This window comes from Accipiter gentilis, chromosome 3 (genome assembly GCF_929443795.1).
Source record: "Accipiter gentilis chromosome 3, bAccGen1.1, whole genome shotgun sequence".
Lineage (NCBI taxonomy): Eukaryota > Metazoa > Chordata > Aves > Accipitriformes > Accipitridae > Astur > Astur gentilis.
Window position 1 is genome coordinate 36980248 of NC_064882.1, and position 144179 is coordinate 37124426.

General features: G+C 39.7%; 2 protein-coding genes across 3 annotated transcripts; one reads left to right on the forward strand and one right to left on the reverse strand.

Annotated features, from left to right (window-relative positions):
* Positions 1 to 18310: 18310 nt before the first annotated feature.
* ACOX3 (acyl-CoA oxidase 3, pristanoyl) lies at positions 18311 to 55981 on the reverse strand. Its single transcript, XM_049797922.1, has 18 exons — positions 55533 to 55981; positions 52325 to 52498; positions 49943 to 50176; positions 48823 to 48894; positions 47258 to 47347; positions 45089 to 45232; positions 43588 to 43676; positions 33971 to 34067; positions 33368 to 33550; positions 31822 to 31944; positions 29666 to 29786; positions 29054 to 29173; positions 28298 to 28411; positions 26577 to 26692; positions 23767 to 23941; positions 23223 to 23290; positions 22448 to 22534; positions 18311 to 18839 (listed from the first exon to the last, which is right to left on the reverse strand). The coding sequence occupies exons 2-18, from the start codon at positions 52490 to 52492 to the stop codon at positions 18720 to 18722; spliced, it is 2121 nt and encodes a 706-aa protein (XP_049653879.1). The 5' UTR covers positions 52493 to 52498; positions 55533 to 55981; the 3' UTR covers positions 18311 to 18719.
* A 61-nt stretch (positions 55982 to 56042) lies between these two features.
* TRMT44 (tRNA methyltransferase 44 homolog) lies at positions 56043 to 75466 on the forward strand. Of its 2 annotated transcripts, none has more exons than XM_049797923.1 (11): positions 56043 to 56430; positions 58766 to 58883; positions 59754 to 59973; positions 61227 to 61295; positions 63513 to 63620; positions 66069 to 66140; positions 68877 to 68983; positions 69629 to 69812; positions 70520 to 70910; positions 71824 to 71940; positions 75004 to 75466. In XM_049797923.1, the coding sequence occupies exons 1-11, from the start codon at positions 56046 to 56048 to the stop codon at positions 75234 to 75236; spliced, it is 2004 nt and encodes a 667-aa protein (XP_049653880.1). In that variant the 5' UTR covers positions 56043 to 56045; the 3' UTR covers positions 75237 to 75466. The 2 variants fall into 2 exon arrangements, with proteins under 2 accessions (XP_049653880.1, XP_049653881.1); XM_049797924.1 differs by having other exon boundaries at positions 71824 to 71930; positions 75004 to 75082.
* Positions 75467 to 144179: the final 68713 nt, after the last annotated feature.

Genomic DNA, 144179 nt, shown 5'->3' on the forward strand with positions numbered 1-144179 from the left:
AACCAGGGCTGGTGGTTTCTGGACAAAATCTTGAGCAGGAACACAATTTGCTTGGATTTTGTCACAGTCTCAGATGTTGATGTCTCCCATGCTAATGCAGGCAAATGCACCATGCAGCTTGGAGAGCCTTTCTGGCTGGGAAGATCTCTATCAAGGCTTTGCTTTCTACCAGGGGGACAGTGATACAATTTTCCAGCTAAGTCCGGAAAAAATAATTGAGTAACCCTGAACCAGAATTGTTTGGGGAGCTCTGACACAGCCTTCTTGCATGACCTGGGTGAAATGGCTGGTTTGTGCTTTCAGTTTTGACCTGTACTTTCTTTCTTATCTATTAGGGTACCAGTCATGAAGCCCTGGTAACTTCACTGCAACACAATATAGCTTTAAATAATTGATGGAACAGACTTTAAAAGCTTTTTGGGCAGGGAAAGCCTATTGCTTTGTTTTATACAGTGCCCTATTCAGGAGGGAAGTGAAGGCAAAACTCACCCTTCTTTTTGCCTGCCATGCTCTAGCTGTGGGCTTCTTTGAAGCAAGTCCATTCCTAAAACAGCCAGGGATAACAAAGACTTTCAGAATGTATATTTTTTACTTTTGTAAATTCAAAAAAGTAGCATGTAGTCAAGGAATGAAACAACTATTAATTTTATATGCTTGTGGGTAGAGTTGTAAAGGACACTGTTAAAAATATAAAATAATTACTAATGTGCTGAACCCGTGAGTCAGTTCACAGAAATGCACTTTTGCTGTCAATGCAAATGTTGCAGTTTTACATTTTATTCATTATAATGCAGGATTAGTATCAGAAAAGACAAATGAAATCCATGTGCGTCCTTTTGCAAGACTCTTCTTTCTACATATTGTCTCTACGCACACTGGAACAAGCACATCATCGAGAATAAAACCATTGACATCAGTAGAGTTTCACCTGGGATGGATTGCGTCATTACCCTCAAGCAACACTGAACAATTCATTAGTGGCAGACAGCTGAATTTCTAAAAGTGTGTGTAACCTAACTCCAACCACCAGCACAGTAGAAACTACTCTCAGTAGCTCCTCTGGGCAACCAAGGACACCGTGAGATTGAATAAATAAATATAAACAAAGAATGTTTTTCAATTTTCTCTCCATCTGGAGTACTGGATATTTTTCCAGCTCTGAAACCGAGGCACGTTTGCACACTATTAAAGACAGTCATCTTTACCTTCTGCCATCTCTGGTGATCCCAGTGAATTTAAGAGTGCTTCTATAGATTAGAGATTTTCCTTACTTCTCACCGCTTTCAAAGATTGAGCCAATATGCCATGCGTTGCTTCATTTTTGAAAATTCCTGCTTAAACCTTTTTTTTTGCAGTCTGAGGCAAAGGTGAAAGTATGATTTTTATTTTTATTTCTTTCTTCCTAAGTGCCTATTTTCACCTACCGGTTACATCCCTACAAAGAATCAGGCGATGCCAGGCACTGCTCCCGCCCGTTGGAGCTGAGGTGGCTGTTTGTGGCGTTGAGCTGCGGGAGCAGTGGCTGGCCTGGGGTGGCCGGGGACAACCAGCTCTCCCAGCAGTTCCCAGCGCCATTCCCCAAGGCTGGTGGCCTCATGCAGCTGCCCCTGTCTCGAAGGAGAGGCGAGCTCGCTAGCAAACAGGGCTTACTCTGTGGCAGCTGGCTTGAGCGCCTGGCAGCCTTTGTGAACTTGCTTAATTTACCAGCAGAGGCTTAATCGCGGAGTCTGCAGAGGTACATTTCACTGGCAGGTAGAGGCTGCGTTCCTTTTTCACTTTTGTCTATAACACCGCCTAAAGCAGAATGGTATTGATTCATCCCTCTTGTGTTAGACTCCAGATAAACAGGCTGTTTCCTACAGAACTTGCGGCTTAACCGATGTGTCCAATATCCAATATAGGACTTAAGTAAATAAATAGCGCCTCCGTCCAAACAATATTAGATGCTGACTAAAGTTTCATTTCTTGAGAGTAATCTGAAGTGTTGTTATTGCTCTCATCTTCTTTCTCTCTCTCTGGCTCACGGTCATATTTTTTCTCAGTAACAGTGCTTCAGGAGCGGAGGGACCAGCACTCCATCAGGGGGATACTATTCCTTCCCCCCATGACGGCTGAAAAGGACAGAGGCTGTAGGTGGATGCTCACAGGCTTGTTTCTGGATCTCACCAGAGCTGGTTGGGTGCAAGTACAGTAGATCTGGAGACATGTAAATGTAGACTTACCGGTATCTCCCCTAACAAATATTCCAGTCTGGAAATTAATACCTTTGTTACTGTCAACATAGAATGCTGCTCGTCTCATCCCGCTGTAGACCTCTGAAACAGCTGTTATGAACCGTACCCTGTAAATGCCTGTTTCTATTCAGTGATTATAACGGGATTCAAGATGATCACCTTAGCTGTGCCATCCAGCTGATATCTAAGTCCAGGAAAGGCTGGTTCAGACACCAACCCCCTGTGCTAAATGTAGACCTAGATGGAGGGTTGCTCAGCTTGTAGCTTGATGAAATATCACAGATCGTGATTTCCTCACTCGGGTACTATCCACAGAGTACAAATCTGAGATTAAATCTTCTGTTTCTCCTTCATGCTCCTCCACACCCCAATGTATTCAAGGCCCTTTGGCCAATGTCCAGTGTGCAGACCGAGCCCAAGTTTTCCTCCCACCCTGCCTGACTTGTACTTGAAGAAGACCTACTTGTTCATGTCACAGAATCGGCAGTCTTGGCAGTTTTTCGGGAGCTGGGGTTGTGCCCAGTGAAGCACACTGGGGATTGCATTTGTGAATGTTCCTGGTTGATGCTGACTAATGTGCACCTGCTGCTCAAACAGGTCCCAGTCAACATACTGGTTGTGGTCTGGGTCTGCTCTTGTCTCAGATGTGCTGATTCATCAGAGCCTCTCCCGTTGCGTGCTGGTGCCGTCTTCCCCTTTCTCCTGGAACTGAGTCCAGACCCTATCATCTCTAATAACACAGGGTTCCCAGGAAAACAAATCACCCTTCTTGAATCTCCTCATAAGGCAGGCATTTAAGAGTCCTCCACCTCTGGTGATCTACAGAGGTTCTGTGTAAATAAAGGAGCTGAATCATCATTTTCACAAATGTTTAACCCTACCTAGTCTGTAAAAAAGAATAAGAGTAGAAAAAGGTTTTTATAAATATACTGTACGTGGCCAGTTTGTCCTGCTTTAGCAAAGTGTAGCCAAAGACTAGAGAGGTACTGATCAGTAGGTGGAAGAAAATTTGTTCCTTTTATGTATCAGTGTGTTCATGCATTCTATGTATCTACATTGTTAGTCAAGCAGTTAAGTTTGGGGGCAAAGAAAAGTTCACTAAGGGCCACATTAAGGACACAGCAGTCTGAAATTTAGTTGAGGCCATAAGCAAGTAAGTATGAAGGCAGCTACTGCACAGGAGAGTGCTGTAAATCCTTAACAAATTCTCTGTGTGTAGCTTTTTCACCAGATGTTATCTCTTCATTTAATTAGTGGAATAAATTACAAGTAAAAGTTAATTCAACTCTTGTTTTTTCATCTTCTTAATCTCCATTTCCTTACTTTACTTCTCCAAAGAATAAAATCGCTGGTAGGAAAGAAGCAACTGCAATGGCAGCTTCTCGCTTGTTCTCTTTCTAGGCATAAAGACAAACTAATGCCTGATGCTGCCCTTCACCTCCTGCCTGTTGATTCAAACCAGCTGCTGTAAGTCCATCCATTTTAATGTTTCTCTGCATTTAATACTCCTTTGCTAATTTTTAAGCTCTCAAGCAACGGGTTACTTTACAGGTGATTAATGAAATGCACAAACCAGTATCAGACTGAGGCTACTCTAGCTTTTCTTTCAAACACAAAAAGAACCTACTCTGGTGAATATAAACCAATAGCACTTTGAACTGCAGTAACTGGTCAGCAGCGTAGCCTCACTGAAGATGTGATGCAATTATATAGCTGACCACTCTCCTCCTGCTCAGCTTCAGCCCAAGCAAATCAAGAAAGGTTATGTGCTGGGGGCTTTGCTGAGCACAGAAGGAGCTGGGAGCCACGGACCAAGTCTAAACTTCTACTGTCGAGCTGTAGCTCCGCTTCTGGCACCTTCTGGGATGCATGTAGGCCTAGTTTCAACAGGAGGGACTCCAAAGCCATTCAGAAGGAAGCAGTAAAGACACTTCCCTGGGAAAGTGCATTTCAGACATCTCAAGATGAGGAGGGAGCTGGATGTTGTCCTCCCCTTCCCTGAGGCAGTACTTCAAAGGGGAGTGCCATCTCCTCGCTGGCAGCATCATTTTAAAGATTCAGCTTTGCCCATAGAGAAGGGCCGTGGGCTCTGCAGTGTCCTGGGTGTCAATCACCATCCTGATTTAGGCTCTGTAGCTGCAGAGGAGCAGGGGTTTGGATGCATTTGTCTGCAGGGTGCCTCCTATTAGCAAGGCCTGCCCCTCTCCTGTTCATGATGCATACAACTTCTTATGTTTGTGTACTTGCATATGATACCCTTTTCATCCATAGCTGTGCCATGCAGTTTTGAGTAATGCGATTACAGTGAGTTAGTATAGCACTCTAAAAATAAAGCCAGAATGAATATTGGCATTTTTAAAAGGTATATTGGACAGTGTAGATTGGGACAGCAAATGGTTGTCACACTTAAAGCAGATTTCTTGCTGTAACTATTTCGAGGAAATACGTTTGTCTTGTGTGAAATGGCTAAAAGATTTTAGGGACCATTTAATAATTATGTACAGTCCAAGGAGATAAATAGGACAACAGAAAATGAAGCTTTTAAAAATTCAAGGAAATGTAGCATGTGGCAATGGTAATTTGGCACAGAGCTTACACAATAGATTTCATTTTTTCTTAACAGAACAATAATTGAAAACTGACTTAGCCCCTTAAATAAACCAGTGACAGCTGGGAAAATCAGCAGATTGGCCCTTTGTGCCTGTTCATAGTAGATTTTGGCAGCAAGATAGTTGATGTAGTCTCTATAGGACGCAGCTATTATGTCTTCCAGATGTGCTTGACCTTTATCTTGGACAAAAAAGCTTCTTGCCATAGAAACTATCAATTTATATACTCTTAGCCCAAGTCATCAGCTCCTTTAAGATGCTGAAAAACCCCTCTTGTGATGGTTATGCTTCTATTGCCATTCGGTACAGACGTCTGACTTGCAAGTGGTTAAATTTTTCAAACGTGAGTACATAATTTCAGCTCAATGTGCGTGTAGAGCTCCTAATATGAGGAAGATCTGTAATATGATAAGGGTTGCTCAGTACTCACAGAGGGACATTTAGAAGATCCTTCCTTGGTTAGCTACTTGCAGTGTGTGGAAGGAGAAAGAAAAATGGCAATAGCTTCTTCATGGATTGCCTTTTATTATTTACTTATGTGTACAGGATGATGCTACTGTTCTCTCTGGCTCTTTGGGGAAGCTATATCAAACAGAGTTCCCAGCAAGGAGTTAAGCTACAGACAGCTTAATGCTAACATGCTGAATAGTTGAGAAGATCATGGGCCGCTTCATACCTGCTGGCTTTAGGGGACCTGAGCAGAAGTCCTACCAATGCCACGCCTGCGTCAATGTATGTTGTTCCACTGGCAAAACCCCAGAGCCAGGAAAGAAAGAAAAGGAGCCTCTGGCTATAAATGCACTTGAGTCAAAGAAGGACTTCCAGTATGTTAATCTGACTGCCTGTGACCAGGCAGGCTCATGGATGTGTATCTGGCACCTGATCTGAGGCATAAGGTTCCCACGGGGCCACCTCGTTACATGACTTTGTATACAGATGCCTCGTGCTGGGAATTTAAAGGGTTGGAGGGGGGTGTGACAGGGTGGGCTAAGGTAACTGCAGAAGAAACCTGGCTGAAAGAAAGACTAGAGCCAAGCTGCATGAGCTGGTGGCCCACCAGTATGGTTCACTGACAGCAACGATGGTTGCGACGCTGTCCTCTGCTGTAGGACAGGAAGGTAAGCTTATAGAAAGGTGGGGGTATACAAATGGTGAAGGGAAGAGACAAGAGAAGGGCTGAACAAAGTTCTCTCATGTCCGCATTTTACCCAGAGGTAAAGCTTTTGAGATCTTGCGACACAACAGTAGGCCAGTTTCAAAGGAGTAGGAGGATTCTGGAATGTAGTTTCTGGAAGACCATGTAGCAGTGTTCCTGCCACTGATTTTTCTGAGGAGTTGTTTGTGGGAAATTAAAAAAGAAACAAACCCACAGTAACTGTTCAAATTAGACCAAAATTGCACACAAATAAGAAATCTTGCTTTTCAGCCTTCGTGGCTGTCTTCTGGCTCTTCTACTGAGACAAAGATGGCAACAGATGGATGGTGGTTTCCGAGATGTTGTTTTCTGGAGATAGAAATATTTTTAGGAGAGGTGATAGGCAAGGCAGAACTTTGCTTCATCGTAAAGAGCCGCTGGTGTAATATCCTTGGAGGGCATTACTTAGTTTTGCAAAGTGGCAGCTCTAAACAGAGCTTTCTTCCTGTGTTTAGCAGACCCCCCTGAAAGGGGTAAACTGTCTATAAATCCCTGTTTTTTTCACTGTTGAGGAAGGTGTAATGGTACCCATGCCAATTTATCCTTACTTCAGACTTCAATCTTTTCACAGTATCTTTAAATCATGAGGCAAATCAGGGAAGGCAGTAAAGCGATATGGTAAAATGTATTTTACCAAAATAACCAAAATGTTGAAACAGCCAAAAATAAAATGGAATTTGACAAGTGGGAGGAGAAGACTGCTGCGTCAGTTGTTACTTTGCTGTGTAAACAACTTAACGCAATTACAAATCTGCTTCTGATCACACTGTAGCACAGATACGAAGGTTTTTCGCATACACTCTGCTTCTGCTTTCGTCGGAAGTCCTCCTCTTGAATCACAGGCTGCTTTGGTAGTTTGGTAACATCTGGTAAGCTGTGTTTCTGGAGTGATGTGCAGCTGTTCCAGCCCGAGCATCCACAGATCCTCCTCCTGTCCGGACGGCTGGTGCTGGGCGGGTGCTGTCAAACCACATGGCCAGAGGCGCTGGGTTCAGGCCGTGCCTTACGCTTTACACTTGCTGCTAGGAGGAAAACCACAGCTTGTCTTCTTAGTGTTCCCCTTGTGACCCTTCCAAAACGCACACCGTTGCTGCTCAGCTTTAACCCCTACCTGTGATCTTTGCCAGATTTAACCAGTTTTACACCCCATCACTCACGTACTTCATGAAGTCTGAGGACAACGAAACACGACATTTCCCGGACTGTTAGACCAGCAGATGACGCGCGAATGTGGCCTGTCCGTACGCTACGGCTCAGCTAGAGGATAACAAAGTACTGCTTTTACGGAGCTGTTGTCCTGGGTCTTCTGGCCCTGGGTTCCCACGCGCACCCCTGCTGCTGGGCAGGCAGGTTCCTCCGCCCGGGGGGCTGCTCGCTTCTTCTTAAAGTCCTTGGACCCTCCGTAAACTAAAAACCTTTGGCTCAAGGGCCGCTGCTTACTACAGACTACTCGGCGGTGGGGTTTTTTGTGTGGTTTAAACGCTGACTGGCTTGCTTTGCCATACACATGCCCTGCAACCTGCATGAGACATGGCAGAGTTTGTATAGGTGCACTGCGTATGGAAATTCATAAGGAAGGGCTTTAGCCAGAGTTTGCTTTTGAAGTGTGGAAATTTAGAGAGGGTGTATGCATCGAAATGTAGTTTGCATTGAACCTTCAAGCTTTTCAAAGCATTTATAGTTTGCATAGCTGTATGTTAATCCACATACAATCTATAGTTCTGAATATTCTCATAGCAACCACAAATCAACAAATGATTTCCCTGGGCTATTTAGGCATACCACTGCTATTAGGTCCTCTGATTTTTAATTAAAAGGATATAGCTCTAAACATCTTGAGGTAATTAAAATGATAATATCTTCTGTAGGATGCATTTGGTAAAGTAATAGTAATCCTCCTACGTGACTTTATTACTCAAAAATATAACTGTAACTTCATTAGACAAATCAGATTATCCAATTTTTTTTTAATAGACTTAAAATGTAAAATATGCTCACAGTTCTGCTGCGGTTCTTGAATGTAATAAGAGAATTCCCTCTCGCACATTTTACGGTGTAACCCTTGAGATAATGATCCTATTAACCTTCATTATAATTCTAATTAATATGCCATATCACAAATAGTTCCTTGTTATCTCTTTGCCATTCATAATGCTTTCATAAGGAGTCGATTACTGTGGTAGTGTTAAGACTACAAGTTAAAAAAATATACATACATCCCTAGCTTTACACATTTATTTCTGGCTGAACTCTGACGAAAAGAAGTAACAACTAGAAGGAAAACTATTTGAATAAGCCTGCTTAAAAAAAATTTATTTTTGCACACATATTATTTTGTTTATTTGTACACACATGCATAGATTGAGTTTTGTAAATAAGTATGTGTCTGTGCCTCTGTGTGTGTATGAAATCTGTATCTTTAAAATGAAAATGTTGCAACATGTTGTAATGAACCACTGGATTTTAGAAGTTGTTAGAGAATAATATTATTCCAGGTGTTGCCTAGATACATATGGAAGCAAAAAATAACTGAACAAAAATTGCAACAGATGTACTTACTTAAAGTAGCGGTTTAAGGAGAGACTTCCACTGTGGATGAAAACTTACTGTCAGTCAGTCTGGTCCTTATGTCCAAGCTATCTCTAAATTTTAAAACTCTTTCGAGTTTTCTGCAAAAACTATTGACTTCCCTCTCTCTCATACAGTAAAACTTACTCATAAAAGTATGTACCCATTATTTCCTTTTCTCTGTCCTTGGCAAATGCACCTCTGTCCTTATCATTTCCATGCCAAATACAAGAGATTATTTGTACTTTCTCTTAGCACAGGACCTTGGCACTGTCCCTTGCTTTCTGTGTCTTTCCACTGTCTTCTATATTAGATTAAGTGTAAGTTCTTGGTCTTTACTCTCAAGACTCATCATAGACTAAACCTAATTTTGAAATCTTTCATTCACTGATAGGATATTTACTCTAGCCTCCATGATGCCATCCTTGATGCCAAGCGCTGGCTACCTATTTTCTCATAAGCTTCCTTTCCAAATTAAGAAGCTCTCAGAAGATTTCCAGGTAAGTTTTCCATTTGATTCTTTTACATCTCACCCTTAAGCTCTCCTGACACCATGTTTATTAAAAATTTGGCTAAAAATGGCAACTGGAACATTGAGATTGCTGCACATAGTGCTATCCAGTACTGACATATTAATTTGTTCATAGTACATTATTTCGTGTCTTCTATTTGAATTGCAAGGTTTTGGAGATATATTTGTGAGAGCTCTGTACAGCGCTTAGGGTGGTGGGATCCTGGTCTGTGATTTCACCTCTCATGCATTACAGTAAGCCCTCCTCCTCTCTCCACCAAGTATCTACAAAAACGTGATGAAAAAATACTAGATTTCTAGAATAACAGCCACGCCTGCCTCTTCCAGTAGGTTAATTACAATTTAACATTGAATCTATATTCAAGAAAATGTGAGATTTAAGGACTAATACAGATATAGCTAATAGTTTCTTGAAAAACAGCATTTGACCAGATGACATCTTGAGTCACCTCAACTCTTACGATGCAGGAACATCTATGAATGAGTCTGTATGGGACCTCTTAATTCTTTTTCTTGAAGTAGTGTTGCATCCCTGAATGGGAATTTTAATACATATGAGAGAATCATTCTGGTTATTCAGAGGTAACATGATGGTTCCGAGAAGTGGTAAGACACACCTCACTACTAATGATGATGCTACCATGTTCCTCCCAAATAAGACAAACCATAATCGATCATGTTGCAAATTGAACATCTAAGGAATGTATCTTTCTGTAGAAGTCTTTGCTCTCTAGCCTCAACTGAAGCAAAATACAGCATGACTCTTTCAACTCTGAGCTTTCTTAGGTCAAAATGAAAAAAACAAGAAAAGATTTTTTTTGTCTTTAAACATCTAAAATCCTGTTTTGTGAGATTAGCTGGTGAATCAAGTTTTGGATAAGATTATTATGGGAGAAGTCAAGCAAACAGAAAGATGACTCAAACAGTTTAGTGCCAGGACAATTTCTTAACACAGAGGAAAATCATCCTCTGGTTGCATATGGAATCCTCCCACAATGAAAAGGGAGCCTGGCAACAGAAATAAAACTGCAAATGCTCCAACTTTTGCTGTGGAACTGGCCTCACAGCTGAAGTATAATGAGGAGACACCAGAAAAACTGTCACTGAGGAGGAGAGACCGTAACATGGCTAAGGAATGCTGTGCCTATTTCCATGCTTGTCAAAACAGACAACCTGGTAGATAGAAAGGTAAAACTGTCTTTCATTCACCCTCCCCATCAAAAAAACCCAAATGAAACCCAAACCAAAAAGTGAGCCAAAAACATAGAGGGGAAATTCCCTGTACGCACGCTCTCACTATAACCACGATGGACTATGCAGGCTAAGAGTGGATGTCTCCCTCTCGAGTCGAGTCCAGCAGGGCAGCGCTGCACCACCTCCAAAATACCTGGTGACTGTGGTGGGGCCACCCTGGAACAGAGCCCACCAGTGAGACCAAAGAGTGGCTCTGGCTGGATCTGTGCCGCTGGGCTGTGCCTTGGATGAACAACACTCAGCGCAACTGACTGCTGTGAAAAAAAAAAAAAAAAAAAAAAAAAAAAAAAGTGGTTTTCATCTGCTGTAGAGCATAGCTCAGCCACACAAATATTTGTGTGTTGAGCGAAGAACGGGGCTGTCAGTTGCTCAGTGTCTTAGGCACTTGTGTGTTTCTTCCTTTTTATGATCTTGTCAAAGATCGGACGGTGGATGGTGGTACCCTCCCTCAGGCGAGAAAGGTAGTTTTTCTACAGAAAGAGTTTGTGAAAATTGTGCTCCCACTGCCCCGCGCTTCTAGCTGTGGGACTTACCCACAGCTTTAGGACTGGAACAGGGTATGCAGTTTCTGTGGAGCTGGAAGACATTCTTTTAATAAGAATTTGTAAAGAGATCAAAACAAGCACAGAAACCCAATTCCACCCTATATGTGTCAAAAATAAATTTACAACTGGGAATACTCCCCAGGAGATATGTTTTTCCTGGCTCCTCCATCACATCAGTGAAACACGGCCAGTGCTCTGTTCTGGACTTCGCAAACATTCATCATCGATAAACTAGATGGAAGAAGCCAAGTGTTTGTGTGGGCTTAAAAAAAAAAAATCATTATTTAATGACACTCAAAGAAGTACTTTTTCGGAGGGCAGTTCAAATGGCACCAGCTGTTCTGAAAAGGAGATTTAAAGGATCTTGGTACAGCATATAACAAAACCATAGACCATTGTTTGGTCATCCCAAATAATGTGTGTATATGCACACACTTTCCTTCAAAGTAAACCATTTCCTTAAATCTCTCCCTAGTGATTGGACACAAATTAGATTTGTTTTGACATTCGACTTTTTTCTTCTACCTTTGGACAGGCCGATAATACTGTAATCACATCGTATTTTAAGCTCCTCTTTGATATGCTAAACATTGAATTTGTCCAGTTTCCTGTTGTACCACACTTTTTTCCAGCTTTGAAGTCAATACTGTTGCTCTTTTTTGCATCCTTTGCTGGTTTGTGCCCTGAGGAAGCTGTAGTCTGGCACCCAGTTTCTGAGAGCACAGAGACAGAATTACTTGTAGAAATTTTTACCCTCCACAACACAGTTTCCATTTTCCAGGCAGGCCTGCCTTTTTATAGGTCTAACTTCGGATGTGGCTTTTTTACAACTAGGGCCAGAAAAGAAACCATTCTCTGATCATGTCAAGGTTGTAAGGATCACACGTTTTCTTACTCCTCCTGTGACACTCCTGTAACCTTTTAAAAAATTGTACACCACATCATTCTCTCCCAAATACATCAATGCAGGTCAGTTGTTGATAAGAGCCATCAGCCGGTCCAGAGAGGAAAGCATTCACCTTGTCTCAGCTCTGTCTGAGCTAGAATGACAAAATCTCTCTTTATCCCTGTATTTTTGAAGGAGCTGTTGCATACTTGGGTCAGCAAAACCAGGCTGGTTTAAACTTATTAAGCATTTCAGACTATGCTGTATGTCAAGTCTGTTTTCACCTTTATTTACCAGTCCACTGATTCTGCACATTTTAATATAACTTCAAGCTTGCCAAGGAAAATAATAAGCAGTGGCATTTCTAGGATTATCCTTAACAACATCCCTAAAGCACACACAATGATTTCTCCACTGACGGCTTGCTGAGATCTCGTCAGTCAGGAAGTTCCTAATCCCATTAAAGCATGTTTTACTGATAGATAGAATGCTTATTTTTTACTCACAGTGTCATGTAACACTCACTATGGTGTCTTAGAGATAAATGCGTACATTGCGTGTCACACAAATTTGTGACATATTTGAGTTTGAGAATACCTGGGAACTCCTCCAAGAATGAAATCAGGTTTGTCTGACAAAGTCTATTTTCTATAAAATTTCTGATTGCTATTTATTGTATTACTATATGCTAATTACTTTATTAGTTGAACCCTCCTTCAGATTTTCCATTATTTTGCTTGTGATAGAATCACGTTCACCACTTCTCCGTCCTTCTAAAATTTTGCTATAATATCCAGCAAACTCTATTCTGGTGGAATTTCTTTGATACTCTTACATATAACAGAAAAGAGTATGAATAGGCCAGTCAACTCTTCCTAGTCAAGCCCTCACAATCTTCTTGCCAGTTCTATGTGTCTGCTGATTTTAAAGTGTTCACCATAGCATGTGTTGCTTAACATCCTCCTGGGTTACTGAGGGACTGGAAAGTATTTTGTCACATCCTGGTGACAAAAGCACGTAAATAAAGGGCAGAACTACTTGTTGAGTATTTATTTTGCTGCATTATAAACAATTTTATCATCACAGCTCGTATTTTTGCTACAGGGAATGATGTCTGTCTATAGATTCTTGTTTTGATTCTCACGTTTTATAAAAATAATGTATTACACTGTTAAAAGAGGTTTCGTTCTCAGGCAATAGCTGTCCATTGCTTGTGTACTGGCTGCCCCAAAAGACTTCGTGGAGGTGGTAGGGCCATGTATAGTAGTATATGCTGTATGGCGTACTGGCAGGAGAGTTGCTTTTGTCTGGATGCTTTAGGAGGTGTCCTGGCCCACAGATCACCTGTTGAAAGCATAAGGCATGTCACTATCACAGTCCCAGGTCTGACCAATCTATGTTGGTCCTTCCATGGGCTGTTTTCCAACTCCATGTCATGTACACAGCAAGCAATTGCCCTTCTAAATGAAATTGTCATTATGAATTGAGGCATTTTCTCTATCAAAGAATTTAAAAATATTCTTTGTGTAAAAAGAGGAGTAACAATGGATATTTTATAATTTGGCAAAAGTGAGTTTTTGGCAAAGCTATGAGTACAGAGAAGATGACAAGCAGGTGAAATGAGTTGGGGAGGGCACTCTGCAGGAGGATGGAAGAGCACGGGCAGGTGAAGGGGGCTATTCACCCTGACACTGGGCCTTTGGAGTCTTCTGCAAATCTCAGTTGACCATAGTTCCAAATAAAAATGAAAAAAAGCGTGTAAATTTGCATCAGGAAATCCACTGGGAATTGTTCTAGCCACACACTTGTTGGTCTGTTCTTTGACAAACGCAGCGAAGAAAATCCTGACGGAAACTGCATTTATTCAAGAGAGAGTCATGCTGTGGGAATGCTGAACAAATGCAACCAGACTGCAAAAATCTGGGAAAGAAAAAGGCAAGGTAGTCAGCAGAACTGTTGCTCTCAGCAAAAGCTGCAGTCATCTCTCCTTCTGCCTCTGAAAGGAAAGGGTGTGAAATGTTCTGCTTGTATTTGATAAACCCGAGACTTGACTTGCTTGGAGAAGAGCGAAGCTTTACGCTTCTGTTCCCACTGACAGTGTTGTGGGCAGCCTGCTGTGATCACATCTGACCTTCCCTTGGCTGGATCTGTCTGTCTCAGATTATACTATCACATGGACGTCTCATGCAGCGAGCTCCCCTTTGCTTACGGTGCTCCTTAGGCCAGTGAACCGAGCTAAAACGACCTGGAACCTTACTCTGGTCTCAGGCTAATGAGAACTGGGAATAACAAAACATCGCCAAGGCCCGTGGAGGTACAGTGGTACAGGAGGAAACAGAGGCCTCCGTGATGTCCATACGGTTGTATCTGAGAGAGAGACCGGTCGTGCTGATAGCACGTGCTAGTATTAAATCACTACTCAGGTTTGAAAACACATTAAGTCAGTAAAGAAAATACATGAATAAAGGCAAACAGAGAAGAAACTTGCTACCCTGCAGGATGCATGATAAATCATTTATTACAGTGGGAAAGAGGCTTTCAGACAGAAATGGCAGCGTATGAGTCTACTTATCTCCGCAGAAAACAAGCACCGCTGGGAAACTTGTATCCACAGAACTGCAGCTGTAAAGATGGCAGGGCTTCCATCTGGCTCCCTAAGCCTTTCTCCTGACACCATCGTTCCTATAAAAGGTGATGTGAAATATTCATGCATTTATCTTGCCACATCAGCAAGGAAGGTGTGTGCATTCAGCGTCCTAATGCACAAGAACAATTTGGTTTTGTTCTGATAGAAAAGAGATTTTTTGCTTTAACTGAGTCACATCAGCAGAAATATCACATCACAGAGGAAATGAGTTTGAAATGCCCTTGACAGGTTGATGGTTTGACAAAGGCAGAAGGAAAGAAAATGCCACTATCCAGGGGACAAGCCATCATGGGCACAGGGGAAGCAGTAGGTTAGGGCTCTTTCAGGCCTACTTGGCTTCAACTTTCTGGCGACAGATTTAACTGCCTTCATGTACGACTTCAAAGGACAGATTCCCATGGCCAAATTGTTTTGGAATGAACCTATTTGACAGCCTTTGACCCAGCTCCCCAACCAAGTTAAAATGACACATCCAACTTTATTTGGCATCTGAACCAGGAGGGAAATGACTTTTCTGTTCTGCCAGAGGCCTCTCTTATTTAATGTCCTATAAGGAGGAACAAACTGCATATAATAATGACATCTTGTGGTAGTTGTTGAATTATTGCCCTATGATTTGGTAGATAATTGGATGCCAAATTTCATGACATCTTTCTCCCTCCATGCTGCAGCTCTGCAAGTTCACACAATTTCTGCTGCTCTGACAAGCTGGGTGTGGAAGACCTCTAGAACCTTTGTATTTTGGTCATTTGATTACACAGGTCTGGCTTAACGTACAGGCCAGAAATTCATGGTCATAGCTGATTAAAGAATGGTTATCCAGATATTCATACAGAAAATAGTAGAGTTTTGATAATATTGAGTGCAGAGAGGCTCTGCCCCGTAGAATGAGCCTGCCTTCGCTGAGCCGCGGCTTTGCACTGGGTGTGAGAGTCAACGGAGGGAGCCTTTGCCGGCAGCATATGAAGCCCAACAGCTGCTGAACACCTGCACTGAGCTTGCAAACGGTCTTGGTGAGCAGCCACCCCCCCCCCCCTCACTACACGGAGATGTGTAGTGTTAGAAAGAGTAAATCCCCGAGGCCTCATGGTATCCCTGCTCTGCTTTTACTTATTTCAGCTTTGGTGTGCAGGTCTCGTAAATCCTGTTGTTAACTGTGTGGGTATCCAAGGATCCCGTGAAGCTCTAACCTTAGCGCAAGCTGTGTGACAGTTCATATTAGTGTCCATAATCGTGACATTTCACAGAGTATCCCATTTTGCCTGCCCATAATCATGTTCTTGCTGATGCACTCTCCGCAGTGCTTGCTCTAGTCGAAGTTAGCAGCTTTTCAGAACAAACAGCACACTTTCCTGGCGGTTTGTACAGTCCTTATCAGCACCGAGGGGCTCAGCTTTTATCAGGGAGTTTGGATGTTGACTAAATAGTCATAATAAATAAGATTAGCAGGAACGCTTAGGGATATATTTCTACAGAGGTGTCTGTTTATCCTGTCATGTGTTCGGTGGGTATCTTTGGGGCTCACCGTGTCTTCAGTTCTGTTCTACTGCGACACAGCTGATTGCTCAGGGGTTTTTTTTGGATGAAAGTGGCTTCAGCTACATGCCAAACAAACACTTGTTTTTTTCTTCTGGGCTACAAAGGCCTCATAAATAGACTTATAGTTTATATGCAAGATTTATATACAGTTCTGTTTCCCAGCTGTGAGGAAGGAGGCAGGAACAGACCCTATCACTTACGAAGAGCTCAGAGGTGAGGGTGAAATCACACACGGGTTAAGACAGTGAAATAATGCTGCTGAGCAACTGATAGTACAGAATGTGGAGTGACAGATCAATGCTACTTGTCTGCATTTTATGTAGCAGGGCATCTCTTCCCCGCTGGCCTTTTTCAGTGTCAGAGATCCTGGTGTTCACACTGGGTATTGGGAATAATGTGCTCTGCCTACTTCTTCAGGTCTGCACAAATGCAAGCAGGAGGCACTTGCTGGATTGCTACAGAAAATAGATGAAGATAATCATGAGACCCCATGACTTCATAATATCTAATGATAGGTATTCAGCTGTATTGATCTATTCTTTTTCCATGGGATGATGGCACCTATTGGGCATTATTAAAGAGGCAAAACAGTTCAAAGAAAAGAAATAATTTATACTGGTTTTTTTTTCCCCCAATGGGACTATAAACAACAGTTTCAGCATTTGGGCGCTTTTCTTTGTTTTCTTGTTTTGGGTTTGTTGTTTTTTGTTTTTTTTTACTGAAGTGTGTTGAGGGTGATCATCTTTAATTGACCTTGAACTTGTGGTGGTAAAATTATTGACATTTAAGATCAAGAGGTCTGGCCAAGAAGTTATCTTTCCTAAAAGAACATTCCTTTTGACTAAAAACCAGTCTGTGATTGTTTCCAACTTCCCACTTCTGCGCTAAGATCACATGGGGTGTGCCACTAACACTGGCTCCACCAAGAGCCACCTCTTCATATTGTTATTTACTGTTTGATGCCTTAGAATTGTGGCAGTTAGCAAGCTACCCAAGAAGTCCATGCCTCCAGGGATGGACACCTGGCTTTGTCAACATTGAAATGATTGCTTTTCCTCACCTCTTTCCTCATTTTTTTTCTGAAATGGATATATGGTTGGGTCTCTGCAATCACTTGGCTGAGAACATGGAAGCAGAAGGGGAGATGCTCTCCAAATGTTCTTTCACTATAAGCATAGTTAATAAAGCTTCTTTCTGGCCTGTCCTAAATTGTACTTTCATTATGACGCACTTGGGAGTCCTCAGATTCTCTGATAAACTGCTCTTAAAAATACAAACAGAAACTTAAATAAAACATCTGTTTAGTAAATAAATGTACTTTGAGGTACTCTGAGAAATCTTTTTAACACTGGCCTTTCAATACATTCTCCAGCCATTAAATGTTTCCCGAGCTCTACCAGATTTAGATGGAATCAAAGAAGCCTCTACAGAACCACTTGGTAACATTGTGGCAGGCTGTAAAGACTTAAAAGCTTTCATATATTGACACTGCAACAACAGATGAAAATGTGAAACCCCACAAGGACAAGGATCTGATTCTGCTCAAGTAGAATTCAACACTCAAGTATTGAAATCGCATTTATTTAACAGCCCAAACCATGATCCTTCCCTGATTAGCCATAAATAATACTCGATTTTTTAACTTACAAAAATAATCTCTTTGGCTTGATACAATTGCTCACAACAGTAAGGGCAACAGGAATTAGGTTTTAATAGTACTTCAGTTCATAGATACAATAAAGGAAAAAATGAATTTGTTTTTCACAGCATATCTAAAACATAAAATATTCTGAATTTTCAAAGCTCTGTTGGTGTCTTTTCCATTTGTGAATAAAACTATTTGATAATTAATATAGCTGAAGGAGAAATATCCTAATATGTTCAATAATGCCTACCACTGTTGTATATTCTTGTAAGACCGTATTTATAATAATTTGAATATATTCTGACCTAAAACATAGATGTAGTTTCTATGCGTGTCAATGTATACTGGTTTTGCACAAATGAAAACCTTATAACCAAGAACGTATATAAGACTTACAAGTTTGCATTACCATACATTTATTTTAAAAAGATGTATAAACAAGTTGTTTTCAATTAATTTTGTCTACAGAGATATACACAATTTAAAGACAAATTATCCAAAATCCTAATCCTCTCCTGCACTGAAAGAGCCATCAAGTAGTTTAACACAGAGGCATATAAAGTAAATCAGAATAGCTTCACAGACTTCAAAGGGGCTGTCGGAAATGATTCCCATCCCTTAATACAGGTTTATCACTGTTGGTGTTCTTGATGTCCTTTTTCTTCAAATTCTCTTTTATTTCGCTTTTGTTCATCTTATTCATAATCCCTGGTGGGAAATGTTTTTTAATTATTTAACTTCTGTAATACGACAGTAAAGTCAAGAGACTGGAACATTTCTTTCATAGAAAATTTGCAAAGCTGTGATCATGATGAATCTTCATTTTTTTTTGTATTTAATTGAGTAAATATGAATAGTGTGCAGATGTGTTGCTCTTGCCCCTGTCATTATGTTAACAATCCCTGAGACCAAGTTGGACTTGATTTCAAAGTTATTTTAAAACTTGGAACTTCTCTATGAAAATCTCTTTCATTTTCAGTGTTTGACATATGGTCTCATTTCCTCCTGATGTTTGAAATACGGTATCCATCTCAGGCCCATCCAGCCTCTTACAATTTGTTTGGTTTACAATCTTGACCTCAGCCTGCCTATAACAGGTTTATTAATACAAAATTCTGCCCACCATGAAGGTCTGTTCAGAGCTTTGCTGCCTTGAAGGATTTCTGCCCACATATTTTTATATAACTGCGAAATAATAACAAAAAAGGATTAATTCATACAGAAAATAAAGAAAACTTCTGCAAGATAAATTATCTAACTTACTGGTTGAAATGAGATTGTGATTGAATTTCTAGATAACAAATGTGAATAATTATGTACAGGCAAGAATAAACACAAAGATAAAGCACAAAATTTCAAAGTACTGTAAACATCAGATATCTGTGTAAATCGTTTAGACCATCCTTGGCATAAGAGCAGGAAACCAGTAACCTTTATAATTTCTTGTTTTCAACTTAAAATGAGTTGTATTATTAAAGGTAGAAATTTGGACACACGGTTATATTAAGCTAATCTTTGTTATGTCCAAACCTGAAGACTGTCTGAAAGCACTCGTGCATGTCTGTTTTAACCTTTACTTCAACACATTTCCGGAAAGTAACATAACTTCTCTCCCAGATATGAACTCTTCAATCTGAGCATAAGAAATTCCTCTCTCATAAGCAGATTATTATTTCACCATCTTCATCAATTTGCAGTTTTATGTGGAACAGTTAAAAAAAGTACATGGGAAGTAAATTCCGTGAAAGTATAATTTTAGGAATATTTGGCAGTTCATAATTAACTGAAGCTTAAAAATTTAAATAACATTATAGAAAGATGAGGAAAGGAAGGCTGTATTTTCAGCAGTAAGTTGGAGTACAGTATAATACAATATGAATGGGGTATAAAAGCAGTCAGTGATGTAAAGTGAAAAGCCTTTCTTCTACATGAAAAGATGGCTTAGCCCTATGTATTTGTGATGATTTAAATAAATACTGAAATATATTTAATATTAAATATATTTTTCCCTTGACTATGTGGGCTGATGTTAAGTATTTATTCCATTACAAGTTTGATTTAATATTGTCTAACAATCTTTAATTAATCTTGGCGATATCTTCCATAATTAAGCTGACAGTGACGTTGTCAAAGCTTCTGTGGGGAAATGATGCCCACACCATCAAAGTTTCTTTTGAAGAGAGTCTGAATTCTTACTTAGTGCTTAAAGCTGCCCATAACAAATTTGGAAACTTTTCTTCTGCTCCAATTATGATCTGTGGCTCATGGCACAAAGAACTCCACTGCAGTACAACATAGGTTATCCTGAATTAAATTCATTTTCTTGTTATGTTTGGATAATCAATTCTTTACCATGCTGTAATTTTTACTAAAATGTTTGCATTGGTTTTCAGAAGTTGCAAAGATAGCAATGAATACAGAATTAAATATAGACAGCCAGGAGACAAGGAGCTTTTTAAAGTATTTTCTTTGAATGAGGGATTGGCAGCCTTTTTCAAATTTCAGTTGAAAATATTTACACAAGTTGAAAACCACAGACTTAGAGGCAGTTCAAAAAACCTTCCTGAATTCTGCAGAACGTGGGTTGGATATCACTGCTTGAAATTATTTTCTCAATATGAATCAATGAATTTAAAAAAGCCTTACCAAATATTTAGTACACGAGGAAGCCAAGCCAGTAGTGTTTAGAGTCCTATCTGCACGTCTCACATATTATATTCCTAATATTAATCTCTAATATTAATAAGCCTCTGTGGATTCTGTATTTGTGTGAGCTAAGAGCTAGCCAAAGAGGATCTAGCCAAATCCATTACATGATAGTTTTAACAGCTGCTGATAAGAAATCTCCAGCTGACTGCTAGAAAGAGGGTAGTATTCTAGGAACATATCACTGTGTACTTGCACCGTATTTTATATTCCTGCCTATAGCATCTGCTCATAGCTTCTCTTAGAGACAGAATAATGGGTGAAAATGGGCTTTTGGCCAATACAGATAGTCTTAACATTCTTACAGGTGATGTTCCTTGTCTTAGAGTTACCTTTGGAGCTTCCTGCCCATGACCTCTTTCATTAATTTAATCCTCAAAAATCTACAGACATGGAAACAAAGTTTCCAGTGATGATTATAGTCCTCTTGTTGAAATGGCTAGATATGTAGAACTAGCCCTTCCTCCTTTATTTGTAGAGACTGTGTTACCAAAGTAATCATTCTGTTAGGTCAGCGTCTGGTTAGAAACATCTGGGCTGCCTTCTGTATTGCTTGATCACCATGGGAACGATGGACAACTTTAGACATGAAGACACAGACAGAGAATATTGAAAAGCATTGAGTACACTTGACTCAGCAATCCTGTCAAACTTCCTGGCAGTTTCCCCAGGCTGTAGTGATTCTCTACAGGGTCTATCCACACCAAACCAAACTACCGTACTGTGACACTAGTCTCTACATAATAGTTATCCCACAGCTTGGCCCTGCTGAGTAGGGTTGGCCAGTAAGCAAGAATTTTAGTTTGCTGAGACTTTGGAATGACATACAGCTCTTTAAATATGTCAAAGAAAAAAAAAAGCAAAGAGGGACCATGACCTAGTATAGCCCAATCCATGGTGCACCTACATCCTGAATCCTGCCTGAGGTCTGGTTATAGCACCTCAGAAAGGATATGGCAGAATCAGAAAAGATACAGAGAAGGAAAACAAGGCCTGTCAGAGAAAAGCAAAGGCACCCAAAGATAGTAAATGTATAGGAACTGGGATTGAGAAGTATTTTTTCACAATACTCATAATTAAATTACGGAAATTACAGTGTCATGGAAGCCAAAATACAGCCGAATTTGAAAGTGGATAGGAAAAATGAATGGAGGATAGATACATGTGTGGCTATTAAACCAAATGATACAAATACAAGTTACGGTATGAGGTATCTCTTAAACCAGCAAGTACCAACAGTTGAGACACTAGGGAAAGAACACTTGGATATTTCATGTGTTTCGTACAGTGTTCTCCTTGCCACTGTCAGTTACAGAGTATTCTGTGAACTGGATCCGGTATGGCCAATCTTACGCTCTTGATTCAAGGCTTGCTTTGTGTAATTTAAACTATACAAAAAAATGTCTCTCAGCCTTAACAAGGATGGTGCTAACAAAACAGCATCCTTCAAGACTGTATTATTACTGAGATCCCTTGGGTAATGCTGTACCTCGCACTGGTTAATACAAGATACTCTGTCATATCCTAGAATTCCCACTAGATAAACAGAATTCTTAAAGAATTGTCCAATTTCTGATATAATTTTCAACTGGAACAAGTTTGAAATTTTCATTTCTCTTAGTAAAATAATAATTTTATGAAGAATTAAAAGAAATAATTTCTACACCATTTATATGCACATCACACAAACTGAGTGTAATATGAATACCAATAAAGGCAGCAAAAGTCCTAGCCAGAGAAGAAATAGACCTTACTACCTCTCCAAGGTATTAACTGATATACTAAAGACATATTACTCCTTAAGGAATCTTAGGAGATGGTATAATTTTGTTTTGTTTTGTTCAGCAGCACAGATGCCCACAAGAGCAAATGAAAGCAATACTGTACGAGTTTCCCATTGAAGCCTATCTCCCATAAATGCAAAACGTCGTTTTCTACTGGCATCAGTTTAACTCTGGTACTCTCCACTGAAAAAGGATCTTCCTTTTCTCTTGTAGCTGTGAAGTGTCTTGAATATGTTGTGGCTATTTACAGGCAATACGCTTCTTAATGATTAAACTTACAAATTTTAAAATGGGCTTTCTTACCTCTCCACTAGCTTTACCAATGGGAGAGTTGAGAATGAAGTCAGGAGGAGCAAAGACATCAACCAGGGCAACTGCATCATCTTTCAACTGTGTAAAAACAAGACACATATTTGGCAACTTCTGTAGTTGTCTATGGCTACCTGTGAACTACAGAGCAGCACGAAGATTATTCTCATAAAGTACCAGCTATTGGTTACTTAAGAGAAATCCACAATAAGGAGTCTCAATTTATTTTGCTTTTTTTTCCTCCCACGGTAATTGTCTAAAGAGACTGTATTTTAAATGTTTTCTTCCTTTGCTTATGGGTTTTAAAACACATTTTAATGAAGATGGTGCTGTTCACACATGTAAAACCACGTATTTTTGAACTTTAAAAACATAACATCCAGATTCTTCTTTGAAATTTTGCTTACATGCTTAGAATATAATCCAGTTCGAAAAGCTTTTGTGTTGAGAAAAAAAATTCATGAGCTAACACAGTAATGAAATAAATAGAACTGGACTGTGGTATTTCGCTGGCTTTCCAATGAAGACTGCAAGGCCACAAATGATAGAGTGTTATTTGCAAGATTGATTGTTTTTCATTTTTTTGTAAATAAATTAGGACTAGATGCAAGGTCAATGAGTTGCCAAACTTTACAGAAAGTTATTCAGAAACTATTCATGTCATATTTTGCTAATTTACTCCTTGATGTACAGAATAACTGATATATCTCTTTTTTAGTGTTTGTATACTATATTTATTTAATCACAACAAACAATATTGAAGGCTTACCCTGTAGCAGAGCTCCAGAATAGCATCCTGAATAAATCTACCAGCTTGTTCACCCGAAGCATAGCCACCTGCAAATACATTCACAAAGAAGCCTATACCAGTTAAGATTGTATTGATACAATCCTTTTACAAAGGAGTTTATCAGCTCAGTATTCAAGAGACTAAATAGATGCCCCTGTGTAATTGGACTGACTGTCTTTCATTAATGATTTGAATGCAAAATCATTAATCTAAGACATTTGGAACCTTTCGCGTTAACAAGCTACGCTACACATCTTGCTGCCTATCCCCTATCCTCTCCCCCAAGCACTGGACCTCAGCAAAACTTGTGAGCCCTCCATTATTTCTGAGCTAAGAGTCTTTTGGGTTCATTTGTCGCTCCAGATTCCTGCTCAGGAAAATTTTGTCCAGAATGATTGTTTTATATTACACAGGCAATAAGAAAATGCTCTAATCTAAATTCTAATTGGGATTCCCTCCCACTAACAAGTTAGGACTTTACAAAAAAGTGACATGCACAGTATATTCAGGGAGCTGATCTCACCTTGGTAGAGCACAGCTAGATGTTTACTTAAAGACCAGAGTCCATACAGCGCACTGAGATTCTTAAGCACTGGCTGCAGAGTAGATGGTATGTTGGGATCATGAGTGTAGGCATGATATCTTTGTAAGACTGTTTGTTCAATAAAAGCAATGGCTAATGATCGACAGTAGTACACCTTAGGAAACAGAAAAGAAGGACACTGAGTAACAAAATACAAGGAACCAATGCTTAGCTGGTGCAAGAGGGCATTGGCCTGGTGAAGTTAGTGGAGATTTGTTGATTTAGATCTGCTGATCTAGTTTGAGATTAAAGAAATCTAAGAAGAAACTCTAGGAAAAAACTCTTTCTTCAATGTCTTTGCAAAGGTTAGTCATGAAATGCCTCATGAAATGCCTTTTAGAAATAAGATCCTAGTTTTCCACTGTGTTCCAGTTTGCGTACTTTCTTATACGAATCCAAAGGGAGCAGAGATCAGATGCCTACCAGTGTAATTAGGCAGTTGCACTCAGACTTTATGGGATCAAGTAGCTACATCAGAGAGAAGACCATACAAAATCAGGTTTGCTGACTTTAGGATCATTAATAAACCCATATAACTCTAAGAAGAGAAAGGTAGGTTTACATTTATTTAATATTATACAGAGTTTTATAAAAAGGATAAGATCTTCAAAGTGGTTCAGTAACCCATTGAAAACTTATTACAGTCCCTTCAAATAAAAATATTAAAAATCTGATCATGTTAGCATGAGTGGATTCTGTTTATGGATTGCAATAGATTGCAATACGTTTTGAAAGAACTATCCAACTAATCCTTGCCAACTATCCAATCAGAAAGGCAAGTAACCAGTTACTGTTAATATGGAGTATAAAACCCTAAGGGATTGTATTTACATAGGAACACTTGTCTACTTTTACATACTTCGCCTTTGCTGTATCATGGCATATGTCATACCATGAAATAGACTACTGAATGAGAACATTCTAATTGGTGAACAGAAGAGTAATATGAAACCATTGCTGTCGTGGCTGATTTGTTGCAATGCTGTAAACTGGTGTTTGTTTTTAGCCCATTTGTTCAGGTTGTTGGTTTTTTTTCATTTAGAATTAGTTGATCAGTTTTTCTTTTTTTCCTTTTAATATTTGCTTCATCCTTGCATTTAAATCCACTGTGGCATTTACAAAATGCATATTCCAAAGATTACTGTTTCTCTCTTGATAGCTGTTCAGTGGTATATTTATGTCCAAGCTCAGACATAAGTAAGAAGTGCAAAATACACATCTATTCTCTGCAGGTTTAGGGAGGACTTCCCCCTTACTAGATGGACTTTTTTTAGATACGAATGTCAATTCCCTAGTCAGAATGAAATAAGTCTTAACATCGCAAATGAAGCATTAAGAATTACTTCCCTATTCTTCTCTCCTATAATTCTATTTCCTTCTTTGCACTTCTGTGTTACTTCTGTCAAGCTATCCCCAAACCAAAATAACCTAGGGATGAGTTAGGAATCTCTTCCAGATCTGCCATAGCAAGAACAAGTATTATATATTGGTCAGCCACTGGGCTAACAGAAAAGCACTTCTTCATGCCCAGACTTTTAAATCAAATATGTACACATCTTTAAAGCACAGCTTGTAAATAATTTTCAGATGTTTTTGAGGCATGCCATTTAAAATAAAAAATCCTACTGTCCTGAAGATGCATTGTAGGGAGAAAGGAAGACCTAATGACTTAAGGTACATCAGTGCCTATCTCAAAAGCAGTTGTGTGCTAAAGTATCTTTAAATTTTAGCACATTTGAACATAAAAGAGAAGAGAACCTTCACATTTCTGAGCAAACCATTCTAACACACTGACCACAGCACCAGCCTCCCAAGAGCTGGGCAGCTGATAGGCAATCAGACTTTAATTTCTGTCAATTTCCATTCTGAATTTGCTTCTGAAGAACTTCTCTAATAAGCTGCTTCTAGGGTAAAACCAGGAAAGATTTCCTCCACTCTACCAGTGATTTCACACAGACCATCCCCTGGTGAAGCTATGTTGGCTCTTTCTAGGTGCAGAGTTGTATATTCCTTCCGCATGCTTTTAATGAGCTTTGCAGATAAAATGAATGACACTGGTCATCTTCAGGGAACAGATCTCTCTCCTCGGTGACAAATGACAAGTGTTCTTTCCCTGGATGCAAGCCAGTTTTCCTCATGGAGGTAACAGAAGAATTTGGGGAGCTTGGGGATATATACTGAAATTTGGAGTTAAGCCATCCCTAGCTGTTAAAGCTCTCTGGTGAGAGAGTGGCTCTGCTATATGTAGATTGTCAATGTTTCCTTTTCAGGTTCCAATGCTGTCAGTCTGGTATCTTTCATGAGTACTTTGCACTATAGAAATCAGAGATGGAAAAGACCTATTAGGTCATCTAGTTTACCTACCTGCCAGAGCAAGATTCTTTCCTACAGTATGTATTTGGCCACATGCGCAGATGGAGATGTAATAATCAGATGCTGCAGTAGATTTAATAGTAGTAGATTTAGTCTTCAGAAGTTGTGCTATCAAAATTACAGACATCACCCAGCACGTGCCTGCAACTTTTCTGAAGGGAAATATATCCTGGAAAACTTCTGCTGATGGTAACTGACCTCCTGCTACCATGTTCAACACAAGCACATGGACAGGTATTACATTGTATTACTCATTTGACTTGCTGCTTTATGCTTGAGGAAATTGTACTTCATGACACAAGAAGATAAAACTAACAGGATCTGACAAATTTGGATGAAAATAAGTAAATAAAAGAAGTGAGCTGAATAAGTATTACCTGACAGTTGTTTTTTGCCTCAAAATCACTTCGCCCAGACTGCTTCTCCTTGCTCAGCTTTAGGTCACTTTCTCGGAGCAGGTAGCAAACCAGCCATTTATATGCTGCTAAAGGAACTGTGAAAAAGAGAAAATCAAAATTCTTAACATTCACATTTATGATGCAAGAAGTCACATGCAGATTCTACTGCAATCACAGTTTTTGTGACCTGAGATGAAAAGTGAAAGTGTTAATTAATCAATCCATTAACATGACACTTTGCCCATTACTGTAGATGCAATAAATAACATCTGAGTAATAAGATAGTAGGATTATTGTAGCTATACAGCGAAGATGTACCATGCCTGACCGTTTGAACTGACCCCAAGCTAAAAGACAAGGTATATCTGCAGCTCAATTTAGACTTCTGACTTGGATCAATTTTTTTTAGCTTATTGTCTTCCCATATTAAGACTTAGGTCTGCAAGATACTCAGTCTCTTCTCAGAATACAAGAACAGAAGACAGTCCACATTCCATGGAAGCACATGACTTCTAACATTGCAAAGGTGGCTGAATGTGAATGCATTTGAATGACCTGCTTTGTAGATCAGTGCATTATGTTTTTAGAGCAGCCTGGAACTATTAAGGAAAAAAATTGTGAGTGTTCACATGCTGCCTAAATTTAGACACCTAAATTAACAGTCCAGTTTCTAACAGAATGGAACAATAAACAGATTCAGATATTTTTAAAACTGTAGTCTGCTTCAGTAGGTATTACAAGAGAGGAGAGAACATGCGCTTAGGTATCAGTTTGTGCTCGGCTGGATTTCACAAGTTGGAGACATAGAACAAAGAAAGCAAGCAGTTGTTTTGAACTAGTCTTTTTCTTATAAGCCTTTGTGTTTTGAAGTTATTCAGATTTTACCCCATAGCTATTATGATACTATCTCATTTGTTACTATGCATCACTACCTGAAGTTCAGCTTTTTTGCAATTATTTGAGCACCAAAGTGGTTACTGAATTCTAGGAACTAAGTCGACTCCCCCTTACATATTAAGACTGGAGTTTCTTCCCCCAGCATGTTCTCAGTTTCACAGATTCACTTTTGCTCAACGCCCTGTCACTATCTCATTATCTGCTCATTTCTTTGTTAATTCTTGCCTCCGAGGGCCAATTTGGGCTCACAGTGATAGAAAAGTGGGAATGGCATCTAATGTCATACTTGATTTGATTATAGCAGAGCAAGCCAGGAAAACTGCAGGGAATTTTCTTTCACAATTACTCATTTCTCTCTATGCAACCAAAAGCAACTGTCAAAAGCAGACACACTTAAAGCCTTTTCAACATATTTCTAAATCACTTGTACGGTTTTCTAAAATAAGATATTTTAGTGATAAGGTAGTGGCAATCAATGCCCCTTACAACAGTTTCACTTGAAAACAACAATACAGTGGCAAAATAACTAGATTACAAATGCTATTTTAGAGGAACAAAAATGGAAGAAAAATATCTGGTGCTACCCTCCATTCCAGAATTGAGGCTAGAGACAATACGATATATTTTGAAATGCAAACTATGTTCTTAGTAAATTGAAATGCATATAATATAAAGAAAATCAGCAAATAGTAATATGACAAATATCTAGTAAGTAGCCGAGGTTGAATCTCAAATCTCTGGATCCTTTCCTCTGGAAAGGGATTTAAAATTCTAGAATCACTTTAACAACAGCAGAAGGCTACCTGAGGAGTCCATGCAATCTTCAACACTAATGGCTGTGAATTTCCAGCCAAGGATATGATGGTAGTCTTGCAAAACGTTTATTGTTCCAAAAGGGGATTCAAAAGGAGCTTTATCTGAAATACCAAAGAAAATAAAAATTATATCTAAGGAAAGAAATCAGACTCTTTGGAACTAAAAGCCTATTACAAAGCCATGCATACATGTGATAGGCCAGATGCAATTAGGCCAAAATACTTATTTTATTATGGCCTAGTCCAGCTGAATGACTGGTGAATAAATGCTGAAAAACCTGACATCACTGCCTATAAGCCCCATAAGATTCAACTTCTATTGCTGAGTTTTCCAGATCTGTAAGATGCTGGTGAAACTCACTGCTAGAAAACTGAAACAAAATCTAGAGAACTGCAAAATGTACTGATGGATATTGCTACTAAATTAGGCAATATGAACTGTTTTAAGTACAATGAGCAGAGGGTACCCAGACTTACAATAACTTTAGGAATAGTTCCACTGAACTAAACTGCACTTCTCAGGAAGAAGGTACTTCTCAGGGAGCAAGACTTAAGGGGAAGAATATTTCTTCCAGCAAATATCTGTGTATTGTGAATGTATCATGTGATGGAGTCTGTAGCACATTATTTATGCTCTACAAAATGATTAGATGACTGTCAATTGCTTTCCGTATGAAATTACCCCCTAATTCCATTAGCTACACACTGTTGGGTCTAGCATAGGATTCCACAATGAAACCTTACCTCTTATGCAATTCATCCAGCTCATTAGGTAGCTGCTGGTTTGCTGAAGCAGGACATTGTTATCTCCCTCATATGTGCAGTTTGGATCATTGTCATTTCGGATTTCACCCAGACGATTCACTTAATAAGAACAAGTGCACAATTTAATATATTGCAATGTATTAATGGAAGCTAAGAGAGATTAAATAATTATTTTGTGACAAAATGCACGAGAATTGTCTGTTCCCATATGTATAGCTATTGTCACCAGCAGACGAACTTGAAAGTTCACTGTTTAGCTTGTGAAAATGAATATACTGGAAAGACTTTAGAAAAGTGTAGCATTCATCTTACAAGGGCAATTTTAATCTATAAAGTCTGAATCTTTATTTTTGGAACTGAGACTGAATCACATGTACAGTCTGTCCAAATGCTGGTGCAGATGCCGCATGGGTTTAAGGTTGTTTTTTTTTGTACCAGGTATGAAATGAACCTTAAAAATACGGATATGAAGAAAAAACCCTTTCTAAATACATTGCTAAAATTCAGACACTATGACACAACAACAGTCAAAGAATACACCAACATAACTGTTGTCTTTCTGATCAGTGTATGTAGCAGTCTGTAACTTACTGGCAAGGTAACCATGTCCTCCACAAGCTTCTCGGCACTCCTGGGCTGCCTGCTGAGCAGTCCAAGAAGACAGTGGTTTGCTGGCAGCAGATAAGGCATGAATCTCACGTCCCATATCAGCCTTTGTAAGAAACAAGTTACAAGTGAGTAATAACTTTTACACAAAGTAAGTTTGTGACCAGTTAAAGCCATAGCTATGTGTACTGCTTTATAATGAAGAATAACTAGCAATACACACATAAAATTTTCTGAGATCTGTGTAAGGGCAGAGCATATTTTTTGCAACTACAAAAAGCCCTGCCACAACTGAAAAACCTTCAGCACTAAATTTCTTATATGGGTGTCCTGGGTTCAGCTGGGATAGAGTTAATTTTTACAGGAACCTGGGAGGTGGGGGCATAGCTGGGGCAGCTGACCTGAACTAGCCAAGGAGCTATTCCATACCATGTGCCATCATGCTCAGTATATAAATGGGGAGCGGGTCGGGGATGGTCTCTGTTTTCGGTGGGGAAGTGGCGGAGCGTCGGGTCCTGGGTGGTGAGCAGTTGCACTGTGCATCACTCTTTTTGTATACTTTTTCATTAGTGCTGTTGTTGTTGTTGTAATCTCTTTGTGTTTGTCCCAGTAAACTGCCTTTACCTCAACCCTCGAGGTTCCAGTTTCTTCTTCTTTTCTCTCCTCCGTCTCCTCCCCATCCCACCGGAGGGGGGCGGAGGAGTGATCGAGTGGCTGCGTGGTCCTTTGTTACCGGCCAGGCTGAAACCACGACAATGGGACAGCAATAATTTTTGCCAGGTAATGGACACATGGGTACACCTTAACTCAGATGTGCCAGCTGAGATTACATTGCATGGGATAGTCCACTGCTTGCCAACCTTTTCCTCCCAAAGATGGAGACACAGGTGGTTGAAGGTGGCATGCCCAGAGAAAGCTTCTATCCCCTCTGTGAAATAAGCAATCCCTATCTCCCCAGTCAGCAGGGGGATATTTATAACATTTACTTCTTTACATGGCTTTCACTGATCTTTCAATCATCAACTTTGCAAAGAGTAGGAAAACTCAAATATAGCCCCTCAATTTCCACAGAACCACAGTAGCCTGCATTTACACTAACTCTGTTGGCTCTCCTTTGAAAATGTGTTTGGAATTCCAGTGTCTGGAGATAGTACATTGATACTACCAAAGCTTGTTTAAGAGTAACTCCCTGGTTGTTTTTTTTTTTGTTTGTTTTTTTTCTTTAGAACTCCTGTAGAACAAAAGGAATTCATAAGGATTACATTCTTAACACTGTCAACTACCAGATTTTTTTCTATCACAATTTTTTTTTTCTGATAGCCACCATTTTGCCTAAGATTAGCAACTGCACTGGAGACCTCCAGAGACAAAATATCAGATAAAAAAAATCAAACAGATTCTTCTGTCGTTTCTGCAAAGAGGAGAAATTAGACTACCCAGACATTAGTAGACAAATCTTTTATAAGCTTTATTTTAGCTGAAAAAAGCCTGAGTGTTTAAGTGAGATCTGAGCAATACACAGCCAGTGTGTAGGCCCTAACAATTAATATTGTAAAAATTTTATAAATAAATAAAATTCATATGCTATAGAAAAATCATACTGCAGTTATTTTGGTTGAGAATCAGTCCTTGCACACAAACTGACAGATCAGACTATTTCCTCTGTAAAGGGGTGACTTCCAATGGTCTGACTATGGATGACTTAACTTTTTCTCCAAAAATATTTATCCTAATGCATGAATATGAATTGCAAACTCAAGCCAGACTCACAGAGTCTGAGCAGGAATTAAGAATAGTATCATTTCAGAAAGTCTTTGATATGTGCCCCCTGCAGTATCATTTACAACAGTTATAAGCTGAATTTGCATTATCATCATATATTTATGATAAACAATTCTGCAAGGGAATGTAACCTTAAATCCCACAGAAATCAATAAAACATTAACCAATCCATCAAAACAAATTTAGATGCTTTTCTGAATGCTACTTTAATCATTACTTTCTATGTCCCATATTTCTGAGACATTGCCCTAGCATTCTTGATTGTAAGATACTAAGACTTCTAAGTAGGTCCTTCATTTAACAATTTCTAGTTTATTATATTAAGAACTCAGTGAAGAAGTAATGTGTAAATACCTCACCTGTCTCTGGCTCCTTTGCTTTGTCAATAAGCCTGCATAAAATTCAACAAAGTTCTCAAACAGGGATTTGGAGAAATAATCTAAGGCATATGCGGCAGCCAGATAAGGAAGAAGACGCCATTGCTAGAATACAAATTAAATAGATTTGATTGCAAATTTTTACATACTTTTTCTAGCTATATCTATGCAACTATCTTATAATTCTGAACCAACCCATATTTTTTACTTTGTTCAAATTGGAAAACTGTTTTATGGAGACGAGAACTTAACAATAACCATCTATAAACATAATTAAGTGCAACTACACACAAGTTACAGTTATGTTATTCTAGTTCATGCATTTTATGAATTTGTATTAAACATTCTGTTAAACCAGTGCAAAAGTTCACTGAAGCTTTGGGGACTAACGACCTATTTTTGCCCTGTGCTTACACACAATGTCTGCCATGCTGGGGCCAGTCATGATTCATGTGTTTCTTCAGTACCAACATGACAGAGGCTGTAACTATTTCACTTGCTCGTTCATTGCTGAATGTACCTTAGTACTGGTTGTATCCTGTGGAAAAAAAACAGGGCTAGGAAGTAGAGAAAAAAGCATCTTTCCTGCTCCATGCAACTTGGAGCCCATGAAGGAAAAGAGAAAGTGCTTGAGGAAGCTTTTGTGGTACAGCAAGAAGGGAATGAGAGGTTCAGCAAGCAGAGCCCACAGAACAAGTCAAAACTGAGAAAAAATTGAGAGACTTGAATAGTGGGAAGCAAACCCTGGCTCATTCAGAAGAGGTGGAACGAAGGCAGCATTTGCCAGTTTGTAGAAACCCAGGAAATATTCCAAAGTTGCAAGACTAAGTGCAAACCTGGAAAAAACTAGCCACTTTGCAAGGACAAACTGGGCAGGTTTGTTTTCAGCACTTCTTATACACTAACATTTCTCATTCAGCACTTCTTATACACTAACCTTTCTCATTCAGCAGATCTGAGTTTTCTCTATTTCCCAGCTACCCTACATACTTTTGTTCTATTTTGTCAGAGAAAAAGGTGTTTTTCACCTGCATAATCTGCAGAAAATCATTGGTTATATTCCTCTTGAAAATAGTGCTAGCTTGAGACTTCATCACAATGAATGTCATTGATTTCTATCTTTTAAAGGATAAAGGCTAAAAAAAGGAAAATTAACACAGCAGCAAAAGAGGTACCGACATTTTTAAACAAATGCTAGTTGCTACATCTGCAGTAGCTTCACATGTGTACAGAAGACAGTCTTTCTCTGAAAAGGTTACCATTTTAGAAGACAAATGTTTCTAAGTACTTCAGAGAAACAGGAGTATTTTGGGTTTTGCTATTCCAAGAAATTATGTCAAAAGCCTGATCATGCCAGGAGAAGATCTTGAGTTGGAATGAACCCCCCCACCTGCACTAGAATGACACTTCAGATGACATAGACAACTTTAATTTCCCTAACTTCAGTGTTGCTATTTTGATCTGTGGTAGCTCTGAATCTGCGTTTCATTACACAAAAGTCTGTAGATGTGAATTCCAAAGTATTTACCTGTGTTTGGTACTCAAGAACAGGTATTTCTTCATCATCAGTTGGTCCAAACTGGCAGCGAGCTGCTGAGAAGCGAATGGCTATTGATAAGGCAAGCTTTAAATTGGTCGTGGAAAGTGCCGTGATCAGAATTCTACCAGTGGACAAGGATCCCAGGGCTGCACTAAAACGCTCTTTAACATCCTGAATGAATAAAAGGCACAGACTGAATTGTGAGGCTAACATTTCCTTTACATCCCCTGTAAAGATACCACCCTGATAGGATGATCAGAAGCCCAGAGGATTGGCCAATTTTGTTTCTCCACACATTCAGATAAGGAGGTCAGGCAAGACTTAAAGTAGTTTCTGTAAACTACTTTGGGATCAGTGGAGTAGCACAAAGAGCAGGAAGTCAGTAAAATCAGTAAGGTGAGCTGAGACATCTCTGAAAGGCAATTAAAAAAACAGCATTCTGACTATCTCACGTGAAATCGTCAATAGCCTTATTTAAGTCGAGGTATCTAGTACTTCCCAACATGAGAGGCACATGCTCTATCTCTTAACCTGCTTATACCTTTGTATATTTAATGAACTGTATTAATGAAACAAAACCTTGATTCATACCTTGATTGAACTTGAGTACTTCCCCTCAGCTGTGACATCTCCAGCTATATTCAGTATGTTTTCTTTAGGTATCCTGACATTGTGGAATGTGGCAAATCTGTTTAAACAAACACAAAGGCAATGTAAAATCTACCCTGACACAGTCTGATGTGTCTACGTTACAGAAGAAAGATCACAACAAAGACACAATTACACAATGATCTCAGGCGTACCAGTGAACTGAAAACAGTGCCCATCAAGCCAGGTAGGTAATTTTAGGAGAGTATGCCTGGGAGAACAGAGGCTTTCAGATTCAGAGCAGCAGAGGAAATTCAAGATGGGAAATTATTTGTTATAACTCTTGAGTTTGTTTTTTTTAAAAAAACCCCATGATGCTTACAAAACCAAAACAAACACCTCATTGGCGCTAAGAGATCGTTTCAGCAGCTTCATAAGTAGAGAGGTAAACAACTAATAGAAGGATTAGCAATGTATTCTGTTTGAGAGGAGGGACAGGTAAACTTACTTGTTAGAGACCTTATACAGAGGCAGTTTGTCAGACACTTTCACCAACAACCCAGAAACCTGAACTGAATTCTCAGTCTGCAGGAGTTTAGTTAAGTTACTTAGCTTGCTATCTCAGCTATTGAAAAGCTTGGGAAGAGGAACAACTTCCATCTCCCGCTTAGAAGCTGACTGGACCATTCTGACTCCTAGTAATTCCCTGCCACAAACAATTCTGCTGAACCATGTGCTTTACTGAGTGTTGTTCAGTCCAGACTGGAGACTGCTTTGGAATAGAGACACCGTATATTTTTATGAGTCGAAAATATAGATCTGTGAGGATTATTCATGTTATTGCAATACAAATGAGGACATAGCTGAAATAGTGCCCTGAGAAGGAACTGACTGGAGAAATTTTCTTTGTTTAAACTCAGACTAGGATTTCTGTTCCCTGGAATGTGGCATCTTGAAAAGGAAGAGCAAGATAACCACAATCTGAATTGTGGTGCCCTAGCAGCAATAAAGAAGGAAGTTGTTAGAATAGGCAGAATATCCTGAGTATTCATATTCGTCAGGAAGAAAGTGTATGAACTGCTTCACCCAAATGGGCAATACAACTTGGCAAAATAGCAGTAATATCAGCTCCACTCACGAATATCTCAGTATCTAATAGCACTTGAAAAGCTGTATTTGTAATCAAAGCAAATTCCTTTTTCCTGCCAATACTGGCTGATCTATTTAATAAGGCTCATGAGAGCCAGGTCTTTCACATTAATAAATTACATAAGGGCTGCATTGCTGCATGTGCTTTAAAATTACGAGTTGTTTCCAGGGAAACATATCTGCATACTGAATTTATTCAGCCTTAGAGATACACGGTATTTTCGGACATAGCCACAGAGAACAGCATGCTATCCTGACCAAGAACCAGCTGCTTACTGGCTTGAACGATGCTAAAAAGTGCTTTATTAAGTGCCAGCTTCAGTGAGACAATGCTACTTTGCAAGAGAAGCAAATTCAGAATTTCCAAAAATCTGATTTCCATCTTTGTTAGTATTTTTTTCGCATCACTGAAAATAAAAAATTTCATTTGAAAAAGATCTTTTTGGTTAAATTCACATTCTCTGCTCCCTATATCCCAAATAAAATCCATCACAAATAAAACTGTATAGAAACTCCAATATTTTTAAGCAATAGCATGCATGTTAGACAGAACTTGAGCTGTTTAATTATTATTGCTCATTACTTTAATTACAGGGGAGTGTGTGGCAAGGTTTAGGTCCCTGGTTCAGCACTCTCTTTTCTTAGTTATGGTACATCCGTAGAACTACAAGTTGCTTCCTCCTAGGAGCTTACAATCCAAGCATAAGGCAAGAAGCTACAAACGTGTTCAAACAAATGGTGAGGCAGACACTAACTACTGAAGAATACTTTATTGATATGATACCTGCCAGTCACAGCACACTGGCAGCTAAGCATTGGCATTTTTTAGAAGCTGTTAGAGCAAATGAGAATTTTGAGGAATCTAGGTGATGAAGGTAAAGGAAGCTTCATGGGTATTTATAAAGGATCCCTCCCAAGTAGTAAAAGATGCATGGAAGAAAGCAATGAAATATTATTTTAAAAAGCTATTGCATGGGTGATAAAAACTGGAATCATAAACCAGACTAAAGGAAGAGCTGATGTAACAGAGAGATGACACAATCTTTGGGGCACAAATTCGGAAGAAATTTCAAAGCGCTCCAGCTCTTGGGTCTTCTCTTTGCAAATACATATTTGAGGCACGTTTAGTCTTGTGTGTAATGAACAGCAAGATTCGTGGTAGTAATGACAACGAACAAGATGGCAAATTGTCCTTTTGTGTTTTACACTGTAGTGATTAGTTCAATTCATTTGCAAAGCTGTGCAGTTGTAGAAAATTATTTATATTGATAGATTCTTGAAAATCTAGAGTTCATAAAAAGCTAATTCAAATCTACTAATATATAAATCTATTTACTAATAACCTACTTTTAGGAAATTCAAGTCTACTAATATTGAACATGAGACAGATGTGTGCCAAGCTAAACAGCTCCCAGAATGATCTAAACAGTTTTACCCACTTTCACCTATTGTGATACAATCCCAAATAGTTAAATCTAGAGGAATTCTTTTGTTGGAAAGAGCAAAAACTCATATAGAAAGTTTTATTATATCTGTCCGACATAAATATAATCTAGCTAATTCTGTACCACATAAGAGATTACTTACAATTATTTTGATTAAAACCCACTTATATACCCTTCTTATAACTTTTTTCACAGCTAGTGAACCAAAATGCTATATTTCCAATCATTATATAACAACCTATTTTCTTAAGATGAAAAAGTTCAAATAACAGTTTTTGAAAGTTTAGATTTTTTCCTTGATATTGTCCATTACAGTACATGATTTCCTTTTTCTGTAAGCTGCTATCAAAATAGACACGTGTAAGATGGCAAAAACTTTAAGAAGTAAAACAGAGAGACAGAACTAGCAATTAAAAAAATCACACAGAAAATTCCCATGTGTAAAGAAATAAGATATATTGCCTAGAAGCACCAGTGTTGAAAGTAAAAGCAGAACCTTACAGGACCTGGGAGTTAGGCGACCTTGTAAGATCATTGCCAACTGCTGTTACGCTCCTTCTCCAAGAACGTTGCTATTTGAAAATGTTAGACTGGCCAATTTGAACTTGAGATTGGAACATATTAAAAATAAATAGTAAGATTTAATGAAGTCAATGATCGCCTTTCTAATGGTTACTAGCCTAGAAAGCACAGTGAATAGACATGGACCACATCTGTCAACGCACTTAGGGAAAAAATCTTAAAGAATTGAAAAAATATCTTAGAATAATGGAACTGTATACAGAGTCATGGGGATATCATGTACCAGCAAGTTTGGAAAATGGCTAAATTTCACACGGTGATGACAAGACCATAGGTTTGAAAGCCACCCTACTAGGGCCTCTTCTGCATAGCAAATACTGTGACTGAGATTAAGACCTCTGAGCAAGACAGACAGATAGCTGTCACTTTAAATTTTTATCTATAGCAATGTGCAATTCTTCATTATTTAGCTCACAGGTAAAAAAAAAAAGTATCAAATAGATTTCTACCTAGATTAGCTGAGCAGAGTGAAGCTTTATTCCAATAGTAGCATTCTTGTTTAGGTTCTTTGGCCAGTAGTTTAGGGAACAATTCAAGCAAAGTTAATCGTACTGACTTTAAATCATGCAATAGTAATTCATCTGGTGTGCAGTAATGCTGATAAAAAAGGAGCAGCTGGAAAAGCTATGAGCTCCTTTTGCCAGTACTAAATTAATAAGCTGTTACCTATAGTACAAATAGCTCAAACATGCTTTGGTGAATTTCAGACTCACTAAAATGCCTTTCCTGCCAGCTTTTGTTATTGACTATGTTAGAGATGGTGCAGTGACATTTCCTTCAATTCTTTCAGCCAGAAACAGAAAGCAGGTGAATGGTATTGGAAGGCTGTAAGTCAAGTGATCTCACGGTTGTTTATGGGATACAGTAAACCTTGGGAAGAATAACACTTCAGAGGTTTTGTGAAAAACTTGCAGAAGGAAAGAAAACAGCCACATATTCCAGACTGAAACTCACAGAAAGGTTAGAGTTGAGGATAGAGTTGAGTTACAGAGAAGCTGGGGAAAACTGCAAGGCAATATTTTAGCTCTAGTTTCTACAATCAAGGCTCTAATCTAAGAATGCAGCTCTATAACAGTAATGCTCAATAGCAATGATAAAATAACATAGCATTTTATAGGCCTCCTAACCCTATCTTAATGGACTTCATTGACACACAAAGACCCACTCACCCTAAAGTTCTCATAGTCTAAGTGCCAGTCTTGCAAGGAGTTCTGGATGTGCAGACTCCTGCAACTCTTGAGAGCTGACAGAACTCTGCTAAGGAAGAATAAAGGTTGTTTGAAGTTCACTGCAGATGCGTGCGAGGCTATATTTCTGTGGGTGATAAAACAAATGCGTGACCAGATCCGAATCTGCCTTTCCCTGTTACCACCATCAAGTCCCTGTCAGTGTGAACTGGCTGTGGCTACAGTTTTGACATATATGAGTGACAAAAATGAGGGGATAAGACAGCACTCTTCAGCAATATGACTACATCTTAGCAAGGTGCACAGCACTGTACATACCCATGTAGTGTCTAACCTTGATTGTAGAAACTAAGTGGACAGGGCAAAACAGGGAAATACCAATGATTCCACTGCAAAAATCACTGTTTTGACTTAAATTGCAAATATGCAAGATGTGTCTTGCAAAATATTTGGTTTAACTGTAAAAGTGGCACTGTTCACAACACTTGAAGTATTGATGGTACTGTATTCAGATAATCTAAGTACAGGTACAGGCATTTTTAACATTTATTTTTATTTTACAGCTGATTCATTACTATTGCAATTGTTTGTGACTTTGGTCAGAGGCTGCAAGACAATAAAAACATTAAACAAGCATAAGCTTGTTTAGTTGAGAAGCAGGACTGATTTCTACACTCGGCTTTCTTATTCACATCCGTGTACTGCCCCTTTCCCTGTACCGGAACAGTCTCTTCTGTGGCCTTGCAATGAACCAGACCTGACAAATGATCTGGTTGAAGACAGCCAAATTTTTTTGTTGGATTAGTTTTCAGGCAGTTCCAGTTCCCTAGCTGAGTTCCCTACACATCTCCATAAACATTTGTCCCAGTACAAAGAAAAAGACAGTGTGGGAGTAGAAGCAAACAATGAAAGAAGCCGAGTATGGAAATTATCTTCACCAAACTACTGCTTCAGATTGTAAGATGAAGCTCCAAAGACTATTTAGGTTTCAACCATGTATTACAGCTCCTATCTTCCTACTGAAATAACTGCAACCATCGCAAAATCTAAGTAAGAGTTAAGAGGATAAACTAGGAGACAAAAACACTTTGAAGGACTAGACTTTCATTTGTCTGCTCTTAAACTAGCAGTAGCAGAATCTTAATGTATTATTGGCACTGATACTCAAATAGTAACAAAGAAAAAGCATATGAATTAATCATTTAAAAGTAATCTGTAAAGGCTTGCATGTTGTGTGATGGATGCCATCTTCACCAATACACAAGGAATTGTACTGAGGGCTTTCAGAACCTGCAATCTCTTTCCAGGAGGGATTCTTTTATACCATTTATCGCTTTTCTGTCCAATAAATCCCCTTTACCCATTTCCCCTTGGGTGTTTTGTTTCGTCTTCAGTATCCAGAAAACTGACTCTGGCCTCAGTTATTGCTGAATGTCTTAGCATGTTGTATGTGTGGAGAGATTGATCACATTTTAATTGTACATGAAAGGTTGTTAAACAGCTAATAAAAACCTCCAGTTTTCCAAAGTCCATCATTATAATTAGATACATTTAACAATTCTTCTTCCCCCAGAAAGACCCTTTTCCCCCCTCCAAAGAATTCAGTTAAAATAAATAGCTTTCTGTCTGGCAGTGGTTTGCTGTGTCTTTGATAGCTTCATCTCACTAGTTCTTTCCTTATCATAGGTTTTGTCTGCTCAACAAACTGTATACACGTTATCAGTGGATACAGCTGAATGAGCTCAGAATATGTTTACAAAGACAGGCGTGTTAAGCACCACTTCAGAAACACAATTATAACTGATTTTCAAACTCTTCCCCATGCAGATTCATTTGGGCATCATTTCTATTTCTGAGTGGGGAAAGCAGCAATTTGCTGCTAGTTACAACTTGACATGAAATTGGTTCATCACTGATTCAGCGGCAATCATTTACTGACGTGCACTGCAGTAATGGGTAATTTTGGTAATGTTACATTGGCCAGGGTAGGAAAAAAAACCAACCAACAAAGGGAAGAAACTGAAATGCACATCAGCACTTACCCAAGCTCTCGCTTTATGTCCCTCCTTTTATGCCTGCCATGAATCTTATTGAAAAGCCCCTGGATCCCAAATACCCAGAGTTTTTTCAGTCATCCTTTTTTTCCTCAGCTACTTCCATTTTGGGACCTCAGTGAACAGCATATTTCAAAGACTGCCAGAGCACTAGCAACAGGTGGACAGTTTTATATTATAAAAATAAGGACTGAAGCACTTGCATCCCCTGGTGGCAGTCTGATTTATTGCTTGGTAACAAAACGCAAAACCAGTCTAAACTCTCCATAAGAAAAACTGGAGTTCTATTTTTAACCATTTATCTATTGATTAGACAAACTGTTGTAAATGGCAGAGAAAGAAAAATATTTGAAAATATTTTAAAGTGATTTTGTCTCTTTTTGTCAGGGTAGGTGAAGTTACAAAGACTTGCAAAACCCATGTGATTTTTGGACATTCCAATTACAAAGCTATGAGAATTATTTGGAAAGACAGAAGGAGCAGGCTAGTCAATTGGATTTACACTGCAAAAATTCCCACATTACTTCTAAAATTCTTTCTGTTACTGAAAACATTACACTCTGTATTAGCAGGAAACCAGCCTTCAGCCAAACGACCCAAGAGATTTATTGTTTTCCAAAGCCAGATGGGACAACTACAATCACCTACTCTGTTCTCTTACATAGCATAAATCAATGGCATTTTCCAATGAAGGTCTGGAATTTCTTTCCCATGTCCCTCAAAAGTGTTCAGGAGCTTAACTCTCTGTACCCATATTGCAAGTTAGTAACATAAACTTCTTGAAGTACAGGAACAAAATCTGGTATCTCTGCCAGAGATGTCACACTCTGATCTTCACTCTATTTACCCTGAGTGTAACTACATGGAAATATACCTGATATACTAAATGTGTATGGTAGCTGAACCAGACTTCACACATACATTCAAAAAACTGGCAAAGCATGCAGCAGAGACTAACACTTGTAGTGACAGCACAATGGAATATTTTCTCATCACTACATACAACAGGCTTCTATACGGCAGGCTGTGCTTTCTCTGGGATAAACTAGGATATAAGATTACTAAACCACTTAGGAGAACACCTTGACAAGGCAGTCCAGTGAAATGTCTCCCTATTAATCTTGGCATTTTGCAGATCATGCAACCAGCAGTGCATTTTCTAGAGTGGCACAGCTTTTCATCTCTGCAAGCAAATGCAGAGCTATGAAGCTACTACCTCTCCAGTCCCCATTCAGGCCTTTGTGCACCTCTGAGAGGCAACGTGTACAAATCCTGACATTTTTGACAGCTCAGTGTGAGCAGGAAGGTTGCAAAATAAAAACTAGTTCTTTTGAACCATGTTGGCATCTAGCATCAGACCTCTCCAAAGAAAATAGCTGAGGTAGATCATGAACACAGGCTCCTAAAGTTTTCAGCTGAATGAAGGGTATCTATTGGTAACCTTGGGCTCCCTCATCCCTCTATCTTAATCTGCGGTTGCTGTCTTAAATGGACTGTCTTAATCGATACTTAAGAGATCTAGATACTTGACTGGGACTCCTCAGGCACCGCTGTTAGCAGAAAATAATAATATTTTTTTAAAGCAGCATATACAAAATAAAGAGAAACATTAGAATGCCCTACGATTGCTTTAAATGACATATGATGTAACTAAGATAAGGGACTCCATCTGGCATTAAGATAGGAAGTCATCGGTATCTCTTATTTACAGGGTATTACCTGAATTATCATTTCAGATTATTCAGTTATTATTGATATTTTAAGAAATGCTCTATTTTTTCCCCACAGATCAACGGTTAAATAGATTTTAAAGTTACATGCATTTTTATGTTATGTGACAAGCACACTCTTCTCCTTCCTTGCGTTGCACATGAAACTGTGCTGCAAATTAAGAATGAACAGCAGAATTTGAACATTTCTACAGGAATATGAAGCTGAATTACATTTAGATTACTCAGGCCCATGTTGCTGTGCCATCTGGTGGCTATTAGTCCATAATGCAGATGCAGGCAAAAATACCAATACCCCAACCTCCTTCTTTTCCATGCCTTTTCTAACATTTTTTCCTCTGTAAAACTTAATTTTCTATATGTTTTTTTTTCTTTATTTCATCTGTGTCTTCAGGCAACAGAGATTCAATAAGAATGAGCTACATAAACACCAGTGCTGTTTTTGCCACTACAGATTATTTGGGATATCAGGAGAAGACTGGTACAGAAAACAAACTACAGAAGACCTATGACCTTCTGGAAAGCCAGTCAAAGCGACTACATTTCAAAGCAGGATACCTTAGGATGCTACTTTGTTTACTGCAATGGCATGTTACGAATGACAACACATACGTCTGTAATGAACTGAATCAACAGAAAGAGGTAAATTTGAGGCATAAAGAAGTGACCTCACCACACTCCCCCTTTACTGTTTTAGATCTCTTTCTTTACACAGATATAATAATGTAACTAATGTAACTAACACAGAGGTTTAAATAATTATTTTTACATAATGGCTGTTTTAATGCAGAAATCTACTTCAATTTCCTCACTGTCTCTCCTTGACATCAGATACCTTTGGTTAGTAAAGTGGAGACACAGTAAGGCCACTGAAGTCCGTAACTCCGCAATCGAGCTCAGGTACTTTTTTATTTCAACTGTACACAGAGAATACAGAAAAAATAACTAATCGTCTCCTTTTCTCCTGCAGTGAACAGAATTAGTCCAGAAATCCCATGGTTTAAATAAGATAGATACCTAGTTTCTCTGCTGGGTCTCATTAATCTTACATCTTTACTAACAATAAACCTTGTGGGCTGGAAATTGACAGACAACATAATTAAGGGCTTACACCCAGATGGGTGGAGAGGCTGATTAAGTTCTTTACTCAGAACTTAATGGATGTTGGTGGTTTTTTTCATTATTATTGTTGCAGAGCTTATGACTGCAGGAAAGCTTGAGGATAGTCACAGAGTATTAGTGGCACTTCATATTCTAAAAAGTGAGAGAAGCAGAAAGACTACAGTTGTTCAGATAGAAAATACTGAAATTCAAGATTTTTCAATCTGTGGTTTTTTTTTTTAGAAATACCAACAACTTAAAACTACTAGCGAATACCTCAGAAGTAAAGACAGAACTAACACAGAAAGATATTTGCACCACTACAGTGTGATATAATCTAGAATGTTTCCTCCTTTAAATGGATTGACTTACCCATTATCTAACCCATTCTGCCCAAGTTTCTTTCCTATGTCACCTACCATCACACCTGGCACTGGCAGGAGAGTTTTTGTATCTCGAATCTGCACAGAAGTGGAATGAAACATTATTTCAGTTGTGGAACAATGAAAGTTATTGATTTAACTTTTCAAACAGTGAAAACATTCCCAAAATATTCTGTATTCTGTTATTAATGCTTGTCGTGGTTTAAGCCCAGACAGCAACTAAGCCCCATGCAGCTGCTCACTCACTCCCCGCCCCCAGTTGGATGGGGGAAGAGAATCTAAAGGAAAAAGGTAAAACTCAGGGGCTGAGATAAGAACAGTTTAATAGAACAGAAAGGAAGAAACAAATAATGACAATAACAATAATGAAATGATTGGAATATACAAAACAAGTGATGCACAATGCAATTGCTCACCACTTGCTGACCGATGCCTGGCTAGTGATCCCCCCCAGGCCAACTCCCCCCAGATTATATACTGGGCATGACATCACATGTTATGGAATACCCCTTTGGCCAGGTTGGGTCAGCTGTCCTGGTTGTGTCCCCTCCCAACCTCTTGTGCCCTTCCAGCCTTCTTGTTGCCTGGGCATGAGAAGCTGAAAAATCCTTGGCTTAGTCTAAACACTACTTAGTAACCACTGAAAACATCAGTGTGTTATCAACATTCTTGTCATACTGAATCCAAACCATAACACTGTACCAGCTACTAGAAAGAAAATTAACCCTATCCCAGCTGAAACCAGGACAATGCTAAAGAAAGCACTTTGTTTTTTTCAACAACATAATCCCGGATCTAACTTGTACCTTCGTATCCTCTCATTCAGGACATAGATCCCTTAATGAAAATTACTTTGGCAATATGACGCTAATTACATCACTGTGTTAAATATGCATTAACAATGATGACTAGCATTGAAACATTCTTCAGGTGTACACAGACATAGTAAGAATCAATGGAATTTTTATGTAACAATTGGCTTTGAGATATTCCCCAATTTTGTAATAAATTCTGTTCAGTCTGCAACTAGTTCATTTTACTATATATAACTTCTCTACTGCATTGCCATATTTTCTGATGCCTTTAATCTTAAACTGATCTCTGTGGTAGAAGCTTGAAGATTTCATGCAGATCGGCCTGCAGCACTGGCAGACATAAATCATCTTAAACCTCAACCAAAACTTTCAGGACTTCATATAGCATAGGTTAGTTCTAACTATATAGGTAGCATGATAATCTGAAGGCTTTTCAGCTCTTTGGTATTTTTCAGAAATTTTTGCAGAAAACTGACAGTATAAAACTGGCTGTACAACCATCACAAAATCTGTGAACATTTAAAAACAGTACACTTGTTACAGTTGCAATAAATGTGGAAAGCGTTAATTAAAGAATCTGCTGGTCAGATATACTCAACAGCATAACATTAAGTCTTTAATTTGAACCCACTCTCCCCAAAAGGAAAAAAAAGATAAGCGGTATTTCCACTCTACCTGTACAATAAAGGAATGTAATCCTTGGCACTGTCCGTCAGGAGTATAGAGCTGGGCGTACACAACTGCATGAGTGGCATGTTTCCCCATATTACCAACCCAGAACTTTGCGGCTTCAAAGTCAGGAGTATTGATGATAAATTCCTGTATTCAGCAAAAGAAAGGAGCAAATTATATAAATCATAAAAATGAACACATGGCTTTTTTTTTTTTTTTCATGACCATGGTAATGTTCTGAAAACATTAACTGCCAGGGTTTCATTCTATACTCCACTCCAACAGCTGAGATCTCTCTTATTGTGTTCAACTTTGGAGAGAATACACGTAGCTAGGAAAAATTTAGAGCTGAAAAAGTTCATTACTTCACTGTAAAGCCTGAAATTCAGCCTTTTAATTGCTCATATAAGCAGTTAAAAAAAGTAAAGCAAAGTGATGGACTCAGAAGCATTTCCTAGATCTTAGGTTAAGCTGAGCTGTGAGTCCACATGACAGACTGCAAGGGCTGTTTCAGCTGTGAGGGCTGAATTCTATGCAGCAACCACCTCCTTCTTACATGGTTTTGTATGGAAAGGAAGCCTGGCTGACAGTGTGAAAGGCAGTGCACTTCCGAGTTTGGACAACTGGGGGACCATGAGTAGTGGGAATTCTGAAGAATACATGTATCCTGAAATTTAGACATAGCTTCAGCATTCAGATTTTTAGATTCCAAATGGTGTGCTTTCGGGGTGTAAAGAAATCTGAACTCAGAGCTCCATGATGTTAACAAAGATTTTGTCATTTCAGTCACTTTCACTGCAGTGCACTCATCACCAGCATAAAACTCAATTTATTTAAATGGAACTTTTCATGCTGCCGAACTCACAAAGTTGTGGGTTGGTTTTTTGTCTGGAAAGATATCCGATTGTCCATATTGCATAAATGATCACTATATTGCTTGCATATGAAAAAATGCAGACTGGGATGTCGTCCTACTAAAGAATATAAAATCTTATGTTTCAAATCTAATATTCTCATTTCTCATTCTTTTGAAGCCACTTCATGATGTACAGATATGAGTGACATTGTTGACAGTATTAGCACCCAGTTCTGTACATTACAGTGCAATAAAATGCCACATTCTTTGGGGGAGATGATGAGCATACCTTCTTGGGACATTAAATAACACATTTTAAATTCAACTTGGCATAAACCAAGGATGTACATGACAAAGAGAGAAAGTTCTATCAGCGTCCTCTCTTAACTTCTATTTTCTTCTCCCTTAATGTAAAACTACAATGAGTTTTATTCATTTACTGAAAAAAATGTTAGTACAATGAATTTATTTCTGCAGCAGTGTTGATTTTAGAAAAAAAAATTATGAATAGTAAGCAGTATCCTAATGGAAACAGCAGCTTATTGCTTTGTTCTTTCGGTCTCTTCAATAGTCTTGTTATCTCTTTTTCATCTTTCTTTTTCTGATCCTCAGGAAATAATCCTAATTGTCGTATATAAAGCCTTCATATTTAAAAACAAAGACAATTTAATCTGCGCGTGCAACTATTCCTTAAGAGACACAACAAAGGTGAAGGCTATCCTTATTTTATACCACAATCAGAAGTTAAATTAACTATTTGTTCAAGAAAACAGAAATTTCTGGATTTATTGTAAATATTGATATATGATAAGACAACCACTTCACTTTCTTGTATTTTGTTCTGCTGGAATGGAATCACTTTCCTCTTTTTTTCAAGTATTCCAGGTATTAAATGCACTGCTTTACAGTAGTCAAAAATATTAATGTAGAAGACTTTTGTTTTGAAAACACTGAAAAGTTGTGTGGGAACATGCTTATCTGTTGAAATCCCCACATCCACCCTTAACTGTATTCTTTGCAGGAATCCATTTTTTTCTCTTAGAAATGAATGAAGGGGAGAGAAAGCTGTCTCTGAACTGAGGCACCCACAGCACCTGAAGTATGATATGCTTTTCTCTTTTGGTTTTCTTGAACAAGGGCTCCCCCAAAACACTATTCCCTCCAATGTATTTGACTTTTTTTTTTTTTTTTTTTACATTTGGAGTTGAACTTGATTCTTTCTTGTTAATCAAAGAAATCCTTGAATCATTCTGTCCTGTTAGCAAATAACAGCATCTAACAATGTCAAACATCATTCCTGTGCATTAAGGACTAACCTGAGTGTTACGATCAAATGTGGCAGTAGTCCGTATGCCTTTGGTATTAGTTCCATGGCTGAGTTCTGTCAGAGCAAAACATCCAAAAATCTAAATAAGGAGATACAAGGCACAGTTCAAGACTACTTTATTACAGCAGTTAAAATGGTAAGATTTTCAAATGACTGCAAATACAGCTATTGGAAAGTAACTTGCAATTGCAAGAAACCAATCAAATGTAACCTTAAGGCTAGGACATCATGCCTGCAGTAGGGTAACAGGTACTTTTTTCCTTTGCTGATGGCTGACTCACTCAGGCAGGTACAGACTATTACATCCACTGACAAAGTTTTCAGCTGTCTACGTTGAAAGAACTGTTGCGTGGTGAAAATTGTCTACTCACTCTGCTTGCATTACAAGCAGTTCTGGGAACTCCCAAAGCTGGGAGAAAAACAGAATAAGGTTGTTTATTTTCAAAATTGCAAATAGCCTACATTATTGAAGGGGATGAATTTATATCTGATCAATGTATGCATACTCTTGGTTCTCAGCAGCATTTGGGAACACTGCCTAGTTGAAGCCACACTGAAATGTGCATACTGGAATCCTTTACCCTAGACAGGTTTGGCCTGTAGTACATACTCTTCAGTAGCAAACCTTTGAAAAGCAAGTGAGAATAAAAAAATAATAATAAATAAACCTGAAGCCTCAGTCAAAATATTCTGACAAATATGTATCCTCAGACTTTTGTGTAGACTGAAAGTCTCTGAAAGAATTCATCCTGATCTTTAACATGGGGTATCAAATCAGAACTATGTAGCAGTATATTGCTGTCTATGAGCATACAGAATTTCAGAAAATTAATAAGCAAGGAAGGTGAATGATTGGCAAAAAAAAAAAAAAAGACAAGAAGTGATAAAGAATCACAAAAGAAGCATGAAGCTCAGTTTGGGTGCGGTCAGCACGTATATCTTGCAAAATCAGAAGGTCAGGCCAGACAGTGAGTGTTGCCCACATGACCAAATGGCATAGACAGGAGAAACTGTTTAGGATTGGCTCTTTCTCTATCAGATAGGCTACACTTATTCTGCAGGGCACTTGGTCCTGGAGTTCACTGGGCTCCCTGTGATGTTTCTGTGGCATTATGACATTATTATTTTCCATTTTATAGCATCAGAAATGGAATATTTATACCATCATGGCAAGGATATGTGTTACACAGTATATGATGTAGGTGTAGGAAGTGGGAGTGTCTTGAGCATGCAAAACTTGCTAGAATATACTCTCAAAAAACTGTGGACAGAGACAAAACTGGTGTAGTGTCATCTAAATTGCCTTTTGGGAGAAGTCCACTAACTTTGTCTGCATGTTAACTTGGACAGTGTAAAACAGATCCAGACAGTGGCATAATAGCTAGCAGTGAGGATAGTCAGGGCTCAGTGCTTGCACCTGCTCTTTGGTCTTTTCTTTCACTATTTAGAAGTACCTAGGTATGTAAAGAGATCAGAAATTACACTAGCATGCAGGTAGTGCCACGGTTCTGACAGTGCCCCATTCTCACAAGTTATAAGAAAAAAAAAAATTACCTCCATGCTATAAGCCTGTTTCACAAAGTCTGCAAACCTCTCAGAAGCAGTCAAAATTGTACCTGCAAATACCTGTAAAAACAGAGAATTATGAATGAAATCAGTGACCCCATGATGGGAATTGCATGTACATAATAATTTGTAATAGTGATTTCCATTAAAGAGACCAGGGAAAGTAGGCTGCACAGTAAAGAACTACTTAAGACTATAGCTGGAGGAGGTAAGTCAGGATTTAGTCTTGTCAAGGCCTCTTTATAGAGGACTGAAATTTTCACAGCTCTAACCTATTCAAGCCTTCATTGCAAACTCTTAAAAATGCTTAATAAGCTCACTTTCCACTTGTCCTCACTGATATCCCCTTGAGTAAAGTAAAACTTTAAGATGATTCTAGTTTGGTTTATTGCAAAGGGATTAGGAACTGAAAATAGCTGCTTCAAGATCAGACAAAACCACTGTTTTTAAAGCTATCTTCAGTTTTTCTAGATGGATATTCACATAACAAAATTAGAACTCCCAGACCCTCCCCTGCCACGTGAATAGTAGTAAAGAATTAATTCAAGCAATATTATTTGCCCAGCTATGTCAAGCCTTCTTTCTGAGAGACTCATCTAGAAAGCAACTGACGAACAGAATCCCAGCCACTGATGGCAGTGAGAAACTTTACACTGGTTTCTGCTCCTTCTGGATTCTGCCCTGAATCAACACACTGAGGGTGAGGCAAGGGAGTTTCTGATAACTGTATGTACAGCAAAGACATAGCCACCAAATAGGACCCAACAACCAAGTTCTTTGGCTGTTAGTGCCCTAGAGAGAAAGCAGAGGAGGCGACAAAAGAAGGTAGAACTACAGGCATCAAAATACCTTTCTGTAGCTCTGTCTATACTGCTCCACCTTTACTTCCCAGGTGGGATTCCAGGGGAGACAGGTCTTAATGACAAAGATCTAGTAACTTCATCCCACAGCAATCTGATTCTTCTAAATAGTTAAAATTAACTTCATTTTTGAAAACAAAGGACTGGGAAAAGATATAGCTTTAATAAAACAGGCAGAAAGCAATGAAATTATGCTATGATGAGACATATTCAAATATACACCACTATACCTTTCAAACTGTACTTACACCGCAATGTAAGAAATACTGGAGACATGGAGACCAATCGTACATTCCTACACAGATGACCATATTTAATATCTTTAATGGGTTCTCTATGATCTCTTGCTGAGTAAGAAAATCATACTCAAAGAGCCTTTTGCAGCGCAGGAATGTCAGCTCCTGATATTTCTCACGGCACAAATCTTCTCCAGGACGATGTGCAAAGAGAGGATCACTTTCCAGAGCAGAGAAGATTCTGTTCTTTAGGGTGAAAAAACTGACATGAGAATGTTGATCTAAGAGCATTAATGAAAAAAGTTATAGTTCTTCTAGGATAATACTAGGCCTCAAATTACATCATTTGATAGGAAGATGTAAATTCATAAAGCCAAAACTCCAGAGAATTAAAAATATATATTTAAATGGTCTGTCATTATATATACAGTTCATGCAGCTAAATTTTATGAAAGCTCCTTTGACATGAAGCAATAAGTGTGCGACTGATTCACTCTGAATGTAAGAGAACAGTATGGTAAAATTTACTTGCTTTTTACAAGCAGCTTCATAATTTCACTATATGAAGCTGCCGTCAGGATCTAAAGGGCAATGGCCCTCAATCTGAGAATAAAGGTGAAACTCCAGGGGTTACATTCAGTTAGAAATATGCCATAATGGTAAAGCCATTAAGCTACCACAACTGCTCTGTTCCCAGATGAAAGCAAAAACGTACTCCATTTAACGGAACCATCATATGCAGCCATTCAATATGAGGATGTGCATCTTTTAATGTTTTAATTTGGATCTTTTTATTTAATTCATTAGATGATATACTATGGCATTTTTTTACTTCAGATCTCTGTGTCTTCAAGATATCCACATCTTCTTAATAGTTTTTCATGTAATTTAGAAACAAAAGTGCAGTGCCTTAGGCAAAATCTTTATAAAAGGTTTTTAAAGTCCTTTCCTCCTCTCTGAAGAGAATGACACAATAAGTAGGAAGAAAACCAGCATTCCTGTGCTTTTTGTTGAAAGGTAGGGTAATTCCCTCTTACGGTGGTTGACCCTGGCTGAATGCCAGGTGCCCACCAAAGCTGCTCTATCACTCCCCTCCTCAGCTGGACAGGGGAGAGAAAATGTAATGAAAAGCTCATGGGTCGAGATAAGGACAGTTTAATAAAGCAAAAGCAAAAGTCTCGTGCAAAACCAAAGGAAACCAAAAGATTTTATTCTCTACTTCCCATCAGCAGGCGATGTCCGGCCACTTCCCAGGAAGCAGAGCTTCTGTACAGGTATCAGTTGCTCCAGAAGGCAAACATAAATAACAAATGCCCCCCCTTCCTCCACTTTTTACTTAGCCTTTACTGCTGAGCAGATGTCATATGGTATGGAATATCTCTTTGGTCAGTTTGGGTTAGCTGTCCTGACTATGTCCCCTCCCAAGATCTTGCCCACCTCCAGCCTACTGGTAACACAGGGGGTATGTTGCTGTGCAAGCACTGCTCAGCAGTAGCCAAAACACTGGTGTGTTACCAACATCTTTCTAGCTACCAATACAGACCACAACACTATGAGGGCTGCTATGGGGAAAATTAACTCCGTCTCAGACAGACCCAATACACCTTTCTCAGTATGAACAATACTACTTGCTCACACAGCTTTGAAACTCCCTCAGATGCAGGGCACTTGTGGTTTTTCTATGCTCTTAAGCATATCAGTCAGAGGCAGAACAAGGCATTTTTGATTTCTCTGATCCACCTTCTAAGATTTTAATAATTGTGGTGAATGTTCAAGATTAGCTTAAATCCATGTAAATCTACATCACCTTCAAAAAAGTCAGTTCTGTCTCCTCCTACATCTCCAAGTCATGCACACCCACACCATCTCTTGTGCTGCAATTAACCTCTTTTTTTTTGGTAGGGTTAGCTTTCAGCAACGTAGGCATGCTAATCTGTCCAACTGCAATGCCACAGAAGCATTAATGCAAGCACAGAAGATTGCAGGAAATTATGTCAGTGAAAGGAAGACAGATATACTATGTTTGACAGTGGCATGAACTTAGCTCAGCTTAAGTGCACTGTAAAACCATGGGATATATGAATTAATGCAAACAGTACAGTAAAGAAATACAGTAGAATATAATTCTTTCTGTTTGAAATGAATGCTGTAACATAGCACCTGCTGGTCTCCTCTGTACTGATTTTCAGTAATAACATGAGCCTTATAAGACAGCAAAGTAGATTGCTTAAAAGTTCAGTTCTGCTCTGAAAATTGGATGTGCAAAACCAATTTCATCACGCTGCATATCTACAGAGTATTATTAAAGTAAATACCCTCCCTTTGAAAATCACATAGTTGCTTCTACTAATATCTCCAAAATTCACACATGCTTACAATTCTTGCAAAGATTACCTTAAGCTGGATGATATCTTCACCATCTAGTAACACTGCCATCTCCTTCCAGTTAAAGGAAGCTTTTTTACGATATTTGCAAAGCGGTCCTTTAGGGAAATCTGGTAGCAAAGTTTCCCATGAACTTTGGTTGCCAGTGGGTTCTTTCAGATTCAGTGTAGGTGCCATTGTTAGCTAAATTGCATCAAACAAGGAAAGATATATCACAAACTGAAGCACCACAGATGTCTATTTTTTAATAATAAAAAGAAATCAAAAGGGTTGTTAATTAAATCCATAGACTTGTTCAAATGTATGAGTACAGCAGCACAGAGCCAATTAAAACCTTGCCCTTCCATTTTTCTAATTCAATTGGCTTGGTACAGGATAAGACAAAAATTGCCTCTAATCAAATGTAAATGAATAACATGGTCTTTGTTATTAAAATATGAGCTAAATCTTTTGAAATAAGCAAAATATGGAAGAGGGACACCATTGGTTAATATTCCATAATAAGAAAAGGGCATCGATGAGATAAAAGATCCAGGCAAAAAAATAACATGTCTTAAATAACACATTGTGAATGATTGTTAACTCGCTTCTAACTTAAATGCAAAACAGTAAAATATGAAAGCACCCAAACATGCATACAAAGCCTTGTCCAAATGCAGGAGATGCCTATTTTATCTCCACATTACTAGTTAACATTCAAACAACTTTTAACAAATGACATGTCAGTTATATGTTAAGGTCTGTTTTTATATAATTGAAGTGATGAGCCACTGTTCATGCGTAAACACAAGGCAGAAGACATCAGGGAAACAACAGGAACTCTGCTCTTATCTTCCACTGGTTGAATATATGAAAGAGTAAGCAGGTAATAAAACCTTCATTTCATGTACTGCAATTGCAAGAAACAAACTTCTGTAAAAGTCTGCATATTTGCATCTCCTTTGCCTGATTTAATCTTGTCCAGAACTGGGCTAGTTCCCACAGATCTACTTGGCTATGTGAGCACTATGCTACCAGGGTGTATCTGCCCAGGCCTTTAGGAGTGTGGCTCAGAAACAAATAGGCTTTACAGGGGGGAAACAAACACCTCCAGCCCTGTATACTATTCTATTGCTTTGATAATGGTGAACATTTAGAATTGTTAAACCAGAGCAATATCAACATGCTGTCCGTCACTAACATTGACTTGAATAGAACAGGCAAATGGGACAAGCAGGAGGCCCTGTCTGCAATGGGTCTGTAAAAGGTACAGATTAAACCTGCATAAATGAAGTAAAATAGAACTATCACAACAGTGACTTCTACAAAACACATAAAAATACAGGGCATTTCTTCTACATGGAAGATGCAGTTTTGGAAAACTGTAAGTGCACAGGTATGCACTTAAGTGTCATATTGCCATACTCCAGAATACATTTTAAATAATACAAAGTATGAACTTTGCAACCATACTTCATTCTTCCCTCTTTCTTCCCTAAGTTTAAATTTGCATTTCTGTTATTTGGTGGCTTATAACATTCTTAGTCTGTCTTGCCACTAAACATATTTTTCTGAATACAATTATTTTTTCTGTGTTGAGTTGGCCTCAGACTCTTGCGTATGTGATCAAAAGCAGTAAGGCCCCATGTAGTCTGCTGGCATTTTGTGGTGTATATACATGGGTCATACAAGCGCACTGCAAAGCAGGATTTCATTATCTGTAGGTGCAACCACACTGATTTTGGAGGGAAGGGGAATGTCGCTTTGTGTTATGACCTGGCCCAAAGAGTGAAGGCTTATACCTCTGCTGCTTCCAGAAGCAGATGTCGGAGTCCCCTCTGCTGCTACCTGCTTGTATCACACCCAGCAATTTCTGTCACTTCATGCAGATGGCAGAGATCTGTGTTATGTTTGCAACATGCAAAAATGATCAGGCAGCGGAACAGAAGCTGGCCACATTAACAAGGGGACTGGCTGGAAGAAGCAATTCTCAAAGGTAGTGGGAGAACATCCAGGTCCGGGGTTGGCCAAGGGCTCAGTATGGACTATGAACATGATAAAAGTACAGAAACTACTAGTTTGGTATTATACTCTTTCCATCACATTTTCTTCCTCATCATCTTGATATATGTCCTTGCTACATTTCTTTTCTTTCAAACTAATCCTCTTATGGAGGTCATTTTCTAGTTCTGGACAGTACAGACATAGTAGAAGAGGACTGCAGGATAGTATTTCTGCATGTGACTTCCAAACTGGTTCCAGGAAGGTGCAGTTCCAGTATTGAGCAACAGGTTTGGAAAGAAAAGGGGGGGGGGGGGGGGGGAAGGCATCAAGAAAGAGCATTTCAACCTGAAGCCAAATAAACAGACATTACTCTTCTAACTGTAAAACAAGTGAATCAGGCAGAAGTTCAAGGCTTCTGGCTCAGAACAGAGAAAAATTTACATCAAAATACTGCAGTTGTTGCATCTATTTACATTGCAAATCAATGAGATTGCTCAAATGAGAAAACTTAAGCGTTCATAAAAAAGGATCCTGTAGTTCAAAAAAATTTCCATTTCTCTCTTGGTCTTCGCACAATGTTTTAATATAGTTTGGTTCCAAGCAAACAGTTTCAAAACTAATTAGGAAAGCAAAACAGACAGTAACAATCGGGAAGTAGTAAAGGACTGCCCTAAAGAATAACCTCCGTGTTAATTTCAGCCTTGCGCTGACATTTTGAAATCAGTGTGTGGATGTGGCAATAAAAAATAACGCATGTTAACTTTCAACTTGCTGAGAACTGCTGCAATTTCACTGAGAAATGCCGAGTTGAAAATCTTTTTACGTGGAAGGTGCTCCTGCTAGCAATTCAAATTCATGACTGGACAACAACGGTACGCAAATCACAGGGGAATATTTCAGTTTGCAGTGTATTATCATCAACTGTCTTGCGTAACAATAACACAGCTCAGACACTTGGTAACCATCAATAATAACGAAATTGTACCCTTATTCTGTCAGAAATACCATTACACGCAAATCCAGAGCCGCTAGAAAATAAAATAAAATAAAAAACTGGTGATGGCAGTTGCCCAGAGAAGGACAACACTGGGGAGCTTAACGGCAGGGAAGTGAACCGCTTCTTTAAGAGTCCTTCAAGGTTTCATTGCACAACCTCTGTTTGAACTGTCTCAACTCAGGGCGGGGCCTGGTTTCTACTCGGCGAGGGAAAAACAATAAAGACTGCGTAACGTACTGGTTTTTACTGCGAAAAATGCACCGAGATTAGTTTCCTTGACGAGTCGGGCCGCCGGGTGCCTGTCAGGTCAGTCAGCGTTCCCAGCTCCGAGTCCGCTTTCAGGAAGGCGCTTCCCCGCCGAGGTAGCGTAGCCGCTGTCACAACGATACAGACCTTCCTCAAACAGAAGCTACAAATTCGGTAAAAATCCTCCCGCCTACGTTTGCTTCCGGGAGCGGTCGGTACCCCGTATTTTTCAGCGGCGGGACCCACACGGCGGCAGGGGCAGCTCCCCGGGGAGCGCTGACAGGAGCCGCTTCCCGCCCGCCCCTGGCCGCGGCCGTTGCGCCGTGAGGCGGCAGCCCGCGGCCGCCTCGCTGGGGGCTTCCGAGCCCCGGCCCGGGCCCGAAGGGACGCGGTACCTACCTGCGGCCGCCGCCGTCCCCGCCTCGGGAACTGACGGGAGCAGCCTGCGACGCGCTCCGCCTCTTCCCCCTGCGCGGCGGCGGCGGCAGGACCGGCGGGGCGGCCATGGGGCTGCTGGGGGCGGCGGCTGTGCGGGATGGCGGCGCCGCGCTGCCTCACGGCTTCTGGGCGGCGGTGCGCGTCTGGCTGGAGAAGCCGCAGGTGGCCAACAGGCGGCTGTGCGGCGCCGCCATCGAGGCGGAGGGGACGGTGCCGCTCGGGGAGGGCGGGGAAGCGGCGTCTGCCGGGGCCGCGGAGCTGGGCCGGCTGTGGCGGGAGGTGCGCGGCCAGCTGCCGGCGGGGCACGGCCACGGCCACTTGCCGCCGCCCCTGACGGCCTGGGGCGGGCCGGGCCGCCGCTCCGAGCTCCGCGCCGTGCTGAGGACGCTGCTGCCCCGGGGGCGGCCCGGCGGCCCGCCCGCCCCGCCGACGAAGGAGCTGGCGGTCCAAGGTGAGCGGGAGGCCCGGCTCCGAGGCGCTGAGAGCGGGCGGGACGGGGAGCGCCCGCCGGCGCCGGAGCGCGGCGTTTGCGGGCCGCTGTCTCTGTCGCAGGCCTGTCCCCTCCGAGGCTGCCTCGCAAGTGAGATAAACAGCCCTTTTTCCTTACTTGTGGGAGTGCAGATGGATTTTTGTCCTTTTTCGCGTGATTGGACTTTATCAGTTTTGTTGTTCTTGTGCTAGGAAGTGTCAGCAGTTGAAATACAAGTTACTGAGATCAAACACCTGTAGGACTCTGGTTTAAACAACTCCCGCTTCAATCTTGGGGAATCGCGGTAGGGGAAGAGCTAATGTGCTAGGTAGGTGTAAGGTACTGCTGAGACAGGAAAAGCACTTAGGGAAGCCAGGCACCCCGCTCCCGAAGAAGAGGTATTGGAAGCGGCTCATCTTTTTGTCTTAAAAAGAAGAGGCAAGAAGGACTGTCACCGTGCCAGCTCCTGTCGTGAGTAAGCTGCCCGCACAAAACTGCCGCTTGTAGTGCAAATCTAATTACGGGCTTGTGATGGTAGCCTCTGAAAATGCAGAGTTAATGAAAAAAAAGTAGGCAGCTGTGGCACCTGCCTGGCCAAGTTGAACTGTTTATGTCGGCTTTCTTATTGTTTAGTACTGCTTAAAAATGAAGCTTGACTTCATGCTTTGTTTTTTACATTGTGTGATGGTAATATGCTGCAGTAAATCCTACTAAGATAAAGAAACATACAGGGTACAGGTTGACACCTTTTAAGAAATTTTGGGAAAAGTGTTGATGTGGAGTAAATTCTAATAGTAATGCTTTGAAAAGAATCAGAATTCTGGAAAAAAATTTACAATTCAGAAAGAACTATTGTCATTTATGGGGTCCAGCTGACTTTGGATGCTCTTGTGGCCTATGATTCTTATCCTGATGCCTTCAAAAACAAAAGCATATGTTGCAGTTTTGATTTATTTTTTCTTTTGATGTTTAGAGGAGGTGTTCCTGAGCTACATCTAGAGAGCCTATCTGTAAGAAACAGCCTAGTAAAATAATTTTTTTTAATTAATATGTCTAAATAAATGTTAGGGGATTGGCTAAGGATGGGATGAGATAGCAAGACTTGATGTTTGCTCTATTGCTAATTATTCTTTCCTGTCTCTTAGAAAATTTTGGAATCCATTGAAATTTGATTACTTAGCCAATATAGCATTCTTAGTTTGAAGATTTGTAGTTGTTGGAACATCTGGTTTGATGGTAATTGAAAAAGCATTTTAAAAAATGAGAACTTGGTAAGCTATTCTGAAGAAATCGCCTTGGATAAACAATAGCTAAAAAGATTTTTGTAACTGGTTTATAAAGTAATGATGTATATCATAGGCCATAAGGAATACAGTAAATGCTTTTAGAGTCACTTTATAGGAAGGTCTGTAGGGAATAAATTAAGATATTAAGATTTTAAAAAAATCAGTAGCATGTGAATACTAGGCTTTATCGTCCCATTCATATTTTGCTGCAGTCAGCTTTCTTTTTATTTGTAAGTTACTTCAAAAGGACACACTCTCCCTTGCTGTTTTTACTTGTGTAGGAGTTAATTATCCTACATGCATGATTGATGTTAGAGAATGAAATATGACAAAAGTTGCAGAGTATCTTCTTGAAATACAAAGAGGCACTCAAGTGCATTGCCAGCTGTTTGTCAGCCCAGCTCAACTCTTCAAAATCTCTAGTGTTTGGAATCTGTTACTGGATATAAATATTTATTCCACAGGTGATAGAACCATTAAGATCAGTAGTGTAGTTGCTGAACATAACTTAATATATTAACATAGTACATGCTTCTTCACCTAAAAACAGGTCTTCTCTGGTAGTCTCCCTTCAGAGTTATGAGATACTAATTTAGGAATAGATAATGTGTTTTTTCACAGTGTTTAGCCCAGGAATTGGGGAAGCTGCATGATGCTAGAAGGGAAGCCTAGCTATAATTAATTTTAATCACACAGTAGATCCTGTGTCTGAACATGGCAAAACTGATAGATACTAATAATATTATTGTTTTTTAATATTGCACTGATTGTTAATACTGGGGTGACATGTAAGTCTGTTTATTTGGAATGTGCTTCCAGGACTCTGGATTTACTATGGGGTAGGGGAAAGAAGCAGTTTTGTGCTAGAAAAATCTCATTGTCTAGCTTTTACCTTATTAAAATAGTTAGGTTTAAAGAAAATGAATGGTCTTACTGGTCAGCCTTAGATATTTTGGAAACCTCATGCAGCAGTATTAACCAGAATGGTTTGCACCATAGATTAATATATCACTGTTTACATATCTTTTCAGATGTTTACAATGGAACTGTGACTTTTCTGCCTTTGGAGGAAAACAGTGAAGGAAAATACCAGATTAAAAAGTGCAATATTTATCAAATTCAACTTACACACGTAAAAGATGAGGAATGGTAAGTGCTGGGAGTGAGGGAGGAAGCAAACCATGAGATACTGCAAGGATCACATCATGTTTTAGTATTAGTATCTAGGCAATTTGTTTTTTTATTTTCCTGTTTGATTAATAAATGACAATAGTGGTGTGATCTTTGTGCATAGTGTTCAGTTAAAAGGAACATCTACAATACCCAAACCAGCACAAACCAAATCTGTTTCAACTTTGAATGTATACATTGACTGTACATGTGTGTGGTCTAGAAAAAGTATGCATATTCTGACCACGAGGGGCTAGCTATGCCCGTGAGAGAGGTCAGGTTCTGTGGGTGTTAGTAAGGTTGAGGGTCAAACTGCAATTGCTGTGAACCTACTGAGCTTCAGTCATTGAAATGTAGACCTTTGCAGCTTGGTCCTGAGCATCTGAGGGCATAGCTGTAATGAAATCTGAATAAAATTCGAGATGATGAAATATTGAAATGTGGTGGCTGGTATATTTTTCCTCCTAAATTTTCCTGTTTTTTTATGAATTTCATGAATTCACTTTTACTAGGTAGTGTTTGGATCTCTTGCTAAGTCAGGTTGCTCATCATATGTGAGTCCTCAGTCACTGTGTTAAATGCAGCATGGACTCTCATCTTCAGTGTTTGAATTGGCAGATAATGAGCTGTCTAACAAAATTCAGGGGAGACTGTTCCATTATTCAGTAACTTTACTGTTTTTATTTTTCCTTTTGGTTTTGTGTATTACATATTCCCTTATTCTCCAGTCTACTTTTATACCTCTGTTTGATCTGCTGATTTTCTCTACTTAGTCATTGTTTTCTCTCTATTTGAGGTGGCTGAAATAATGAAATACACTGTATTTATATAAAATTTTTATTTTTAAAGGTCTCTGTCTATTGTAGCTCCATTTCCAGAAGATTGGTTTTCAGATGGAATTGCATACCCCAAACTAGCATGGCTTGGAAATGAACTTTTGTCCAAACTGGCTAAATGGTCTGTAGAGCAAAAGCCTAGTGAGTTTAAAAGTACACTCTCGCTCATTTCTGTAGCAAAATACAGCAAGGTTTATCAAAATCTTAAAGAAAAATACAAAGACATGGTAAAGGTAAGTTTAGCAATAAATGCAGTAATAATATGCTTTCCTATATTTTTTTGTTGTTTGTTTAGTGAAACTGTTTGTTTTGCTAAATTCTTTTTTTTAATAAAAGAAGCAAATTAATTAAAATGTATGTTTTAATGTTTTTGTGTTTTGGGGTTTTGTTCTGTGTCTGTGTACTAACAATTTCCTATTTGGAAGAACTGAACTGGAAAAGCAAGATTTGGAGCCAAATTCACACTAAATATCTGGAGGAGTTAGGTATTTTCCAAAATGTATCCGTTCTGGTAAGACGTAAGCGATAGGTCAGTGGATGTAAATATTAAATCATCCACAGTAGAAGGCATAAATAAAGCACCTTCTTCTCCGAAACCTGAAAGAGTCTGGAAACAGCACTGGTTAGCAAGTAGGTTAAATTTCTTATTATTCTTTTAAAATTTGGATGCTATATTAATATGTGTTTGAGTTAGAGGAGCAATTTTGTATTATTGTTTTATCCTGGGGATCCCAATAAACAACAGTGATCATCTTAAGTGCTGTGTGAAGTAATGCCTATATCCTTATACACCAGACTCTAGCTACAAGCAAAAAATTTGTGAAAATGTTGAAAGGTTCTATGGTTGATATTTCTGTACTACTAGAAAGATATAGATGAGAGGAAAATTGGGCTTGTGGGTAAGGTAATTGTTGAGTCATTAGCTCTGCAGTAGACAGTGTAGTGTTGAGCATTTTAATCTTTGTTTCAATTCCTCATTTACACAATATGGGTAATACTTCCACTTTCTGTCTTCCTACTTCAGATTTTGACTCTTCGTGTTCTGTTGTGTCAGGATAATTCTATGCCTGTTATGTTGTGAAAATAAATTTACAAATATTCATGTTATCAGTGTTGCACATAACAGGCATGATATAAGCATTTGTCTTCTGAGAGAGTTAAGCAAAAGGATGCATGCTCTACTACAGAACAGATGCAGCAGTTTCCTTGTTGTGACCTTCACATATGGAGCCATAATGTTCTTGGAAACTTTGTTGGTTGGATGACAGCAGACATCCTTTATGATATGATTCTCTTTTGTGACTCACAAAATCAAACAGTCTTTATTTATATTCTTTGTGTGTATTTTTAATGAGGTTAAAATGCAAAATTCATGAAGTGCAGAAACCTATTGAAGTGGATGAGTATCCAGATTGCTTTAACTGAGCACTTCCTGAAGTAATTTCAGATGGTGCAGAAAATAATTTTTCTCTATTTTTTTCTGAAGGTGTGGCCTGAAGTGACAGACCCTGAGAAATTTGTTTATGAAGATGTTGCCATTGCCACTTACTTGCTGGTAGGGAACTGCTTTCCCTAATAATATTCTATAAGGTTCTATTTCCTAATAATAGAACCTGTCTAAAGAAAATCAGTATTTTCATTTTATAGTTGTTGCATTTTTAAAAATAGAATGACCTGAAGTTATTACAGGTATACAATGCAAAAGGAAAGGGGTAGGAGAAAGGATGTAGGTTTTCTGGGTGTTGGTTTTGTGGGTTTTTTTTTTTCGCTTGTTTTTGTTGGGTTTTGTTTGTTTTTTTTTCTTTTACTCTCATTTAAGAGAGACAAAGTTCTTATCACAATGTTTTCAAGCATAACTTAAAACTGAAAGTGGAATTCATGTCTATAACTTCAAGTTGTGTTTGTATTCTGATCTTCTTTAGTAGTACTCTCAACAGCATTTCAAGGAATTATGTATAATAAGTCATAATGTAGATACCTCTTGCATCTTGTCTAAATCAGTATTTATAAGTAAGTTAGTCCATTTACAGAAGTCATTGAGGACTAATTTATTTTGATAATTGACTGTTTAAACGTAGAAACCAAGTTTCCTTTCCCATGAAGATTTTTAAAATTGTCTGAGGAAACATGACTGACCTATGCTCTCAAAACCTTGATTGTTACGTTGGTGTGACAACTTCTTACATCAGAGAAATGATCATGATGAAGTGGTCAGACAGTTCGACTAGATGAGCGTTTTAGGTCCCTTCCAACTGAACTATTTTAATCTATTATACTGGCTTGTGGAAAGAGCTAAATAGTAGATTTATCTTTTACCATTTTTACCACCATGATCATATTAGGTGTTGAAAATCGGTTGTAGCCACAAGAAGATTCTGTAATGACAGAATTTTTATGCACAAGTGCTAGTTTACAGTGATAATGTGTTTTAGCTGATGTAGCAGTAGTTTTCAAAAAGTTATTAAAGTCATCCAATAACTGGTTTATATAAATGAAAGCTTAAAGTATGGTTTTAATAACGTAGCCTCCTTGCAAAAATTTCAGGTATCTATGTAATGGTATATAGTAACTCATTATTTAGAAGTACATTAAACAGGTAGTTAAGAGAAGGTAGGTCCAGTGTTAAATTTTTGTGTATTTATGGTGTCTACATCTGACCTCATTTTACTCTGTAGTCATATTAAGGTCACTACTGTCTAGGCACATGCCCAAAGAAGTAGCTATTCAGTTTGCATCGTGAGAAGCTCAGCAGGGGATGGAGAGTAGGTGTGATCTGTGTAGGAAGTGATTAGGGCTTTCTGGGTTACAGCCTAGAGTGCAAAAAGTGCAATGATTGGTACATCTAAAAATGTAAACGTAGCCTGATAATCTCAGTTTCCTTCCCTCTAGCAAAACTGACAAATTAACAGGTAGCAACATTACAAATATTCATTTTTGTGGTTAAATACTCTTGAGGATTTTTGTTAGTCATAGTAAAAAATGTGTGCAGGGTTGATGAATGGGTGCTCTGTAGCTTCTCGTTGAAGGAAAAAGGGTTTGACAGTGATAGAGACTAATCCATGCCCTGCAGACAAACATCCGATTATTATCTAATTATGAATTACATAACTACGTAAAAGTAACTACTTATGTACAGGGCACAGACTAGAATTGGGCTGAAAGCTTTGGGTTCCCTTTAGCTGATGTGGAATTTGGGGTAGCTGACTGTTGCTAGGTAAGTTACACTTTGTTCAGTAGAAATGCTACATGTACCAATATATAGCCAACTGATTACAAAGAACATTTTGGTTTTTATTCTCAGCTCTGCCACCAATTCTTTCTTTAATGCAGTGGATATGAATGCTTCTGTGGTGTTAATTGCAGAGACACTGTTGAAGTTTACTTGCTACTTCCCTTGCATCCTCTGTTCATCTCTTGCACCCTTTGTTTTAGCAGCTTATTTTACATTTGTGCTCAGTCTAGCCCAGGGTTGTATAGCCTTGATTAATTTCAACTTCCAGTGACTCAGAAGGGAGCAGAGGATGTGCTTAGCACTTAGCAAAATGATTGATATTTTGCAACATAATTCCTGCCCCTCTCCATAAACAGTTTTAGTGGATCTTGAGTTTGTTTTTTTTTCTCTCAAGTTATTTTCTCTGTGAGAACATTGAATGTCTTCTGTCACATCTGCATTCTCTCCCAGCTTTCTCCTTTAATTTCCAATAATCTTTTCTGCTTTTTTACAGGGAAACTTGAGAGCAGAAGTCTAAAATATTTTCTTTTCTTGTCTTAGATTCTTTGGGAAGAAGAGAGAAAGGAAAAAGCGTTGACCAAGAAACAGTCATTTGTAGATCTTGGATGTGGAAATGGTCTGCTAGTTCATATTCTAAACAATGAAGGGGTAAATAGAGTGCTTTTTTAAAGTAATAATTAAAACCCAGAAAGTCTTGTTCTGCTTTTCTTTTATCTGGCATGCAGATAGCCAAAATTCAGTTAATTCATGTAGCTAAAATAGGATTTGTTCACTCTTGTTACCAGGAGAAAATCTTAGCAGAGCTTTAGAATCATAGAATCATTTAGGCTGGAAAAGACCTTCAAGATCATAGAGTCCAGCCATCAACCATGCCCACTAAACCATGTCCTGAAGTACCCCATCCACTTGCTTTTTTAATACCTCCAGCGATGATGACTCAACCACTTCCCTGGGCAGCCTATTCCAATGTTTGACAACCCTCTCAGTAAAAATTTTTTTCCTAATATCTAATCTAAATCTCCCTTGCCTCAACTTGAGACCATTTCCTCTCGTCCTATCTCCAGCCACCTGACAGAAGAGACCAGCACCCACCTCACTACCACCCCCCTTCAGGTAGTTGTAGAGAGCGATAAGGTCTCCCCTCAGCCTCCTCTTTTCTAGACTAAACAGCCCCAGCTCCCTCAGCCGCTCCTCACAAGACTTGTGCTCCAGGCCCCTCACCAACTTGGTTGCCCTTCTCTGGACACACTCCAGCACCTCCATGTCTTTCCTGTAGTGAGGGCCCCAGAACTGAACACAGTACTTGAGGTGTGGCCTCACCAGTGCCGAGTACAGGGGGACAACCACCTCCCTGCTCCTGCTGGCCACACTATTTCTGATACAGGCCAGGATGCCGTTGGCCTTCTTGGCCACCTGGGCACACTGCCGGCTCATGTTCAGCCGGCTGTCGACCAGCACCTCCAGGTCTTTCTCTGCCGGGCAGCTTTCCGGCCCCTCTTCCCCAAGCCTGTAGCGCTGCATGGGGTTGCTGTGGCCCAAGTGCAGGACCCGGCACTTGGCCTTGTTGAACTTCATACAACTGGCCTTGGCCCATTGAGCCAGCCTGTCCAGATCCCTCAAGCAGATCGACCCTGCCTCCCAACTTGGTGTCATCTGCAAACTTGCTGAGGGTGCACTCAATCCCCTCATCCAAATCATTGTTAAAGATATTAAACAGAACAGGGCCCAACACGAGCCCTGAGGAACACCACTTGTGACCTGCCACCAACTGGATTTCACCCCATTCACCACAAGAAATCTTTCACTTATTTATCTATTTTTATTAGCGCAATTCATTTCAATTCAAGGCTATTTTTCTGAGGTAAGAAACTCAGATGGAAAAGAAAAAGTAATGATGTAATTTAGTTATGCTATAGATGAACCAAAAAGGAATGGAGAATCAGAGATTCTCTTTTACAAGATGTTTTTCATGAGCTTAATTTTATAGAAATTGAGTTCTGCTTGTCATGTCCTGAAAATGTTTTTCAATATCTTTAAAAACAATCCTGGGATTTGTTAATTGTGAAAATGCCTAACAACATACTGTGCTTTCGGGAGTGAAAATGTGGCAACAGCAAAATTCAGTTTCTTAAGGCATAGTTTCTGAAACAACAACAAAAAAAGGTCAGTGAGATTGAACAAAACGCAGTGAACTTGGGTCTGTCTGTTTTAGAAAATTGTATTTTCCACTTTTGGAACAACATGGTAAAATCTGTAGAGGAAATTAGTATCTCCTGTTAGATCAGTGGATGTCACTAGTGGGGGGAAGTCCTAAGTTCTCATAACACAAGCTCTCTATCCTTCTGTGGCCAGAAAGATTGATCTAATACAAGATGTGTAACAAAACCCGAATGTTTTCCCTGTAAACACTTATTTTTTTGTACATCATTAGGTCATCACTGCTGTAGCACTGACAAACATTGTTGACTGTCAAAAAATGACGTTTGTGAGAGTTTCATGAGACTTTTTTAGTAATTGATTTTGTCTAGTTCTGCACAGGTTTCTTTAAGTTCAAATACTGTTACTTATGAATTCTTTGTTTCTTGCTTTAGTTTCCAGTCTTATTTCCTCTTCCCATCAGTTCACACAGGGAAAAGCGTGCTTGGACTCCAGCAGCCTAACTGACTTAGTTGAAAGGTGGTTCTCCAGCAAGAACTGCTTAGAATAGCACTTTTCTCTGAGTGCTGTGGGTGCTACAGTATTACTTGCCTTATGAAAGGTTTTGATAATTCAAAAACAAACAAAAAACAATACCTCTGCTTTTACTTTTGTAGAGATCCAGATTTTCAAGAGCAGTCTCAATAGGTGTGCCCAGGTAATATTTCAAACCAGGTATATTCTTAAGGTTTCCTAGTCTTTCCATTCATGTTTAGAAGGGCAAGAAGGAATTAAAAGTATTCAGCTTCTGCCTGAAATGATGAAGCTATGTTTCATTATGTGTCTAAATTTTACTATGAATGAAATAATCAGTGTTAATACATACATTTAGTGAGCCTGTTTGACAGTTTCTGCTGAAAGTAGTACTTAAAAATGATACTTTTTGTTCCAATATTTCAGCATTCAGGTAGAGGAATTGATGTGAGGAGAAGAAAAATATGGGACATGTATGGACCAGGAACTCATTTAGAGGTATTATGCAAATGTATGTCAATCTTATTGATGTTTAACTTTATTAATTTGTTCGTTGCTTCAGGTTGTGTTGATGCAGATATAATCAAACGTATTGGGTTACAGACAAGTTGTCTAAAGTGATCTATTGGTTTGGTATGATGCCACCCATAGGTCTTGTGGGACTGTAAAGTAAGTTGTAATGGGAATTACGAGAGCAGTGCTGTATCATGCCCTTGCATATTTGCAACTTACTGATTTTTTAGCTGAGAAGACTAGCGTGACTTCCTACTGCATGTACAGACATGCACACCATGAAACAATCTTTGATTTTACTGCAAGATCAATATAAGCAGCTTTGTTTGCACCACTGTACCTCATAAAAGATATTAGTATCCAAAGTTGTGAGTAGTTTATTCTTGAAAGTGATTCTGACCTTCTAGTGCTGTGTGCTGGTTTGGGGCCAAAATTGTTGAACCTCAAAGGAGCCAGTCCTCTGCTGTACTGACTTTGTGGTAAATAATTGCAATAATAGCCTTCAAAAAAAATGAACAGGAAAATGAGTCTGAAAGAAGGATCATATTTCAAGTTCCAGATTAGCATTTTTATGAGAAAAGGAACAATTCAAGCACAGGAACATTCACTTTAACTCCAGCTGTTCTTGGTCTGATACTCGTTAAAGTGTGGTACTAATGAACAGTTGCCCTTTGGAGGTGGGGTGTTTCTGGTTTCTTGTTCTCCAGTCTCCTAAAATTTCTCACTCTTTTCTCTCAAAAATTGTCAGCTTCTAACATATTAAAATAATTTTCCACCTATATAGTTACTATCTAGTAGTTTCGTTTAAAAGTTAATTCAACATATCGTTGAAGGCTAACAACTCACATTAAATCAAAAAAAGAGCAGCAGTTTTCACAGATGGGATGTGGGGCTTTCACAGTCTTGTGCAGCCTTCTCTTTGCCACCCTGCCATTTTGTGTGCAGATTGCCAAAACTGCCAGATTCCTTTGCTGCAGTCTGTAACGAGATCTTACTGAAAGGCTTCAAGAAACAATCCAAAACATCAAGCTGTGGTGCTCTTTTGTTCCTGTTGTACTATATTAAATCACTTCTGATCATACCAAACAGCATCTTCTCTTTTCCTTCATGTTATAAATTCCTTTTTCTGCCCATGTTTCTGTATTGTGGAAATCTTTGAATATGCATTTGTTTATATTAAGGTCTGGCTGTTTACAGTTTCTCAGATTTCTTGACTTTAGGGAAACTTCTGAGCATCAGTGGTCCCTCTCTGCGTCATGAGGGAACAAAATGGAAAAGGATGGTTTTTGTCTTTTAGAAAACGAGAGGGGAAAAAAACCCACAGAGAACACTTGAAAAATTCAGACAGAAACAATAAAAATGTCTAAAATCTGTATGTAAGGAAAGCACTAATTTATGTGGGAAGGAGTTATATAATGAATAGGAAGGGTGAAATGATTTTACAATGCTGCTGTAGCCACAGGAGCCATAGAAGGAGAAAGCACCTGCTCACAGCCTTTTGTTACCCTTCAAGCTAATTTTGTTTTGATCTTTACTTAAAGCATGAGTTGCAGGATGAATATTGCCATCTGTGACATTCAATGCCAATATTAACAATAAAAATGAATGTAACAGGTGGCACCCTGCATTGCCAAACTGCTGTCAGACATGGCGAATATAAATTTGATTATGGATGACTGTCAAAAAGTGGAGTGTGGCACTGGTAATTCATGCTATGGCTAAATTGAATGATCAAAACTGAAAGATAACATAGGATTAACTTATTTAATCAACCATAAGAAAACACTTACCAAACACTTGGTCTAACATCTACTATCCTGCCAAAAATAAATTTGTTCCGTATATTATCTAGAAAATACCTGTTTGGTGGTTGGTTTTGGTTTTTTTGTGGGGTTTTGTTTGTTTGTTTATTTGGGGGTTTTGTTTGTTGGTTTTTAAAGAATATCAGGATAGGGTATTCTTGAGACTAATCACTGTTCTGTGAGTCAGTATTGTGGTGGGAAGACTTCTGTGCTGATGTCTCCTCAATCCATATATATTGAATTTCCATGAGGCAAAATACTATTCTAAAGCCACCAAAGAAGCCTTCTTTCTCTAACCTATTGTTATTTTTGCTCCTGATTTTGCATATGTTATAAGGTAGTCTTTGACGCAGCTTGGAAGGGGATGGAATGGCAACATAGAGGGTAAGTGTTAGGTTTATTATAGGTGAATGATAGGGTGTGAAGAGTGGCGTTCTGTATATTAGGATTTGATTTGGGAAGAGTCTGTGAAAGAAGAGAAGATGGTAGTGAAGCTGTGTTCTGATTAATTGCTGTGTGAGTCCTAGGAGTGTAAGACACAGCAAATTAAGTGGCTTTCTGAAAAATTGAGTCCAGACATACAGGTGATGGAAGAAGAATGGCAAGAAATCATAATCTGATGTATGATATTTGTTTACAAATACTTAGGGTGCCAGATATCTTAATCAGAATTGTTATTCCCCTTTTTGAGCAATATTTTTGTGGGTAGCTGTTGCTAAAATATATCTTTGTAGCTATAAAAAATTGCTACCTGGTAAAAGTGCAGACTGAGGAAAACTTTTTTGGTGTCTGTGGTTCTTACCTTGTATTTGTCAGCTTGTATAATTTTATACTGCTGCTTAGTGCTTTATTAACAAATAAAGTGCCTTTAAAGAAACCTGTAATAAAATTCAGTTAATGTATTTTTTGGTTTTTTTAGGAGTCTACAATCATGCCAGGTGACAGTCATCTCTTTCCAGATACTGACTGGCTCATAGGAAACCATTCAGATGAATTAACACCATGGATACCTGTAATTGCAGCTAGGTATTTGTGAAGGGACGGGAGTGGGAGGAAAGGAATTAAAAAAACTAAAACCAAAATCAAACAAACAAACCACCTCAAAACATAATTACCTATGTGGGCTTGGTGAAAACTTGTCACTCTTGCAAGCCACACCTGCTGTCCTTGCAGGACTTGCTGCTTTTGATGCCAATTGATTATTGTTACAAAATGTTTCTGTTCCTGCAGAAAAGCACAGATGCAGTATTTACTTTCTCATAGAAGTCAGTCCAGGATTTTGCTTTTGAAGTTCAAAAACCAGAACTGATTTCTATTCTTCAGATATGAATCTGTTGAGTTTTTGTTGTGTTTTTTTTTAAATAAAATTGCTGTTGGTTCTGCTTTTCCTTAAACCATTGTGCTCTTCACAACCAGCTGCAATAGTTTTAATATCTAGAGATTTAGTCCAGCAAACCAAGTTGACACAGTAATTTGCTATAGCAAATACTTTTTGAAACAGTATTTTTGATTATGCTAATCTACTGAAAGAGGAACATATAAATATTACTTCATGAAGCTCTGTCACTTAATGAAAACTTCCATTGTTGCTTGTATCTGATGGGTTATTTGTTAATTTTGTGTGTTCTCTGAAATAACTTTCCACTCAGCAGTTTGTTATCCTTCTTGTAGGTCTTCCTATTCATGCTGCTACTTTGTGCTGCCATGTTGCTTCTTTGATTTCCATGGAAAATACAGCCGAAGGCAAAGCAAGAAAACTCAGTACAGAGAGTATCTTGATTTTGTTGCCGAAGTGGGATCTGTATGCGGCTTTCACGTGGAAGAAGATTGCCTTAGAATTCCATCAACAAAAAGGGTAATTTTGTATAGGGCTTCTGTCTTTCTTTTTTTAAAGCTGCTAGCTGTCTGAAGCATATGGGTGTTTTGTTCATTATTATTGTTTGTTCGTTATTATTGTTGTAAGATCAGGCTACAGTCAGCTGCATTACTTGAGACAATATGCTCTGAAGAGAGACTAAAAATACTTATTGTTTTCTTGGGTATTCTGCTCTTAACGTCATAGGTACAATCCTAAAGACAAGAAAGATGGAAGATTTTATGGTTATTTCTTATGCCACCCTATAGGATGGAAAACTTACAAAACTCATTTTTTCTTTAATTTTTCTAGCTGCCTTATATTGCTTATTTGTACTTAATTTTTCTTTTGTACTTTCTTTTTGTATTTAATTTTTCATGTCCCGTGAAATTCAAAGTGAAGTGTTCTCAGAGTAGGAAGAGTTGTCCAGGTTTAATTTTGTAAATAATCTGAGGGTCAGGAACAGTCTTTTTGCTGTGTGCTTGTATGGCATGATGGATTATGGTTTGATTACTTGATTTCTTCTGTGGCACCAATATTTGAAAACTGAAATTAAAAACCCCTCAGATGTTAACGAGCATTGAGTTTGAATGGATATCACCTGTAGGTAGATTTAGAAGCCTGCATAAGACATGTGTGGGTTGGGGGGCTGTGTGTAAGTATGGGACTGTGTGGAAATAGTGGTTTATCTATTTCTATTACAATAGGTAAGCTTTATTGGAAAAAACAGGATCTATCCACCTGCAGAATGTGCTCTGATTGACAAGCAGATAACACAGTATATTAATAATCGTCAGACCTGTGCTGTGGTCATGTGTGACAGAAGAGTTGGATTTAATCATAAGGATCGCTCTGATGATTCATGCAAAGAAGAAGGCTCAGAACTTCCCAAAAATGAGACTGAGACTGCTGGTACAACTTGGATGCCTGGATTTCAGCCCAGAGAAAAAGTAGTACAAATCAGAAATTGTGCTTCCCTCCCTCGAGATTTTGTAGATGATGTGGTTCTCAATGTGGCAAAAATGCTGTTAAATGCAACCCCCCCAAAATCATGTTCTCATATGCATGGTGGAAATACAAATATCTGGAATCAAGGAGGTGAGATTGTCTTTCCTTTACATTATCTTTTGCTTTTGCTGGTAGAGGATGCTTTTTCCAATGAACTTATGTGTTTGTGAATTTAGTAAGTGAAATAGATTTTAGGAAATACCAAGAACAGCACAGTAGCAATCAAAGGCTTTTTTTCCCCCCACTATGTTTTATTGCACATGAGGATGCAGATAAGGCATATAAGAATATTTTGAATTTGGTGTGGGTCGTTTTCCCCTCTACACTTAAATAATAGGACAGAATTGATTTTTATTAAAAAACCCAAACCGAACCCAGAACTCCTCCCCATTTACCAAAACAGAACACTCTACATCTATTTGGGGAGAAGATTAAGTTTCTTTTTGGATAGTTGCATAATAATTAGCTGTAATTCTGTAAGAATTGTGTAAGAAGTGCTTTAAAGTGGCATTTGGTTATGGCATGGTTAGGAATTTTTAATTTCGGAAGAAAGCATAGAAGTTGATGTTAAATTTATAAGCATTCAGTTCTCACTACTACAATCTTTCAATTTTCCTTCATCCATTTTTATTACTTACTGTAGTTTGTCATATGTTACTGTTACAGGAGATCCTTTGAGTCATTCTCTCATCTCTCTAATTAGATGCATGTAAACAGTGCTTATTGCAATGAGGGTTATATGCTACTGTAAAAAAAGCAGGGGGAAAAAAATGCATCTTACTGTGGAAATTCTGACTTTAGTCCTGTAGAATGAAAACTGCTATTTTACAGACAGTATACGTATAAAATATATATCGTGCACGATATTGGGAGTACAAAGTTGCTGCAGTACTGGTAAATAATTCATAGATTCTGCTCATAATCATTAACTTCTATAGAAGTTATATATAAAATCTTAAGAAAATTTATACATTTTTAATAGCTACACTATTATTTATTGCAGAAAGCCTTTCTTTGAAAGAAGTAGCAGAACATTTAAATAAAGAGACTTTAAAAAGGCTAAAGAGTGAATATGGAGGCCTGCAGACACTACTCAAGAACAATCATCAGGTATTTGAAGGTAAAGTAAGGGTTCGGGGTTTTGTTTTGTTTTTCTCTATTCCTCTGTTTTATCTCCTCTATATACAGTTAAACTCAACTGAAAAATTACTATAGTGGTGGTTTTTAACCACTTTCTATACCTGTCATGGTTTAACCACAGCTGGGAGCCAAGCACCACTTAGCCGCTCACTCACCTCCCTCACAGTGGGATGGGGGAGAGAATCAGAAGGGCAAAACTGAGAAAACTCTCGTGGGCTGAGACAAAGACAGTTCAATAGGCAAAGCAAAAGCTGTGCATCAGGCAAAGCAAACCAAGGAATTCATTCCCCACTTCTCATGGGCAGGCAGTTGTTCAGCCATCTCCAGGAAAGCAGGCCTCCATCACATGCAATGGCCACCTGGGAAGACAAATGCCATAACTCCGAATGTCCCCCATTCCTCCTTCTTCCCACAGCTTTACATGCCGAGTGTGATGTCATATGGTATGGAATAGCCCTCTGGTCAGTTTGGGTCAGCTGTCCCAGCCGTGTCTCCTCCCACCTTCTTGCACACCCCCAGGCTACTTGCTGGTGGGGAGGTGTGAGGAGCAGAAAAGGCCTTGACTTGGTAAGGACTGCTCAGCAATAATGAAAACATCGCTATATTATGAACACCGTTTTCAGCACAAATCCAAAACATAGCCCCATACTAGCTACTATGAAGAAAATTAACTCCATCCCAGCCAAAACCAGCACAATACCTTTGTGGAAAACTGAATATGTGCCCATTGCTCCAAGATAATGTTAGTAAAATTCTTTTTGAATGAGATTGGTAAGGCATCCATCAGCAAAGTGTTGTTCTAGACTGACTGTATCTGAAAAGACAACCCTTTCGTTGAAGTGGCTAATATGATGCTGTTGTTTGACTTAGAGAATTTTTATTTTTCCTATAAAGTATTGATGATTTTGGGGCCATGAAATGTAGAGCAAGTTTACTAAAGCGTTTAACTGAGACTTAGTCTGGCCTTACCAAGCCCCATAGTGTAAATGCCGACACAGAACAAAACTAAATCTCCATAAGAACCTGTAACTGTTGAGGCTTGCTGTATTTATATGGCCTGTAGTAGCATGGCAGAAAGAACTCAGTAGCAAGTTTCTGTGGTTGGCTGGGTTTGTTGACAGCTTTTTTTTGTTTTGGTTTGGTTTGTTTTTTTCCTGTTGTAATGTGGTGTTGGTGTGTTTTGTGTCGTTTTTGGGTTGGGCTTTTTGTCAGTGTGGAGTTTTGCAAAATTAAGGTCTAGCTTTGCAGAAATACAAGATCTTCAAGGTTTTATCAGTATTAAGGCTGCTTCAGGTTTGCAAGTGTGATAACTTCCTGTGTCCCAACATCAGCTGTAAAATGTTGATCAACTAATCCATGGCAAATAATCCTAAGTATGCAACCTAATTGCTGCCAGTGGTTAATTTAGCCAAGTTTAGCATCCACTAAGGATTTCTGTGCACTTGGCCATTATAAAATGTGAAGCTGTACTGAAATCCTTTTGAATTACCATCCATTGAAAAGAGTTGGTCACACTGCATTCATTATGTGTCTGAATTTGATTCCCTGTCATTAGGGATAGGTGGAATAGGGTTACAACCTGTTACATGGAATGAGCATTTTAATTTGGCATGGATGCTGTCTGCACATTACCTCTGAAGAAAGACTAGGGTTAAGGGCAGGTCTTTCTCAGTAATTTATGTCACATGGAAACTGTGTGGGGCTTCAGTAAAGACCATTTGATTTGTTCCTTCAGTAGCATGTCACCATAACAAGGGGCTTTTATCAGCAGGTGGTCTGGAAGGACATTGCTTATGCCAAAGAGGACAGAGAAGAACATGGCTACAGCTATTGTCATCTTTACTGAAGTGTTGCTCTTTTAAAGACATGGAAAACAGATGCACACACATGAAAAAGAAAGGACTTAGTGTAACTGATCTGTGGCAGATTCTTTTGATCAGACATCTTGTCCAACACAGGACTGATTTTCTAGAAAAAAATATGTTTGATCATAAATAGCACTGCATCTGCTCTATTTTCTTCATCTTTTGAGTGAGATTTTAAAGCTCTGCTGAACCTGCTTCTGGATTGGCTTTGTATGAGTTCAGATCTATTTGTGTATCACGACGAAACTGGGAGGGATTAATTCATCCAGGCCTGAATGTGTGATGTTAAGCTTTCACTGGACTCGTTACCTTTTGAGTAGCGATTATCAGAATGCAGAATTGTATCGTTAACTATTCCAAGCTACAAGTTTGTGATACAGAAGGTATGATTGAAGCAGAATATGAAAATAGAGCATGGCAACTTAGAAGTGGCAAATTTTTCCCTCCTCATTTTCACTGTTGTTTTTCAGTATGTTTTTTCTTTATTAACTTCCTTTTATTCTGTTTTGTTTACACGTTTAAGGAGTTGACAGAAGTTCACAAATGTGTGTGTGCAGTTTATGGTCCTAACACAGCAAATTAATTTAAAAAAAGCCAAATCTTTATTAAGGAATGATAATTCATATGAAGGATTAGACTTGTCATCTCTTCAGTGCAGTGTATTTTTGGGTCAGTGAACCATTGTCTTTGCAAGAGCATTTCTGCATAGTAACAGTAGTAGAAGAGTCTTACTAGATTTTTTGCTGGTAATCACATTTAAAATGTGGAGTAATGAGGTTTTGAACATGGGAAAGACTACAGTTCTTGAAGTTGAAACTTCTTTGTCTGCAATTGCAATCTAAATTCAGAGGATTTCAGTCTAAATGATCCTAACTGCTGTATTTAAAACAAACAAACCAGCCTCTACAAAGATGATACAAAGGTGCCTGAAACTATTCAGCATCACAATAAAACATCTCACAGGGAAATCAATCAATTCTTCTTTAGACCGTGTGTATATTATCTTGGTTTGTTGTACACTTCTTTCTATTTCTGTACAAATGGTACATTTGGTTTTGCCTGAGTGATCAATTTGTAGAATATATATTTTATTCATAGAATGCCCTATGCATTTTTTCCAGTATAATTCCCATGGCTGTCTATTAACAGCGGCATTTTTGTTTGTTTTTACATCTTAGTTCTAAATGGGCGAGTTCATATTCGTGACTGGAGAAAAGAGAAACCATCAAGGAAAACTAAGCCTGAAGTGAAACGACACCTTTCAGCTGAAGCATTTAAAACACGGCTCTGTTGGTTTTTCATTCATCATCCTGATGGTTGTTCTTTGCCTTCTGAATCTTGCCCATATGCTCATGGGACTGAGGACCTAAGGCAGTCTCAGGTTATTAAAAAGAAAAAACATCTACAGTAATAAAAGCCTGCCACTTATGTTTAAGCTTGTGTACATAACTAAATCTGTGATTGACTTCGGGACTGCCTGGTGCATGAAGATCTGTACAATAATATGGAGGGGGTTCCCCTGTTCCTATGCATCATATTTTCCAGTTGGTTTACAAGTTCTTCTGTATTTTTAATTCTTTGATTTTGTTATTAACATGCAAAAGGTATAGTAAAGTATGTATATACTTCTGGGTTTTTTCATGGCTTGTCTAACATGCATTTGTATAAGTAGAAAAGTCTAAAAACTTAATTTTCTAAGACAGTCTTTATGATGTACATGATGCAGCATTTTCAAACCCTGAAAATTAGCTGGTTTGTTCCAAACTTTTCAGGAGGATATATAGTTTCTTATGACTCACAGTGGCTTTTGGGAGTCAAAAATTCAAGACATTTTGCTCTTTCCTGACCTGACAGCTTCCTCTCCATTACTATGGAGTAATAATATATATTACCCTTCTTTTCTTGGTCAGACCCTAGTTGTCCTGTCCTTCCTTTTCATACTGATTCAAAATGAGTTTTGGTTTGAAGAATAACTTTCTGGGAAATTACTGTGGAAGTCTTCACATGTGTGTGTAGGTTTGTAGGGCTCTGTAGACCATGCTGTCCTTTCCCTCTTTTTTTTTTTTTTTAAAGTAAGGAGTAACAGTAGAAAATGCATTTAATAATATTGGAATGGTAGGGTTTCTGCTTATCAGATAACAAAGGAATGTCTTAGCACCTTGAGCAGGTTATGACTTTCTTTGGTAGACTCTTATTTTCTTTAAAAGTTTTAACTTTTAAATGTGCATCCAAAGAAGGACAATGAAGCTGGTGAAGGGTCTAGAGCACAAGACTTATAAGGAGCCGCTGAGGTAACGGGGGTTGTTTAGTCTGGAGAAAAGAAGGCTGAGGGGAGACCCTGTCACTCTCTGTAGCTACCCAAAAGGAGGTTGTAGCGAGGTGGGTACTGGTCTCTTCTATCAAGTAACTAATGATAGGATGAGAGGAAATGGCCTCAAGTTGCACCAGGGGAGGTTTAGATTGGATATTAGAAAAAAAAAATTATTTACTGAAAGGGTTGCCAGGCATCGGAACAGGCTGCCCAGGGAAGTGGTTGAGTCACCATCCCTGGAGGTATTTAAAAGACGTTTAGAGGTGGCACTTAAGGACATGGTTTAGTGGTGGACTTGGCAGTGTTAGGTTAATGGTTAGACTCAATGATCTTAACGGTCTTTTCCAACCTAAACGATTCTGTGAACTTAGCAGAAATCCTTATTATTACTCAGTGACAGTCATTGAACTAGTGTCATCATTCATATCTGTCAACTGCTAAGTGCTTGTAAAGTTCAATATCTGCTGTACAAGCTCTGAGACAAGGGATCGTGTTGCTTCTGGCCTAGCTTGTATACTGATACTGTGGAAATCCTGCTCTGATCTACTAAGACAAGACATTTATTCCAAATCCTGCTGAAGAAAGGGCAAGATTTTAAAAAAAAGTTACTAAAGAAGAAATGTGGTGGTGAGAGCAATGACATAGAAACTGATTGCAGAACAAAGAGGTCTAGGGGTGAGAGTGAATAACCACGTGAGAACTCTGTTAAGAGCTCAGGGAACCTGAAGTACAAAGGAAGGAAATGATTGAAGACAAAGCAGAGGTAAAATGAAGGATGATACTGGAAACACTTTTCAAAACAGTTCCAAAGCCCCTTTTCTCACACCCTGACTTTAAGCCAACAGGTTGCAGTCCATTGCATGCAGAAGAAACAGGGTCTAAATCTACTGACAGGGCAGGAGCAAAGTACTGACTGAAGTGTTTTATGTTCCCCCTTCTCCTTCTACATTTCTCTTCTGATCCTGGAAAAAGCAGCTGTTGCTAGATAACAACAACCCTGATAATTGCAGCAAGGCCTTAACTTATGGATCACGTACCACATTATCATAGAATCGTTTAGGTTGGAAAAGACCTTCAAGATCATCGAGTCCAACCATCATCCAGGCCCACTAAACCATGTTCTGCTTATCCAATATGCTGTGTGGTACAGCTACCTGGCCTACCTCTAACAGGACCTGTGGTGGGCTCTGAGCCTTCCCCCATGGCTCTGGTCTGCAGTGTTGTATTCTGTGTCCTGAATTTAGCACTAATCAGTGGTGTGTTACAGTCATTACAGAGCCTGCACATTCTAAAAAGAAATTATCTTCAGGTGAATCACATTCTAAGGGGCAACTTGGATGTAGTTCAGTTAAGGGTATTAGACTAAGGGAAGAATAGTATAAGCCAGGTAAACTGCAACTCCTTATGAAGCAGGGCAGCACAGTAAGGGAACACAGCTGATAAGTGTAGTTATTGTTGTAAGAATATCAGAACTTAGCTTATTGAGGGGGCAAGAGTTGAGAAAAGCCATGAAATTTTATAAACTTGCATGTAATCAAGTGATGATGTTGCCTTAGCCTTTGTTTGGCTATATGCAGAGTAGGAGGAGTTCCCCAAGATGCTTATTTACTATGGTAAACTTACTGATACATTTGATGATGACTTAAAATCAAGTTCATGATATCTCCAGATGGAGATTGCTTCCAGTGGTGCAAAGAGCAAAAATGGACTCAATTCTTCTCCAGTCACTGGTGTCTTCCCTAATGATTCACCTTGGGGTAGGATGGGTTTGACTTGAAACAGGTGATTTCCTGAGTTAGAGTTCACCTGTGGAGCCCCTCAGACAGACTTGCAGGAAGTCAAGGTTAAGAAGCTGGAAGAAAGTTGGTTGTATTTTGGTTTGATTCTTTTTTTTTCCCTTCTTTCTAATAAATGTGGAATGAAATGCCTGCTTGACTCACTGAAGTCACAAATATACACGTGATAAGACTAGTGAATTAGTTTTAAAACTACCTTTTTTATTGTTTGTGCAATGCTATGATAATGAGCATAGCATACTATATTACTGTAGTATGCTGCCTCCTTTGTATAGACTTTGTTTCTGAACTCACCAGCATGCAGATCTGTCACAGGTGCATGATGGCTGTTCTGCTCCCTGTTTGGCATCACTGCAGGTGGCAAGCCAGCCAGTAAATCTCCTGTAATTACAGAAACTTCCCTGTTGTTTGGAGAAGTGGTAAGAGAACACTTTTGCATCCAAATGCCAGCCTTATATAATTCTGCATTTAAATGTAAAGGTAACTGCTGAAGGTGTAAAATAGCTCTACTTTATCTAAATTCTGTATCTTGTTGCTTTCTCTGTGATCCACACTCTTAAAATGGCATTAATACAATATTCAGCTTTGGCAGTGGATGAAGTACTATGCAGAGTAAGAACCAGTTTCACTATAGATAAAAAAGCTTTTGTTCCACAAGGGATTCAAGCATAAAGTCTTAATTGTTCAGGTAACACTGTCATTTTACTCCTTAGTTTATTAGCATCACTACCCATTAGTTAATTTGGCTTTATTTGAAGCCTATTTTATAGCGGAAAAATATTTGCTGTTGTAGATACCTCACAAGAGTGAGACTATGAAGAGAAGATAGATATCAGACTGCAGTCAGAAATGCTGGGATCTAGAGATTTTATATTTTCATCTGTAAATGAGCTACAGTTTTATTAAATCTATAGAAATACTCTAAAATAAAAACAAAAGGTCTATGTTTACATTCTCCTTTTAACATCAGTCCAGGACTGAATTTTAGCTTTTCATCAGATCCCTAAAACTGGGAAAAAAAATGACAATAGACTATTTTTACTTGCAGAATATCTCTGTATAGCTTCAGAACAGTCTATTTTCTGGCACGTTTCAAACCAGGAGAATTTTCGTGTATGTATCATTTGGATTGTCTGTTTACAGTATTACTGCTACTACTTCATGTTATAAAGCATTAGCCTAGATTTACAGCAGTTCCTAGAGGAAGTCTTAACAGCTTGTCTTGACAACAATATAGGTCTCTAGGTATGCTTTCTAATACAATTAGGCTGGGTTCTGGGGCTTGTTTGTTTAGATTCGAAGTTTTAAACGATAATTATCTTTGGTGATCTTAGCATGTTTTTATGAGCTAGAATCTAGCTTTAGCTATATAAAGTAGGCAAGAGTGAGCAATCAACAGTTTGCTTAGGGCATCGTAATGGCGAATATTGCAGAATCAACAGACATGAAATATAAAATCTGGAACAGTCCTACCAAGTGACAGCTAAAACAAATATTAAGACAGGTGTCCACTAAAGTGTCTAAACGTTTGGCATCAACTGAAGTCAGATGTTATGTTTTGTTATGGCTGGTAACTTCTGTTTATATAACTGAAAGAGTATTTTCATAGAGAAATTGCAATTAATTGGGAATTCACCCAGAGCGTAATGCCAACATGTTACTGCAAGGAAAACTTTTCACAGTCACCTTTTCTGCTATTGTATTGTGCTGGACCTGTGAGTAGAATCTTAAGATTTTCCTCCAGGGTGTTGGCGCATTTCCTCTTGCAGAAGCCTGCTGCAGCAGCACTGCATTTATGTGGCAATGGTTTCATGACTGGGCTTTGCGTGTTGTGAGTAGTTTTTAGTGAACACCTTTATTTGGGCCTGCTGAGTTTATGCATTTTGTTTGTATTATAACTTAATGTTCATATTTATCAGGTAGAAAAACGTAACGGTTTTGGTGCTCGTTTACCATCTTCTTACAAGCACTGCTTTAAGCCACATCTAACCGGGGGCTACAATGCTGCCAGATGAAATCTGCTTAGTGATTGCAACCCAGCTCCTCTCTTCCCTCTACAATTTTATTATAACAGGTTCCAACAGCTCTAGATGGGCGAGTGTAGCTTTGGATTCCTTTGTGGCAGGAGCATCACGGCAAATTTTTGTTTAGAGATCAGTGGATCCATCTGCATTAGTTTCTTGGTGAGCCACCCTGTGGCTTCGTGCAAAGCTGTGTATCCAACCCTTCCCAGGTTTGTATGTGGTGCTGTGCATGCTCCATGGGCAGGCACTGGCTGCTGAAGCTGAGCGCACCTGCTGCGCTGTGAAAACACCCTCGTTCCAGCTGCCAGTCAGTCTTGCTTGACAGCTAGCCAGACACTGTGTACCAAATCAAACCAATCTTCTCCTGGAAAGCCTGCCTTGAATTTTGAATACTTTGGTAATTGATCTGCTGTAGTAGCAATAAGGAAATTGTCCTCATTGCTAATTGATATTATGAGTAGGGTGTACGTAGAGATAACAGCTGTGAAATGAGTCTTTTTGCTTTGGATTGTAGGCTTCGTGTTAGGAGTTTTTAATCCAGCGAATAAACATGGAACAGAGAGGAAGGGAAAATTGTTTGCCCTTTTCTCAGGTACAAAATATTGAGAGAACAGAGAGTTTTCAAGTTGCCTGTCTTTTGCGAGTACATCATGCTTTTTTTTGTTCTCTTTGAATGTGCAGCCTTCCCAGGGGAATGCTTTTACTCTGCAGCACTGTGGTATCTTCACTAGCCTTTGGTGCATTGTGAGGAAATCCATCCAGTACAGGCATTGCTATCCTTATCTCTGTATATTTTGGAACAGTATAGCCATGATACTTTTGGTCTTTTTTTTTTTTTTTTTTCTTCTTGTCTTCTGTTTTATTTAATGTTCGTTTTGTCAGATTGTTTCGGAAACTAAATCCTATAGTGAACACATCAGCTGTTGACAATGATCTGATAGTGCTGTGAATATAAATACTGAGTTTAGCCCAGCAGTCATATTCTTTCTAGTGTTTGGAATCTAAACAGGTAGGGAATGCTTTCAAGTGAGACACGTCTTCTGTTTTTTGAAAAGCTGTAATGATAGGTATTTTTGCCCTTTCTTTCATTGTGTTTTACTGGGATGTCTCATCAGAGATGCTGATCTCACTTTTAACAGTAAAAAAAATGCGGAGAAACCTCATTAATGGCCTGTGGAAATACCTCCGTGTGAGGGCAGAATCACTTTAGTAGGATGTTTTCATACTACAGGATATATTGGTTCTGTGCTGCTTTCCAGCATGGCCAGCAGGTGGGGAAAGTGAAAAAGCTGCAGAGAGGCAACTCCAGCAGCAGCTGTGTATCCCTGAGTTCAGCGAGTCCTGGGGCTGCTTCTCCATGTGCCTTGCATTTCATTAGACATTGTAGGCAATTGGTTCTTGCATCCTTCTTCCAGGGTATTTCTGTATTTTTCCCTTGAAAAGATAACCTGCATTTGCGTCTCTCTAGGATCTTCCTTCTGTATAAATCTAACTGCCTAAGTGAAGTAACTGAAGTATATTACAAGTAAGTGGTGTTATTTTGGTAATTGCCCTGATTAGATGAATGAGACTAGATTATTTCAAGTAATTTCTTGGCAAGCTGGAATGCAAATTATTATTAAGAAGCTGGTTATTTAAGTAATGTTGCACCTTTTGGTTTTTTTCCTCTGAAATGTTGCTTTCTTTTCTAAAAATGCCTGTGGTGGTCTAGGTCTTGTAGTGGATGGGAAAAGAAGGGCAGTTTTTGACCAACTCTCCTCTTCTGATAGATTATAAGGTCTTGAATTGTCCTGATACTTCCTGGTAAATAGAGATGTCACAGTCTTTCCTTCTCAAAGGCTTCTTGGAATCTCTGTACCTGTAGTGGCCAAAACAACAAACCAGGAAAATGCTCCACAGTGGTACAAATTAGTGTCTCCTAGGAGTCCTTATGTGAAGAAGTGTCTTTATTGTACAGTTAAATGCCTTTGTGAACTCTTTCTTTTTTTTTTTTTCTCATTCAGTCAGCTTTTGGACATAAGATGACCGTTGCAATAGGAAAAGGTGTTTAAATATATTTTATGCCCTCAAAAGAGTAGTATAAAACTAAATGAGCAGCTAACTACTAAACCCAAGTGTCTCAGTAAAAATAATGGACATGCCAGTTTGCTTACAGATGTTCAGCAAGAAAGGCTGATGAGCAAGATGCTGGCTGAGCACAGCCAAAGTTACCTTGTTAAAGCGTGTCTCAGGCAGTAATTACTGGTAGCTCAACTTACTGCGTAAGAGAGCTTGTCATCTTTCTTGCTCTTTGCCACCAGATATTTAACATCAATTTGCATCTGACACAGAGCTTGCAGAGCTGATTTGTGTGGTGTCTCTCCTCAGAATGCTCTCCTCAGAAAATAGTTATTCTTTGGATTTATATAGGGAGTTCCTTCAGTTTGTACTACCATGGTTTGTTTCTTTCTTTGATGATAGTGTGTCATATTGTATTGCTGCTAAGGCTTTGGAAAGGGTCATAAAGAGATTAGGAAGCATTAATGTAATGATGAGAGTGAAAGAAAATGTGTGATGTTGATGTTGGCTACCATAACAACAGCCAACCAAGCAGTAGCAGTCACTCTCCTGGGCAACTGGAGAAGGATCTTCCGTGAACAGCAATTCAGCAAAAGAGTGACTTCTGGGTAGAGAGATTCTAACTTTAATAATAATCATAGAATGGTTAGGGTTGGAAGGGACCTTAAAGATCATCTAGTTCCAGCCCCACTGCCATGGGCAGGGACACCTTCCACTACACCAGGTTGCTCAAAGCCCCATCCAACCTGGCCTTGAACACTGCCAGGGATGGGGCATCCACAACTTCTCTGGGCAACCAGTTCTAGTGCCTCACCACCCTCAGAGTAAAGAACTTCTTCCTTATATTTAAATTTACCCTCTTTCAGTTTAAAGCCATTACCCCTTGTCCTATGCCCTTGAAAAAAGTTCCTCTCTGGCTTTCTTGTAGGCCCCCTTTAGGTACTGGAAGGCTGCTACAAGGTCTCCCTGGAGCCTTTTCTCCAGGCTGAAAAATCCCAACTCTCTCAGCCTGTCTTCATAGGAGAGGTGCTCCAGCCCTCTGATCATCGTTGTGGCCCTCCTCTGGACTTGCTCCAACAGGTCCATGTCCTTCTTCTGCTGGGGGCCCCAGATGTGAATGCGGTACTCCAGGTGGGGTCTCATGAGAGCACAGTAGAGGGGGAGAATCACATCCCTTGACCTGCTGGTAACATTTTTGATGCAGCCCGGGAGACGGTTGGCTTTCTGGGCTGCAAGTGTACATTGCTGGGTCATGTTGAGCTTCTCATCAACTAACATCCCCGAGTCCTCTGCAGGGCTGCTCTCAATCTGCTCATCACCCAGCCTGTATTTGTGCTTGGGATTGCCCTGACCCACATTTAAGACCTTGCACTTGGCCTCGGTGAACTTCATGAGGTTTGTGTGGGCCCACCTCTCAAGCATGTCAAGGCTTGAGAGACATAAGAAGAAATGTACTAAGCCAGTATAAATGGCACTTGATGGTCATGAAAAAAAGTTCTAGTGCTGATCTATCACATCACTGTCAACCTGGAGACAGGTTCATGCAGCCATACTTCAGTGCATCATGGTTGGAATCTGCCCCTTGGTCATCACTTTCACCACAGGACAGAGGTACCTCTGCAGCTGGACGGGAAGCCCCACTGCTCCCATGCCTCATTTGTTTACAGACAGATTCTAGTGTTATGGAAAAAGGGAAAATCAACTCTTTTCTCCTCTGGATCCAGAAGAGGACCCTTTATTAAGGCCCTACAAAGGCAATGAGCTATTTTAACTTCTTTGAAATACAGGATCAAACCTTGATGTAGGTTCGGATTCCTTTGAACACCTTTGCTGCCATTACTTACCTATCACAGCACTCCACCCCTGCACTTCAGTAGAATATGGGCTTAATTTTGTAAAATCCAGAGATATTTTGTAATTTTGTCAACAGGCAATCAGCTTTGGCTGGAAATACTATTCTTAAATGTGTGCACTTAATGGTAAATGGCTTTTTATGTGTGTTCCCTCCAAAAATGATGATTGTAAATGTTTAATCAGCGATGGCAGCTTCACACCATTTTGATGAATAGGAGATGTGTTTCTGATGAACAGGTTATGCCTCAGCTACTTCTCTGAAGTACTTTCCTCTGTGGATCATTGTTAAACCTTCAGGTAGGGTCAGGGAAGTTTGGGGCTCTTTGCACAGGAACTAATTTCTGCCAAACTTTGTGACGTTTTACAGATAGCAATGTCTACATCTGTGAGCAGTAAAATGGGGAATCAGCTGTACGTTCTTGGCAGAGAAACCTATAGGTTGTGTTTCTTCCTCCAAGTGGATGTTGAAGAGAAAGGGAGATAAAATAGATCTCTTGTGTGTAGGTGAGCACAACCAAAGGCTTTTAAAGAGGATGAAAAGCAGAATTGCACTTGTATTCCTTGGATCTTCCTGAAAGAAATAATTACTGCCTGAATTGCACAGTGTATGTCCGCAGGAGTAGTTCTGGTTGCTGGCTGGCTGACACTGAAAATAGGCTGCACTTTTTGTTACTGAATATGTCAACCATTTCAGCATTTTCCCCTAACAAGTGGAAGGTTTGCAGGCAGAGATGAGATCTGTGTGTGCTCAGTTCTTTTTAAGACTTTTTTTAGCATAAGTCAAGCAGCTTTGAAAAATTCTCCTTTGACTCATTAACTGTCAAAAGCAAATGTAGATGGGAGGCATAAAACTGTTTCTTTCAGAAAAGAAGAGTATAGCTGCAATATAGTCTTCCTCCATATGGAAGCATCCTTCACGTGAATCCAGGCTTATATATAAGCAAGCACTGACACATTACATGTTTATAATAAGACAGGGAAATATATACAGAACAATTGGTTGCCTAAACTTGAAGTTCCACTTGGGATACTGTGGTTTCATCTCACCTCCTGGTATCTCACCAGGTCTCCAGCTTCTGGCTCAGGGGAATATAGGGCCTCCATTAGGTCCTTTATCATATCTTGTGTGAATGTATCACCTGTCCTAGGATGTCTCAAATGGCAGACGATACTTATGCTTTGACTAATGAATTAAGACCATGTAGATGAAATTAGCATGAAGTTTGTTCCTAGCTGGTTGAAATACAACCTCTAGAGACACATTAAGCCTGAAGGATGCACTGAAAGTCCTTATGCTCAAGGTGCTAGTTGTAGAATCCTTATCCGTAATTTTTTATAGGATAAAGGTTATGCTTATCACACTTTCAGACTATGCTAAGGTAGGGATGAGCAAAAATGGGTGAATGATCAGTTAAATGTGCACTTTTTCATGAGATGGTTAGAATTACTGTGTGTGTGAATTCTTCAGGTCAGAAGCAGAATTAATACATTTTTAGTACTAAAATGTATTATGTAGGTAGGTTTATAATACACAATGCAGTGGTATGTATATTATGAAAGAGAAAACTAAGTCTTAAAATCTTTGATTGTGAGCTTTGGTATAGTGAGTCCCAAGGTGGCTGTATAGCCAGCAATATGCCAGTGTTGTGCTACTTGTTACATTCCTTGAATGAAATTATTCTGATGCGGAACTGAGTTTGTAGCTAGAAAGGACAGTCCCTGGCTGGCAGGAGGCAGTTCCTGGAGGAAGAATGAGAGACACAATTATAATTCAAAATTATCTTGATTAATTGCATAAGTGATTTGAAATCAGTGAGATGAAATCCAGTAAGTTCAAGTGCTAAATACATGGGGAGAGATGTGTGTTTGTAGGCAGGGAGGGGGCATTATTAATACAACATGGGGAGTTACTGACTGGGTGATGATATTATAATGGATCACAAACTGAATAGGGATCAATGGTATTTTCTGCAAAAGAGGGATAAATCTAATTCTGGGATTTATGAATGGGAAGATGATGCATAGGAATCAGGAGGTGAGACCACAAGTGAAGTAGGTCTGGTTCTGTACACCATGACTTAAGAAAGATGTGCATACATTAAAAGAAGGCTGCAGGAGATCCATAAAAATTATTAGATATTTAAAGATCAAAGGGCATGATCTTCAGGTGATACAAATCAGTTCAGGCTCAATAACTCCCAGAGAGCGAAGCTGATTCACACCAGCTGAGGAGCTGATTAAAAGAGTTATTTTTTAAATTTTCTTTCTAATCTAACCTTAACAGTGGCAATTTACATTAACTTCTCAGTGCCATCAAGTTTTCCCCAAGGCTTACAGGAAAGAATTATTTGAGTGTCATAATTTAACTCTGTCTCTCTTTTCTTTCATTTTTATTTTAAACTGAGCTATAGATTTTTTTCAGTTTCTATTTTAGCATTATTTAAAAATGAATGCAGTTAAAATGGAAAAAAAGGAAGTACCTTTTAAATAGAAGGCACAATTAACCTCTGAACCCTACTGCCTCTTGATACCATTGCTGCCAGAAGCTTAACAGGATCAAAAAAGGGTAATAGATAATGAGAAAATCTTCTGACATATTAGAGGAGATTAAAATAAAAAAGTCTTTAGTAAAAAAAAAAAGGACAAAAAGCTACATGCTTCAGGACATAAGACAGCCTTTATATATCTGAAGCGAGGAAGCTGGTTTCTCAAAGAGCGTGTTGTCCTATAGTTGCCCTTAATGCGCTTGTCTTTGAAACATCTCGTTACCCCTTGTCAGATGGAGGATACTGAAGCAGATGGACACAGCTTCTCAATGAGCCTGGCAATCATACTTTTTCCCAATTTGAATTCTGTGCAAAATCTGTGCTCCTGCAGCTAACCTCTTAGTGATGTGTAAAGGTGACTTGAAAGGGCTATTTAGAAAAACAGCAAAGGCAAGATTCTTTTTTTGTCTGTGTATTCATGTCTGTCTGCATATTTCTATCATATTCATCCTCACCGCCATGTTGTTTCAACATCCCTTATGTACCTATGTTTTTAATTTTTATTGGAGGCTGGATCAGTGGGATGAAGAAGGGTTTCTCCAAGGGTTGATCTCGGAAAAGGTGACAGCAATAAAGAAAAGCCATGAAGGAAGAATGTAAAAGCATTGCTTGGGTACTTAGGGACAAAATTATAAATGACAAAGCCCAGCTGCAGCTAAAATTAGCAGGGAACATTGAAGATGATAAGAATGGATTCCAAAAATGTGCTAGCTACCGAAGGAAGTTTAGGAAAAAATGTGTCGGTGAACGAGACCCTAGTGATAGACAATGGGGAGAAAACTGAAATTCTCAAGACCTTTTTTTCCTCACTGTTCATAGGCAAGCTTGCGCCCAGACTTCTGCATGTACTGCTGCAGTTTGGGAAGGAGATGGCAACCAACAGGGGGGAGCAACAGGTTAGAGACTACTCAGAAAGGCTGCTTTTCTTAAAATCTGTGGGGGTGGTTGGGGTTCACCTGAGGGTGCTGGTGCAGTGACTATGAGGCTGCTGTCTGTCATTTATCAAAACTCATGGCAGTCAGGGAAGCAAGACTGGGTACCGCCACCCTGCATTCATGATGGATGGCTTTCTTAGCAAGGTTTTGCACTAGTCTGCTTGTGTGGTTCCTCAGCTGAGCTGATTTAATACCATGATTAATTTTTTGTGGCTCTTTTCTTCCCCCAAGCCTACGTATTGCTCTTTGGATTTGTCAGTGACTCATTTCTAATAGCCTAACGCTGTTGGAGCTATATTCTAGTGACAAGATATGTGAGCTTTGGTTGATTTCTCCTGACGCTGGGTACGTCTAGGAAATGTTATCTTTTGAAGGGAGAGACTGGACTTTCACCCTTACGGTGGTCCTCCTTAAATCCTTCCATGGAATTAACAGATTACTGTAGCAATTGATAGCCCAAAATGGGATGCTGAGAAGAGATTTTACTCCTGCACTTTTTAACATGCAAGTTAAACATCAGATGTGGGGTGTTTCTGATGTAATCTGGGCCTCATGGAAGCAAGAAGCAGTTAACTGAGTTGGATTAATTGGTTGAATTAATAGACCCTATGCACATTTAAAAACTTCTTAACAGCTTCTATCACTCTTACTTACCTGGAAAGCCTTTTCCAAGCCACTTGAACAACATCACAAAACCTTTTTGCAAATTCATGCAACAATTTGAGGAATATGTTCATGCTTCTAGGTTGTGTGAAAATCGTGTCTGACAAAACCCTGATTTTGGGAATTGCATCTTTTCCTGTGAGACTTAGCCAAAAGGACCTGGCCTGATACGTCTATTTCTGGCGTACACAGAGGCTGTACGTCACTTATGCTGTGGTCTGACTGTTGTCTTTGCTTAATGCTCTTTGCAAATAAATGCCCCAAATCAGACAAAAGAATGGGCTGAGCTGAAGAAAGTGAACCTTCTGTTTCAATTTCAAGTGTTACTTTAAAGGTTTAAAAATTTTGTAAATGTCACAGTTTTTCTTTTCGTCATCCTTAGCTCAATGGGAAAAGTCTTCAGATGGCAATGAGCTTCAAGCTGGATCCCTATTACTTTTGCTTGCTTGCTCATTAAGCTGTAACAGATTGATAGAACTAAGGGCTGTAAAAGGTCTGTGACTTTCTTCCAAAGGTGTATTCTGTCTTGATTTGAAGGTCTCGGTGCTTAATCACTCTTGCAGTTGAAACTTAGTCTTGTTACCAGTTTGAATTTGTTCAACTTGACCTGTCTACCACTGCTTCTTGGTTTGCCTCTGCTTGATTACAAATCCTGCTCTGACTCGGCTTCCTTGTAGGTCTCTGCTTGAGAAGGTAGGCAATACAAGCTTTTAATTCTTCATGTTTGTGTCTCTTCAGTTTTGTGCCGTTGTTTGCCGAATGCAGACGCCAGAACTGGAAGCAGCATTTCCATTTCAGTGCTATCCATAAATGCACTGAAGTCAAATCTTGCTTTTCCACGTTCATATACTGAAGGAAAATACTAGCATTTCTTGTGTCTTCATAGCACTGAGACACTAATGATGAAATAATTCCGTTTATCATGTTTGTCCATTTTAACTCTAGATTAATTTTAAGTTACTGCTTTGCCAATACACCCTCCATTCTGTAGGTATGATTTGCACATTTCTGTCTAGATTTTACGGAAGTGATTGTGATTTTATGGAAGAATGTGATTTTATGGAAGTATTTTGTGGGCTTAATTGATTCAGATGCTGAATTACTTCAGAACATTCTATAAAACTGTTCATCTTTTCTCTTTATCATTCCTCCTGTTTTTGTCAGCTGTTATTCTTTTTAAGATTGCATTAGCCTTATTTCAAAATTATTTATGAAAATGTTATATATTCTGAAGTCCAGTGCCAACCCTGAGGAATCGTATTGAAATTACTTGGGTTCCATGGTATTTTCCCTTTCGTGACTATTTCTAGAGATTCGTGGGCCATTTTTTATTTCACTTAATGTGTGCTTTATTAATAATGTGTAGTGTTAATTTTTAGATCAGATTTTCACATGCTTATGCATAAGTCAAATGCCTTATAAAAGTCTAAATATATCCTCACAGTTACCTTTTTTTACAGAAAATTGTGACCTCATGAAATAATTAAATAAGATTTGGTCAGTAACATCTGCTTTCTGTTAAATCATCATCACTGGCTGTAATTATATTCCAGCACTTATTTTTTAATTGATAAACTGATGCAGGATTTAATTGAGAATTTGCGCATGTTAGAGTAATTGGGTTGTAGTCATGCTGACTGTCCTACTTGCCTTTCTTGAAGGTATGTGCACCAATTAGTGATCTTCTGAATTTGTTAAAAATATACAGCAGAGGCAGATATCTTCTCAGGTAGGTGTAGCATGTCATTGATGTGTAAGAAAAATTTTGAACATGTGATCAAAATATTTTATCATTGAAAAAGGCTAATCTGGAGAAATTCTTGTCATATGAGACCTTTTTTTATTTGAATACTGTTTTCAATGTAAGAAAAAAAAAATGAACCGAACAACTATTAGTTAATAGTTAACATGTTGCTTAATACCAGCTTAACCAAAGCATGTCCTCCTCTAAATGAAATCCTTTGTCTTGTGTAAATAAACAACATTACATATAGTTTACAGCAAATGACTGGTAAAAGCAAGATGATAAAACATGGAGCAAGAGGATGATATAATTATTGGGTTTGTCCATATTTTCGTGCCCCTTCAAAGTCAAATCAACCTGCATATAATTGAAATTTAGAGCATTTGTCCTTGATTCAAGGATAGACTGAGCATCTTACTCTCTGGTAAGAGTGGCAACCTCAGTCTTTGTATTGGCAGAAAATAAAACTGTATCTACTTTAACCAGAAAAGGACAGTGAAAATCAACAGCTTACAACTCAAAACTAAACAGACAGCAGGGAGAAATTCAAATCAGAGCCCTTCTGAGGCATCGTCAGAGGCAGGTGAGAGGCAGCCTGGAACTGCAGGGGAATGGACAGTCCCCAGAGACGACCAGATTTGAGCTGCAGCTGTCACTCAGGTGGAGAAGGAGTTATCCAAGCCAAGAGATTTGGTGCCTTATCAAGGAAAAAAGAGGACCAAAGGAAAACCCTTAAAAACCCCTAAATGCTAGAAAAGGCAAAGGAACAGCATGGCAGAAGCATGCATTGGCAAGATGAACCCAGAGCTCTTGCAAATCTGGGAAGGGAAAATGAAACAATGGGTAGAATATGAAGCCACAGGCTTCATTTGATGTTAACAAAATTAAACTGGCTAAAACTCTTGGTGGAGGCTTCCCAGCAGGAAGAGGACCAACTGTGAGCAGGTCACCTGTGTCCACCAGAACAAGAAGAAAGCTCTGATGGTGGCAGGCTGTGTACTTTGAATGCCAGGGTATGGGCACGTGTATGAAGCTGTCATGCTTGCATCAAGAAATGGTGTTGTCCAAGACAGACAACTCTTAACAGCCTCACCCTAAGAAAAACCCATGGTAGAGAAAGAGGAATGGTCAAAGTCAGTGCTATGCAATACCACTGTACGTTTTACTTCATCTTCTGTGTTGCTATATGATCTCCAGAAACAGGCAGACATATTTCTGTATGCCAATAATTATGTTTGTTTTCTCATTAGCGATGCAGGACGAAAGTTTTTTAAGTATGTTGATAATTATCTTGTAAACTGAGGGGCTTATGAAGGGATTTCGCTGTCTAGATATCTTTAAAAATCTGTTCTTTCAGCTAAAATTTGTTGACATGGATAAGCCTGTTTCTGTTTATTTCAGCAAACTTTGAATTGGGCCCAAGTTCATCTGCTTGATTATCTATCTTAGCGTGAAGGACTTTTTTTTTTTTTTTTTTTTTAAGTCAAATTGCAAAAACAGTATTTTCTTCTATTCAGTGCTCAAGGTAATTTGATGACAGATAGCACCACTGTTTCAGAACTGACATGTACCTACTCCACCTTCAAAGAGAAGAATCTATGTCAACTCTGCAAAGTTGCTAGGACAACACAAGGGAACTTACCAATTTTTCTCCTGGAGGAGAAGCACTTTTCTTGCTGCTGCATTAATTACATTATTTTATATTTATCACAGTTCAGGAGAAAAGTGACAATTAAGCTATGACACTTCTCTGGAGAATTGCCATTTTATTTAGAAACAGCGTGAAGCTGGGGGCACATAATCAGAATGAAATGGAGACCCTTGCCACACTGTGCTACCAGTTACACTTTAGATAAAGAGATTTTTCCATCAGTGCTGAATTTAAGAATTAATGTAACTTTTGCTTTAGAAGTGATAGAAGTTTTGGCAACCAAAGTTTGGTTTTAAATAGAGCACAGGAATCAAAAGTAAAGAATTACCTAAATTGTATGCTTGTGCAGGGAAATATAGGATAAGATCCTACTACTGGGGATACCAGAAAATGTTGTTTGAACTTCTTACTCCCCCATTGTAAAGTCTCGGTTCATCAAAACTGTGGGAAGTTCTTCAAGAACAACCTTTTCCCACTTGAAAAAAATATACACCTTTTCATGATTTATCAAAATATCCTGTTTCACTTACTTGATTTCCAAAATCAGCTCCTTGATTTATTTTACTTTTTTTCAAAAGCATGATTCATTTCACCCTGGACATATTAATGATAATGTTTTGGATAGACCAAATATGAAATATTCTGAATGTCTCAAAAGAGGTGTCAGGTGATTAATTGGAGAAAATGTCTAAATTCTGAACTTTCTGCCCAATGCAGAAAAGAAGAAAAAATTCTAAGGGTGGGTAAACTCACTTCTCGAACAACCTTGCCCCTCTAAGACTATAGGCAGTCCTGTCTGAGCTGAGGAATCATGCTATCTGATTGCTGAACATCATCCCTAAGGTACACACAGGTGGTGCTCTGTAATCCACTTAATGGAAGGTTATATAGGCACCTGCTTACTCTCTTTCTGGAGCAGCGTGGCAGGGAAGCAATCTTCAGAACTGTTGTGACAGTAGGGGGGTACCTTAATTTATTGCTGGGCTAGGCTGGCAGATAACTCCCTCTTCACAGGGAACAAGGAGAAAGAGGGAAGGATGTGCATTTAGATGCTTCCAGAGCTAATCTTCTGAAACTTGAAGCCTTAAAGCAATTAAACTCAGTTCTATCCTGTTTGATCATAATTGAAATAGCTGTGAAAATAATTAAAAGTAACATTTTTTTTTAACCTGAAGCATTGATAATCCAGTACTTAAAAAAAGAAAAGACATCAAGCAGAGGACATGAGCAGCAGTATCAGAGTCAGAACAAGCTATTTTTTCTCAGAATCTTGCTCTGTAGCACTGAATATGTTGTAAGGGCTATCATGGTATCCATGTGCACTATTACTTTTTGAATGTTTGATCTCATTTAGTTGCCGTCCTATGATACTGCATCTAGAATTGCTTCAGTGCCAATTGTGTAGAGGGAGATGATAGGATGTCACAAATACCTAAAAAGGTCAAATACATGCACGATCCAGGAAGATCAGTACAGCTTTGTGAACAGATTCTAGTTTACATTTTTTGGACTATTTCATCACAAAATGAGCCCAGTTACTATATTATGTTTACCCAGTTAACAACAGGAGAGAAAATTCAGCACTATGCAAATATACTTCTGCAACTAGAGTAGGCCTATGGAAAAGAAGTAAAATAATCTTTGTCTCTAATTTACTTTGAAACAAAATTGATTTTGTTTCCTTATGTCTTCAACTTGCATTATGAAGTCAGATGACAACACAAATTATACATGAATAATAAACTTCATGAATCAGAAATCTAAAATAATATTTTGGGGTCACATGTAAAGTTTCATACAGACTTTTGAAACTAGTTTTGTTTTGTGCTCTTAGTTTTGCCATACCATTTTATGATACAAGACAGAGGCCCTTCAAAGTCCACTTCAAAATAAAGATTTGCACTGCTTAGTTTGGCATCTGAGATTCATATGTGCTTTCAATATTTACAAAGTTTCTGGCCTTAAATTCTTTGACCATATGTGCTGATAAAATTAATGTTTTACTTGTTAGAAGCTTTAGATATTCTTATGTCATGAAATCGTTTCAACAGATGGTTAATGTATGACCCCAGAATTTCAGTGTACGTCAGCAAAGATGTGCTAGATAAGGTTTACCCTTGGCTTAAACCCACTGAATCAGATCTTGCCAGGTAAGAAATGGGCCTGTGTAATCTACCTGATTGTGGTGTTCTTATCAACAATTTATGTCCAGTATTCCTATGCAATGCCACAAATAATTTTGGTCAGTGATATACTGCACATAGATTCATTGTTTTCACTGAAAGGTATTACTTGGTGTTCCTCTTCAAAGACATGTTCTTCTTCATTTTTTACAAATAAAAAGGAAACCTGCCACATTAATGATATTTGAAGATATCATGAAATTTGAAAGAGTTTTGCAAGAGATGGAGAAATAAGTCAAACAGGAAAATGAGAGCAATTCAGAATACCTGCAGAAGATAGGCAAGAGTTGATTCCATATGGTTGAATGCAAGAGGAAAAATAAATAGTCCAAACAACGCAAAACTCAGTGGTAGGGAGAAATTTTACACTAAACACTGATTGGCAAAGTAACAAGTTTAGTTATTTTGTGATTAGATTTCTATAATGATTTTCATATTAGCACTCATGCAGCTCCAAAACAGTAGAGAACTTATCCTCATAATACATTGTGTTATAACACCATTGCATTATTTTACTGATTTTATAGCTGAGAAGCTGGCATACATGTAGATGTATTCTTCAGAGAGCAGAGCATTCTCAAGAGAAGCAATTTTCTGGCTTGAACCAGACAAGCTGTTCCAAGAGGCATTCATCAAGCGAAGCCATGGTACTTCTTCCAGGCTGAAGCACATAAAGGTCCTCCGCAGCACATCAGGAGAAGAATTCATGTTACTTTAGTCCTGATATGAATTTTAACCATAAAACTGTTCAGCCTCTCTAAAAAAATGGAGTGGACAGTGAATTATAGGAAGAAAGATCTTTTTATATGTGTCCAGTAGTAAGACATGAGGATATTTAACCTTGGAGTAAGAAGACATTTGGGGACCAGAAAAATTCTCTTTTCAATTCTGGACATCACAATACCAAAAATAGGCAGACTGTTTTTCAGTAACTGAAGGAAAACGTCAGGAACTAGCAGAAGAGATGAAAAATAATTGTGCTAAGAAGATTTTGTGATACTTCGCACCTAAAATAAAGGTACGGTTTTCAAAATTGCTAAACAGCCAACATCTGTTCATAAGCCTAATGTAATGGTAGTTTATATGTGTCTAATAACACTGCATCACTATCGTTATTCAGTTTCAGTAAAAGGATTGCCATGGACTTCGAGGTAGCCAAGATTTCACTGCATAGTTAGCAGGAAAAGGCATTTACCCAAGGGGGAGGCACGGGCCTTCTGGCTAGAGCACTTTCTGGATACATGGCTGACTGGACCCGGTATGCCCAGTTTGGAGCAGAAACTTGAACTGAAATCTGCTTTGTTCAGGAAGTGGGGTGACTGAGTCATCGCTCTACAGGTATTCTTCCTCTCAGTCTTTCTTCTTGGAGTTTTTCTACTTCGTATTAAAAATGTACAGTTACTTTTCATTGTGTTTTACCTCTGAGGAGTTAGAAAGGAAATCATCTGCAGTTCTTTTTTCCCCCACAAAAACTAAATTTGATTTGCTCTATTTTAGATCTACTTGTAAGAAGGCTCATAAAAGAGTGTTTAAAACTTAATAAAAAAAAAAAAGCCTCACTGCTCATTAATTTTCATTCCAACTTTCATCTTCTTGCTGGGACCATTTTGTCACTGCAGAGGACAGGAACTACTACTACACCTGACCTGCCGTGCCCTCCCTTCCTCCCTCCCCTTTCCCTGCAGTGTTTACATTAGATGAGATGAACAAGGGCATTGAGCTGAACTTCAGCTGGTGGTTTAGGACTAGACTATCAGAAGGAATGCCTCACAGTGATATGCAGAACAACTTGTGAAACAAGAGCAGCTTGGTGCCCTCAAGCGCTGCTCAGGAGCACAAATTGCATTATCCTAGAAATAGCCCAGAGCTGCCCTGTAGCATATCTCCCTTCCTCAGAGACTGGTCCCTCACCTTTGGAAACCTCCCTCAGGAGGGAGAGTCCTGGGCAATGCTTCTGCAAGCACTGCTTGTATTTTGCAAGGAGGGTGATTATTGTCTGTTTACTTTTTCAGTTAGTATTTCAAAATCTTTTGTTGCTTTAAAAAAAGGCAAAGGAACAGAATAAAAAATTTCCCCAGATGGCAACCTCACAGATGAGGAGGTGCTGCCTTTTCTCACTTTGCGATTTGTTGAAAGGTTCCTACTCTTTTGCTGCTTTAATTTCATCTTGTTGGCATGTTCTCAGTGAACCTGTCTTCCCCATATGTGTATATATTCTTTTTTCTAAACCAAGGTAACACCACTAGCAAATGTCCCTGGATGCAAAGGGCTCATTTCTTTTTCTGTCATGATCAATAGTACTTGTTTTATCTATCAAAAGTATTTTTATGTGCAGTCCTTCAAAAGGCCACCATAAAAGCATCATGTTATTAGACCACTTTGTTCTTGTGCATAGTCACTCATCAAGGACTTTTCCTTGCGTCTAGGGCAAATGGTAAGTGTAGTTCACATCTCTTGTCTTTTTAAGGCTTCAAGATAACATGTGTTCCAAGATTCCTGAGATGAATTTTTCACCTGTTTTTGTGCATAACCAGGCTATTGCCGGATGATGGGTATGCGTCACAGTGTACGGTCTGCTTGTTTATATGAATAAAGGGAAAAAGAATTGAAGTTTATCCCATTGTACATAGAGTGAAGGAAGATACAGAGAAAGTAAAGACTGTTGTGCCACAGATACTTATCTTTTGCAGCGCTGAACTTCTGGATCGCCTGTTGCCTAGTAAAGAGGGTGTGGCACAGTGTAAAATTCCCAAAGAAAGACAGGCTGGCTATGCCTATTCTGGTGACCAAGTGTGCCAGGGCCTGGGCTGTGGCTTTGATGGCAAATGACATGGCAGTTTTCATCTGGCTTTTTCCCCTCCCCACAGTGGCCTCCTCTATTTCCCAGCCTGGACATTGTCTGGGAGATCAGTAGTTAGCATAAGACAAAGCTGTACTAGAGGAGCCAACAATTTATCAATATGGGCAATCACGGCAACCTTGGTCTGTCTTTAAATTATATTTTATTATTGTAGGTGTAGCCTCAAAACCAACTGAATTAACTTAGGGCAGATAGAGTGATGTTTAAAAGCACTTAAGACAACTGGGCAGAAACCAATAGATTCATTCACATTTTGGCTTGGCCAAAGTTCTGGTTAAGTTCTCCTGAATTAAGTCTTGGTTCTCCTTCTGTAAAAAGTAAAGGTCTCTTAGAATAGCTATTAACCCTCCACTTGGAGAACTTCCCAGAAGTATAGTAAGGCTGGGTCCAGCTTCTTCCTGGACTGACTGATTCGAAAGAAGGATTTGAACCCACATCTGCTTCCGCTTTGGAGGAAGGAAATGAAGAGTTCTTTGTCTGAAGGTCATGTTTTAGAGCTATTCTACTTTGTATTAAACAGTTACCCGCTGAGCCACAGAAGGTGAGGGAATACAGATGCGTTCATCGTGTATTTGGAAACAGAGTGGTGAGCCTACTTAGTTGGATCTGCAGCTGAGACACGATGACTGATCTTGTGTATGTTTGTTGTCATTTGCAATACATAGCAAATCAATTATAAAGCTGATTTATGCTCCTCCTTCTGCTGAAGTATGTTCCTAAAAGTTGTGAATTTGACAGCTTACAATTAGGTGATTGTGTAACTGATTGTCAACATGAATGTTTTTCTCTTCTTCAATAGAAATGGATGCGGTAAATGGAACCATTACTGAAGCTGTGTCCTCATTTATACTGATGACTTGTGATTTAGACTTTATTTTGCTGGGTCACTGTGCACGTTTGTCTAAAATCTCATCCAGAGAAATATATAAGTATGTTATATATAAATAATCACAGAATAGATTTTCTGACCTCCCTTCAGGCCTCTGCACATTACCCAACGCTTCTAAGAAGATTCTGTCTTCGATTTCATTTAAACAGCTTTTGTAGATGTTTAGTGTAGAGAAAATAAAGAAGTTGAGAGATGTATTTTCTTTTTTTCTCATTAATTCTGTTAGACACTTAAAGACTGTAGAGTAGTTAACATATTGATTAAGAGTAAATACAAATTAACCTCATAATTTCTTCAGTGAAAGCTTGGGGAATAAAAACTTGATTATAGTGCTAGAAAAATGTTCCGATTTCCATGGATGTAAGTTTTATGGTCAAGGAATGGGAGTGAGAAGGAGGGTTATACATCAAACACTGACATTCTCTTTCATCTAACAGGTTTCATCTTTCTAGCTTTCAACATCAAGAGCTAAAGACAGACCCTAATGACTGCGATTAAGATATGCCCTCTTACATCAGGGCTGAAAGTTGTGCCTGGTTATTTGAAGGGGAATAATAAAAACCACATAACTGTATTTTACTTGGCTAGAGTTCTCCTTACATTAATGCACATACTGCAGAAAAGTTATGGGGTAATGAATTTTTATATGAGGGCTTTTAAACATAAAATGAGTGTAAATTGCTGAAAATTTATGGGTCATTTATTCAACTACCGTAGTATTATTCTGGCCAGATCAAACATTTGGCTAGTGGACTAGGACTTAAATTTATTTTTTTTAGAGGATAAAAGAAATCAATAAGAAATAGTGTTGTTCTCAGGGCTTTAGTCAGCATGACCTATGTCTGTTGTAGATTCTTCTGTTCAGCTCTAAAAGAATCATGGGGCTAGGTTCTAAGCCTACAGAAAATCTATTTGCTTCAGTGGAATAAAGTAGAAGCAGTAATTATTTTTACCAGTGTATTCAAACACCTCTTGTTAATTAAAGTGAGACTTAAAGGGGCCTATACCTGGAAAATTAGGCCATAAAGTCTAGTCTTTAAATATTTCAATATTTAAAACATTTCACTCACAGCTGCAGTTAGGATGGGATTCACTTGGGGAAAAAAATGCTCAGCTTTGCTCATTGGTGATTTCCAGGATCTTTCCAAGATGTAAATCTGAGAACGTAACAGTGTTAATAAGTAGATATTTTGACTTGAATTTAAGAGGGGCAAACTGAGTACCAGACTAAAGAACTGTGTAGCTCAGACTGTGGTCCTAATGGAAGCTTGGGGAAGGAGAGCAATAAACAAAGCAGGTATTTCCCTGTTCTGTCTTGCATCTTGCACACATCCTAATGTGTCCCAAAGCCATGGATTTCTAACAGTTAATAGATGTATTCACTAACTGTAGTGGATACGGAGCTTATGGAGATTACAGACCCCTTTATGTGGATTTAAAGCAAAAAACATGACAGTTTTCATTTCCATTTCTCTTCCTTCAAGGAAAGATACTGCTTTTTCTTTTCTTGCTTCACTCTCAGCACCCGCCACCTTCCTCACTAGATATGCAGGTGAAGTGATGGGAATGGCTTTGGCTTAGGTGTTCCTGCTTCCTTCTGCTAGGAAGAGGTTTGCTGAATCACGCCCCAGATCAGGGTGAATTTGGATATTGCCCATTACAGACAGATGCACGAAGCATTCTCACAATACGTACTTCTGTCTGCGGTGGTGATGAGATGGTGGGACTATGACAGTGATTATTCTGGGACTGCGTGTTGTGATTTAACCCCAGCCGGCAACTGAGCCCCACACAGCCCCTCGCTCACTTCCCCCTGGTGGGATGTGGTAGAGAAGCAGAAGAGTAAAAGTGAGAAAACTCGTGGGCTGAGATAAAGACAGTTAGTAGGTAAAGCAAACCAAGAAATTCATTCCCCACTTCCCATCAGTAGGCAGGTGTCCAGCCGCCTCCAGGAAAGCAGGGCTCCATCACGCCTAACGGTGACTTGGGAAGACAAACGCTATCACTCTGAACGTCCCCCCCTTCCTCCTTCTTGCCCCAGCTTTATATACCAAGCATGACATCATATGGTATGGAATATTATGGAATATCCCTTTGGTCAATTGGGGTCAGCTGTCCCAGCTGAGTCCCCTTCCAACTTCTTGTGCACCCCCAGGCTGCTGGCTGGTGGGGAGGTGTGAGGAGCAGCAAAGTCCTTGACTCTGTATAAGCACTTCTCAGCGATAATGAAAACATCCCAGTATTATCAATCAACACTGTTCCCAGCACAAATCCAAAACATAGCCCCATACTAGCTACTATGAAGAAAACCAACTCTATCCCAGCCAAAACCAGAACATTCTCCACCCCTTATTCCATACCATTTACATCATGCTCAGGTCTCACACTATCGAATACATTCTTATTGCTCACCAGCACCCTTCCCATCCTTCGATATAATACACAGATATCATTCCCTTTATCTATGGACCGCCCCTGTAAAATGTCTGTAAAGTGTCCATAACTGTCCACAGATGTCCCCAAAATGTCCACTGAGTTCGTTTGCTCCATGACTTTGGGCTCCATCTGTTATGGTGGTCACTCAGGACAGGAGAGGTGGTGTGTTGCGGGGGATTATTGGGCACCAAAACCAGCGCAGGTTGGGTCACTGCTGCACTTGCACTGCTTGTGGTAAGGCCTGTCCTCCATTGGTTCAAGTGGTTCCTGTTAGAGAAATTCCGGTAGCATGCAACTCAAATCCCGGGTTACAACAATTTAAAGGTATTGCCATTGCAATCTCCACTCCTGGACCCTTTGGACCAGACCATAGGGTTTAATTGCACTCCTCCTCTTGCCCCTGCTCCAGCTTGGACTTGTCCACGGACTGCAGTCCCTTAGGGTTGTACCTGCTCCATGTGGAACCTTACCCATGTCTCTCCAGGGGTATACTTGCTGTAGCATAGGCTTATCCACAGCCACAGTCACACTGAGGAGCGCCTGTTCCAGCGTGGCCTTATCCACGGGCCACAATGCCTTCAGAGATATGCCTGCTCCAGTGTGGCCTTACCCACAACCACAGTCCCTTCAGAAGTAAACCTGCTCCAACGTGTCCTTACCCATGGCTGCAGTCCCTCTAGGGGTGTACCTGCTCTGCCATGGGCTTATCCATGGCCTCAGGCTTTGAGGTGCTCCAGCGTGACCTCATGCACAGCAGAGCACCCTTGTATCCTAAGTCCTGAGGTGTGATGGAAAGAAAACGTGAGAGGGAGTGTGTATTGCAGGTTGTGTAAATTGGCAATTCCGAGGCCACAGAAAATGAAATTATCTGTGGTACGGCACTTGGAGTCTTAAACTCTAAGGTACAGCTTGGGCCTATCCACTCTGGAACTTATCACGTACCACAGAGAGTCAGCAAAGTGAACATGCTTGAGTTCATGCAGCCACATAAATCTCTGCCCTCATAGACAAAACTGCAGTCCTGCAGTCCAAGCTGATGCCAGATATCTAAAATAAGGGAAGGTGCTCTTCCTGTCCTCGTTCTTTGCATGATACACTTCAGTGAAGTTAAATACAGCTCCATAGCCAAATAAAATACATTTTTGGCAAGCATGAATAAGGATGTATGGAGAGAAAAAATATTTTTATTTGTCTACTCAAGTTGCATATAAACTCTTCTGCAAATTGAATTTGCTTAAATGTCAAAGCCAATTCATATGGGATCAGGAGCTCTACGTTTTGAAGGAAGTTCAAGTCAGGACAAACCTACTTTCCAAATATTGTTACAATCCTAATACAAAGGTTCAAGTTGATTCTCCTTCTCCTGGACTCATGCTGGCTTGACTGGATGCGACCTGGTGACGGCTCTCTAACTACTCCCAGACAGTCTTTCCTAGCAGGGGAGCGCTTTGAAAATGTCACAGATAGTCATAATATTTGAAATCGCTGGCACTATTAAGCATGTGGCGTTTATTAAGGAACATTAAAGAACACCAATAAATGGCCTCTGTGCCGTCTGAGGCCTGGCTGTACCAGAAACAAAATATTTAGCACAACATCAAGAGATTTTAATGAGTGAATGTATCCTAGAAGTAAACATGCCTTTATGCAAATAATTTGTTGGTCAGTTACGAACCGCCGCTAGCCTTAGGTCTGTTCGCTGTTGGAGATTAGTGGCTTTCAGCACTGCTTTGCTTTTTCCTCCCCCCTCAGACACTAATCCAAACTGTTTTGCCGAAGTCTGCCAGAGCAGCCCTCGTCCCTGTGCTTGTAAAAGGCTTTTTGTGCATCTTTTCTGCTGGATTCCTCCCCAGACGCTAACGCAATGAAAATATTGTTAGCGCCGCGTTGTGTAACAGCGGCTCTCAAAGCGCGTCCTGTGGCGCACGTGGCAGAGCTCAGCGGCGAGCTGGCTGCCCAGGCGGTGCTGGCTCCTTCTCCGTCCTACTCGCTACTGAGATGCCGAATAGCAGCTTAGAGTATGTTGCCAAGAGTAGTTTTCTATTGCTTCACCAGAACCTAATGAAAATGGGTAACCGGGTTCATTAATCTGGACAGCGGTGCTAGGGATTCACCAAGCTTAATTGTTGTTTATAATGATTAACATATGTGCTCGCTCACCTAAATTCCTTCTGTAATGAATGGGGAGCAGTAAACACTTTACGGTGGGGTTTCTGCAATCTGATTTAGCTGTCTGCTATGGGATGAAGGGAAACGCATGCCAGAAGTGCCTGTTTTTCTCCAGTAACGCTAAATGCAGCATATGGTGCGTGGCTCAGGTGTAGCTGTCCATATCACAGGCGATACCAGCCCCTGCCTCTACAGTCTCTTTGGAGAAACAACTAATATGTATTTCTTCCCTATAGGTACTCTTCAGGAATAGGAAAGGAAGCTAAAAATCACTTATGACAAAAGTGAGTGAAGTTCTCGTGCAATGAAAATGCTTGCAAAGCCTTGCTGTAGAGTGTCCTCTGCAAACACTAATCTCTAGAGTACATCAATTCAGGTTAAGTTGTGTAAACAAAAGGACTGAGTCTAACAAAAAAATTAGTCATAGCACTGTTTTGTTTCTTGGTGTCGATGCTATAGAAGTTACAGCAACTTTAGAATCCAGACACTGTTTTCATTATAATACAGTTTCAAACCCACTGGTGCATCATTTATTCCTACACAGAGTAAGCATTTCATTGTGAGACAGTGTAGAAAAAGGATTGCTAGTTTTTGCAAGTTAAAGGAAGCTACCCAGTAATGTGATCTGTGGCTAGACCACAATTCATTCTGGTCTAGGAGGTAATACGGGGATCCATTTTCAGGAGATATCTGTATTTTTCCATGCAGCAGGAAACATGGCTTTTTGAATGTCCGTTTTCCTTAAAGCAACACACAATACATTAAGGAACTATCAAGCTTGAGAGAAGTGCTTCTTTTTTTCTTTTCACTAGCATAGATATTTGCAGAAGGTTTTGTTCCCGGTTCCCTGATCAAGGAGTCAATGTTGAAAGTCTGAAAGTCCTACAAAGAAAAGTCTCAAAGGAATATAATACAGGCATTATGCCCTTACCGATTATTATTATCACCATAATTTTTTTCTATTAAAATCTGAAAACAAGTTAGTTTGTTACACAGACTGTTTCTAATGCATAGTTTTCTTGGCATTTTATATGTATGTGAGTGAATATATATATATATCTGTAGGTGTAGGTAGTTTACTTGGATATGCACTGTAATTGAGTTATTCTTAACTTCCCGGTATCTACCTGGCTGCCTTTCAAGCAATCACAGCACAATCCATCATAAGAATTCCTGATTTATATTCTGATTATAGGATCTATGCCATTTAAATGCATTTGCTGTATGCATTATATGTACAGATGTATGCATATTATGTATTCAGAGATATGTGTTAAACAAATGTGCACTATTTAAATACATTTATCTATTTTCTCTGCCTGCGATATTTTTGCATACTGGTCCAGGTTTCTATAAGCAGCTTTTCAAGGGGAAATCTTGAGCAGCCAAATGAAATGGATGAAACGAACCTGATCTCAGCTTTTTAGTTTTGCTAAGCAGAGGCCAAGGTATTTGCTGTGTTGCCTGGTCAGGTGTCTTTTTAAGCAGGCTAAGGATTGACCAGCGTTAGACTATAATAGCTGTCTAGGAACAAAGTCAAGTTATTAACAGAAGCCCATTATCTGCTGCACCAGAAGTAAAGCTATTCGGAAAACTCTTGCATTTCAGCAGTGGGGCTGTTCTGCTGCAGGCGCTGTGAGGTTTGTGAGTAGGCTGCTCACACCGAACAGGGAGCCCCTCACCCTCTTTTTTGGGTTTTGCTAAGGCGTGGAGAAGCCAATATGGATATTGAAATTAAAGAGCGGTCCTCTTTTCCCTCCCACCCACCCTGGCAGGAAAACAACATGAAACACAAAAAGTTCGAACATATTGTGCTCTGCACCTCTTACAGTCAGTTGACACAAGCACAAAGTTGCTGTGAAATTCTTTCTTCTGCAGCGGAAGGGTTTGGCACGTGTTTGCTCTGTTTCACCGGTGTGTGATGTCCGGCCATGAACCATCGGGGTCAAAAATGTACTCGGGCAGCGTGAACCACCTACTGCCTCACATAGTAGGGAGCACTCTATACAGACGGAAACTAGGAACACCATATCCATGCTCTGAAAGCAGTCTGAACAGAAGAAAACCGGTTGAAAATACCATCTTTTATCAGCTGCAGGCTGTTGTCATGAGTGACAAAAGCAAATATGCCTAGCTGCCTTGTCTGGCTGGTAGCGAACACCACCACTGCCCGACAGAAGCATTAAGAATTGCTGTTTCCCTCAGCATGGGAGGGATGTGGCTGCTATTGATGTGAACTGGTACCCGCAGCCTGAATTGAGGAACCTGAGGAGTTCCTGCAAGTTACATGCAGTGCTGGCAGGATCTCAGAGCCGGGATGTATTACAGCTATAGAGAAAATGAAAATTTTGCACATATAGGGAGAAAACCTGTTCAGCTGCCTTCAAAAATGCACTGAAGAGGTGAGATTGAACCAGTTATCTGCTGTGCTGATGGAGGGAGCCCTGGCTTGCCATTTAATTTTCATCTTTTCAGTCGTATAGCACTGAGAAATGTAAGCTGACAGCACAATTCAGAGAGTTCTCAGAGGCTTAATGTGTTAGTGTCAAATGAAACAAAACCTGAGATTAGCTTTTTAAAGGATTTTGTCTGCTACAGATAAGAACTGAAAGGCTTTTATAGATCAGCTCTGTTGAATATGACTTTGGGGAAAGAAAGGGGGAGATGAGCATCAAGGAGGAATAGTGATGGAGCAATCAAATGGATTAATGGACGGTAGCCATAAAATGGTGTATTTGCCTACATAATTCGTACCTGCTTGGGTTACAGAAACTCAAGGTAATTGACTGAGGCTGCAGATCATGCCTTAACCTGAGAAGGGTAAAAAATTGATTTCTAAGGCCTAGAAAAACTTGCAATTGTGATGATAATTACTAAATTCTAGGTGTGCTGGTCCTTTGTTTCCACTTTTTGAGCTGCTTCGCTTAATAGTACATAACTAAATATTCATTTAGCCGGAAAAAGTATTTTGTCATATAGAAAAAACTTGCAGTTGGAGTGAAGGAGAGGGAACACGGGTTGACTGACTGCACCTATAAAGTAAAACAGTTCCTGTAAGAAAGCTTGGGAAGAAACCCATGCGGAGCGGCCGGGTGGCTGGCGTTGCATCCGTGAGCACAGGAGGCGGCAGCTCTGCTTCACGCTGGGTTGGAGGTCTTGGTTGTTGCCAGTAACCTTCAGCTGCATGCTGCTGGTGCCTGAGGTCTCTTGCCCAAGATATTGGTGGATATTTGCTGCCTTTTAACCTTAATGAAAAAGAAGAACGTTGTTTGAATGGCAGTTAGTTTTGAGTGACCCCATCACACAACCGGCTCGGCTGGCGGAGGTGAGCAGGCAGCTTCCTCGAGCGGCGGGGCAGCACCGAGCACTCCGAGGCACGAACCTCCATCCAGCAACGCTGGAGGCAGGAGAAAACTCATTTCTACCCCCTGTCAGTGAGGGCTGTGCTGCGAATCAATGCAGAACCTCAGAAGAGCAGGGAAAAAGTTTGTCTGTTCAGACCTGAGATGGGTGTTCACGTCATAGGACTGTTCCTGAGCCATGCTAGAGCAAAGGAAATGTCTCTTGGTAACACCATTCTTGTTTAAATTGGCATTTATGTTTCAGCAGGGAGCTTGGCTTTTGACAAGCAGGCTTCTTTCAAGCCAAAACTGTTTTGTTAGAAAATCCCCAGGCAGCGATAGTAATGGCAGCACATATTGAATCGCTTACTATGGGTGTCTTCTGTACCATGGCATAGCGATCTTCTGAGGAACAGCTGGTGGTGTCACCAAGGCGTGTGTGCCCTGGCACGGGCTTAACAAGTCACCCTGTGGGGAAACCGCGATTTCATAAAGCCTTCTGCATCTTGGTGCCCGATTATACACAGCGCAAGTCTGTGCTGAGCAGATGGCTTTCCAGACGTCCTTGAATTGAAGAACTGAGTCTATCTTTCTGGAGGGTGGACTCTTCAATAGTATTTATATGGTTTGAGAAGCCACCAGGGAGTGTATTCAATTAAACTATTGCTTCTAAAGTACCTATGTGCTTCCAAAAATGCCAGCTGCACCGGAGAGCCACACCTAAGTCCATTTCTCTGGCTAAGTGCAGATAAGCAGGGGATGCTTACACCTAAGCGTGGGAGAACAATTTCATTTCACTTCGGTATTGCTTCATTTTTCATAGTTCTTCTGGTAAAACTGGGATATTTTGTAGAGGTTGCTATCTGGCTTAAGTAGTTAACAGATGATGCCATTTACAAAATTCATAAAAGCTTAACCTGGGAAAATACCACAATGAATAAAAATAACCTTTATTGCATTTAATTTTCATTTGATATTTACTTTTCTTTCTTTAACCTTTATTTATCCTGAAGTCCAGAGCTTCATAGCTAGTTTACACTTAATTAAATACTTAAGCAGAAGTCAGTATGAGGGTGTCTCTCAAACCTAGTCCTTACATAACTTTGTTAACTGTCAAACAAGATAAAGCATTTTAATAGGACACCATAACTTAGCAGATAACATGAGGGAGCAAAGCCACCACACGCAACTTGCTTGTTCTTCTGAGTACTTGCGTGTGATGCTTTCTGAGCACCTGATTTCTGAGGGTTTGTCTGCAGCAGACCCCAGCCTCAACTGGCACTTAATGCTGGTTTCATTAAAAAGCATTTAGTCCTTCTGTGAACACTTAAATTCAGAATTCAATTGGCCTTTGGTCAGCTTACCATGTATATTAATTATGCTAAATTGAACTAACATTTTAATCCCAATTAAAATACAGAGATTCTGCCACAGAAGTTTAATGCGTGATAGCTTTCCTGCCACAGATATGCACTGTAGCCAGCATATGGACAGATGCACTAATCACTGCTAGGTGAGTAAGACTGAATTTTCAAAGCAGTACTAACCAGAGGTAAATGCCTGTGTGCACACCCTAAGAATTAAACAGCGCATCACAGAGGTAAATTATCTTCCATTTTCTGGGTGGCAGGAGGATGCATGAACACAGCTGCAAGGGTTGTTAAAGTTAAGCTCTGAATTCACAGCCTCTCCCCCCTTGTACCTCACCTGTGTGTTGATAGCCTTTGCTAATTTAGACTGACTTTCTTTACTGCTCCCAAACAGATGAGCTTTCAATCTTACCGCTCTCATTGTCTGTTCATTTGTTTCTTTTCTTCGTAGGAAAATGTTATTTCCAATACCTTGTGTTGGTTATTTCCCCTAACAAGCAACTGTCAATCAGATACTAGTTGAAAGGGACAAGCTGTCCCAGGAAAACACAGCTCCCCTTGAATTTCTGCGTTCAGACTTCTGTCGGTGCTGTCACTGAGGGAGCCTGGGATTGCTTGGGAGCTGAATTTGGAGAGAAGCAGTCCCCAAAACAGAGCAGGGAGGCTGGCACCCAGCTCTACTGACAACACTTAAACTACCAGCTCCCTTTTTAGCATAGCAGAAGCCCCATCTGCTTCCAAAATGAAAGTATACACATATAAAATGCTGCTGTAGCAAATTTGATGTAAGGGTGGTGTAGCCATAAAAATTCAGTCTGCAAATATGCATTTCTTCAACAAAAGGTACAAAAATTGTATTTTGAAATATAAGTACTCTGCTAGTCCTTATTGTAGTACTGGAGCTTAATGTTGCTGTGTGTCATGGTCACTTTTTATTTGGTTCCCCATATGTCTCATGGTAGCTGTGAAATGAGGAGTTATCTGATTCTTTCAAGTTTTTTCACTTGATGCAGGAAAACCTTTCAAGCTTCTTTAGTGAATAGATTTTTGAAAGGGCATCTCTGTAAGTTATGTCTCTTATTACCAAACATCAAAGTATTTTAACTCCATGATGTCATGCAAGGGGTAACGGCAGCTGGCTTATGATGTCACCACAAAGCGAGGTCAATGGCAATGTCTTCTGCTAAAACTACAGACCATTTCATCCCCTCCATGGTTCCTTCTCTCCCACGCAGGATAAACCAGTGCTACCTTTGTTAAAGGTAATGCAGTTCCAGTAGCAGCAAATCATTCTGAGGTGGTGGTGGTGGAGGAGGGAAATCAAGGCCAAAAAGTAGATTTCATGCTTCGTTTGAGAGATGCAATGGAAAAGGAACATAATCCATCCAGTTGTCCTGCCCATCCATAACTGAAGACTATTTCCATGAACCAGTTAATTTTGGTGGTTTTTAAACAGTCTTTTGATGTTTCAAGCTTCCCATCTTTTACTCTAGAACAGAAGGACTGTGTATAGTTTGAGCTTCCCAGGTATATCTGGCGAAACAAACACAAGTATTTTTCAGAAGATTCTTACGTTATAAAGCACCTGACTTGCACAGAGCATAGTTATCCACTGGCCACTCGTCAAAAATACACAGAATATTGGGAAGCTGACGAAAAAATGGCAACAGCAATGATAAAAGTAGAATAAGCCAGCATAAACCAAGCAGTTAATGGAGCAAGAGGAACACAAGGAAACAGAAACGAGGCCAAAACATCCCAGAAACAAAACTGCAGAGACAGATAGGACATTAGCAAAGTTGTAAATGGCTTGAAAATTGGGGTGAATTTCGGGACAGTGTTTGTAAATGAGATTTAGTGGTCTGTTCTTGTCTTTCCCTTCTTTCTTTGCTAACGCTTCTACTAAATGCACCGAATAATGTCTTGTCCGTACCAGTTAGTGTACTTATCTCGCATGATACATAGGCATCCCATGCAAAATTTAAGTCCAATGTTTTGCAGCCGTTCAGGTCCTTCCACTACCCATTACTGGGACCGCACGTGCAATGACCCCGTAAGTGCGAGAGCTAACTTCCCCTCTGTTTTATTCTCTTCAGTAGACCTGCTTGTAGCGCGGCTGAACTCAAACGTCTTCACCTATGTCGTTTGGAGGAGATCGGCCTATTTTGGCGGTGGTGAGACCCCAGCCAGGGAAAGGAGCAAACTCTGAGATTGCTCTTCATCCTGGAAGAAGATAGAGGTGACCAAGCAGCACTGGGGTAATCTGGTTTTCCTGCTCAGATACGGAGGCCACCATGCTTTGGATCAGCTCTAGAAATCAGTCCCAGGAAAGGAATAATTTTTTTACTCCATGATACTAAATTTCAGGTTTAATCTCCAGTAATAAATGTTTCCTTTTCTGTCCCTGTCCCCCCCCACCACCTTTTTTTTTTCTTTTCTTGGCAGTCTCATGAGAGGTCTCTGTCTTGTGTATCTGAGTCTCACAATATAAGAAACACCAAGGACTTTGTGGGATGTTGGAGCATAATGAAAAGGAGTATTATGGGCTGCTGCTGTTGTTTCTCTGTTGATAAAGAATTAGCTATTTGAAGCAAAGGACATTGTATGGAGTTTCACTATGCAACAAAGTTATCAAGGAGAAATAATGTAGCAGACAATGATTATTTCATAACTCATATAGAAGGCTGTGATTAAATCTCATGATATGATTTATTGAATTCTGAGAAGAAAAAAAAACTAAGGCAAGGTACTAGAATAAGAAATACTGAATGGGCGATGATTTACAGACAATAAGAAACTGCATCTGTGCTTCTGCCTCAGGTGTCAGACTCGGTCATCTTACAGATATGCACACTTCAGTATCATTAAAGAGAAAATTAAAAGTCACTTCCAGTTTTTTCAGTATAGTGGCATTGCATTTAAAGAAGATTATGACTCACACTGTGTTTACTTCATCAGGCAGCCTGGCATTTAGAAGGACGTATTTAGTAAGAGTGGTTGTATAGAGAAAGAAATCCATTTCTGTTAACTACACTTGTATGTTAAGCACCAGCGATATGTTTAGATCCACACTAGAGATGAAGCCTAATTTTCTTCTCAGTCACACCTGTGTTAATTAGACGTAATTCTAGTGCAGCAGCAAAGTGAGTTAGTAAGTGACAGGGAATACAAGCTTTCCGTTCACATGTTGTTGCTGCTATTGGCAACAGCCAGATCTTGATACATTTATTTACATTAAACAGAACCTTAATGCGTTAGACATACCGATAAAATATTTTATTTAGCATTGGAGAACTGCAGCTTTTGCCCTAATTTTTCATCTATTATTAAACTAGAGTAAATGTCTGTGGAGATGCTAGCTACAAAACACAGTATCAATCATTTTTGTGGCTTGGCCGTAAGTATTGTTAGTCTTGACTTTTTCAGTCACACATCAGGCTGACATTTTACTACAACAAAGGGGAAATTTCCTTCTACTTTTAAAGATTTAGCTGGTATGTTTCTCAGGAATTGCTTGGGGTTTTTTTTAATTACAACAGCAGCGAGGGCTGCAGGACCAATTTGTTTTAGAAGCTTAAAAATTCCCTGTTTACACACCAGAGACAATCTTTTCAGCAGCAGAGAAGGGAGACCAGAGCCAAAGTGGGGATGGACAAAGCCTACTTTTCCGAGAGTAGTATCGTGTTTTCTTGTTTGTCGCTGCTTGCAAGAAGAGAGAAACGCTTTTCCCTTGGCTTAGCTGTGTGATTTATTACACTTTCAGCCCTCGTAGCAGTTTTCTAGCTGCTCTTTTTAGTGATTCTGAGATGGTCTTTACTGATTCAGGGGAAGGAAAGCTCCGGAATGCCTTCCACTGCCTGGAAGCGAAACCAAACAGTCAATAAGAAGGGCTGTGTTTGTAGGATCTCTAAATGCAAGCGCAGGTTTTGATGCTACCGTGAGACTCAGGGCTGAGCAGTCTTCGTAACAGATCCACATGTAAAGTTTGTTGTAAATGTTTGGTTTCCTCTTTTTTCCCCTTGCTAAAATATTCTACTTTCTGAAGAAAATGTCTCTTTTTTTTTGCCGTGAAGGAAAAGAAACCATATACTTTAACCAGCTTGAGTTCAATTTGCTGGTAGATGAAAGAATATCTTTCTAGTGAACTAGGAAGGAACACAGGTGCTGTTGGATAGATGATGCAAATAATAGCCATGTGAAAAGAAATGGTATATACTTTTGCAGCCCTAGTTGCTTTCATTTCACACAGCTACAGCTTCTTGAAACCCAGCACTGAGAGGACTTCTTGGTGGTACCTACCCACACAGCCTTCGGAAACCTGCCTGCCTCTTCCAAGCCTCCATATCTTTAGGCCTCAGAAAATACCTTCAGCAAAACTACAGAGTCTGCCCAAATTGTTGGCTTCTAATGGATTCATTGGCTCAGAAGAAAGGAGACGTCCTCCAACTCATTGACAAGAACTATTTGGAGTGACCAAATTAAACAAAAGAAAGCATGCTCGCTCTGAGCTGCTGCTCCTTTACTGGAGCCCTTGATGGCCATCTCACTTTACCCCATATTTTTACTCTGTCCTGTAGAAAGCGTTATTAAATTCTGTTAGAACTAGTCTCTGCCGTCTTTATAAATTTCCATGAGTCACTTTGATTTTGGACTCCCTAGTGATGTTCCTTTACATTATGAGATCATAGTTTCTGCAGGCTCTCTTTTATATACGTTTGCAATTTCTTAATACACATAGAAGTAGTGTGGTCCTTCTCACTTGGATAAATTAAAAAAAATAAAAGGATGTTTCATGCCATCTCTACTGTACCGAGACGGCTGCTCTAGGAGTGACTTGCAGCTGGGCAGTCTGCAGTGCAGTCCCATGTAGCCGCGTTGCCTTTGTAAGCCTGACCCTGGTTGCTCCGAAGCCTGCCTGCTTTCACAGCCGGCAGTGCCGCTCTCCAGCCGGGAGGGACCACGGGCTGCACTAAGAGAAGATGCTTGTGGTCTCTCACACGAGGTAAACTCGGTCTACACACCCGGGCATACAGCCCTTGTGCTTATTTTCAGCTTCCACACATGCTAAATTTATCTTCAGTCGTTCACCTAACGTGTTATGTCTGTCCACACTGCGAGTGATTTGGGCCCCCAGAGCTCGTAGTGATTTTGTACCTAATTAATGTTCCTGTACTACTCCAGCCAACAAGTGTCTCTGCTGAGAAGCAGGAAAAACCCTGTATAGCTCTTCCACTCTTTTAGCTTCCTTAAAAATTTCTAACAACGAATGCTGACGTCTTTCTGAACATGCATATTCTCTTCTTGCACTTCCTTATATATATTACATAGTTTTTATCATGTGCTCTTTAAGATGCATACAGGAGAGAGCTGGGTGGTTTGCTGGGTGGGCAGACTGTCTCTGGTAGCCCTCAGTGGGTGAATAAGCTGGTCTGAGGACTGACCTTCCAGGGACAGATTTTGACATGGAAAGTCTTTGCTTTTCAGGTTCTGTCTGGAATAATAGGTGAGAATAAAACCATTGTCGCCTGATGTATAACAAAGAAATCGAAAAGAAATAGTCAAAGTCTGGAAAACTTCATGGAGTAGAGTTGGGGCCTTAATAAAGCTGGGAGAGGTATGTGGCAGAATGGGTGAATTAGTTTGTTGGCAAACATTAACATTGGAGTTAAGGATGGGGGAGGATGGAGTTTTAAACTAGCTGGAAACTGCCACGGTACGTCAAGACATATTTTAGAAATTGAGAGCAGACTGGGGTTTGTGTGCTTGTGACAGCTTGCAAATCTGCCTGCAAACCTGCTTTTCCTACATGGTATAGATGAAGCCATGATGTCTTCACCAGGGGTTGTTCCAGGATAACTGTTCAGAGAATCAGATCCTCTAATGAAATACCTCCACGTATTTATTCTGTGTGGATCAAGCTTTGGAAATATTTCTTATTTCAACTGTATTTTTCAGGTTTTTTTTTTTTTTTTTTTTTTTTTTTTTGTGATATGTGGTCTGCCTGCTCAGTGCTAGCAGCCAAGCTTGTTTTTTGCCTGCCATACTGTGGTTTCAGCAGAAGAAAAAACCACTAGAAAAGTTAGCAATAACAAGAAGCTCAGGAATGGAATGGCAAGTATGAGAGCAATTCCCTTTTGACTGTCAAGCACAGGACATGGATCACATAGTTAAGTGTTTGCTATTTTTTATAGAAATTTTACAGCGTAGCACAGAGAATCACATTTGCCTGTTAAAATTCATGCCTTAATTAGCAAAGCATACCCCTTTGGTATTTTGGTTTAAATCACAAGGAAACCTAGAGTAAAAATTTAAGTCTGATTCCTCTTTTCTGGGGCAAGCAGCTAAATATGTACAGCCTAGCCTGACAATCTTGAGGAGTTACTCTCAGAAGTGGAGGTGCTAAAAGTGGATCTGTAAGATACAGAGAAAATAATCCAGACTGAACAGGAATTGTTGGGTAGTAGTGGGAGGACAGCTGTTGGACACTGCCTTTGGCTGTGTTAGTTTTTTTAATGGGAACGTGATATCAGATGGGTCTGCAAACAGGCAAAATACAAATTAAAAAATATGTCTCACTAAATAAAATGTAACTGTTGACAGGGACCACAAAAACAGGGAAAAGTACAAAGTCATAACTCTTCCTCGATAGCTTTCACTTCTAAAGATTTAGGGATATCTTATTTTGTCCTTGAACTCCAGGGAGAGAATTCATTCCTTTCCCCAAATTCCTTTTCTCTGGGACTGCATAATAACTATAGTCCTTTCCTTCTTTGCCGCCTGAATGTACCAGCTACCTTATAGATAGAAATAGCTGTTGCAGTTCTGACCTAGCTGTCTTATAAATAGCCACTGCATCTTCAGTGTTAGACGTAAAATCCCTTTTTTATGAGTGAAGAGAAAAAAACCTTCTGCGGAAAGAATGTATTGCTAGTGTACTTGAAATCTGCAGTCTGACCAAAGAGTTATTACTAGCCCAGATCTAATTGCTGTAGGTCGAGAGAGAAAATACAGAGGTGAATAGTATTACAGAAGAAGTCTAATTAATAATACAGGTGAAATTGCTGTACTCACAGTTCCTATTCTCTACCCCTCTTCTGCTGTTAGCCTTGCCCCCGCGCTCCCTCTGGGTCTGAGGGTGATGGCTTCAGCCCCGGAGGACGGTTGTGTTGTGCTGAGTTCTCACGTCCCGGGTCCCTTCTGGGGACAGTGTGACACTGGTGGTGGGGATTTCTGCCTCCGCTTTGCCAGTAGGAGCGTGATGTTGACGATTTGTTCTGCCTCCCTCCAGAGCCCACACAGGACCGCCTTTAAGAACATCTTTATACATCTTCTACCATGCTTAACCCCTTTTTCTGTCTTCACTGGCTGCAATTTCATGTTGGGAACATGAATATTTCACTCTACACCAGGTAGCTACTTATTACTCCCGGGTGTATAAAAATTACAGTTACACTCAATGGATATACAAGAAGATTATCGTGGTCCCTGTTGACAATTAGTCACGTGGTCATTAGAAAAAAATCCTGTTAGGGTTAAACAAGCTAAAACAAAGCTCCAGGCAGGCCAAGCCAAGCTCGGGCAAAGCCTGACAAGCCTCGCTCCTGCGACCTTGCCAAGTTAGTGTGATGTCCGTGGCCTGTTACTAGCAATGGCAATAGGGCATTTGCTGGGCAGCAAGGTTACGTCAGGTCTTTCAGTCAGTATTATTAGCTCTTCGGGTTTTCTCTTTCTTTTTTCCCAGCAAAATGTCATATTGAGAAGTTCATCTGAGAGCACTTAAATAATTTAAGAAAGAAGGTGACCGTTCTGTTAAAAATATACATACGCGAATTCATCTTAAAAGCAGCTGCTTGCTCTGAAGGCTGAGTTCTGTGATCATTAAAATCCACTTACAATTGCGTTGGATGAATGCAAGAGAGGGATGATGTTGCTTCTGCGGAGGCAACTATAAAACCTTTCAGATTTCTTCTTGAGGGGGCTGTGGCCGGCAATTCAGGATATCGAAAAGCCTGTAACCCTAACACCGGCCCACCGCAAGGCTCCCTCAGAGCAGTCCGGGTGAGAAGATGGACTGCAGCTCTGCAGAAGCAGGGGCAGGTCCAGGTGAAGTGGCTCCAGCTGCCACCCACCCTTCCCTACCAGGATGCTTGTTCCACCCTTTGGCCAGAAGTCGTCCTCCTCCCCTTGTTTTTATTTTGGACCAGTTTCTTTCTTGAGCTGTACTGCATACCCAAAACTCTGAAATTAATGGTATTAAAAAAACCCCAAACCCAGCAGTTAAAGTGGCAGGCAGATCCGAGGACATGCTGATCTCCGGTGGGAAGGTAGGGTGAGAGCGGTGGAAAGGGCTGGGGTTGACAACTCCCTGGCCTGGATCAGCACTGGGTGGGCGCTTTGCTTAAGCGAATATTAACATGTTTTAACTGAACCTGATGGGTTTGACTGAATCAGGTTAGGGAGCAGTCAGCTGAGGGGTTTACAGCAGGCGATTTGCAAGGGTGCCAGTTTTTCCCAGGGAGGTGGTGGTGAGAAGCTACTGCTGAACTTGGGGGTGTAAGCTTTGCACCCAGCTGAAGCTCCAGCCAGCGCAGGGTGTAGCCAGATCCTTCAGCTGAAATAAAAAAATCATCGATTATAAGCTGGGAAGAAGAGAGGGAGAGAAAATACAGATTTAGTGCAAAATGCTCTAATTTCAGCATGGCAAAATTTGAATATTAATGGGAATTTAATAGGACAAATATTTTTGTACCAGTATGTCTCTGGGAATGGTTGGGAAAATTCTCTCTTATTGTTCAGCATTTTGAAACAAGCGTGGGGCAGACTTTCAGCCAGAATCCTCTTCTCTCTGCCTTTTACTTCATTTAGCTCATGAATGCTGCTGCCCCGCTCGGCGCTGCCAACGCTGGAGGTTTCCGTGGCAGGGTGCGTTTTCTCCTTGTTGATGGTTGTATCGCCCCTTCATCGTGAAGAGGCTATAGCACGTCAAGGGCTATACTGAACTCTCCGTAATCCACTCAGGTGGTCTGAGAGCAATATGCATCATAAAAACCCAAGTCAGAAGGCAATCTGAAGAGCAAGAAGTGCGTGCATATAGTCTCTTCTTTTAAGACAGTATCCCATTTTTTCCTAGGGCTGATTTATTGCTTTTGAACCTACTGAACCATGATGAAACCTAAATTCGGCATGAATTTATGAGGATGGAACATACTTGCTTCGTTTTTCAAGTTTTTAAATGTCAGTACCTCAGTATTTTATAATATAAATATACTATATAATATAGTATTACATCTATTTATAACGTGGCTATATAACAGTTTAAACATATTCTATTTTTTTATTTAATGCTTTAAAATTATTTTTTAATTTGGTATAAGAAAATTAATTCCATAAATGTATAAACTGAGGTAATTGCTTCCAATTATTAATGTTAGCCTTGAAAAGGTAAATTTTTATTTCCCCTTTCATCGTAATTCCATTAAAGCATCAACATGAACTACTGTGAATTAATAATTTTAGAGGATTGGTTTAAGTAATAGTGTTTTCTTCATTTTTTAGAGAAAACTGTCCTAATGAGAGGTGATATATGTTACCTCAACACGCAGTGAAAGGTAAGAAGGAAATTTCAGATGTATTTATTAGGTTAAAAAAAAAAAAAAAAAAGAATTCTGATTTCCTCTTTTGGTTGCAAACATTCTTGATGCCACCTGGCAAAGCCACGTGACAAAAATAGCACTATAAAAGGCAGATGCTGTCCCATTAATGTTTGTAAAACGTTTCATGGTACTCTCGAACAACTTTCATAGTTGTATTGAAAATGTAAAAAACACATTGAAATGCATTTCCACTAAAAATTAGTAAGGCCATCATTTTAGTCATCTGTAATTTACTACTTCTAAACAAAACCAGAAAACTTTCTCTGCTTCTCAAACAACCTTTGCTATAATGGAATCTCGTGTTATCTTTACAACAGAGGCAATAGGCTGTGACTGCCAGTATAATGTACCACTAAACCATATTTTTCGAATCTTAAGGAAGGGCACATTTGGTGGGTATATGAGAAGTCATGAAAACCAGCTCTGTCTGGCACTGCGAGCAGTGCATGTAAGCTTTACCAGCCCGGCTAATTAATTGCATTTAGGGCATACCTGCCCTACTTCTGCCATCGAGCCACCGCCTGCCCGGCGCTGCCGTCTGCAGGATTAGCCTGGGCGTCTCGGGCAGCCCACAGCGCTTGCCGCACGCCTTGCGCCGAATGTGTTGGCAGAAGAGCTGAGCCGGGGCTAAATTAGCGTTTCTGCTCTGAGATTTCTGACGGATTGTTAAAAGCATTTCATTTACACATATATACTCCCATGCGTGCTTTAGAGAGCTATAGTGACACTTTGGGTTTTAATAGCTGATGAATTAAGGGGCAAGAGATAATCAGAGAGTCCATATTCACAGCTTCTGGGATGTACCGCTACCGTGCTCTTTTTTGCCAATATTACAGTCTCGTTGGCTTTGTGGCAGTTGTGTTTTAACTATAAGGTACCCAAAGTGTAAGGTATTTAGGACCACAAAATAATACAAGCTGCACCCCCAGCAAGCTGAACTTCTGATACATTATCTTGCTTTTTTTTCCCCCTGAACGCATTTCTGCAGTGTTATCTCAGCAGTCCGTGAGTCAGGCTCCTTTCTTCCTTTTTTTCAGTGGTGCCTTTCTGATACCGTGACAAGCAATCTGTGAAAAATGTGGAACTGATAAATGAAAAAGAAATTGTTTACAGATAAGCCCGCTTCATCCTTTGCTGTTTTACCAGAACAAACAAAATTACTTTGTGAGCTTGAGAAAGAATGTAGGTTTTTGAGTTCCTGAAAAGTAGATGTAGAACAAAGTAGGAATCACTGCATTAAAGCACACATTACTACGAGAGAAATGGGACCTGCGCTACGTTATTGTAAACCTCAGCTCTTTGTTAGCAGTAACTGTTAATTAATCACTCAGAGCCAAGGAGTCTGACCAAGACCTTTTGGTTTGGCATGTTGCTAATCAGGATGGCATAACATGTGTCTGCATTGCATGGCACGGCTCCAGATTGCCTGTCCCAGTCTCTTGCCTGGTTAGCTTCCCAAATCTTCCTTTTCCAGCCAAATGTAGGAAAAGATAGTTAACAAGCAGCATTGACATAATCTAAATTTTCAGATGTTCAGATGTTTCCAATCCATCTGCTAATCCAGGTCCTCTTACAGAACTAGTGTGAACAGTTTAAGGAAAACTGCCCTTTCCCTTAGGAAAACATTCTGGAGGTAACTATCTCAAGGCTGAGCCACATGGATGGGTCACGTATTTTTTTCCTCCCCTACTTCTGTGCAAAGACAGCCCAGCTAAAATAGCCCTGAAATGGTTCAGATTAGCTCAACTGCCTGTGCACTGCAGGAGATGAAAAGCAATTAAATGATCCATTAATAGATTTGGCTGGTAATTAAAAACTTACTTGACTATGACTATGAGGCTGTGACTTAAAAACTAACTAGTGCAGCTTAGCTTAAGTAGCTGAGCCCTAAGATGCTTTGGCGGTGATGTGGCTTTCTGAATCTGGCAGAGACATCAGTGCTGCTGCTGGACATTGGAAAAGCGGTTATTTCTTGTCAAGTTGTGTCCCATACCTCATCCACCACTGCCTGCTGGGTTCTTGCCTTTCTAAGGCCATCTTGGATAAAAATCCCGACTCGTTGCACCATCTTCTTGGGGTGGTGGAAAGTACGATCTGTTCCTTGGGACTTGTGTCTGTAGAGCATGACAGGCTTATACAGAGCTGGAAGGAACGCTACCTCTAATGATACACTGATGCTCGTATCATTAGCCCAGCTCTGTATGATAACTCGTGACTTCCCACCACAAACACGCATCATCCTGTGTTTACGAGGCGGCAGCAGCAGCAGCAGCAGCAGCAGCAGCAGCTCCCAGGATTTCAAAGCCCATTGACTTCTTGGTTTCATTTTATCTGCTGCTTTGTACTTCTGAAGCTCTCCAGGGACCGATGTCAGTTGTTCGCAGCAAGGGCTGCCTTGTTTTCAATTTTCTGCTGCGAGAAATGTCAGTATGGGAGAGCCTGTGCTTCTCTGGTGCTGTTGTGCGATTTAGCAGGGGTCTGCAGCCAGGAGCCTGCTGCAAGCCGGAGCGGCTGACCCACGGCACCACCTGGCAAAGGAACATCCCCAGCCGTGGCTACTTTTAGGCTGACACATATTGTTTCACCCAAGACACTGCAGAACAATTATTTCTATGGCCTTTTTTTGTTTCCTTTGGCTGCTTTATTGTAGAAATTCGATCCATTAAAAAAAAATAAAAATAGACAAAAAGAATTCCTTTGAAGCTAACCAATGGTATTCTAGTTTTAACAGAAAATGAGTGCTTGGTGCACTGTTGACAGCAAACAATTTATTCATTGAATTTAGCTCTTTCATGTTTCCTAGTTGCCAGTAAACAGATGATGACAATAAGATCCAGAAATGTATGTGTCGGTCATATGCAAATCAGTAGAAGGGTATTTTATGTGGACAGACAACAGCTCAGGGGTTGATCTGACCATGAACTGTGTAGTGCAGGACTGCTTGCGTGTTTAATATTCTCAATTACTGTGAGTTTTACTAGAGGCACAGGTACCCTGCATTCTTTTCATGGAGGGATAAGTGTTAGTTTTAGGAGCAGGGCCTGATGCAGATAGATGTAGCTGCAGAATCAAGCTTAGTTGCCAGAACGGTATGCTGAAATACCAGCAATTGCTAAGTGAACATTCATATGCCAAGATTGCTTTTTAAAGTAAGTCTAAAATAATGCACCTCAATTAAGTTTTAAGTGATTTTTAAAGTATTAAATGCTTAGCTTCTATCAACATGACTACAGCACCATGATAAATGAAATGTTTAACACTGCTGTTAATAATGAGAGCAGTGTGTTATTACTGGTGCTATGGTTGATGGGACTTTTATTACTGAGATTTTTAAGAATTGGCTAGATAAAAGCCTGTGGGGAATGATTTAGGTATGGATGATCTTGCCTTAGCACAGAGGAATAGACTTGAGAGGTCTCTATTTTCTGGGAGTCTCTCTGCAAAGAAGAGGTTTGTATACAACAGGTGAAATTACAGAAAGCCTGGATGTGATGGTCCAAGCAAACCATGTTGAAATTATTATTAGTAAAATCAGCCTTAAGGGTCCAGTTGGGCTTAGGATCTGCAGAATGACTGCACACTATTAAGGCAGAACAAAAGCTGGGCCCTGCTCCAGTGAATTCAGTCTTATTTTCAGGTCATTTGCAAGGCTCTTGATGAACTTTTCATGCCTTTGTAAAAAAACCAATCTCGGCCAATTAAATAGGATGAGTTTTGCATGTAAAGTAATAACTAATACTGCCATTTGAAGGCAAAATTGTTATCAAATAAATGACTCCTGCCGTTTTGATACCATATTCCTCATGCTGCTGTTATGTAGATTTAATACTGATCTATCATGCCATGAAATATGCATACGGTACTGAATATGTTCACCAGGATTTCTCAAAAGAACAATTTTCTACAGAGTACTTAAAAAATGCAGTCTGAAATAATTTTGCGGCTCCTGGCTTGGAAGAAGGGACAGACTTTTTATTTCATAGAAGATTAATGTGTAGTCAGAAGGAAGAGAGTGCTTATATTTGGATCATTCTTCACAAGCAAAAGGCTGACTTTGTTTCACAGTGATTGCCTTTGTCTGATAAATAGTTCCTGGTTGAAATGGAATACGTAAATATTTAGGGACATAAATAACTCAGTCATGGTAATGACTTGTAGACAGTGATATATCAATGCCATTATGGAAATTTGTGTCCAGCATCATAAACAAAAGCTAAACCGTGTAACATGGGAGGGTATTTCTGTATAAGGATTCCAGGAAGCAAAAGTTTGTATGTGTATGCTGCAGATCAGCCCAAATTTCCAAAAGTGAGGTATTGTGAAAGAAACTGGTTCTACGAATATGTGTACTCAAGCTGTTCAGACCTGCCCTGAGGCTGCTCTGAGTATGGCTGCAAGAGGACAGAATAGGGATAAGCTTTTAATATATAAGTAATATCAGACTGGTGAAGAACTGCCCCAGGGAGAGATGGTAACAGGTAGTATCAGCTTAGTGGGAAAGAACTGCCTTGAGCACCTGATGCTTAGAGCTGACCTGGGCTGGCTTTGTGCAGGTGAAGTAAAACTATGGGCAAAACGAGCACAGAGGTGGACCTGGGTGTCCGCCAAAAAATGGGCTGGCTTGTCGGGCTGGGGAGGTGGGAAGGGGCTTGCACTCCTTCATGGAGGACGGGATGTCATGGGGCTGGTGATGAGACTTCTGCAGTAATCCTCCCCTGGAAACAAGATGAAGATGACGCATGTATTTTTGGTTGAGATATAGATTGATTGAAAGCTGCTCTTGTGCTGTTGCTGTGAAAAGGCTAGGGCTGGCCCAGCAAAAAAATATGTCCATTAGGGATAGACATCAGGGGTATTGCAGGTCCTTGTGAAACCTGCATACAAATTTAATCACTCATGCATAAGAAATTCCAAGAAGTGGGGCAAAGAGTGTTTAAAACTCTAATTTCAGCTTTCTGATTTATGGATATTCTGTGAATTGCATGCGCGGTGACCCTGCCTTCTCACATTTCTTAACTTCTGGTCCTTGATTTTGTAAATGCTGGGATGTTTTTAGCAGAGGATTTGTTATTTGTTTATGTTTTGGGTGGAAATGTATGCAGTGTCTTTAAATGCATGTTACCATCTGGAAACAGGGATGAGAGCCAAAAAACCACAGCCGGCTCTCTTAAAAACTCCAGCCAGAGCTTTTCAAATCACATCAAGACTTACTGATTTATAGGATACGCAATTGTTGAATATTGTGAAGCACATGGAGCCTGAGGAATGATGAACTTTAGATGAGATTTTATAGGTTCTCCACGGATACGGAAATTAAAGTGGCTCCTCTACCCTGTTCAGCAAACTGCGTGCACTGGGTTCAGACAAGTATTACTGACCAAGTGTGACCTCCAAATATTCCTGGTTATACTTGGGATGTACTTTCACATTTCCAACAGCCACTGAGGGCTCTTTTTCTTGTCAACAAAACTTCACTCTCCACTTCTCAATGAAAATTTAACAGGGAACCCTACTGATATATACATTTTCCTGAAGAAAGCCTCTCCTCCCTTTCCCCCTGCCCGCCCCCCGCTTCTTGTTCTGAGAATGCTATCATCAGAATATACGAAGTGAAGTGCCTTAAAAAAATCACAACTATTTTATTAAATAGAATAGCTAAAAGACAATAGGAAGAAAACAGCATTTATTTCAGCTTAACTTAAAATTATGTCTGCATTGTTTGCCAGAAACTGTATACATTGTGTGGAAAATCCCATAGCTAAAGAAAATGCAAAGAATGTATCTTACAATAGTGCACTGCTGGAATAACACTGCTAGAAGTGGGTCACTGTGATGGCTTTTGACTTACCAGAGCTCAAGCAGTTTAGATAGAAGACTAGATCTCTTCAGGTTCATAGGTCTGTCTTTATGTGGAGCACAGGAATACATCTTACTTTTTCTGTAGAAGCGATGTTTAACTTCAGCTGGTTGCTAATTTATTCATGTGCCATGTTGCCTTTCCTCTCCAGTGAAAGCAGCATGTGCTCACCTTCCAAATATGACTATGTACTGTAGGAGACTGTGGAGAGGTATGTATGCAGTGTTCTTCAGGAATTTCTGGGCTTTTTCTTCACATGCCTTTGTTTTTCTTCTCTGAAGGGAACGAGCAGCTTTGAGTTCAAATAGACAATTTCATTTGCTCTCCCTGCCTATGCTGTTTGGACAAAGCTTCTTTTCTTTTTTCCCCTGCAATTATGATAACCTTAATAAGGAATCCCTCCATGAGCATAGGGAACTGTGACAAAGCAGCTCCAAACAAAAATTAATTAAAACCCCAGCTAAAAAATTCTGACTAATGTTTTTTTCTTGCAAACTTCTTCCCCATAAAGGAGCAGAATGATGGTGTCGGCCAGAGAAAGCGCATCATGGGGATGGGGACTGGGATGTGAGATGTCTTGCTGGAAATCTATTTTACCCAATAATTTGCCATCCTTCTCTTCCCTGTCAAATGGCAGCCTCTGCTTTCCTCCAGGATTCATGCAGAAGCCCACGCAGCAGCATGACCTGAGTTGTACCGTATATGAACGTGAACGTAAACAGTCATGCCGGAGATGGGAGGGCGAAGTCACAGCACTCCCACCGTGGCTGGAGTCTCACACTGAATCAGGGACAACTGATTCTTGGCCAACTACAAAATCAAATATAAAGCTCTGAATTTTCAGTGTCTGCAGCTCAGTGAGGCCTGACAACATCTAAATGCAATTTTACCAATATCAATAAACATGATTTTTATCAATCTTATTTATATTACCACAGTAATTGAGTGTATAAAAATCTTCAATGTGGCAATCCTTAGAAGACCTGCAAAACATAAGGGAGCAATTTATTTGTATTATACAGTTGGACAGTCAAAGCCAAGGGGCTGCTTGTCCTAGGTGATGGAGAATGCCTGTGTGATCTCCCACGGCCACTGAGGAGCAAGCTTGCTAGGACATCTGGATGCAAGGCAGCTCAGATCAGAAATGCTGTAGTCATCCAAGAAGATGTAGCCTCCCAGCAAGGGGGAACCTCTCCAGCACAGTACCAAGCTGATACCTTCAGCTGAGTTAGAGCATGAGCTGTGTTTGTGTGCAGGACCCCTCTGTTGCCATGGGTAAACTTCTCTGTGCCCAAAGTCTGGAAATCTGTGTAATCCCAGGCTCCTCCAGACCCCAGTCGTGGAAGTAACCTGAGTCATATGGAGTAGCTGTGACCGCATCTTCATAACCCACCGTCTGTGCCTCCAAGCAACAAGGGCCACATCTTCTGTGGAGGTAACCCAAGACTGCAAGGGACACAAAGTGGAGTAATTTTTAAAACCGTCTTTCTCGTTCAGCAGTGGTCACTGCCAAAGAAGGGGCAGTTTCCTCCTGGATGTAGAACAGACCTTCACTTTGTTGTCCAGGGGAGTGGCAAAGAGCCCAGCAGGGAGTTAACGTCAATGTGCCTTGCCTTGGGAGCAGTCCCATCCATCGGCACTAAGCCTTTTCTTTGTCAAAAACCTCCGTGCCCGTGCCCAGGAAGGTCCAGTATAAACATTCTGCATGGCTGTTCCCCTGCTTTTACTCTTTGTTCTCCTAAGTATAGGTTTTTTTTTTGTGGGGTTGTATTGCTACCACAACTGATGGTGAGATTTCAACACATGCAAATGCTGCAGCTAATGATAATTTAGGTGGTGAGCGTATTGACAGCTGTGCAACCACAGCAGCATGGCTGTCAGCATGGGCTCTTCTAAACCTGACATAGGAGATGATTTCGATGTGTTCAGGTTTCCTTTCAGTTGGCACCTGTCTATCCTTGGTATACCTGTTACATACTCTTTCTGTATGTTTTCCTTTGCTGCTTTGCATTTTCAGTCCTAAAATGGCCAGCCACTGTCTAGTGAGTCTCAGCCTAAAAGTACTCTGAACACCAGAAGCAGACACATGAGCTGTGCAGGGAAAGGAGGATGAAGAGCAATACTGCAGAGTATGAAATTTTCTCCTGTAGGATAACCCCAGGTCTTAAAGATACCTTGTTCCCCAAAATGACAATGTCTGTAAAAAATGTGTTTGCATTGGTGTTTTTTTTCTAAAAATGTCATGAAATTGAATTACATCCCTTTGCTCTAATCATTTATATTGTAAAAACAACCATTGTGTCTCACATATCAAGACAAGGTGCTTAATATTGCTTTCCTTAGCCAACAGGGAGGGTTTTTTCCATTGCCTTTGCTGCAGAGAGCTGACCATATTTCTGATGGATTTAAACCGGCAGGTGTGTGTTTTGGTTGTTCAATTCACACTCTGGTATTTATAGTTTCTGTTAGACTAATAATGAATCTTTGAAGAGGCCCATCTGTTAAGCTGCACAGTCACAACTTTGAAGACTTTAATTTCTCTTGAATTGCAGTATTCTCAGCTGCACAATGAAAGACATCTTTTGATCAGTCCACAGCATTATAACTTCTCTGCCAGGCTTATTGTACTTACAAATGTTCTGATTCGTATGCTCGTGGTGCTGAGGATCTGCATTACAGAGTAACCAGTGTGAAAGCATCACAGATTTGCATGAGACCAGCTGAGTTAAAAACAGGCAAAAGAGGGTGCGTGAAAGTCCCTTCTGATGGCTAGGCTGTTCCTGCCTCACCCAGCTGACAGGAGTGGCACTTGATAAATTTTTGCTGAGATTGAGGAAAATGTGACATGAAATGTTTCAGGAAGACATGAAACCATGTCAAGGACAACAAAAATTACAGAATGGCTGAGGCTGGAAGGGTGAGGATGCATTGCTGGCTCATGGCCGACTTGGGGCTCACCAGCACCCCCCAGGTCCTTTTCTGCAGAGCTGCTTGCCAGCTGGCTGGGCTCCAGCCCGTACTGGTGCATGGGGTTGTTTCTCCCCAGGTAGAGGAATTTACACTTCTCTTTATCAAATTTCACGGGATTCCCATTGGCCTGTTTCTCCAGCCCATTGAGGTCTCTTTGAAGGGTAGCACAACCCAAATCTCTTGGACCCATCTTCCCTCCAGGTCTGTACCCCATGGGACTCTTTCCAAGCAGGTCCCTGACCAGGCTAAAATGAGGAACAGCTGCTGACCTTTCTTTTAGATGTACAAAGTTTGTGCCGTGTGAAAGGCTTAGGTTCAGCTCTAGTTAGAAGTCCCCAAAATGCTAGATAGCAGCTCCAGGGAATATCAATCACAACTCCCCTGGCAGAGGGCTCAAGAAAGGAATTTTGTTCCTGTTGTCACTGGGTCTGTTTCTAAAGTCCTGACTGGTTTTACACTCTTTTTTTCAGGCAACTGCCAACTAATGCAATGTCTGAAGAACTTCTGACTCATGGGGTGAAGTCTGACATTGGGCCAGGGTGAGAAACTGGGGAAACTCTTATGTGGGAGTCTGTGGGTTGCTTCCTTTCTTGGAGGAAATTTCAGGTTATTTGCACTACGTTGTAAAGGTAGAATCATAAAGTGGGAAAATGGACTTAGTTAAAATTGACGTTGCTTTGCCCAGGCAGAGGTAGGTTGCAGGAAAAAATTAAACTGAACACTTGGAGTAAGTCCATACGATTCCAAATGACATTTGTTTTTACATTTCCCTAAAGTAAATTAAAAGAAGAATAAGTACCAAGTAAAGGAGATGAAAACATTTTGTTTTAGCCTCCATTAGATGTTTTAGTTGACTGGCAAAGAATTTATAGTTGTTTTGCTGAAAAAAATTCCCTTATTTTAACTTTTTTTGTTTAGTTAATGATCCAAAAAAATCAATTATTCCTAAACTTCTCATTTTTCTTCAAAAACTGGGGATGGCTGAAAAAGGGAATCAGATATTTATGAAAATATCACAGTGATTTTTTTATTTTTTTTACTTGGAAGTATTAAAAACCTCATATGCTATAGATCTATTTGACTTTAAGAGGGCTTAAATTTTACTGTGATGAGCACTATGGAGATAAAAGACTTGGAAAGACGAGAGATAATACAGGTTTTCACAGATTTTTTTTTTTTAAAAAGCCAAGGTTCTAGTACAACTGGTGTGGATATGCAAGATGTCTGTTACCTGTTGAATGTGATCGGTTTGCTAAAGAAAACTGGCAAGTGAAGCATAAGTACTACAGCAGCAGAGCTGGAAAAGAGATTGCTTCTCTGCTGTACTCCTTGCCTATGAAGAAATGCTCTATTTCTCTTTGAGACCATTTTTTATGTTGTACAGTCCAATTTTTACTGAATATTCTTTTGCTTCCTTTGGGAGACTGACAGACCGACTAATCCCCGTGTTCCCATGACTTTTTTCTTAAAAGTCATCTCTACGTTTCCTTTCTTCTGTTACTTATTATTGTATCATCAATGATTGATCTCCTTCATTTAAATAGTGTAAGTAAGTCTACCCAGCCAAATTTTCAGAGCCATTTATTTAGGGGGTTCTGCTTTATCAATTGGAGTTAAGCGTAGTTCATCAGGTGATTTTTTTCAACAGTGTGAATTAGAGAAATCCCTCAAATCCCTCAGATTTCATCTCTGCCAAGCTAAATTCTAACATTTTTCTTTCGTAATGTTTTAAAATTCCTCTTCAAGCAGCTCATTTGAAAAATAATTTGAAACATAGGATTTCTCTACGTGCACATGAAAGGTATAGTCTGTCCAGACAATACCCACATGAAAAGTTACACAAGGCTCTTTTCCTGTAATTGCATTTCATCTAAGAGTTTATCCAAGATACTCCAGAAACACAAAGTAACTTTGCACATCTTTTGCCATATTTTTTAACTCCTTCTAAGCGTTTTCCAAATGATCTTTCTACAAGTCTTTCCCCTCTAATCATGTTATCCAACAGAGGTATGTTCTGCAATTTTCAACTCTATGTCAATGCATGTATTTTATCTTTCTAACCCTTTCAGGTACTGTCTTTTCTCTCTCTTATGTTCTCAATCACCTTTTGAGACATAAACTGACTTCCACAGACATTTGGATGCACACAGACTGCTGACAACCGACCTGTCCATCACCTTTTCTTATTGCTGATAGTAAAAATCTTGGTGTTATGTTGTGATTTTCTCTTTTGCTTATTTTCCGCCCATTCTGTTGCAGTCATTTTCCCTTACCTACTAAGTATGAGGTATTTTTCTTTGGCTTATCTTTTACTAACTTTTATTACCTGTCGTACTCTGTATCCTGGTGGGAGGGTGGGGAATAGATAGTCGAGCATTGGGATTACCCAAGTTTTGCTCTAAGAAAGTGGAGAGGCAGAGGAACCAATACAGAAGCCAGTAACGAGAGCCCTAAATGAGATCTTGACACAGATGGGTTCAAATTCTTGTTAAAGCAGAATTTGTGTCTGTCCAGACACTTAACCCACCAGGGACTCAGTTCCCATGCTGAAAAATGAAGGCTTTGGGAGTCTCAGTACCTCACATTGCAGAGCGCTCGGCCCTGTAGTAACAAGTAACTTCCTGAAGAGTGATGGAAAGCATTGGGCTCTCTGAGCACGACCTGTAACACTTCTGGGGTCCTGCAGGAAAGAGAGAGATCAGCAGGGGCATATATACACGCTCCAGTCTCTGGTCTGGAAAAGTCCTGCAAGGTAAGCAAGGAGTCTTTGTCCTGTTTTTTATTGCTCTCAGAGATGCAATGGTTCTTCTAGAAATATTTTAAGATTTTTTAGGATATATTTTACCTGGCTCCACTGCTCAGTTTTGACAACAACAAAAGAAGAAAATTATAAAATCTTTGTTGAGAATAACCTGTCTTTAAGCGCCACATCAGAAATCCACTGACGTGCTTTAGCAGAGCTTCTGCTCAAGTCTCACCTTGAAGGGAGATACCTGAAGACCACCAACCTTATAGCTTCTCAGAATCATGGAAAATACAATGGAAAAATAGAGGGGGTCACTTTCAGAGAGGGACTGCTTCTCTGGGCTATTTTTTATCATAGTTCTCACTTCCAGGAAATTGAACTCTTTGTGAAATAGGCTGCCATCAGCAATATATGGCATATATGTATGGCATATATATATCCAGGCTGGTGCTCTGATCCAGATAGCAAGTGAGGACTGCACTTTCCCATTGGTATGAGTTATTATCTGATGATAGACTAACTTGGATCTCTGGTCTGAATTTTCACAGGTGTTTAAGAGAACAGGGGCATCCAAGCTCCAAATCAACTACACGGAAAATGTAAAACTTAGAGTCAGATGCAAAAATTGTGTTCTTTTCCATCTCGTCTCTGCTGCCATCTTTTAAGGTTTTCTTTTGGAGGGCTATTCTTCTATGAATATAAATATTCTTATATGTATAGGGTTGCTCTCAGCTATTTAGCCTTTTTTTTCTCAAAAAATAGCATCTCAGAAGGTCCTTACGGACTGAAACAATTTAATGACCTCTTTAGAAGGTTGTGTTCAAAACTCTGTAGCATTCTGCAACTAACCCACTAATATTATAATATTTATAATAAATTCAGCATCAACAATGTCTTTGGCAACATACAGGGAGCAAAAGCCAAGTGGTTTATGTACCTGAAATTTTATAGTCGGATCCAGCCAGACACAGTGTATATCTATGGCCTACTAAAAAAAAAACCAAAAACAAAGAGCAATAGTCAGGTCTTTGGCTGGCATAAGTCAGTGCAATTTCATAAAACCATCAATTACACACTTTCCCTGACAACCTGACTCATTTTTACCCTCAGTCAATGTCAAGGAGTGAAGCTGACACCAAAGCTAAAAGAACTTTCTGGCTTGAAAACTTTTCTTTGTAATTGACTGAAATTTCTATACTATTGGGCAAATTCTTTTGGTAAAATCTTAGTCCACATTTCAGCAAACATGAAGCTTATTAAAGCTCCACTACCTTCAGCAGGAAAAAGCAATGCTCAAATTGATAGTGGTGTAGGATCGAGTCTAGGCAACCACTATGAAATCATAATTTTGAAAGTGGGAGATCTTGGGTAATGCACTGTGCTTTATTTCTCTTGCATACATTTAATCGATAAGGTGAAATCATTAGTTGTAAATTTTTTATTGGCTTGCTTCAATTCCCTTTTTGTTACATTTTAGGAATTATTCTTTCAAGAATGTTTTCCTTTACCTTATAAAATTTGTTTTAAACCTTAACTTGTCCTGGGGCATACCTGTTTGCGGTCTGTAACTTAATGTCACCGCCTTGTGAAAAACGGCTGTAATATGGATGTTTGCTAACACACCAAATTGCTATGTTCAGAAGGGTTAGTTGAAAGCCTTAAATTAACATAACAACATACAGATGGCCTTCAATAAAGAGCAATAAAAGGGTTGTGGTTCAAAAGTAATTTATGTCTGAAACTGTTGTCCTTGGCAACACACCTACACGCTTTGTCTGGAGAATGTGTTACTGTTTTGTCTGCCAGAAGGGAAAAAAAGAATATTTAATGAAAATAAAAGACAAAATATATTATTATAAAGGGGAGAGGAAATAATCTAGATGAACACGGTATTTCAATATTTTTGTTAATCCCGATCAAGAGTTATAGAAGTATCTGGTATGTCTTAACTCTGTATAAGAGATGTTCTATCTTGAGATGAGAGGATAAAAAAATTGGGCCTTTAAATAACGTCCCCGTGGAACATGTCTTGAGGTGTTTCTAGATATCCTTTATCTCTTTTAAGATGGAAATTCAGAGCCGCTTTCCCCAGTTTATAATTTTATAGCCGTCAATTTTCCTGTACAAGCCACAGGACAAAACATTGAAAGTCATATAAAAAGTCATGAAAGAAAAATAAAATAAAATCATGAGCACTGTGGTGGCTAGGAAAGGTTATTACTGGCGCTGTTTGATAAGAATATGCTCATTGCATTTTTTTACCTGGAAATGCCACTGTTTCTAGACTGGCACATACATAAATATTTACCGTGTGCTCCTGGTAGCCATGTGATAACTCTGTCTCGAAGCGTGACCCCATCACCTGTGCTCTGCCCACCGATTACAGCTGCTTCTACTATTTTTAAATGCCTCAAAATCTTTCCAGCAGACCCAAACCAGAAACATAAATAGAAATCTTGTTTGTATTCTCTTTTTTTCCCAGTCCCTTTGCCGCTACACTACTTGCTCTCTCTCCTCCCATCTGAGCAATTCCAGAGGTTTAAGGCTCACATTTCTGACTGGGTTTTCACAAATATTTCTTTCTGGGCATGCAACTTGCAGTGAATACATGAATCCCAGGACCGAGGCCTTTCCTTGAGGATCTCCAGACACGCACTCTCCTGCAGCAGCAGAGGGACTTCTCCTGCTGGACCTGCAGCTGCCTGGGAGGCCAGGGCAGCTTTTCCTTTTCTTTCTAGACAAAGTGTGGGAGCAGAGACGAGGGCCTACATGGGAAACCCAGAGATCAGTTGCTTTGTAGAGAGTATTTCTGTAACCACCAAAAATAACGTTCAGCAACGGGGGAGTAACAGGAGAAATGCTTGCTTACAATGAGGAAGGCATTGTGGATTCCCTCCATTTTTAAAAGCAACAATTTTTCTTCTGGGTCTGGACAGTTCTTCTAAGCAGACCTTAAGTGAGCTACAGAGATTAAGGTGCTTCTGAAGTTGACTTTTTTTGGACTGAAAGTGCAACAAAACCAGGCAAAGGGAATCTGACCACCGACTGCATTCCCACAGCCATACCATATAATCCCTCTTAGGCATTTGTGTGTATATTGGGCTATGAATACATATTTCCAACAGGGATATTTCCAACTATCAGGGATAGTTCTGCATCCATTCTGTCCTAAAATTAGTTTGGATCTTGTTCCTTTTGCACCAATCATACCAGACTCTCTATGTTCTTGCACTTGGGAAATTTCATCTTATTTCCAGCCTAAATGCGTTCACAATCTATTTATAGTATCTATTTATCTGTTTGTTGGGTTTTTTTTCGGGGTTTTTTTTTTTTTGTTGTTGTTTTTTTCCTCTGCTAGTATTATCTTTTAATAGAAACAGCTCTTCTCCTATACTTACCGAGGATGATCACATCCCCTTTTCACCTTTTATGTTTTGAAACTGAACAAACCTGTCTCTACTGGTCTCTTTTCATGTGACTGACTCTCTTTACCCCCGAACTTTCTAGAATCTGTTTTCACACTAGTCCAAGTTAACAGAGAAACAACAAGTCATACTTGTAAATAGTGTTGAATGGTGGTCTTGATTATTTGCCTCCTTGAACTCTGAAATGAATGTATGCATTGAAAGGAATAATAGTTCAAAACTTGTTGGAAAATGCTTAACTACCAAATAAATCAAACACAGAGGGATCCCTTTAATTATATTGCAAAGTTGAGAGGAACTGCAAATCAGCAAATTTTGGAAACGATTCTAATAAAGGACAGGTTTGGGGAAATGTGTGGCTTGCTTATGGTCTGAGTAATTTCACAGTCTAATTAAAGATTTTTTAAAGGAAATATTATAGAATCCACATTTAATCAAACAATCAAACAATAAAGTAATCAACATTCTGAAGTCTTAGAAAACTGTCATCAGCAAACAAGTGATGAAAATTTAGAAAGGGACAATTAGCAATTAAGGATTAAGTAAACATAAAATCCAAACCATGCTGTTAATGCTTGCTAATCAGAGGAAAATGAATGGATTAAAATTCTATTCAAAACTTTTAAGATACTTTAGAAATGTATGCAACTCTTTCCACTTAAAATGAATTTTCACTGAAAATTAAAATTAAAACCAAACTAAAGAAGATTTAAGTCTCCAGGTTTTCATTTTACATTTTGTTTTTCCCTGTCCCCTCTCTGATTAACCTTTCAAATTTCCCTACTACAATGAAGGTAGTTGAAAGAGAAACAGATGAGTGGAAAGAAAATTCTTTCCTCCCAGCAGCGTCCAAATTTGAGACTGAAAGTTTATTGATGAAAAGTACAAAAAAATCTTTTTTTATTAATTCATTAACTTCAATTAAACTTGTGACTTTCCTAGCGTTACTAGTCCAATCAGTTCTAGCAAGAAGGTGTAAACAATTCAGTTAACCTTTATTTTGTTCAGCATGTTTGAGCGAAACAGGAATCCGTGTGATAGATTAACTTCACAAGTCACACATTAATGACCATTTCTAATTTAATTTTAGCTTCTTTTTTTTTTTTTTAATTACTTTTAACCGAAACTTTCAGAAGCTCAGTCTTTCGTTTCCTCATGGAAGTCAGGACAGTATGAAATTGTGCTGTCGTCTGGGACCTCCAATAAAATCAGCTTTATCACAAAGAAATTTTAACCAAAACAAACTAGCAGTGAAAGATTAATCTTGAAGAAGTCCTCCTTGTTCCCGTAAACAGCATTCCTATGGGAGAATTGTCCCTGGGAAAAGGTTCACAAAAGATGTCCCAGATGACTTCCAGAGGTAACATCAAATAAAAATGCAGTGGAAATAGGGGAGATGACAGACTGGCCTGGATCAGCCGCATCGCCCCGAGCGCAGGGTGCCAGGCAAAAGAGTGGACATGTAGGAACAGAGCCAGGACTCGATACCTTCGGACAGAAGTGGGCGCCGCTGCGGTCCTGGGAGGAGCGAACAATTCCCTATACAGTGGGAGCAATTCAGAGCACTTTCAGTGAGGGTCCTTGGGGAAACGGGGCTCAGGCTCTTCAGCAGCTGCGACAGGAGCCTGAACAGCCTTTCCAGGCAGGGGTTAGCCTTGGGGGGTGTCTTCAGTGGCCCTCGGCTCTGTCCTTTGGAGACAGAGTGACTCTGGGAGGTTTGCTGAGCACGGAGGCTGCGGAGGGTGAGTGGCAGATCGCCTGGGGGAGCTGGAGGTGGGATAGGGTCTCCCAGGAGCGGTCCCTAAACCAGCCCGGGGCACAACAGCACCTTCCCCTCTCCCTGTTTGAAGAAAACCTGAAGCTGTCAGTGCTTGAAGCCTGGGATGGCTGAAATAAGAGTATTTATTGAAAACTCTCTTTTGCTGCATTTTTATTCCCGCAGCTGCTTTGTCCTTATTGCCACCCTAGCAGCTACTCACTATTTGGGTGAGGAGGGAGACTATTCTTGACCTCAGTCTCTCCCAGTTCACGTACCCTTAAAGCTGATAATGTCTGTGATTATCTTCCGTGGTTTGTTTTAACAGCTTCTGCATTTTTCACTTGCCCTGTGTCATTCTCCACCTCCTTCCTTTCCTCTTGAACATTTCCTCTGATAATTCCTGCTTATAACTCCAGGTATCGTCTATGTCATCCATTGTAGCAAAATCCTTACCACTGTATGATTTGGCAGTGGTAACTGTAGCAGTACAGCAACATTTCCAGAAACCAGGGGGTAACTGCAGAACATCGTTTTGGTGGTTAGGCATTTTAGAGATTCAGCTCTAAACAAAACCCCAGCTGTCTGAAGACTCTTGTTTTCCTGAACGTTAGCTGGAATCTTCCTAATGCTTTATCCCTCAAAACCTCCTGGGTCTGTGAGCTCCTTCAAGACAATTAGAAGTAGCCTTGATTCTTTTGTACCGAGAAAACTGAACTATTTTGTAAGAGGAATGTATTGATTCAAGTGCTAGTGAGGTCCCATGTGCAGATTCCCTGTTTCTCTGCTTTGAGTGATGTTAGTATTTTTTAACATTATATAAATAATGAACATCAGTATAGCGTTCTTTCAAGAATGTGATTGTTTTCTATTATATTTTTAAATTATTTTTGAATTATTTTAACTTCTTGGAGATTTTTTTTTCTAGGTTGCCATGTTAGAATGTCACCTGTTGTACTAGCAAATGAAGATGATAAATAAGCCAAGAGATCTTTGAAGTACCATGACCACATCAATCAGTGGGAGGTGCAAAATGTCAAAAGATTTCAAAAACCTAAAAGCTTTTGAAACTTATAATTCAAAGGCTATACTCTACCTATGTACCAAGAGCCACCACCCTCAGGACAGTGACACGCTGGTTCAACCTGACCCAATCCCCATTTGGATCCAGGGTCAAGTCCAACTACTTGGAAATGAGCTGTTTGCATGTAATTCAACTCTTTGTTGGACCCAAAGAAAGCTGCCCGCTTAAGAAACACCGAATCCTCATTAGAAGGTTTTAGTATGAGAACATCCTTTTAGGGCTTTTGAAATGTTAAAACTTTCCCTCTGTTGGAGTTGCCTGTCCTGACTGGCTACCTTTTTAAGAGCAAGCAAATGTGTCTGTAGCTGTAAACCAACACATTACTGATCATTAATGGAAAACATAAGTTCTGTGTATCAAATGAGTCTTTATTATTTACCTGAAGTGGTTTTAGTAGAGATGGTTAATGATTTTTTTGTTTAAAAAAATCAAGCCTCAATATAATGTACTTTCACAACATCTTAAATGTTCTTATTTTGCCTGGGTGGTAGTTTCTGCTTATACTTTCTAAATGCAAGGACATGCATACATAAAGAAGCACGAGCTGTATCAGTTTCAGTTTAAAAGTAACATGCTTAGCAAATGTCACTCATGTCTTTGTATTACTTTTAGCTATTACACTTCAGCTGATATTAGAAATGCACTGATGTAAAATCTCCCCCTACTATTTCCTGCAAGTCATAGGATTTTTTTTTAATTATCTGCATAAATGCATTTATTAGCACTGTTAACCTTTAAATAAAACTCCCATTACTGCCATCAGTCACCTAATTGGGCTTTCCTAACCTGCTTAAGCTCATTACCTGTTCCTCCATCTTTCATGGAGGAGGTGGAGAACTGAAAACCCAGCGCTGCACCCAGGGCTCAGCCAGCAGAGGTTGCCTGGGCAACCAGGATACAGGAATTGGACGTGTGAATAGTGGCAGGAGGAAAAGAAAACCTCTAAAAGGAAAAAAAAAATCCAAACCACTCTTTATAAATACTTTGCTATTTGTAAAACTGTTTGTAAGTATTCCAGGGTAGCTCTGTACGAGCGTTTGAGGAGTGAGTCTCATCTACCTTGCAATGAGAGGCTGCAAGAGCTCAGGCGACAGTTTAGCAAAGGGAAGGTTAATATGATCACAGCCTAGAATTATCCAGAGAGAAAAAAAGATTTCTGATACAATGAGGCTTTCTATTATAGAAGAAAAGGTATAACAGTATCTGACAGCCAGATCTAGCTGAAACTAAATACATTCACACTAGAAATAATGTATGCATTTTTAATCAGACTAGTGGTTAAGCTTTGAAGAAACTCACCTAAGGATTTGCCTCTCCCTATAACTAAATAATTCTCCCTTTCTAAAAGATGTTCTTCATCTTCTGCATAAACTATGGATTTCACAAAGGTATCACTCAGTATAAGCCATCAGACTGCTGTCTTCTCCAGTTCAAATAGTTCCTAACAGATTAAAGTCGGTAGGGAGAAAAGAGAGAAAAAGAAATAGTCATTAAAAAGGTATCACACATTTCTTATGATGAGTAAATACTAACGCGTTGGATCAGACCAGTACTCCAACTAGTCTAATGGTTTTCATTTTCTACATCCTGACTGAGGTTTTTCAGAGAACGATACTTTGCAGTAGCCAGTTCTGGCAATTCCTTGTCTCCAGAGCTTGTTTCTTTTCGGTTCCAATGGGTGAAAGGCTGGCCTTGGCTATGGAGATGGTTTACTATTTGCAGTCTTTTCCATAGCTCTGTATTTGCTTCCCTGGTAAATATATACACTCTAAGCATTTTTGTCATCCATATTTTTTTGATCCTTAGGACAAACTGTTGTTTTATACGTGGCTTTGTTGCTAATTGACTTCTGTTGCTAACTGACATTTTTTTTCTTACTAGAATTTAACCCCAAACCTTAATGACTGGTGTTAACGTGCATATTTTCAGTGGCCAGAGATCAAACCCAACACTATTTCTCTTTGAATTCAGGTTGTACCCCAGGAGTTCCTGGTACAGTTCTGTTCCCTTCCTCATCTGCCACTAAGCTGGAGCGTGTCACGACTTTCTACATTTACATTTACCTAAAGACTATGGAAACTAACATAGGCTTGGCTAAAGCAAGCTCTGCAGTACCCACCCTCTCTGTACCCTGTCATGATCCTGCAGGCAGCTGGAGGGTCCCTGCAGTCATGTGCAAAGGGAGATCCACACCACTCACCTTCTCTGTGCAAAACTTGTCTTGAAATAGTTTTTCTGATTTGTGAACCCATTGGCTGGTTTTTGTTGTCTTTTTTTGGAAAACCTTTTGGGACTTTTCCTTTCACATCAGGATTGCGTAAGCCTCAGTTTGTTAGGAATTGGGGCCAAAAAAAATTCATTGCATATTAAGCATTATATCTAAGATTAAATCCTGCAGGCACGTATATGTAAACCACTTGCTGCCTTATTTGAGCCATGTAGGAAATGTGCATGATAAAGGAAACAGCAGGTCCTTCAGCAGCACAACTGATCCCAACTGGCTTCTTGCGAGCTTGTGCGAATCCCTTTCACATGTAGACTTCAAACCTCTCATGGGGCTCTTGAGGATGCAGGAATGAACAAATCTTAGGTTTAGCATCAGAAGAGACAGAGTCTGAGCATGGCAGACAAGCTGAAGGACTTGCTTTGATTTACAGACATCAACCGTCACACCTGATAATTAATTTAATTGATAGGGCTGAGATCAGCGTCTCCTTACCAAAAAACTGGCAGGAAAACCCTCAAGTGAAACAGTAGAAAATGGCCTCTACATTACCTAGACTGAAAAATTTTTTGTTGCTGTGCTGGTAGGACTGCTAATGTCACGAGCAGCTGAACTACTTACTATTCTAGCACAATGAGCTTTTTTAAAAGACGGGCAAGTGCAACGTACTGTGAAGCTGCATGTGAGGACCTGTGCTTTAAAGGGTAAGGAACATACTGCATGGCAGCCAGCTGACCTACGTTTACAGCTGAAGAAATAAAGCTGACCCAGAAGGAGCTGTGTCTAACCTACAAACGCAGAAGAAGTGCTAGTCAAATGGACCATTTTAAAATGATGCACTGAGCAGGAGCAGCAGCACAGGGATGGGTTTTTCCTGCTGCCCTGTGTAAGAAGCAAGCCAGATTAATACAGCACGATAAGCCACCGCTGGCAGGGAGACACAACTCAGAGTGACTCGTAGCACCTCAGCGTGCCGTGCTGCAGGGAGGAAAGCACGCTCTCGGTTTGCAGAGGCAAACCCAGGCTCGGAGGTGCTTTCAGCCTCGGTGCCGGCAGTACGTGAGATGGCAGGGTGGGCTGAGCTGGAGAACCCAGGTGAGCCCTGGGGCTCTGGCGCAGGCAGCAAGGCTGCAGCAATGCCAGTGCCGCTGTGTTTTCACTGCCACAAAGCCCCTTGTATCAAAGATCACGCAGGTAACCACACCTAGCCCCAAACCCAGCTTGCCACATCAGCATGGATAACCTTCACCAAAAGCAAAGAGGTAAACAGTGCATTGTAGGGTCGCTAGGCTGTAAAGAGGGGAGAGGAGGAGGCAGAAGCAGAACCTTCCCCAGGCATGGTGATTAATTGCATCAGCACAAGGAGAGAATCACACACACTTGGGACCAGATTTTTAGCCCCCACCAAACAAAGTAGCTGCGTTGAGATCAGCACAGTGCTGTTTCGCACCGTATGAGGATCTCCCTGTTGGCATAAACTAGCCTTAGAAAAACAGGCTCCCAGTTAACTTGCTGAGAACCCCAAATACATTAACTTTTTTTGAACAGAGCCTTCCCTGTCCCTCTGTAGAGCTGCATGGTCGTATGACAGGTAAAGAGCACATGAGCAATTACTGCTACAGGGGAAAAGGAAAGGTGTAAAAGAGAAATTGGAAGTTACTACAAAACCAAATTGCTTATCCTAAACCTGCCTATTAAAGATGAGCCATAAGCATTAATTAAGCCACCTTGCCTATAGTTAAATTACATCACACCAATGTTTCATCTCTGGCAGTATAGAACTCTATACTTTGGAGTTTTATAAGACAACACCAGAGCAAGGAAAATAGCTCTGCTGTGCTCAGTAAATGTCTGCAAATAACCACAGCAGGAAACTGTTATTAATAAAGCCCAGTTAGAAAGGCATCTCCCAGATTCCTCAGTGTTACTTCTCTTTTCTTTTTTCTTTTTTTTTTTAGAAATCTAACCATCTTTTTTTCAAAACTTCACACATACAAGACTTTTCCTTGGATCAGCTGGTGTGTTTCCACAGTGTTCAGGGAAAGACTGAAACACAGCCTTTGCACCAGTGGAAATGCCTGATGCAGCTGCAATAACCCCCTAGAAGCCGGCACAGCTTAACTGCAGTATGAAGTGGGGACTAGCTGCCAAGTCATAGCCACCCGGCTTACCTGCCCTCAGGGCCTGGGCTGGTGCAAATTACTGCAGTGGGTGTCTATATGTATCACAAACTTGACTGGGTCAAGTTTTTTACCTTCTCTGTCATGCAGAAATCACCATCCATGTAGGGTCTTCATGGCGTTTCTGTGACACCGATGAAAAGTGTGATGCCTGAATATTAGAGCTGATATACGACATAAACTTGAAAACAAAAGTCATGTTTTCCTATGTCGTGTCATTGTCCTTCCACCCACATACAGCCTTGTATCACAAAAGGAGGGTAAGAAGTTGACTAAATATTTTCTTTTTTAAATTAATCTTTGATGGGCACCATATTCAATAAGGGCAAGAGGAATGAGGTTTGGTTTGCATCCCGGGCAAGAACATTTAATATAAAAACCTAATCTGCTGTGATGGAACTGCTTGAGGAAATTCCTGTTTCTGGCATGGATTCTGGAAGAAGGAAAATTAATTCAAGTGTTCGTTGTTTCTTTCCTGAGACAAGAACATTTTCGCTCCATGCTTAGTTTCAAACATAATCACTTACATTATAAAGGTCGGAGCATTTACCTGTTACTGTCCCTGCCAATCTTCTCAGTTCAGCAAGTCACTTCCAAGTCTTACTCCTCACAGACAATGTTTCAGCAATGCTTTGTGGCCCATGTTAGGCACTTTTTATCTCTTGGTAAAGAGTTTTCTGTTCATTTGAGGAAGACAGACTAGAAAAACATTTCAAAGGTGATCACAGGATTCAACAGCTTAAGCCTCTATCTAAGCCACTTTTTAAAAGGTAGAAAGTCAGTAGCTTTAGAGCTGCTTTACACAAATTTGAAGATTTTACCCTGATCTTGACCTACAGCAATTTACAAGAACCTGAGGAGAAGACAGATCATCCCACACAGCCCGAAACAGCCTGTCAGACATCATCTTTGTTAGCTGCATCTCAGAACTGTCTGCCGTCTCCTCTGAGAACAGAGGTAGTGACCAGCATGTGTGCCCTGTGGCAAATTACATCTTCCCTTAAACACGTACCGGTAGTCTGGATTTATGAAACACTGCAGAACTCTGTGAAGAGAAACCAAAGTAACAAATGTATAATCCCTCTGTAGTCTAGCCTGAAAATGATAAGCTTGTACATCAGATAGAATACTCGTTCAAAAATATTCCCTAAAAAGTCAGCTGAAAGGAGAACTCGGGTATGTTGGAAGCCTTTCACATATTAGCACTGGAGCATTGGCTGAAAGATCACAATACTCCTTGTTTTCATAGAGTTTTAAGTGCCTTATATTCAAGTTCCATGAAGGAGCAACTTAAATGATTACACAATCTTTTCAAGGGCTTTTTCCTCCACTTTAGTTACAAGTGTGGAGAACAATTTTTTCAACTTTGTGCCTTGCACTAATGCTCCACATGAGAGCTTATTCTAGCCTAGACTCCCATAAATTGCCACGTTTTAATGAATTCTTCATCAAAGGGGCGATGCCTATCTGGACACACTTAGCTGGCCACATTTCATCACACATACCAAATGATGCATGGTAGGGAAACGCACCGCCTGCCTTGGGGTTTACCTGTTATTTGCAAAAAGTTAAGGAGGCACAAGTTGGAGCTTATATGGAGCAATGAGTTAGTCTGTGCAGTCTGGCCGTTCGCTACTGTGAGAGCAGAAGTCCAAACTACTCTGGGGGGCTGATAGTGTTGCAGTAGTTTGTGAGTGGCCGTAGGTTGCTATCTTACTGAGGAAGCTTGCCCAAAGCAAGACCAAAAGACTTTCCCTCCTCTCCTTCTCCCCTGCTTCCTTCCTGCATCTCCTTGTGCTCAGAAAGATCACAAGAAAACCGTGAGGGAGGAAACCTTGTGGTTTTCTCTTGTGTTCTGGGAACCAGAAGCATACATATACGCATGCTTTGTAAACAAACAAGATTAGATCAAAGAGATGAGACATGTGTAATCAGTATCGTTTTGTGATCGAAACACCCCAGGAAGGTCCTAAACATTGGCTGCCCACTCCGATCAGGGTGGCTACAAGAACTACACCATAAGGGAGGACACGGGCTGCTCTGGAGAGATCCTATCACACATCCATCTCTTGTGACAGTATGTGTAGAAAGCAGGGAGACCAAGTTGTCACCTAGCTCAGTACAATTAATTTTGCATACAAATGGGAAATACAAAAAGCTTTATTTAAAATGGATCTCGTGAAATAGCATCTGTAGAGTCTAATTTTTGTAACATCAACTAAAAATGAAAATTTACTGTTTTCATTTAAGTAATGATACGTAGCTGTGGAAGATTTTCATATTGTCTGAGTTGAAGAACACATCCCATATCTTCTAACAAACTACCACCACAACAATACCGTCCCTCCCACATACATACACACAGTACTACTGTAATTTGCTGCTGTAGTTTGATGAGAGTTGAACGTATTTTTCAGGTATAGGTACACTGTAACTATATACGTATATGCTGTGAACTCAAACCCACCCAATCAATTCTCCTTTGTCCCGGAAATGAAGTGAAATAAACACAGTGAAAAATGCTTGTTTTTCAAATATATTATTGCTTGGATGACTTGGTTGCTGGTTTGCTAGGAGAATCAGCCCTTACCTTCCCCATTTGGATAGCAGGAAGAGAACCTCATTATGAAAATAATAAAAAAATGGAATGATTAGTTGTACCCTGTCCTCAGAAACCTTACTTTCCTTCCCCCTCCCCTCCTTTTTTGTTATCTCAAGTATTTTCTATCCAGCAACGCAGTAATCATACTCTTCCCCTGCCACGTTCAGTAACTGGGTGGGTGCCTTTATTATTTGGTTTCAAGAGGCCCAGTTTTGCCCTGTGAAAGTTTCAGGGCAATTACTAAGAAGAAAAAGCATAAATACCCATGGGGTCCTGTTCTTCTCTCCCTTCTGATGACAGCTCTCAGGACTAAAGAAGTTGCTCTTAATTAAGACTGTTGAATTAACATGCAGGTCTCTGTAATATGCTGCCACTTTCCTCTTCCCTTTCTAAGTCTTTGTGGATTCACAACTCCTTCTACAGACAAACTGCTTTTGATGCAAGGTTTACCATGTTACATTTGCATTCCAGGATGCCTGGGGCTGGGACAATGTCATCTGTACAGTTACTCACTATGCAAAGAGAAAATATTTTTCCTTCTGCAAATGTTCAACCGAGAGCAACATTGGCCAAAGAATGTTAAATTGGTGCTAAAGTTAGTTCATTTTTTTCTGGACAAATCTGGACAGATCTGGATAAATCCAGCAAAAAAGTAAACTTAGGGAATACCAACATGATAAAAAAAATTTTCTGATTTACCACAACCTAAAAACTAGACCAGAAATTAAAAATAAATCAGGTGTTTAAAAAAAATAATTAAAACATCTGTATTTTATGAGAGTAAAGTGGTTATTTTAGCAGAAATTGAGTCTGAGAAGGGAAAAATACATGTGAGAGGAAGGAAGCTGGAAAGGAGGGGAAAAAACCAAACAAAAAGGAAAGATGGAAAGCATTAAAAAGGAAAGCTAAAAAGTATTGTGAAGGAAAGGGGAAAGGGAGGAAAGAAAGAAAGGAGAATGACAAAAGCTGAATCACTTGCAGATATGATTTTCCAGCCAGAAATGACAACTGCTGAAGAAAGCAGAGGAAAATAGATGGAGGGAGAAAAGTAAAATTAAACTAAGTAGAGATAAGGATAAGTAATATAAAAATTACATTTCATTCTTAGCTCCTAAATTGATGGGTTTAGGAACAGCCTCACTGTACAAATGGTCCGTTCCATGCCATAATCATTTAGTGATACTGACCTGCTGCACAGCAATTGATGAGACACAGCCCCTCTCAGCGTCTGCCCTCTCTCCTCGCTAAGGTACTTTCAGTATTGATGGATGACATATCCCATGTAGATTAATGAAACCTACTTAGGGAGTTGTGGCCCGGTTGCAATGTCAGGACCAGCCAACATCGTGTTCTTGTGCCGTGAGTTGGGACAAGCCGGTACTTTCTTAGCATGGCTACGGTACAGCGAGTTAGGACAATTAAGCACCCCCTAACCTGCGTGGATGATGGCCCACCTTTGAGGGCACCTGCCAAGAATTATGACCAGGATGGAATTACACTGACCAAAGTCAGTGCCCTTGCGAACCTGTAAACAGTGGTCCTGAGCGAGGCCCTTTGAGCTCCCCTGGACCGCAGCGGGCTGCGACCAGCATCTCCCTCGGAGTGGGATGCCTCTCAGGGCTCACAAACTCTCCGGTTTGCGAAACTCGGAGGGCTGTTGCTGAAAGCTGACGACAGGACATCACTCCTTGAGGCTCAACCCTTGCCTGTTGAGAAATGCCGAGACATTTGAAGCGAATATTTCACTGAACTTGAGGGGAATTTTTAACACATATACCATTGGTTATATATCTCTCTCTCTTTGTGTCTGTGCGCACACATGTGTGAATTGACCTATGTATCCGATAGCAAGTATAGTATAAATATTGCCATTTCAAATCTATAATTAAGTCACTGTTGGGATTGCGGTAAATTCTATTGAATCACTCTGTAAATGTTAAATTAGTCAATGATCAAGTGCTGCTAAATCTTGTGATCCACCTTAAACTGCGAATGAACCTTAGACCACTGCTACACACATGTCCCTTAAGACATAAAGTGTTTAATAAGTCTGGGACTAGCAGTGGATCCAGCCACACCTAAGCGCCATTAGGAGTTTAGAAAGCAAGGGGGTCTTCTCTGAACCTCATGATTCAACTGGAGGGTGTCCCTTACTGTTTTGCGTCTTTGGTCTCTGTATAAATCATTCTAGTTTGATTCTAACTTGATTTTCTTTTGCACGCTCCATCCATTTATTAAGTAGTAAAGTGAACCTTGCCATTGAACTTTGTGAAGCTGTGCTTTTATAAACTCCTATGAAATCACTTTTGCTAATACCCTTGACAGTGATTCTTTAAGTGGCCCAAACCACTTGTTCATGACAGAAGTGTATATAAATCTGACAGACTGCTCAGATTCGTCAGAAGTCAATGGCCAGTCTGCAAGGCAAAAAGTAAAATTTAGCTCTCCATCCTGTAGACATATATTTCTTACCGGACCTTTTAAAATGAGCAGGTTTGTTGAATTCAAACTCCATTTACATATTTAAAAAAATTCTTAATGCTCTTAGAAGCAGCAAGATACTCTAAAATCGTTCCACAGTTAGATACGTTTCTAAAAGTATTTAAGAGGATAACTGTTATATAATGTGAGGTCTAAATAGCATTCCCTTGTTCATAAAACTTTTATTCAAATAAGCCTTCTTGTTAACTTTAATAAGCATACTGGAAGGGCTCACCGGCCTCAGTTGGAGTTACATTAATCCTGCTGTAAGCATCTAGAAGAGCATATTAACTTTAGGCATATCATACACTCAGAGAAATGGTCAAAGGAACATTATGCAGACAGTGGAGTCAAATAGCAGTAGAAAATGCTGAGAACAAAATTGCCTGTGCAATCCCCGTTCAGGTCTTGGTGAATAGGCTTTCTTTTATGTCCTTTAGCCCCATGTAACACTTAAAGATGCTTTTTCCCCTTGTTCCTGTTTGACTCCAGTCAGAAGGCAGGTAGTGCTCAGTCAGTAAGCTTCAATTTTTCCTCATTATTAAT

Excerpts from the sequence above, each read along its gene's own strand:
- TRMT44 (XM_049797923.1), top strand. The coding sequence starts at position 56,046 with ATGGGGCTGCTGGGGGCGGCGGCTGTGCGGGATGGCGGCGCCGCGCTG. Across the intron at positions 66,141-68,876 it reads GACCAGGAACTCATTTAGAG|GAGTCTACAATCATGCCAGG; the intron begins GTATTATGCAAA and ends TGGTTTTTTTAG. Across the intron at positions 69,813-70,519 it reads GAATTCCATCAACAAAAAGG|GTAAGCTTTATTGGAAAAAA; the intron begins GTAATTTTGTAT and ends CTATTACAATAG.
- ACOX3 (XM_049797922.1), bottom strand. The coding sequence starts at position 52,492 with ATGGCACCTACACTGAATCTGAAAGAACCCACTGGCAACCAAAGTTCA. Across the intron at positions 50,177-52,324 it reads AAGATATCATCCAGCTTAAG|AACAGAATCTTCTCTGCTCT; the intron begins GTAATCTTTGCA and ends TTCACCCTAAAG. Across the intron at positions 31,945-33,367 it reads TTCTTGAGTACCAAACACAG|CAATGGCGTCTTCTTCCTTA; the intron begins GTAAATACTTTG and ends TTTGTATTCTAG.